General features: G+C 64.0%; 2 protein-coding genes across 3 annotated transcripts; one reads left to right on the forward strand and one right to left on the reverse strand.

Annotated features, from left to right (window-relative positions):
* The first annotated feature begins 4,899 nt into the window (after nt 1–4,899).
* On the forward strand, nt 4,900–46,594 carry LAMC2 (laminin subunit gamma 2). 2 transcript variants are annotated; one of them, XM_051841416.2, is made up of 24 exons: nt 4,900–5,082; nt 5,323–5,530; nt 18,890–19,078; nt 20,236–20,371; nt 22,660–22,755; nt 23,866–24,002; nt 24,466–24,588; nt 25,412–25,601; nt 26,384–26,496; nt 27,675–27,893; nt 28,258–28,440; nt 28,681–28,926; nt 31,555–31,721; nt 33,394–33,544; nt 33,666–33,871; nt 35,071–35,150; nt 36,656–36,805; nt 38,235–38,379; nt 38,850–38,999; nt 39,954–40,068; nt 40,737–40,936; nt 42,434–42,592; nt 43,049–43,148; nt 44,908–46,594. In XM_051841416.2, the coding sequence occupies exons 2-24, from the start codon at nt 5,455–5,457 to the stop codon at nt 45,159–45,161; spliced, it is 3,585 nt and encodes a 1,194-aa protein (XP_051697376.2). In that variant the 5' UTR covers nt 4,900–5,082; nt 5,323–5,454; the 3' UTR covers nt 45,162–46,594. The 2 variants fall into 2 exon arrangements, with proteins under 2 accessions (XP_051697376.2, XP_051697374.2); XM_051841414.2 differs by having other exon boundaries at nt 4,902–5,082; nt 22,657–22,755.
* Nucleotides 46,595–52,512: 5,918 nt separating this feature from the next.
* Nucleotides 52,513–108,845, reverse strand: NMNAT2 (nicotinamide nucleotide adenylyltransferase 2). Its single transcript, XM_051841411.2, has 11 exons — nt 108,551–108,845; nt 75,110–75,198; nt 74,612–74,679; nt 72,929–73,007; nt 69,849–69,975; nt 68,816–68,896; nt 68,252–68,296; nt 65,026–65,102; nt 55,020–55,121; nt 54,856–54,923; nt 52,513–53,042 (listed from the first exon to the last, which is right to left on the reverse strand). Exons 1-11 carry the CDS (start codon nt 108,633–108,635, stop codon nt 52,940–52,942), a joined length of 924 nt encoding a protein of 307 aa, XP_051697371.1. The 5' UTR covers nt 108,636–108,845; the 3' UTR covers nt 52,513–52,939.
* Between the last annotated feature and the right edge of the window lie 20,475 nt (nt 108,846–129,320).

The raw sequence follows: 129,320 nt of genomic DNA on the forward strand, positions 1-129,320 counted from the left end.
CCCAGAGAGCGGAGTGGGAGCTGGCAGGCGGTCCGCCAGACCAAACCCCAACCGGGGACCAAGAATCTGCACCCAGAGCCCGAGTGACAGACACGTGCATGCGTGAGTGTACGTGTGTGCACATGCGAGCAATGCGTGTGCGCATGAATGTGCACTGTGTAAGCAAGCACGTGCGCACGGGTGTATGCAGGAGTGAGCATGTCTATGTGTACATGTGCACCTGCGTGTGTGTGTGTGCGCATGTGTATGCGTGTGAGTGAGTGTGTACTTGTGTGAGTGTGTACTTGTGTGAGCGTGTGCGCATGTGAGTGAGCATGTACTTGTGTGAGTGTGCGTGTGCACGTGTGAGTATGTACTTGTGTGAGTGTGTACTTGTGTGGCTGAGTGTGTACTTGTGTGTGTGCGCGTGTGAGTGAGCGTGTATTGTGTGAGTGAGCGTGTACTTGTGTGAGTGCGCGTGTGAAGTTTCAGCATCTGTGTCATCTGTGGGTTTACCTGAGGCACAAGCAATTCTACGGCAAAACCAGGCCGCCGTGCGGTGCTGTGGCCGGGCACGCGGGCTGCCGAGAGGGCCTTGCGGACCCGGAGGGGCGGGGCCGACTCCCAGGACAGCGGGACAGCCCGCCCTGGCACGCAGGCCAGCTCGAGGTTGGACGAGGGGGCTGTCGGTTGGTGGGGTCTGGGGTGGCCCGAGGGCTCCCGCTGGGTCCGCGCCTGCACCCAGCACAGCGAGGCGGGGCTCCGGCGCGCCTGGGGGGTTGCAGCTCCGCCCCAGCTGACCACTGGGCCGTCTTCCCACAGCCGCGCCGGGGGTGTTCGGGAATTTCTGTGAAAATCCTAGAGAAGCAGAGCTCGGACACAGCCCCGGGCTCTGCGGACAACTCCGCTGGGAGGCCTTGCAGGGGCCGGGCGGCTGGGGGGGGGGAGGCACCAGGCCCCCCTTAGTGCAGCTTCCACCCGCGCCCCTTCTCTGGGGAAGGCGGGCTCCTGCCGCAGAGGCCACCGCTGTCCTCGTGGTGAGGGACGAGACGGGAGCAGGCGGGCACTCGGGAGGGAGCTGCTGCTGGGGGGTCAGCCCGTGGCCCCTGCTGGGGGGGTCAGCCCCATGGCCACTGCTGGGGCGTCAGCCCCGTGGCCCCTGCTGGGGGGTGGGCTTGGCCTGTGGACCCTGCTGTGGAAGTCAGCCCGTGGCCCCTACTAGGGTGGGTAAGCCCCGTGGCCCCTGCTGGGGGGTCAGCCCGTGGCCTCCAGGCAGGGGCTGTGGGTACTGGAGTTGTCAGAAGTTCCGTCAGACTTTACATATGGCCAGCGTGTGCCCCGCGTGGCAGAGGACAGGATCTGAGCAGAGAGCTGTCGGGCGTCCTGGCTGAGTGATGGATGCAGGTCCCCCGCCCCGGCCCACCCCGCCCCGCCTATCGCTCCCGCCTTCCCAAGGTGAGGGGCTCCTGTGGTCGGGGGGGGGGGAACCCTGGGCAGCCGGGGTGACACCGCCTGGCTGGTGTCCGTGGCCCCGCAGGGAGCTCCTGCGTGTGCGCTCACACCTGGGCACCCGGGGTTCGGGTCGGGGGGCTGGGCCTGGGTCCCTGTCCTTTGTCCCCCTCCCTGCCCACTCCCCGTGCTCTCCTTCTGTCCCTGGGGAACTCCGCGGCCACTCGAGAGAGGACGGCAGTGCCTGCTCCGTGGGTGCGGCTCCCCCTCCCTCCCGGCCCAGGTGTGTCACCGGCCACGGCGCCCTTACTCAGCTCCGGCTGCGGAGGCCGCGGCCCCACCGGGCGGCAGCAGGGACCTGCGCGGGCCGAGGCTCCTGGAGCCCCGCCAGCCTGCCGTGCTTGCCATGTATGGGCATTTCCAGAACAAAGGGCGCTCCGGGGCGTGTTTTTGCAGGGAGCGTTCCGGGAGAGGGGCTCCCCAGCGTCTGGGGAGGGTGTGCAGGGCGGGGTTGGGGCCGGTGGGGGGAGGGGCAGCCAGCCATTCAGAAGTTAACTCAGGCAATGAGGGGTCACAGCAAAACCCCAGGCCGGGGTTTGTCACTGCTGGGGTGGGGGTGGGGGACAGCGACAGTGCTGTGACATGACTGACGCGTGCTCTGGGGGTGAGGGGGACTTCCAGGGCCTCCAGGGCCACGCCCGCAGGAAGCTGTGCCCCAGGGCTGACTTCCTGCACACGCTTCTTGCCTTTCGAGAATTCCCAGAGCAGACCACTGTCGGGGGGGGGGGTCGTGCACGAGGCTTACTTACGTATGTATCTGAAAGGCAGTTACAGCGAGGGCAAGAGGAGCACACACATGGACACACACACACGCACACACTTCCACCTGCTGGGCCACCCCCAGAGGGCTTCAGCAGCCTGGGCTGGGCCAGGCTGAAGCCAGGAGCCAGGAGCTCCTCCAGGTCTCCCCGGGGTGGGGGTGCGGGGCCCAGGCACTCCTGGGGCTGGCAGTGCAGGCCCTGGGGCCGTGTGCTGAGCGGCCCGCGGCGCCCTGGAGTCGTGGCCACCGCCTGAACCCGAGCACTGCTGAAGCAGCAGACAGTTTCAGGAAAGCTCTCCGTGTTGGGCGTTCGCTGAGGGGCGCCTGATCCGGAGCCGCCTCCGTCACTTGCAGTGGACGTTCCATTCCTCGGCCACACTGAGGTTCAGACTCTCACCGACAGGGCAGAGCCTGCCACGCCCCCGCCCCGCCCCCGCCCCCCCCCCGTGCCCCCGGCCTCACCCCCGCCCCGCCCCCGCGTGGCCCCTCTTTCTGAAATGCACACAGAGGGGGCTGCCTGGAACCCGTCCTTGGCCTTCGACTGGGCGCAGGGCCCGCGGGCCCCGGGCTCTGCACTCGGGTTTGTCCCTCTGTCCTGCTGAGTGGCAGCGCTGAGCGTTGCCGGGATGTGGGGGAGGAAAGAGGGCCTGGGGCCGCGGGGAAAGGCGCAAGGTGTTGGCTGATTTTCTAAAGCAGAGAAGTTAGCCGTGGGAATACACTGACTCCATCTTACCTCAGCGCGCCCTGAACCACCAAATCCCAAACCTGCCTTAAGTGAAGCCAAAGGCAAAAACTGTGACTCGTTGGGCAAGGCCTCCTGGACACGAAGGAAATCCCCAACACACAGGAAAAATGCAAACCCATTAACCCCCACCCCCACCCCCACCCCCCAGTTAACGCCAGGAACCGACACGAGCCCGGATTAGGCCAGTTTCCCAGAAGCTTCATGCTACGATTCAATAACCAATCAGGGGGGCGCTGGAGCAGGGGCAGGGCAGGCAGCCTGGCGCAGGGACCCCCGGCCCCTCTCGGCAGTCCCGGCGTGCGTCCCGGCTGCCCCGCGCCTCCAGTCCAGCTTCGTGCTAATGCCCAGCCCGGGAAGAGAGGGTGGCCCAGCTGCTCGGGCCCCTGCCCCGCCATGGGAGACCCTGGGGGAGCTCCTGGCTCCTGGCTCCTGTCTGGAGAGTCACTCTCCCGGAAGAAAGATCTCTGTCCTTCTCTGTCACTCTGCCTTCAAGATAAATAATAAATAATTAAAAAAAGAAAGACGTGGCGCAGACCTCCCATCCTGTGGTATTTCACGGATTCCAGCCAGGGCGGCTGATGGAGGCTTAGCCGGGACAGCGCTGGCAGCAGCTCTCACAGCCACAGTCGCCTGGTGCGTCCCGGGCTCCAGATGGGTCCTAACCTCTTTATTTCCCCATCTGCACTGCTAGGTAAGAGTTCTGTTGGCCCATTTCACAGATGGAGACACAGAGACTCGGAGGAAGCTAAGGGCACTGCAGGCCCTGGAATGTTAGAGTCGCAGGGGTGGATGTGGCCCTGAGCGGGGAGGGGGGTGGGGGCTGCTTGGAGGTGAGGAGGCCACGGCGAGGGAGTAGGAGGTAGGGACAGGAAGGCGGGACGGTGCCCGCTGGACACGTTTTGTCCACACAGAGACGGCTGCTGCTGGCCAGGGCAGGGGCTCCTGCTGCCCACCTGCTGCTCCCGGCCCGGGCCTCGGGGGGTGTTTGCAGATAGACAACCTGGGCGTGCAGCGTGCCACCCGTCTGTGCCAGGTCACCCACAGAGCGCCTGTGGCCGAGGCCGGGCTGCCCGGCTCTGGGACCTGGCCTTGCCCCTTAGAGCGTGGTGCTCTCCGCGCCCGCGTGCTCTCAGCTGTAGAACGGGGACGTGACTGGGGCCCGCGGTCCACAGGGTTGTCTAGATGAAGACGTTCATGTGTCTAAGGGCCTTGCTTTTTAATCATTAATTAGTTTATTTGAAAGGCAGAGTTATAGAGAGAGAGAGAGAGAGAGAGAGAGAGAGAGACATCGAGATCTTGTATCCCGCTGGTTCACTCCACAAGTGACTGCAATGGCCCGGGCTGGGCCAGGCGATCCAGGAGCCCAGAACTCCATCCGGGTCTCCCATGTAGGTGCAGGGGCCCAGGCACTTGGGCCATCTTCCACTGCCTTCCCAGACTCATGAGCAGGGAGCTGGACTGGACGTGGAGCAGCTGGACTCAAGTGGCTGTTCCCGTGGCCGTGCCACGACAGCTGGCCCCAGCCAGGACTCCGTGTGTTTGCTCTTCTCATGTCCCAGGGCGATGGCAGACCCAAGCACTAGCGCTGTGGTGGCCGACGGCACCCTGTGCAGGTCACCCCCCCCCCCCCCCGCCCCTGCTCTGCAGGGGGCCGGCTCAGCCCCCACAGCGAGCAGAACCCCGCAGGAGCTGGCCCCGGCCTCCGGGAGCGGCCTCCGCAGGGCCTGGGGGGGATTCCGGGCAGAGTGGACGAGCCGCAGACGCCTGGGCGGTGCCCGGGCGTGGGGGCGGCGTGGAAATCCCCGCCGCCTGGAGCGGTCCGCGTGTCCCTGGCCGGCCCAGCCCCGTCTGGAGGCCTTGCTGGCCCGGGAGGGAGGCCCGGGTGGGACTTCCCAGGTCTCCACCTCGGCCTCCGCACTGAGGGCAGGACCAGGTGGGACCTGCGGGGCGGGCGGTCCTCACTCGCCGGCCGAGCAGGGCGGGAGCAGGGTGCCAGGGTGTCGCCGGGACACCAGCTCCGCGCCCCCTTTCTCCCGCGAGTCCAGAGACCTGTGGGGGGCGCAGGGGGCGGCCCAGGCCGCAAGCCCAGGTGAGCCGGAAGTGGCCCGGGAGGGTGGGGCGGAGAGGGCGGCGCTGGGGCCGCGCGGCGGGGGGCGGGGGCTGCACCCCGGAGAACCCCCAGGCGCTCCCCCGCGGGCTCTGCGCTGCCCCGGGCGGGGGCCGCGGGCGGTGCGGGCCGGGACCACCCGCAGAGGGGGCGGCGGCGCGCAGGTGCCGCCCTCAGCGCAGAGCCCGCCCGCCGGGAGGCTGGGCCGCGCCTCGCCCACAGGTGCGTGAGTCACTCGGAACGCGGCCGTCTTCCTGTCGGGACTGAGTCAGGCCGAGGCGCAGATAAAACCAGCTGACTGACGGGGAAGAGGAGGCGCCGCGGACGGAGCGGACGGAGCGGACGGAGCCGGCCATGCCCGCGCTCTGGCTGTACTGCTGCCTGTGCCTCACGCTGCTGCCCGCAGCCCGCGCCTCGTCGGGGAGTGCAGGTGAGACAGGTGGGGCAGGGGGGAGCCCCCGGGAAGGTGAGAGCCGGGGCAGGGGGGAGCCCGGGGCAGGTGAGAGCCGGGGCAGGGGGGAGCCCCCGGGCAGGTGAGCGGCTGCAGTCAGGTGGGCAGGTGAGGGCCCCCAGGGCAGGAGAGTGGGCAGGTGAGAGTCCCCGGGCAGGTGAGGGCCCCCAGGGCAGGAGAGTGGGCAGGTGAGGGCCGCGGGCAGGAGAGTGGGCAGGTGAGGGCCCCCAGGGCAGGAGAGTGGGCAGGTGAGGGCCCCCAGGGCAGGAGAGTGGGTAGGTGAGGGCCCCCGGGCAGGAGAGTGGGCAGGAGAGTGGCCCCGGGGCAGGTGAGCGGCCAGGCCCTGGCCCTCTGAGGACCCCGGTGGTCCCGACCTCCTTGGTGCCCCCTCTGGGCCCTCGGCCTGCAGAAGTGAGTGCAAAGGAGATACCCGCGGGGGCCGGAGCTCTAAGTGAGGCCGACAGGCGCCGAGCCGGGGTCTTCTGCACCTCAGCTGCTCCTCCCCGCTCTCCCTCCTCCACCCATGCCCCGTGTCGGGGCGCCGCGCTGGCGAGGCGTTCTCAGTGTGTGTTTGGCTCAGGGATTTGGGGGGACGCGACTGTGTCCTGCGACTGGACCCAGGACCCCTCCCATCACGCTTCTGCGGCTCTGAGAGACTGGCAGTGCCGGTCTCCACGTGGCATTCCCCCCGTGGCACTGCCACGCGAGGCCGTAGTCGCACCTGGCGTCCCCCGAAGTCAGGATCATGTACACAGAACACTGGGAGCCTGGCTGCTGGCTGTGTGCTGGGCGGCTGGGAGCACGCACAGCGGCCGTCCACCCTGCCCTGGCTACCGGGGATCCCTGCCCTCAGAATGGCGCTGGACTTCCGTGTTTATGTTGCTCTGGCTTCGATGGCTTTTCCGCGGTCGTCTCCATAGTCCCAGGCCGAGAGCCACATAGTCCCACACGTGTGCCTGTGTGCGCGTGAGGTGATGCCCGTGTGCACCTGCTTCCGACACTGCGCGTGTGGCTGGGGGCTGCCCTGGGTCGAGCGCTGTTGGGGGCCCGTCTCCCACGGCCTCAGAACCAACCTGTGTTCACGCCACCGTTCCTGACCACCAGCGAGGGGTCAGGCGTGGGCCCCAGGCCCCACGCGTGCACACACAGGACACGGGCGAGGTTTCTCGTGTGTTCTTTGCTTCGCCTCTGTCACTGGTTCACTGCGTGTGAACACATCATACGTCACGTGTGCTTAAATATCCCAGTTTGAGAAAATAGTAAAAAACGTACATAAAAACCAGGTGTGGTCCTGTCGGCTGGATTCCCTTGGGGTTGGTCCGAGTCGTCCCTGGCCGGTGGGAGACAGCCCAACACTACGAGAGTCGCCAGTGTCAGCAAGGAAGGAGCCGTCCGTGGCCAGGTGCTCAGGCGGCCACTGTTGGCAGAGACAGCCGGCTTCTGGGCCTGGACGCCTGGGGTCCCTGGGCTAAAATAACAAGGGATAGCTACAAACCTTTAGCGTTGGAGGCAGCCACGGCTGCACATCGGCGCCTGGCCCAGTGAACTAGCCCGCTGCCCGCCATCTGACCAGCTCAGCCCGCCGGGCACCTCGGCAGGGCTCCCTGCACAAGGGCGGGTCAGCTTGGGCATGCGTGCTGGGGGTCAGTGACCGTGCATGCCGCTGTCCACTGCTGGACGCTGCGACGTGTGGGACCCCATTGGCAGCTGAGGGCCCTGGGGCTGCACATGCTCGGGGAGCCCCGGGCGGGGGTGTCACTTCCTGTGGTCGCACGTGTGGTCATGCGTGTGGTCTGATCAGCTGGCCTGGCCTCAGGCCTGGCTCTTCCCTCGCTGGTGCCGTCTTGGAAACTTCCAGGCTCCGCAGCCACCTGCCAGGCCGCGGCAGTCGGATGCTGCAGCCCTGTGGAGTCGCTGCAGGATGGTGAAGCACCTTAGACACCCCGCTTCCTTCAAGTCGGAAGCCAGCGGCCAGGGGCCCCTGAGCGCAGACACCGGAGATCGGGGCTCCCTCAGCAGCTCTGGCTGGGCGCGGGCTGTGCCCTGTGGCTGCCGGGCAGTCGTGGTGGAGGCGGCGACGTGGCTGTGCACCTGCTGTGTGTGGGGAGGGGCAAGGCCCGGTGCTGGGCTCGTGCTGGGGGGTGCCCTGTGAGCCGCGGAGAGGGGATGCTTTGCAGACCGGGGTGAGCGTGAGTGGAATCATGGTTTAGAAGGTCCCTCGCTGGAGTCCAGCAGGGCCTGGTGCTGCCGTCCACATGAAAGATGCCTCTGGTGTTGGGGAAGCCGCGGGCAGAGCGGATCTCGGGAAGGTTAGGACGACAAGGTTGGAAGACTGCTGATCCCACAGGCCTGGGGTCGGGTGCAGTGGGGAAACTAGGAGTCGTCGTCCAGCTGGAGGGGGTGTGTGGCATGCATTCCACGTGACGCCCCTGGGGCCTGAGGACGGGAGAGGAGGCTGGGGGAGCGGGGGCGGGACCCCGGGAGGCGGGGGGGGGGGGCAGGGGCGGGACCGCAGGAGGGGGGGGGAGGAGGGGGGCGGGACCCCGGGAGGCTGGGGGGGAGAGGAGCGGGGGCGGGACCGTGGGAGGCTGGGGGAGTGCGGCGGGATCCCGGGAGGCTGGAGAAGCAGAGACGCCCACGTTCTCGTGATGGCTGCACTGTGGGTTTTGGAGTTGAGGGATTTGGGGTTCGGGGAGCAGAGCAAGGACACTGACAAAGGGCAGGAGGAGCCTGGGGGACGGCAGAGCTTGGGGGTCCCCAGGGCGCACGCAGGGGATGGTGGATCTGTCACTAACCAGGCCTCTGCCCCGCGCCAGCGCTGGGAGGAGAGGATTCCTGGCCATCACCCTCCCCTCCCCCCAGCTTCTGCTGCGGTGGCCTGAGCTCAGATCCCGGCCCTGTCGCTTGCGCCGTGGGACTGGGGCGAGCTGTCCCTCCATCTCCGCGTGTCCACACTGGACACGGCCAGCATGGGGGACCTGAGTTGAGTTCCTGGCTCCGGCTTTGGTCCTGGGCATCGCGGGCGCTGGGGAGTGAACCAGCGATTGGGAGCGGAGCGCTCTCTCAGATCGAATTAAATACATTTTTTGAGGCTTTAAAATTAAAAGTGATCTTGAAATGCATTTTGGGTTCTCAGCAAAACTACTGTGAACGCCTTCACGGCGGCCGCCGCGCTCGCCCTGTGCCACTGTGCCACGTGGGAGCCGTGAGAGCCCCGTGGCCCCAGCACCTCGGTTGAGGCTTCCCAGCTTACTGGACCTTCCCCAGGTTCCTTTTAAATAAAGTCGGGAGTCAACCAGTGGATGGAAGATCTCGCTCCCCACGCCTCTCACTCTCTGTCACTCTGCCTTTCAAATAAATAAAGCAGATCTTAAAAAAGAAAAAATAAATAAAATAAATGACAGAATTGAGAATGTACCCTATATAAAATATCTAATATATAACATTTTAAAAAGATTTATTTATTTATTTGAAAGTCAGAATTAGAGAAGGAGAGACAGAGAGAAATCTTCCATCCACAGGTTCACTCCCCAAATGGCCTCACCGGCTGGGGCTGGGCCAGGCCGAAGCCAGGAGCCAGGAGCTTCCTCCAGGTCTCCCACACGGGTGCAGGGGCCCAAGCACTTGGGCCATCTTCTACTGCTCTCCGAGACCACAACAGGAGCTGGATCAGAGGTGGAGCAGCCGGGACTCGAACCGGCGCCCATATGGGATGCAGCCCTGCAGGCTGTGGCTTACCCTGCTGCACTTCTGTGCCACCACCCTGGCCCCAGATGTGTGACATGGTGAAGGGGCTTAAATATGATCCTCCCCCCGAGGGATAAACTTGGTAAAATACAGGCTCCACTGTTCGTCCAAGCGCGTGCAGGAGGCAGCAATGTGGCCGTGCCCGTGGGGGTCTCGGTGGGCGCCTCCCCGTCCCAGGAGCTGAGGGATGTCACTCAGTCGTGTCCCTGGGGACGTCGGGCAGGCGGCCGCAGCGCTGGGGCGTCCTGAGCCTGGGTTCTCCTTCCTGCCGACGTTCGCTTCTCCTGGGGAAGTTTGCCAGGACAAGACCTAACGTATCTATCCCAGACCCGTGTGGAGTCTGGAATCGGCACGTTAGTCACAGGCCCAGGTGAGCAGGCGGCTGAGTCACTCGCGGGCAGGTGAGGTCACCTCTGGGTCCCGTCCAGAGCCCAGGCTGAGGCCTCTGTGCGTGCAGGCGACTGTCCGTCTTCCCGGCCCCGCCCTGGACAAACACGTGGTGCCCTGAGCGGCAGTCACGGAAGCAGCGGGTGGGAGGCACCCCTGTCCTGATGGCTTGGGGCCCAGACTCCACCTGCCGCTTCGGGCATCCGTGAGACGCCCCAGACCTCAAAAGCAGCGCAGTGGGAATTTGCAGACAGGAGCCGGGGCCACGACGGTGGAGGAGCAGCCAGCTCCGCACGTCTGGCCCTGCCCCACCGCGTGGCTGTGTCACTGCAGCCACCCTCTGTGCCTGACACACTGGGCCTGCTGGAGCCCAGCCCTGTCCCAACCGCCGGGAGCGGGGCCTCCGGGCGGGCTCCTGCACAGAAGCCCCAGCCCCGTGCCGGCGGGGCAGGTGCCTGCAGCTGAACTTGAGGGTCACTCGTCCACGGCGCCAGTCGTGGGGAGCGATTCTGCCACATTTTTCCCCCAAACGTGGAGATCCACGCGTCCAGGATAAATAAAGGTAACGCTGGAGTCTGGGCCCCTCAGCCAGAGCTCCGGGTGTGTGGGCGCCGCCCCTGCCCACGGCCGCCTCGCTGGGGGGAGGGGAGGCCGGCGCTGGAACAGGGTTCTGATCTCAGTGAGTCCACAGAGCCCGAGGTCCCGGCTCTGTGCCCCGCGGAACCTGTGAGCGGCAGGAAGGGAGCGAGCTTGGCTGGCGGCTGAGACGTGGCCTCTGTCCCCGCCCCGGTGGTCTCCTCGTCCGCGCCCCCTCTCTGGAGGGCCCTTCCTTCTCTCTGTGGGCAAACAAAGGCGGCCGGGCCCCTCGGAGCCCGTCAGTGCATTTTTCCGAGCTCAGCGCCGGCTGCTCACCAGCTCGGCGCGGCCTCGTTGCTAAGGAGCCGGCGGAACACAGGTGGAGGTTACGGAGGAGCCGCCTCGACTGCGCCACGCTCTCCGGAGCGTTTTGAACGAACCGGTTTCCTTTTTGTTTGTTCGGACTCCTGGTTCCTGCTCTTGTTCCTCTGTGGTCACGCCAGCTACCAGGCTTTCTGACCTGCTCATTCTTTATGTGGAAGTTTACTGGCCCACATTCGTTTGAAAGGCAGAGAGACACCGCGAGAGTGGTCGTCCCCGGGCAGCGTACGGCCCAGGGGGCTCCAGCCCCAAAGCAGGTGCGCTGGGCAGGGACGGCCCGGGGGCTCCAGTGCTGGGGGCTCCGGCTGTGCTGGCTCTGTGGAGCCAGGGCAGCACTGTATCAGGCGTCCTGTTCTACTTAGGGACCCACGGTGACGCCCCTCACATGGAGCTGGAAGCAGGTGTTGGAACGTTCAGATCCTGTTTCCAGGCCCTCATCCACACCGAGGAACCCGAAACCCTGGAAGGAAAGACCCCGGGCAGCAGGTTTTAAGTCTAGAACATACTTTTGGGGCTGGCGTTGTAGCTAGCAGTCGACGATGCCACCTGCTGTGCCAGCATCCCATGTGGGCACCCGTTAGAATCCAGCTCCCTGCTCATGGCCTGGAAAGCAGCGGAAGATGGCCCAAGTGCTCGGCCCCTGCACCCAGGGAGACAAAGGTCTGGCTCCTGGCTTTGGCCCAGCCCTGCCTGTTGAAGCCATTTGGGGAGAGAACCAGTGGGTGGGAGCTCTCCCTCTCTCTCTAATCCGCCTTCTTTAAAAAAAAAAAAAAAAACTATAAACACTTTCATAATCACATGATAATATTTATTGTTGGTGATTATTAATATAACAAACATTCGTCTTGAGCACGTAACTTCCAGTGGCTCTGATCGCACCGAGGGGTGGCAGGTGCACCCGCTTTCCTAAGTAAAGCGCACTTTGAGTATTTGTAAAAACGATTTAAGAACTCAGGGGAAGAGGGAGCTACTTAGATCTCCCAGGGCGCCCCTGCAGGAACCGACGCGCCCGGGTTTCCAGGAGCGCTCGCAGCCCCCCTCTTCCTCTTGTGCCAGGCACGGCGCCTCCCCGCTGACCTCTCGCACACACGAGGTGCCGTGGCCGGGGCGTGAGGCAGAAGGGCTGCCCGTCCTGCGGCTCGGACGCAGACAACGGTTTCCAGCACCGCCTGAGGGCCACATTTTAGCCTCACTTCTTTGCGCAAACCAGGAGGGGCGGCCACCTGGCACCTTGGCCCTCGGCTCCCGCTCCACCGCACTGCTCTGCCTTCGCAAAGGGGGACAGGGAGCTGCGGGGAAGTGGAGGCGTCGCGGGAGGCCGAGGGGACCACGGGCAGGAGGGGAAGGTGGCCCGGGAGCGGGTGCCGACTGCGGGGCGCAGGAGGCCTGGGTCAAGCAGTGCGGAGTGTGGGGACGCTGCGGCGCTCTGCGTGGTGTGCGGTGCGTGGAGGGATGCGGTGCGGGGTTCTGCCCAGACACTGTGGGACGGATGCGTGTGGGGGTCTGCCCGGACACTGTGGGACGGATGCGTGTGGGGGTCTGCCCAGACACTGTGGGACGGATGCGTGTGGGGGTCTGCCCGGACACTGTGGGACGGATGCGTGTGGGGGTCTGCCCGGACACTGTGGGACGGATGCGTGTGGGGGTCTGCCCGGACACTGTGGGACGGATGCGTGTGGGGGTCTGCCCGGACACTGTGGGACGGATGCGTGTGGGGGTCTGCCCAGACACTGTGGGACGGATGCGTGTGGGGGTCTGCCCAGACACTGTGGGACGGATGCGGTGCGGGGTCTGCCCGGACACTGTGGGACAGATGCGTGTGGGGGTCTGCCCAGACACTGTGGGACGGATGCATGTGGGGTTCTGCCCGGACACTGTGGGACGGATGCGTGTGGGGGTCCGCCCGGACACTGTGGGACGGATGCGGTGCGGGGTTCTGCCCGGACACTGTGGGGACGGATGCGGTGCGGGGTTCTGCCCGGACACTGTGGGGACGGATGCGTGTGGGGGTCTGCCCGGACACTGTGGGGACGGATGCGGTGCGGGGTTCTGCCCGGACAATGCGGTTGCGCAGTGGCCGCGGCGGGATGGACACTGTGCGTGGTGCGTGGAGGGATACGTGCAGGTTCTGCCGGACACTGCGGGGACAGATGCGGGGTGTGGTGCGGAGTTCTGCCCGGACGCTGCGGGGATGGACGTGGTGCGTGGTGCGCAGAGGGTTGCGTTTGGGGTTCTGCCTAGACGCGGGGTGCGTGCGGGGTGGGCGTGGTGGTGGTACAGCAATGGGTGCCATGTTCCACGGGGACCTGTGGGGTGGGCGCGGTCGCAGTGGCTGCAGGGAGGATGGACGCGGTGTGTGGTGCGGGGAGCGATGGGTGGGGGAACCCTCATGTCGCACAGGATACAGGGAGACGGGACAGACAGCGCAGCCAGTCCAGGACGCCCATAGTTGCGTTCAGAGTTTTTCCCGTTTTTGGGATGTCCGGTTGGAGGGAAGGCGTGACTGGGCTGAGGGCGGGATCTGGACGGGCAGCTCTCCGGGGGTCCTGGGCAGAGCTAGGCTGCTCCTGCCCCAGGCGGGGCGGGGGGGCGCCGCTGGGCAGGGCTGGGTGGGCGCCGCCCTAGCACGGACGGGAGGGGCCGGGAAGGGGCAGGAGGGCGAGGACTGAGCGTGGCCTCCACGTGCACGCTGCAGACAGCGTGATGTCGCCTCCTGGCTCTCAGACTCGGGTGAGCCCCACGCGGCTGGGAGGCAGGAGCGCCGGCAGCCACAGGTTCAGACAGGACGCTCGGATTCCTGGGCCCTGAGGTCGTCCCACCGCGGCCAGGTGTGCTGCCTGTGCTCCCGTCGGGGGAGGACTGGCAGCTCGGGGTGCAGGGAGCGGTCCCGTGGGGAGTCGTCACCTGCGGGGTGCAGCATCCCCCAGGGGCGCCCCCTCCCCGTCTCTTCCTGTCCCTGCCTGCCCGTCTGTGTGTGTGACACTGAACGCCACGATGTAGACAGTGAAACCTGTGTGCGCTGTGCTGGGGAGATTCCCAGTGGTCCCGGGATTCTGGGGGGCTCTGGGTGTTCAGACTCTTGCCCGTGTCCCCTCCTCCCTGCCTCCCTCCTGCTTCATCCCTCCCCTTCCACCCAGCCCACAGTCCTGGCCTCAAGCCAGCTCGGCCGCAGTGGGCACACTGAGAGATGGGACGGCAGCAGAGGCCACGAGGGAGGGGCTCCTCTGGGGGCCGTGAACAGGACAGGAAGTCGGGGGACAGCGCCGACGGGCGGGTGTGGGGCCAGGCTGCGGGGGGAGCGGGGTTTGTGTCTCCAAGCGGCTCCCTGCCGCCTGGGCGCTGGCCGCACCAGGAGTTTGCAGGTCACGGGGCGGAGCCCCCAAGCGCATTTCAGGCTGGCGTCTGCCTGGACACAAAGGCCACGCGTTTGCCCATGGCTAACATTTCTGCGCATCACTTACCTCGCTCAAAACGTTCCTGCAGCCCTGGGACTGCCTCACGGGAGCTCATCCCAGGGCCCCGCCCTGAGCGCAGCCCTGGGGAGGATTGTCTGCCTCTTTCCACGCCTGGGCCTGGCTCGGCTCAGCTGGAAGCAGCCTGGGCCCCTCGCTGCCTGCCCCGACCTGTCCAAGTCGCCAGGCTCTGCGGCGCTGCCTGGTGGGTGGACCGCGCCCCTTTGATCCGTGTCTGGCAGGGGGCGCGGGGAGCCTGCCTAAGAGGCGCCTGTGGGCCCGCCAGGGGCCAGGGGCGCCGTGGTGGTTATGATAATGAGTGCCTGAGGGCCGCCGGGCACCACCCACGCTTCAGATCTCGCCCGAGACGTGCTGACCAGGCACCGGTGAACTTGATGAGTCGCCTCCTTTGGCCGCGCAAACAGCCCCGGTTTCCGGGAGATCTGGGGAGTTGAGGGGCCCGGCCCGACAGTGGACCTGGCACCCGGAACTCGGGGACCCCTGCTGTCCCCTGGGCTCCCACGGGGTTTGCTCCTGTATTGGCTGAGGCAGGTCCCAGGCCCACGCCTGCTCTGCTGAAATGGGGAGACGTGCACAGGAGAGGCCGCTGACGAACCAAAGGGACGCAAAACACAACCTTACCGCTGCCCTGTTTTGGAATCTCGCGGCTCGTGAGGTCCGAGAGCTGCTAAGCAGTGTTTACGGAGTGGACGCAGCTCCCCGGCCAGGGACAGCAGGGGGGGAAGAAGGCGGGGCGGGGGTTGGACCCGAGAGCCACCGCTGAGGGGCCTGGGGAGGGAGTTACAAGAAGGGGGCAAGGAAGCAGCAGCAAATGTAGGTGTGTGTGTGTTTATTTCAAAGTTGATTCAATTGGAAGGCAGTGATACAGAGAGAGAGAGAGGGAGAGAGAGAGAGGTCTTCCATCCACTGGGTCACTCCCCAGATGACCACAACAACCAGTGCTGGGCCAGGCCAAAGCCAGGAGCCAGGAGCCTCTTCCAGGTCTCCCACATGGGTGCAGGGGCCCAAGCACTTGATCCATCCTCGGCTGCTTTCCCAGGCCATAGCAGAGAGCTGGGTCGGAAGTGGAGCAGCCGGGACTCGCACCAGCGCCCACAGCAGATGCAGGCACTGCAGGCAGAGTGGCCACAGCGCAGGCCCCTTGATGGATGCTCTAATTGAGGCCTCCTGCAGAGCCGGCGCCTGGGGGCTGGGAGAAAGCCCACTGCTGGAAGTCTGTGTCTTTAGGGCAAGGCCAGGTACGTGGGGACACACGGACTGAGACACATCCGGGTCTCCTGACCGCCTGCCCCTTTGCTTGTCAAACACCCTCAGCCCTCCCAGGGGGCAGGTGCTGTGCAGTGTGCGCTGGCAGTGGGCGCCATGGGGGGCGCTCAGGGGGCAGCGGGGAGCCCTGGGGCAGGTGCCCTGGGGCAGGTGCTGTGCACTGTACAGGGTGGGTAAGCATGGGGGGAGCTCAGGGGGCAGCAGTGAGCCCTGGGGCAGGTGCCCTGGGGCAGGTGCTGTGCACTGTACAGGGTGGGTGAGCATGGGGGGCGCTCAGGGGGCAGCAGTGAGCACTGGGGCAGGTGCCCTGGGGCAGGTGCTGTGCAGTGTGCGCTGGCAGTGGGCGCCATGGGGGGCGCTCAGGGGGCAGCGGGGAGCCCTGGGGCAGGTGCCCTGGGGCAGGTGCTGTGCACTGTACAGGGTGGGTAAGCATGGGGGGAGCTCAGGGGGCAGCAGTGAGCCCTGGGGCAGGTGCCCTGGGGCAGGTGCTGTGCACTGTACAGGGTGGGTGAGCATGGGGGGCGCTCAGGGGGCAGCAGTGAGCACTGGGGCAGGTGCCCTGGGGCAGGTGCTGTGCACTGTACAGGGTGGGTAAACATGGGGGGCGCTCAGGGGGCAGCGGGGAGCCCTGGGGCAGGTGCCCTGGGGCAGGTGCTATGTGCTGTACACTGGGGGGGTGATCATGGGGGGCGCTCAGGGGGCAGCGGGGAGCCCTGGGGCAGGTGCCCTGGGGCAGGTGCTGTGTGCTGTACACTGGGGGGGGGTGAGCATGGGGGGAGCTCAGGGGGCAGCAGTGAGCACTGGGGCAGGTGCCCTGGGGCAGGTGCTGTGTGCTGTACACTGGGGGGGTGAGCATGGGGGGCGCTCAGGTGGCAGCGGGGAGCCCTGGGGCAGGTGCCCTGGGGCAGGTGCTGTGCACTGTACAGGGTGGGTAAACATGGGGGGCGCTCAGGGGGCAGCGGGGAGCCCTGGGGCAGGTGCCCTGGGGCAGGTGCTGTGTGGAGTGCACTGGGAGGGGTGAGCAGGTGAGGGGAGGACGGGCGGGAATGGTGGTGCTGCTGCGGTGTGTGCCAGGGCTCGGGCACTCTCTCCGTCCAGCGCTAGGTGGGCTTTTCCTGCCAGCAGTGCGTGGCCGCGTGTGCAGATCTACCTGGTTTCAAAAGAAACTTTAAAAACCGTTGGCCGATGCTTAAAAATCAGGAAGCAGGAAGCCAGTCTCTGTCTCTTTAGGAAACGGGCGGAGGCGCCGGCTGCGGTGGGCTTTGCCCGTCACCCGTCTTTGGCAGCATCGCCCCAGCCCGCGTCCCCCTGCTCCCGGCCAGTGCTGTTCCGGTGGAGTCCCCGGTGTGCCTGCGCTGTGCCAGGGGGAGTGGAGGCTCAGGAAGTGGCCCCAGCACCACCTGTGTTTCACCCCGTTTATTCAGCCCGTTTGCGGGAATGTTCTAGAACCCCGAATGTTCAACTTTTTTCCAGTGGTGGGAAGGAGCAGTGGCCAGTTTCAGGGAAGCTGGTCTGGACTTGGCTCAGGTGTCTGGCAGCGATGGGAAGGGGGGCTGTGTGTGGAGAGCCGCTGGTTCTGCAGGTGGGCACATCGGAACGCTCTCTGTTGCGCTAAGTGCAGGGCTCAGCAAGGCTGGAGACAGAGCGTCCTCCTGGCGTGCCCAGCTCCTGTAGCCCGGGCGGCCTTCGGCCCACGCGTCGCTCACTGCAGCCAGCAAGGCCGGGCCTTCAGCCGCACGGCCTGCGGGGCAGGGTCTGGGGCCGCCGCTGGGGTCTGCCCTGCTGGAGCTGCAGTGGGCACCACGTGGCTGTGGGCTTAAAGTCACAACACCCAGTTCTTCAGAGCGGAGCCCTGGAGCAGGGGGATGGCGGGTGGGCTGGGGCAGGCGGTATGAAAGGACAGTGAGGTTGCGTCTCGATGAACTCGACACCAGCTGTGCTCTGGAGATGAGCGCACACAGCGAGCCAAGGCTTCCCGGGCGTGTGTCGGGAGAGCCTCAGCTTGGCCTGGTTCCGTGAGGAAGCCTGGGAGTGTGGATTGAACGCTGTGAGGTCAGCCGTCCATGGGGTCCAGCCTGGGAGTGTGGATCGAGCTATGAGGTCAGCCATCCACGGGGTCCAGCCTGGGAGTGTGGATCGAGCTATGAGGTCAGCTGTCCAAAGGGTCTAGCCTGGGAATAGATTGAGCTGTGAGGTCAGCTGTCCATGGATCCAGCCTGGGGGTGTGGATTGAGCTGTGAGGTCAGCCGTCCACGGGGTCCAGCCTGGGAGTGTGGATCGAGCGCTGTGAGATCAGCCGTCCACGGGGTCCAGCCTGGGGGTGTGGATTGAGCTATGAGGTCAGCCGTCCAGCCACGCTCCCTCTCTGTGCTGAGTTTTCCCGAGCAAGAGGCTGGGACGGCTCAGACAAAGGCGTTTGGTGTCGGTGAGGGCCGTGGGGTGAGCTGCTCTCTGTGAGTGAATCAGCGCCCAGGAAGTTGAAGTGCTTTGCCCAGCGTTGGTTTTTGGTTCAACTCTCTCATGTTTTTATTTAAAGCTTTATTTATTTATTTGAAAGGTAGAGCAACACACACACACACACACACACACACACGCAGAGAGAGAAAGAGAGAGAGAGAGCTAGAATGAGAGAGAGAGAGCGAGCGAGCTAGAAAGAGCGCTTCCATCCGCTGGCTCACTCCCCAGGTGGCCGCAGGAGCCTGACCTGGGCCAGGCCGGAGCCAGGAGCCGGGAGCTCCATCTGCTCCCACGTGGGTGCAGGGCCCAAGCACGTGGGCCTCCTTCCACTGCCTTCCCAGGCATTAGCGGGAGCCGGATCAGAAGCAGAGCAGCCCGGACTCCCTCTGGCAATTCGATATGGGATGCTGGCGTCACGTGGCAGCTTGGCCCACTTCACCGGAGCGCCAGGCTCCTCCAGATCCTTTAACCTCAGGGCCCGGTCTTTGTCCTGTGAGCCGGGACTAGAACTGGTTCCGAGTCCGCCGGGCTCCAGCCACCACGCTGGGTCTTCCCGCGCTCCCTGCTGGCCGAGCCACCACAGTCTCTGTGCGACCTGTCCGTATCCTGGCACCACCGTTCCCTCTGACGTCGGGGGAAGCGGCTCCCGGCCCCGACTCTCGCTGGGGGATGGGTGTTGTGCCTGCACGGTGACACCTTTGCTGTGCCGGGGTCTTCTCCAGCCAGTGTTCTTGGTGTGTGGAATCACACAGGTTTTTTTTTTTTTTTTAAATGAATTCCTTGCAGATTTGTAAACCGGGAGTTTCCACTGGAAAACATCTCATTTCACTCGTCCGGTTTCTCTGGAGGCTTGGGCGGTCTGGCAGCCCTGTCCTGGGGGGCAGCTGCTTCTGGGACCCTGGCGGTCTCAGTGTGGTGCAGCTTACCGCCCCCAGCCCCGTCCCGGGTGAAGTGGCCTCACAGGAGCCCTCGCTGGCTCTCGGGGTCACAACGGGAATCCAGGCCGTTGTTCCGATTGTTCTTTCTGACTTGTCTCTCCGGTCCCACGCAGTGTGTGAGTGCAACGGGCGGGCCCGGCGGTGCATCTTCGACCAGGAGCTGCACCGACAGACGGGCAGTGGCTTCCGCTGCCTGGACTGCGAAGACAACACGGACGGCGCCCACTGCGAGAGGTGCAGGGAGGGGTTCTACCGGCCCAGAGACGGGGACCGCTGCCTGCCCTGCGGCTGCAACCCCACAGGTAGAGAGAACGGGGGAGCAGGAGAGTGAAAGAGAAGTGGGGGGCGGGCTGGCCGACCCCGGGCCACTGGGAGTCACCCGCGTCCACAGCAGCTCCCAGGGGGCTGCAGGTTCCGGGGTGTCCGCGGAGCTGGAAGCAGCTGGCGCCCCGGGGGCTGCTGGCTGGAGTCCTGAGAGTGGCACCCCTCCCCGCCCCCAGACGGCCCAGGGACAGAGCCGGCTGTGCTGTTACAGGGGTCGCTCCTCCCCGCTCCGCAGTCTTCTGCCCGTGGGGGGGGGGGGATGTGCTCCTGTGCTCCGCGGCTCTGCTGGGGAGACAGCAGGAGCACCTGGCGGCTGTGTGCCCCCAGGAGACGCTGGGGCTGCAGCCAGAGCAGGTGTTGGGTGTGCACAGATGGGTGCAGGCAAAGAGTGAAACATTAATGGGTAGGGAGGTCGCTCTGTAGGCGGGCTGGGTTTGTTTCTTGAGGCCTCAACTTGACACTGTTACTGCTAGAAATCCATTAGTGGTATAGCAGGCATCACTGTTACTTCTAGAAATCCATTAGTGGTATAGCAGGCATCACTCGCCTTATTACGAGGAGCGAGTTTTTAGCGGCAGCTGGAAGAATGCGAAGGCGGGCAGGTTCCCTGGAGTGGAGCTGTGGGTACAGTGTGCTTGGGAGGGTCCTCCCAGGCCCCCCAGCCGGCTCCTGCTGGGTGTGTCAGGTTCGCTCAGCTCCGCGCCGAGTCTTCGGGTCCTGTGTCCGAGTCTGAGAGCTTCCCGAGCGCAGGTTTCCGGGTCCAGCTGGCCTTGCCACGTCCCCTTGGCCACACGACCTCGCCGGCAGTCACTGAAGCCGGGTGCCCTGCAGAGCCTGGCCGCCCAGCACGCGCTTGCAGGACTGAGTCAGAGCGGATTTTGGAGCAGTGGGCTCCAGAGATCCCTGCCCCGTGGAGGAGGGACGCCCCCATACCCGACGCCCACGTGTTTACGGGAGCTCCTGTGCGAAGCGCTGGGGCCAGAGCAGAGCAGACAGGGGAGCGCCCTCCCTGCCCCGCCCTTCCTGGGAGGCCTGGGTGTTCATTGAGCTCCCTGGGGTGGGGGTGGGGGCTCTCCCGGAGATGACCCATTTCCCTCCCTTCTCTCCTCTCCCCTCCCCTGCCTGGGGGTTGCAGGTTCTCTCGGGGCCCAGTGTGACAGCGCTGGGCGGTGCAGCTGTAAGCCGGGGGTGACAGGGGACAGGTGCGACCGGTGCCACCCAGGCTTCCACACGCTCACCGAGGCCGGGTGCAGCCAGGACCAGAGACCAGGGTGAGCATGCGCGCCCGCCGCCGTCACCTGCACGGCTGCACGGCCCTGCAGTGACGCTGGCTTCCTGCTCTGCACACTCAGGCTGACCTGAAGGGCGTGGGGCGGCCTCGCTCTCACGTCGGCATGGGGGCCTGAGCCAGGGAGGGTCAGCAAGCTGCCCACTGCTGTTGGTGAGGGTGGACCAGGCTCCTCCCGCTCTGCCCGAGTCCCAGCCCCACCCTGGAGCAGCTGGCGCCCCCCTCTCCTGCAGCTCCTGAGCCCCTTGTCTTGTTTTCTGGAAGAAGATGGAGAAGGACCGCAGTCCACAGGGCCGTGGGTGTGGGGGGGGCTGAGAGGGCGGCTGGGCTCGAGAGACGCCCCTGTCCCAGCCCCGGCGCTCATCGTCCCCAGTGTTCATAGCCCTGCTCTGCTCACCCCACCCTGTTACCTCCCACTTGGGGTCCCCAGTGTTCACAGCCCTGCGCTGCCCACCCCCCCAATACCTCCCACTCAGGGTCCCCAGTGTTCACAGCCCTGCTCACCCCACCCCGTTACCTCCCACTCGGGGTCCCCAGTGTTCACAGCCCTGCGCTGCCCACCCCCCCAATACCTCCCACTCGGGGTCCCCAGTGTTCACAGCCCTGCTCACCCCACCCCATTACCTCCCACTCAGGGTCCCCAGTGTTCACAGCCCTGCGCTGCCCACCCCCCCAATACCTCCCACTCGGGGTCCCCAGTGTTCACAGCCCTGCTCCGCTCACCCCACCCCGTTACCTCCCACTCAGGGTCCCCAGTGTTCACAGCCCTGCTCACCCCACCCCGTTACCTCCTACTTGGGGTCCCCAGTGTTCACAGCCCTGCGCTGCCCACCCCCCCAATACCTCCCACTCGGGGTCCCCAGTGTTCACAGCCCTGCTCACCCCACCCCGTTACCTCCCACTCAGGGTCCCCAGTGTTCACAGCCCTGCGCTGCCCACCCCCCCAATACCTCCTACTCGGGGTCCCCAGTGTTCACAGCCCTGCTCCGCTCACCCCACCCCGTTACCTCCCACTCAGGGTCCCCAGTGTTCACAGCCCTGCTCATCCCACCCCGTTACCTCCTACTTGGGGTCCCCAGTGTTCACAGCCCTGCGCTGCCCACCCCCCATCAGCCCCCCGGGGCCTCCAGTTCTCTGCGGCCCAGGTCTCTCCATGCCCGCCAGGCCCAGCGGCGCAGCGCCCTCCCTTCCTCAAGGGAGTGACCATGGCCTTGGCCAGCTTGGAGCACATGTCCTTCCTCAGAGACCCCAGGGCTGCATCCCCGCCCCCACTCCTCACAGAGACCGCCCCCCCAGCCCTGGCCCTGCTCTTTGGCTTCCTCCAGAGAACTTGAGCCCCGCGGCTTTGTCTTGTCCACGGCTGCGCCTGGCAGGTGCCGTGGCTGTCCCCTAGCTGCTGGCCTCACCACTCCTGGGGAGGGGCTGTTCCCGTGGTCTTAGTATCCGTGTGCTCGGCTCCGGCTGATGCTGAAAACTTGATTGTCACCCGGTCCGGATCAGTCCAGGGGAGAGAGCAGGCCAGAGGGTGGGCGTGGGATCAACGGGTAAAGGAGGGGGAGGAGTTTCCTGACCGGACCCGGCCTCCACGGGGACCCCGAGGAGAGGGAGGCCCGCGGGTGCTCTGGGTTGGGGGAGGGGTTCTTCGGGCAGTCTGGGGGGAGCAGATCCGAGGGGGAAAGGTGGGAGCGTGGCTTCGGATGGATGAGGTGGACGTGTGACTTGCAGCCAGTGTGAGTGACAGGGCCAGTGGAGGCTGAGGCAGGGCGTTCGGGCTGGCACCTGGAATACCGCGTGCCGGCCCCGGCCAGCAGTCCCACTCCTGGGCACGTGTCCAAGAGGACTCGTGTGCAGGTGACCATGGCAGCGTCTTGTATGATAGCTCCAGTGTCCTCCGTGGACAGCAGACGCACACGTGTCCCCACACCCGGCACGGCGGGGGCGAGCCTTGCACGTGTGGTGATAAGTGAGGGAAGCCAGGCACAAAAGCCCACGCGGGGCACGAGCCGTGAACTGTGAGCAGGCTGTGTCCACAGTGGGCGAGTGCATAGGCAGGGAAGCAGGAAAATGGCTGATGGGGCCGGGCTGGGGCTGGGGGGAGGTGGGGCGGGGGAGGGGTGGAGTCCCAGGTCCCTGTGATGAGACCCGGCCCCAAGCGGAGTCCTTGGCAGGGGCGCCTGGGGCCCTGCCGGCTCTGCCCTGCTGGAGAGCAGTTTGCCTCCACGTGTGTGGCCGCGAAGTGCCCCTAAACTTCCTCTTCTTCTTTCCCAGAAGCCCCCCGTGTGACTGTGACCCCGCTGGCACCGCCAGGTCCTGTGAGGCGGGCCGCTGTGTCTGCAAGCCAGCTGTCACCGGGGAACGCTGCGACAGGTGTGTGGGCAGTGGCCTGCCTCTGGGTGAGGGAACCCCTGACAAACGCGGTGGCCTCACCCCAGCTCTGTCCTTAAAAGCTAGGCTTCGGGATGCTGAAGCCCCCCCGCTCCCCCACCCCCGCCTGACTGCCTTCTCTGCCCCCACCCCCCCCCACCTGACTGCCTTCTCTGCCCCGCCCCCCCACCCCCACCTGACTGCCTTCTCTGCCCCGCCCCCCCACCCCCGCCTGACTGCCTTCTCTGCCCCGCCCCCCCACCCCCACCTGACTGCCTTCTCTGCCCCCGCCCCCCCACCCCCGCCTGACTGCCTTCTCTGCCCCGCCCCCCCACCCCCGCCTGACTGCCTTCTCTGCCCCGCCCCCCCACCCCCGCCTGACTGCCTTCTCTGCCCCGCCCCCCCACCCCCGCCTGACTGCCTTCTCTGCCCCGCCCCCCCACCCCCACCTGACTGCCTTCTCTGCCCTGGGCCCCCCACCCCCGCCTGACTGCCTTCTCTGCCCCGGGCCCCCGCCCCCGCCTGACTGCCTTCTCTGCCCCGGGCCGTCGCCTTCATCACCAGAGGCCCAAGTGGAATGCACTGGAAGTCCTGGCCTCATTAAGGCGCTGGGAGAAACCCCGTCTGAGCAGCGGAGCAGCACGTGGCCCTGTGTAACCGCAGCACGCAGGGCAGGGGTGTGGCCGCACGTGCACTGAGCCCTGTGGGGCAGGTGCAGCCCTGGGAGCCTCACCTGCTCCCTGGGGACAAACCCTGTTCTTCCCCAGAGCGCGGGGGCAGAGGGCCGGGCGCGGGCCTCGTGCCCTTACAAGAATGCGGCTGCTTGGCGCCCGGCCAGCCTCTCCCACCTGGGCGGAGGGAACGCCAGACAGACGCACGCCCGGCCTGTTTCCCGAGGCCCTGGCTGCTGGGGAGAAATGACTCGCGTGCTCCAAGTTGAGCCTTCTTAGATTCAAAACTCACCCCCAGCAGTGACCGCTGGCCTGCCCGGCCCGGGAGTCCCCTCCTGGTCTCTGTCACGGCTCGGCTGCCCCCTCCCACACTTGTGCGGTTTTGCACCTCCTCCCCTCCCCCACCTTGTTTCTTTGATCTCTTAATCCCACTCCCTGACAGGTGTCGGCCCGGCCACTACCACCTGGAGCCAAACAACCCCGAGGGCTGCACCCAGTGCTTCTGCTACGGGCACTCGGCCAGCTGCCGCAGCGCGGCGGGCTACAGCGTCCACGAGGTCTCCTCCACCTTCCCCCGAGGTGAGGGCCTCCGCGTCTCCAAGCACGTCACCTCTCGGGGCCCGGGCCTGCCCTGACGTGTGGAGGACGCGGAGGCCGATGAGGAACCCGGGGTGGCGGGGCCGGGTGTGGCTCTCCTGTGTCCGGTCCCCGTGCGTTTGGGTTGCAGCCTTCATGAGACCCGCATTCGCCAGCGGGACCACTGTCGCTCATGGCAGGGTCAGGGGCCGGGGGCCCCAGGGCTCTGGCGGCATGGGGGGTCCACGTGTCTGATTTCACGCTTCTCTCTGAACCCCCTGCCCCCCGAGCCGGCCCCTTCCTGCAGACACAGTGGAGGTGGAGACACAGGCAGATGGAAACCGAGAGTCAGGCTGCGCGGTGACGTGAGGCCGGGCTCGGCCACCCGGGGTGCCGAGGGCCACGTGCGGCGTGGTCACCCCACAGAGGGGCCGGCGCCCGAGCCCAGGGTTTGCTCGTGTTGCAGATGCAGACGGCTGGAGGGCCGTGCACAGCAATGGGGCTCCCGCGAAGCTCCAGTGGTCGCCCCACCACCGGGACGTGTTCAGCTCAGCCCGGCGCACTGACCCCATCTATTTCGTGGCTCCTGGTACGTGTGGAACGCTGTGCGCTGTGTGCTGTGGCGGTGGGGTGGGGGTGGGTCTGGCAGGCGTCTCCAGGACGCAGGGGGTCTATGCTGTGCCGGATGAGGTCTCCAGGACTCGGGGGCGGGCCCTGGCGGAGGGGCCTATGGAATCGAATGGAAGTTTCCAGGCTGCCCATTGGGGCAGGAAACCTGGAGCTGTGGGTCCCCGGAGAGGCGGGTGCAAAAGCCAAGCAGAGCGTTTCTCACACTCGGGCCTTAGGGGAGGCCCTGGGGAGAACTGGACGCACTCCCCTATCCCCAGCAGTGCACCAGTGCCGGCCGGGTGGTGCCCGTGGCCTCCATCTCCAGTCCCCTGGGCTGTGCCAGTGCCAGCCGGGTGGTGCCCGTGGCCTCCATCTCCAGTCCCCTGGGCTGTGCCAGTGCCAGCCGGGTGGTGCCCGTGGCCTCCGTCTCCAGTCCCCTGGGCCGTGCCAGTGCCGGCTGGGTGGTGACTGTGGCCTCCATCCCCAGTCCCCTGGGCCGTCAGCCGGGAGCAGAGAAGTTCTCCTCACAGGCACCCTGTGCGCTGCAGGGCTTCACCTGACGGGGGCGCTGCTGCTGTGGCAGCCAGGGCCCCACGTGTCCCTCCGTGCCCGGGCTGCGCCGTGACTGTGACCCTCTCACAGATGGAGTGGCCTAGCCGTCATGGCCCACGGCAGGTGGCACGGCCAGGGTCACACAGGGTGCTTCGGGGCTGGACAGGAGGGAAGGCGGGCCGAGGCAGAAGCCCCCTCGCTCGCGGAAACTCGCACCGCTGATGCCGCTCTTGTAAAATTCTCTCCCGTAGCCAAGTTCCTTGGGAACCAACAGGTGAGCTACGGGCAGAGGCTGTCCTTCGACTACCGTGTGGACCGGGGGGGCAGGCAGCCGTCTGCCCACGACGTGATCCTGGAAGGTGCCGGGCTGCGGGTCACAGCTCCCCTGATGCCACGCGGCAAGGCGCTGCCGTGCGGGGTCACCAGGACGTACGTGTTCAGGTGAGGGGAGACCCCGAGGGGGTCACACGGCCACGTGTGGTGGCAGTGCTGCTGCCTGGTTGGTGGTGCGGCCCTGGCTGGGCGGTGTGGTCAGTGGAGGCTGCAGACGCGAGGCCTGGATGAGCGGGTGACAGCGGCAGAGTCATCAGGGCCTGAGACGCAGGGGGGCTCGGCTGGGCAGTGAGGCCTGAGTGATGCCAGCAGCCGCCCCCGGTAGAGAAGGAGAGAGGCTTGCAGTGGCCCCAGGCAGTTTTGCACTCCGAGGGGCCGAGTGCGAATGGGGTGCCGTCTCGGGGCCTGTGTGTGTCTCTGGGGAGGGCGCGCTACCCCCAGGACGGGACACGGCACCGTGCGTCCCGAGAGCTCGGGGTCCGGTGCGGACCCTGCCCAGGGGCCGCTGTCCGTGAGCACTGGTGTCTGGGGCGGCTGCGTGGCTGGGAGACGCGAATGCACACTGCGCAACTGTGGCCTCGGCGGGGTTGCCGTGCGCGCTCTCGGAAAGAGCCTCGTTCTGCAGGGGGAGCCGCCGCAGGTGTGGGCTGAGACCGAGTGGCGTCAGGCGGCCCCCATGCGTGAGTGGAGGGGCGTGTGTGGCCCTTGGGAGCAGCCGTGCTGGGGCAGCAGGACCCTGGGCCCAGCCCGCCCTGGCCGGGGTGCCCCCCACCCCCCATGGGGCCGCCCTCCCCCGTGCCTGGAGCCGGGCTGTTCCCCTGCGCGCGGGCACAGCCTGTGTGGGAGGGAGGAGTGGCGGCCAGGGCTGAGACTGGCTTTCGATCGTGCAGGTTAAGCGAACACCCCAGCAGTCACTGGAGCCCCCAGCTCAGCTACTTTGAGTACAGGCGGCTGCTGCGGAACCTCACGGCGCTCCGAATCCGAGCCACGTACGGAGAATACAGTGAGTGGCCGAGCGCCCCCCCCCCCCGCCCTCGGTGCCCCTGGCTCTGCTCTCCGGGGTGGGGGCTCGGAGCAGCCAGCCCTCCTGACGGTGCCGATGGGGAGTCTGATGCAGTCAGGGTTCTAGGGCCTAGGAGATGCTCCTAAGTCTCTCTAGAAACAGGCCGGCACGGGGTGGGCTGGGGGGACGCAAGACGTTTCCTTAGCGGGGGAGGGCGAGGCCTGTCTGGGAGGAGCACGTGTCTGTCTGCGCCTCCCCGGGATCCCGTCTGTCCCCTCCTGAACCCCGCACGCTGGGTGCTCCTGCTGCACTTTCCAGCCAGAGCTGCCCCCAGCTCCGTAGCCCTCACGTAGAGGAGGCTCGGCCACACGCACGGTTTCCGTGTCGCCGGTGCAGCCGTCACGGCAGGAAGTGAAAAGGTGTTTGGTAACCAACAGCCAAGCCTTCCCCTGCTCCAGGAGCTGTGGTCCATGCGTCGTCTCCGTTAGTTCTCGCAAGAAACGCAGGCACCCCTGTGACCCCGCGTCTGCAGCCAGGGAGGAGGAAACCCACACGGCTGGCGAGGGTGGCGCCGGGGCCAACCCTGGCCCTCCAGCTGCAGAGCCCCGAGCCCTTGCAGCCCCCAGCACCCAGCCCAGTGCACCCCTGCCTCTGGGGGCAGCCGCCCCCGGCACCTAGCCCAGTGCACCCCTGCCTCTGGGGGCAGCCGCTCCCGACACCCAGCCCAGTGCACCCCGCCTCTGGGGGCAGCCGCCCCCTGCACCCGGCCCAGTGCACCCCTGCCTCTGGGGGCAGCCGCCCCCCGCACCCGGCCCAGTGCACCCCTGCCTCTGGGGGCAGCCGCCCCCTGCACCCAGCCCAGTGCACCCCTGCCTCTGGGGGCAGCCGCCCCCGGCACCCAGCCCAGTGCACCCCCTGCCTCTGGGGGCAGCCGCCCCCGGCACCCAGCCCAGTGCGTCCCTGCCTCTGGGGGCAGCTGACCCCCGCACCCAGCCCAGTGCACCCCTGCCTCTGGGGGCAGGCGCCCCCAGCACCCAGCCCAGTGCGTCCCTGCCTCTGGGGGCAGTTGCCCCCCGCACCCGGCCTGGCGAGCGCCGCCTGCCTCTGATAGGAAACACAAAAGCCCTAAGCGAGGCCTGCCCGGCCCGGCCGCTCACAACCTGTCCTCTGTGCTGCAGGCACCGGGTACCTCGACAACGTGACCCTGACTTCTGCCCGCCCCGTCCCTGGAGCCCCTGCGCCCTGGGTGGAGCAGTGCGTGTGCCCAGCCGGGTACAGGGGCCAGTTCTGCCAGGACTGCGCTTCTGGCTACAAGAGAGACGCCGCAGGGCTGGGGCCTTTCGGTACCTGTGTTCCTTGTAGCTGCCCAGGGGGCGGGGCCTGCGATCCCGACACAGGTGAGTGGGGTGACAGCTGGCGGGGTGGCCGGCTGGGGTCACCTGGAATACCGCAGGGGTGTGGGAAAGGTGCCCGGTGCCAAGAAGAGGCTGCAGGGCTCAGCGCGGGGCGGGGCGCTGGGCTGCGTCACAGGAGTTGGGGGGGGATCAGAGTTGGGGGGGAGCGGTCAGGGAGAGGATGGCGTCAAGGTCGCCAGCTGTTACGATGTCAGGGCAGCGAGGACGAGACCTGCGGCTGGGCCGGGAGAGCTGAGTGCCGGTGCTCGGGCTCTTTGGGGAACATTCTAGAAAGAGAGGCTGCCTTTCTGCCCTGGCCCCGCGAGTGGTCCGTGCTGATGGGCACCTGCTCGCTCCTCTGCCCCAGGGGACTGCTACGCGGGGGACGAGAACCCCACCATCGAGTGCGCCGACTGCCCCGCCGGCTTCTACAATGACCCTCAGGACCCCCGCAGCTGCAAGCCCTGCCCGTGTCCCGATGGGCTCGGCTGCTCGGTGATGCCGGAGACGGAGGAGGTGGTGTGCAGCAGCTGCCCGCCGGGGGCCGCGGGTGAGCCCGGGCTGCTTCCCGGCCTCCGTTCCCGGGGGTCCTGTCGTGGGTGTTTCTGTGGACGACGTGGTGCCCCCTCCAGCGCCGCCCCCTCTGCCCTGAAGGCAGAGCTCTTCTGTTCAGGGGCCTGGGTGGCCGCTGGGCCCTGCCGCCCGTGCTGCCCCCGGGGGCCTCCGTGCGCCCTCCCGAGAGTGACCGCGGCGCAGGCCCCTGAGCCTGGCCCTGCCGCCTCCTTCCCAGGTGCCCGCTGCGAGCTCTGCGCCGATGGCTACTTTGGGGACCCCTTGGGGGAACGTGGCCCCGCGAGGCCTTGTCAGCCCTGTCTGTGCAACAACAACGTGGACCCCAGTGCCTCCGGGAACTGCGACCGGCTGACGGGCCGGTGTCTGAAGTGCACCCACAACACCGCCGGCGCCCACTGTGACCGCTGCAAGGACGGCTACTTCGGGGACCCGCTGGCCCCCCACGCAGCAGACAAGTGTCGCGGTAGGAGGCCCCACAGCTGCGGGTGGCAGCGGGATCCTGATGCGTGTTCTTTGACCGCGACGGCCCCTTCCCCCGACGCGCCCTCCCACCCTGCTGCCCTGGACCAGGGCTCGGGACAGCTGCAGGCTGGGCAAACCAGGCGGGAGGCGGGAGACGGGAGGTGGTCTGGTCCCGTCGCTAGGGCCGAGGGAGCGCGGGGCTGCGGCCTGGGCCCCTCCTCAGGTGCATGCGGCTCTCAGAGCTGCTGCAGGAGGCACAGAGCCCGAATCAGCCAGCGAGCATGGGGGGACGAGAGGTCAGAGGCCCCCGAGGGAGCCAGCAAGGGGACAAGGCCTGGAGAGTGGTGGGCGGTCCCCGCCGGGTCCTCTCCTGCCCAGCCCCCCATGTGGCACTCCAGAGACAGGAGTAGGGGCTTGTGTGGCTGTCATAGAGACCCAGACAGGGCCTGGTGCCCAGAACTCCAGAGCTCATGGGAGACAAAGTCAAAAAGGGCGCTGGGGACCCAGGGTGGAGAACTGAGATCTGCAGGGCACCCAGAGCCTCCCCCAGCTCTGCCCCGACCCTCCCCCACACTCACCCTCCCCCACACTCACCTCCCCCACCATTGACCCTCCCCACACTCACCCTTCCCCACACCCTCCCCCCACTGACCCTCCCCCACCATTGACCCTCCCCCCACTGACCCTTCCCCACACCCTCCTCCCACTGACCCCCCCCACCATTGACCCTCCCCCCACTGACCCTTCCCCCACTACCCTAACCCTACACTAACCCTCCCCACACTGAACCTCCCCCTACTGACCCTCTCCCCATTGACCTTAACCTTACACTGACCCTCCCCCACACTGACCCTGCCCCCACTGATCCTAACCCTACACTGACCCTCCCCCACACTACCCTCCCCCCACTGACCCTAACCCTTCCCCCACTAATCCTCCCCCATACTGACCCTCTCCCCACTGACCCTCCCCCACACTGACCCTACCCCCACTAATCCTCCCCCATACTGACCCTCCCCCCACTGACCCTCCCCCCCACTGACCCTAACCCTACACTAACCCTCCTCCCACTGACCCTCCCCCACTGACCCTCCCCCCCACTGACCCTAACCCTACACTAACCCTCCCCCCACTGACCCTCCCCCCCACTGAGCCTCCCCCCACTCACCCTCCCCCCCCACTGACCCTAACCCTACACTAACCCTTCCCCCACTGACCCTCCCCCCCACTGAGCCTCCCCCCACTGAGCCTCCCCCACACTGACCCTCCCCATACTGACCCTCCCCATACTGACCCTCCCCTCACTGACCCTTCCCCACACTGACCCTCCCCCCACTGACCCTCCCCCAGCCTCCCACACACCCTCCCCTCACACCCCCCACCTGGCGCTCTGTGGGCTCGGCGATGTCCAGCCTGGGCCTGGGCTGCAGGGTGCGGGAGATAGCCCAGGGCAGGAGGGGCGCCCAGGGCCTCCGAGTCCTGAGGTGCGGGCAGGGCGTGGCGTGGCGGTCGCGGTGGGGACACATCTGCCCTCACAGCAGTGGTCAAGGTGAAAGAGCAAGCACGCGCACGCTGGGCCGGCGGCGTCCACCCAGCCCAGGGGGTCCCGGACGCAGGTCTCCCTGGCTTCCATGGAACTGGGAGCTACGAAAGTGCGTGGAAAAGCTAAATTAAAAGACAAGTTGGGTGCCGGTTCTGTCCCGGTTGCCCCTCTTCCAGGCCAGCTCTCTGCTGAGGCCAGGGAGGGCAATGGAGGATGACCCAAGTGCTTGGGCCCTGCACCCCATGGGAGACCAGGAGAAGCACCTGGCTCCTGGCTTTGGATCGGCACAGTGCCGGCCATAGCGGCCATTTTGGGGGGTGAACCAATGGAAGGAAGACCTTTCTCTCTCTCTCTCTCACTATCTAACTCTGCCTGTCAAAAAAAATTTTTTTAAAAGACAAGTTTATTTTGGTGCAAAAAGTTTTGAAATCCATGCGTAGTTCTTTTTCAAAACGTACATTCCGTGAATTTTTTGTAGAGCCCCTGGTATGCGTGGTGTTCAGAGCTGTTTGCACCAAAGTGGGCGTGTCCTTTTATCCTGCTGTGCGCTGCTGGTGAGGCTGTCACCCAGCTGTCCATCAAGCGCTGAGGCCACGGAGGAAGGCACACAGCCGGGAACCCGTGCCATCGTGGCGCAGCCCTCTGGGCCGACGCCACCGCAGCGGTGAAGTTCCTGCCGCGCCTCCGGCAGCCACGGCTGAGCAGAGGGAAGGGAGCGGAGGCTCGGCCCCGTGGTGGCGTGCCTCCTCAGTAAGACGGGACGCTGCAGGCCTGGGAGAAGCGTCCCGCACCCCGAGCGCAAGGCCAGTGCGCGTCTGTGGGGCATCTCGGGGTAGTTGAGTGCCAGGCAGGAGCTGAGCGCCGCACCAGAGTGACATCCGGCCCACACACTGGGCACACGGGCCAGCCCACACCGCATGCGCTGGGCCTGGGCGCTGGGACGTGCTTGCAGGCACAGACCCACAGGGCGGGACGGGGCGCCGGGCTCCTCACCACCGGGCACCCCACTGCCTCTCGGCTTTGTTGCCCGCGGGGTGCTGGGCTGAGCATGATGGGCAGGCTGTGTCATCTGTCTCTCGTCTCCAGCTTGCAACTGCAACCCCGAGGGCTCGGAGCTGGGACAGTGTCGACGGGACGGCAGCTGTGTGTGCAAGCCGGGGTTCAGCGGCCTCCACTGTGAGCACGCAGCCCCGGCCGCCCCCGCCAGCACGGCACCGGGCTGTCCCGCCTGCTATCAGCGAGTGAAGAGTCAGGTGTGCACGCCCCTCTGCCCCACCCTGCGGAACCCAATCCCCAGGGGCCCAGGGCGGCTCCAGCACAGCCCTAGGCCCTGCCTGGGGTCCTGGGTGTGTGGTGTAGCAGGCTCAGCTGCCGCTGGCCACACTGGCGCACCCCGTATCCGAGTGTGAGTCCCGGCTGCTCTGCTCCGGATCCAGCTCCCTGCCAGTGTGCCTGGGCAGGCGGTGGATGATGGCCCAAGTGCTCGGTCCCCTGCCACTCACACAGGAGACCAGGAGGGAGTTCCGGCTGTCTGCGGGACATTTAGGGAGTGAACCAGCGGGTGGTAGCGCGCACGCACACGCTCGCTCTCTCTCTCATTCTGCATGTCAAATAAACACATACATCAATAAATCTACCAAAAACCCACACAGACAAAGCCTGAGGGCCGCTCTGGCCCCGTGGTTGAGGTGCCGGGCAGGCGACGGTGCCCCGACCGAGTGGCTGGGTCTGCGCTCAGCTCCGGCCCCTGCTGGGAGGCGGTGACGGTGCTCAAGCGCTTGGGCTCCTGCCGCCCCGTGAGGGACCCCGCGCTTGCCTTGGCTGGCGCTGGGGAGTGTGAAGCCCGTAAGGGACCTCGCCTTCCCTCCTCCCCCTTCCATCTCTCAGAGAAGCAAACAGGGTCCGCAGAGTTCTTGTCCCGTGAACCGTGAACGTTCCGTGAGCTCCCCGCGGCTGCGCCTCGGCTGGCGCTCAGCGCGGCTCGGTTGGAGGAAGGCGTTCTGACCTCAGAAGCGGGGCCGAGCAGGGCTGGGAACACTTGCAGTCCTGAGAGTGGCTCGGCCCAGGGGCCCTCGCTGAGCCCAGAGCTGCCCCGGCCCCCAGCCAGCGGGCTGCCTCCCGAGGCAGGTCCTCGCCCGTGAGGGCTGTGACGGGTCCCCGGGGCGGCGCTTTCCCGAGAGGCCTGGGCTCCGTGGGTCTCCCGCCCGCCTGCCCGCGGGAGAAGGAGCTCGGTGCTGCGGCTGCTGGTCGTTCGCTTCTGTTCCTCTGGGGTGAGGGGTGCAGGGGAGGAAGGCCCAGACGGAGACCCACCTGCTTTGGACTCATTGTACGCTCTGAGTGCCAGCCGCTGTGCTGGGCCTTTGCAAACTTTTTTTTAACGATTTAAAAAATGTATTTATTATTTGAGAGGCAGAGTTGGGGGTGCGAGGTTCATCTTCCATCCACTGGTTCACTCCCTAAGTGGCTGCCACAGCCAGAGCTGGGCTGATCCGAAGCCAGGAGCGGGAGCTGCTTCTGGGTCTCCCACGTGGGTGCAGGGACTCAAGCACTTGGACCATCTGCTGCTGCTCTCCCAGGCCATCTGCAGGGAGCTGCATCGGAAGTGGAGCAGCCGGGACCGGAACTGCGCCCATGTGGGATGCCGGCGCCGCAGGCAGAGGCTTAGCTGGGCCCTCACTTTGCAATGTTAACTCCCTGAGTCCAGGCAGCAGCACTGTGACATGGTCTTATGGTTTCCATTGTCCCGTTCCATGGGCATAGGGGTGACTTGCGCAGGGTCACGCCGTCGGCGAGTTGTGGGGCTGGGATTCACCCCAGGCACCTGGGCCCGGACCGGCCGGGAGTCTGCCTCCCCGCTGCTCCGCCCGGCTCCGGCCTGGGCCCCGTCCCACCCTCTCCCTGGTCCTCTCTCCCGTGCGCTTGTAGCTGGGTCCGTTCCTGCAGCAGCTGTGGAGCCTGGAGGCCCTGGTGTCAACGGCGCAGGGCGGCGCGGTGCCCGACGCGGAGCTGGATGGCCGGGTGCGGCAGGCCGAGCAGGCACTGCAGGACGTCCTGCGAGAGGCCCAGGGCTCAGAAGGTGACCGAGTGCTCGCGTGGCCCAGCGCCCCTGCCCGCCGCCTCGGCAGCTGCACGGTGGAGGTCCCCGGGGTCAGCGTTGTGCGTGACCCTCGGCCCTCTCTTCCCCGCTCTGTGTGCAGATGCCGGCAGAGCCCTCAGTGTCCAGTTGGCCAAGATGAGGAGCCAAGAGAACAGCTACCGGGCGCGCCTGGCCGAGCTGGGGAGGACGGCGGAGAGGCTGCAGGCCCTGGGCAACCCGCACCAGCGCCGGGCGCAGGACACTCGCCGGCTGCTCGCTCAGATGCGCCTGAGCCTGGAGGAGAGCGACGCGGCGCTGCGAAACACCGTGGGTTTGCCTGCCTGGCGTGGGGAGGGCCGCCGGGCTGCGGCGCGCTCTCGCCCCTGGGTGTCCCCTCCCTGCCTCTGTCGCACCTGCGCTCAGCACCCGCGCCGCAAAGGTTCCCTCCTGCTGCAGGCTCCTGCTGTATGGCCAGCCACGCCCTCCCCCCCGGCCCCACCTCTCCTGCACGTGCCGTGTCCGTGCCCTGTCTGCCCCACATCCTCCCCCCGGCCCCGCCTCTCCTGCAGGTGCACCACGCCCTCCCCCTGGCCCCGCCTCTCCTGCAGGTGCACCACGCCCTCCCCCCCGGCCCCGCCTCTCCTGCAGGTGCACCACGCCCTCTCCCTGGCCCCACCTCTCCTGCCATGCCCCTCTGCGCACCTGCGCCTGCTGTGTGAACGGATGATGGATGAGCAAGTGGACAAATGACGGGAGCAGAGGGCGAGCAGAGACCCTGTAGGGAAGGAGCCGCTGAGGGAAGGGTTTTCTCTTTAAGAATTTTATTTATTTGAGAGGAACAGTTATAGACAGAGACAGACAGATGGACGGAAAGGTCTTCCATCCGCTGGTTCAGTCCTCCAATGGCCACAGTGGCCAGAGCTGAGCCGATCTGGACCAGGAGCCAGGAGCTTCCTTTGGGTCTCCCACACAGGTGCAGGGGCCCGAGGACTTGGGCCATCTTCTACTGCTTTCCCAGGCCACAGCAGAGAGCTGGATGGGAGTGGAGCAGCCGGGACTGGAACCGGTGCCCACATGGGATGTGGCAGTGCAGGCAGCGGCTTGACCCGCTACGCCACTGCGCCGGCCCTGAGGGCTGACTGGGAGAAGAGGGTTTCCCGAGCGACGGCCTCAGCGGGGCAGGAGGGCGGCCCCTGCGGCCGCGTGGAGAGGGCTGGGGCGGCACTGGCGTGGGTGGACGGTGCGCGTGAGTGAGGGAAGCGGGAAGCGCCCCAGCTGCCGGGTGGGGGACCCCGTGGGAACAGTGTGTGCTCACTTCCCGGTGACGAAGCTGTTTACCGTGGAGCGCGAGCTGGCGCGTGTGCCTGGGCCTTCCCGGGGGACGTGCTCCTAAGCGCAGCTGTGTGTGCGGACGTTTCTGACTTGGCTTTCTGCTGCGCCCAGCGTGGTTCTGGTTCGGTGTGGGCCACAGGGCGGAGGGTGTGACAGCGGCCCGGTGCAAGGCATTAACCCGTTCTTTCCCGCAGAACGTCCCCACCACGGAGCGCTACGTGGGGCCCAATGGCTTTGGAAGTCTGGCCCAGGAGGCCGCGCGGCTGGCAGACAGGTGAGCCGCGCCGGGCTGCGTCTGCCGGGACTGGGGGTGTCCAGGCTCCGAGCCCCACGCTGGGCTCTGGTTGTGCAGGAGCGGGGTGGGCGTTTCTTTCCCAGACCTCTCCGTGACCCAGAAGGGGCCTTGCTGTTTGTCGAGGCGCTCCCCAGCCACGTGAGATGAGTCAGCCCTTGGAAGAACACATCTTGCAGCTTTCAGGGACTCCCAGGCTCCCACGTGGAGCAGCGGGGCGTCGGCCAGCCTGCGGCCCGGTCGGCGGAGCGGTTTCCTCTGGGTCCTGGCCGGCTCTGAGCCCCTGCGGCTCGCAGAGGCTCGCTGAGTGTGGCCAGCGGCCGGCTCTGTGGGTCCGAGAGGCGTTCCGTGGGCAGCGGGGGCTGGCGTGTGTGCTTGGAGCATGAGCTGCCTCCCGAGCCCTGGTTTTTTGTTTGTTTGTCTTTGTTTTAAAGATTTATTTACTTGAAAAGCGGGATTACAGAGAGGCAGAGAGAGAGAGAGAGAGAGAGAGAGAGGTCTTCCATGTGCTGGTTCACTCCCCAGTGGCTGCAGTGGCCAGAGCTGTGCTGATCCGAAGCCAGGAGCCAGGAGCTTCTTCCGGGTCTCCCACGTGGGTGCAGGGCCCAAGCACCTGGGCCATCCTCCACTGCTTTCCCAGGCCACAGCAGGGAGCTGGATTGGAAGTGGAGCAGCCGGGACTCAACCGGCGCCCATATGGGATGCTGGCGCTGCAGGCTGGGGCTTTAACCTGCTGTGCCGCAGCGCTGCCCCCTGAGCCCTGTTTTTAAAAATCCCTTTCTAGAAACAGAACAGAGGTCTGGGGGACTTCCTGGAACAGCTTGGCCCTGTTGAGAGTTGCAGTGGGGGTGGGTGGGTGGGGAGTTGGACCCCAGACGCAGGAAGGTGCGGGGTCTCTCCTGCAGCAAAAGCTTACCCGTGCACTGCTCACCACCATGTCCGCCCCACCCCAGCCCCCACGCGCACACACACACACACACGTGTGTGCACGCACACACGCGCGCTCCACTCGCTGTGCAGGACGGCTCACACGCACCATCCTCAGGATGTCTCTGCCTCTTGGGAGCGGCTGCGTTCTGTACTATCTGGGTCCATACTGTTTGGCTTTTTTCTTTTTTCTTTTTTCGAATTTTCATTTTATCTGAGAGACAGGGCGAGATCTTCCACCTGCTGGCTCACTCCCCAAATGCCACAGCAGCCAGGGCTAGGTCAAACCGAAGCCGTGCTGGTTCCCCACGGGAGTGGCAGGAGCCCAAGCACTCGGGCCATCACCCGCTGCCTCCAGGGGCCTCAGCAGGGGGCTGGGACCCGGAAAGCCGAGCGCCGTGACGTGGGCGCCCCCGCCGGCATCCCCGCCGCCGTGCCCGATGCCCGTCCCCTGTCCCGCCTCCGAGCCACCCGGCCCCCTTTCCTCCCCTGTTTCTGTGAGAGCCCTGATGGAGCCCTTTGCCACGGGAGCCCTCACTCTCTGCTCTCCACCCTTTCAGCCACGTCGAGGCGGCCGGCCACGTGGAGCAGCTGGCCAGGGAGGCCGAGGACCTGTCGGAGCAGGCGCTGTCCCTGGTGCGAGAGGCTCAGAGCGGAGGCGGAGGCGGCGGCGGCCCTGACGGCTCCCTGGTGCCAGACCTGGTGGAAAAGTGTGTGTCAGGCCCTCGTGGGGACCACGGAGCCGCACGCGAAGGCTCCGTGTTGGCTCCCAGATGCACAGTAGCGGCAGCAGGCGGGCGGGAGAATGAGTCCCTGAGGGCGAACGCTGCAGCCCGGGAGGCCGGCTCCGGGTAGCGCCTCGGGGCCTCCGTCCACGGAGCTCCAGCCGTCTCAGGGATGCACCTGACGGGGGGTGGTGTTTACATTCCCAGGGGTCGGGGCCTGGGGCTGCATTGCTGGGACCCAGCCTGTATGCCTGCACGTGTGTGTATTGTGTGTATGTGTCCATGTAGGTGTGCACACAAACGCGTGTGTGTATGGGTGTGTCGTACATGCTTGCACGTGTGTATGTGTGTGCATATGCATCTGTGTGTACATGCACGTGAGCATCTGTGTATATGTGCATGTGTGGGGGGTATATGTGTGTACGCACCCAGTGTGCATGTGTGTATTTATGTGTGCACACACATGAACACGTGTACACGTGTATGTGCACGTGTGGGTATATGTGCATGCACATGCACGTGTGCATGCACCTGTGTGCACACACATGAACACATGTATGTGCATATATGCACACTATATTCATCTATGCATACATGTGAACACAGGTGTATGCATGTTTTGTGTGTGCACACGAACACACGTGTGTACATGCATGTATATGTGTGGATGTATTATACGTGTGTATGTGTATGCATCCATGTGTATATGTGCATATGTGTGTGCACATATATGGGTACGTGTGAACACGTGTGTGCACACACGTGGATGTATTGTGCATTTGTGTACATGTGCATGTGTATGCATCTGTGTGCACATACACGAATACATGTATGTGTGTATGCACATGCATGTGTGTATGGATGTCGTGGGCACGTTTGCATCTGTGTGCGTGCACATGAACACGTGTGTATGCATGTGTGTAGGTGTGTTGTGCATATGTGTGCGTGCACATGAACACACATGTGCATATGTGCATGTGTGTATTGGTTGTATTATACATGTGTATGCACCCCTGTGTATATGTACATGCACGTGTACATATATGTGCAAATACTCATGAACACGTATGTATGTGTGCACACAAGTGGGTGTGTTGTGTGTGCACACACGTATGCTCATGTATATGCATTAGGTGCACATATGTGCATGTGTATTATATGTGTATGTGTACACGCATCCATGTGTATATGTGCATCCATATGTGCGTGCATGGGAGCACATGTGTGTATGTGTGTGCATGTGTGCACACACGTATACCCATGTGTATGCATTATGTGCACGTGTGTGTGTCGGGCTCACATGTCAGCGGGCACCCTTGCCCGGTCTTCTGCTGGTCCAGCGACATTTAAACCACAGGGTGCGTTTCTCCTCTATGAGTGACGGCTCAGGGTCTTCTCCTCTCCTCCCCCACAGGCTGGAGCAGACCCGGTCCCTGGCCCAGCGGCTGTCCGGGGAGGCTGAGCGGGCAGACGGGGCAGCAGACACGGCTCTGCGGCAGGGTCTGCGCCTGCGCGACTCTGTGGCCCAGCTGCAGGGGGCCGACGTGCGCTCCCTCCAGGTGGGGCCCCCTGCGAGAAGGCGCTTGTGTCTCCTCCTGGGGCTCCGGGGAGCTGTTCCACTCCGGCCTCACTGCTTCAGGGCGGGAAGCGTCTCCGCCCGCCTCTCTCCCTGCTGTCTCTGTCCCTTCCCTCATTCTGGGGGCCCTGGGAAACCATCACCAAGCACTGCGCCCGCCGTTCCCGGCACTGCTCGCTCCTGAGGCTCCTCGGGCCCGCGGCTTCGTGGCTGCAGCCTTGGCTCCTGGAGGCAGCTGCGTCCGTCTGTGATGGCACAGGCAGGCCCAGGGAGGCCGCGGCTGCGTCCGTCCGTGATGGCACAGGCAGGCACAGGGAGGCTGCGGTTGCGTCCGTCCGTGATGGCACAGGCAGGCCCAGGGAGGCCGCAGCTGCGTCCATCCGAGATGGCACAGGCAGGCCCAGGGAGGCCGTGGTGGTGGCTGTGAGCTGAGGTCATCTCTCTGGGCTTTAGGCAGAGGCAGAGAGGACCAGAGCAGAGGCCAGGTCTCTCTCCAGCCGGGTGACGAAGCACACGGAGGCCTTCGGACGCGTGCACAGCAGCCTGGGAAGCTGGGAAGAGGAGAGCCGGCAGCTCCTGCAGCGTGGACAGAGCGGGCGACAGGTAGTCTCTGGTCGCGGCCTGGAGCGGGCGACGGGAAGCGTCAGGGACCCGAGGGGCCTGGGGCTGCCGTGTGCGCGGGGAGTGCTGGGTCCGAGGCCTGATGGTAACTGGCTCTGCCCCACCGCCCAGTCTTCCACCGACCGAGCAGGGGCGCCCCGGCTGCCTCGGTCTCTTGTTTTGTTTTTTAAAGATTTATTTGAGGGCCTGCACTGTGGCACAAAGGGTTAAGCTGCCGCCTGCAGTGCAGGCTTCCCATGTGGGCTCCAGTTTGAGTTCTGGCTGCTCCACTTCCAGTCCAGCTCCCTGCTGATGCACCTGGGAAAGCAGCAGAGGGCCCAAGTCCTTGGCCCTTGCAAGGAGACCCGGAAGAAGCTCCTGGCTCCTGGCTCCTGGCTTCAGATCAGCCCAGCTCTGGCCATGGTGGCCATCTGGGGAGTGAACCGGTAGATGGAGGATCCCTCTCTCTCGCCCTCCCTCTGTCTCTGTCACTCTGCCTTTACTGACAGGGAGAGAGAGAAGCTTCTGTCCGCTGGTTCAGTCCTCAAATGCCCGCCACAGCCAGGTTTGGGCCAAGCCACAGCCAGGGTTCAGCAACTCCCTCCAGGTCTCCCCCAAGGACTTGGGTCGTCACTGCTGTCCCCCCAGGCGCCTTAGCAGGGAGCTGGATCAGAAGCGGAGCAGCTGGGACAGGAGCCGGCGCTCCCATACGGGACACCAGTGTCACGGTGGCAGCTTAACCAGGCTGGTTTTGCTGAGTCGGTGGCCAGCACGGCTCTGGGGAGAAATTACGACGTGCAGACCGCTCACGTGCCTGAGGGCACCGTCTGAGACTTGCTGCGTCTGGGCGTGCGCTCTGGGACTCACTCTGTGGCGTCACCGTGCTGTGTCTGGGCACACGGCGTGGCCCAGTGGCCCGGCCAGCGCCTTGAGCTCCCTCTCCTCTGTCCATGGCAGAAATCAGACCAGCTGCTCTCCCGCGCCCACCTCGCTAGGAGCAGAGCCCAGGAAGCGCTCAGCACGGGCAATGCCACTTTCTACGAAGTGGAGCGCATCCTGCGGAGCCTCCGAGGTGAGCCCGTGCCGTCCAGCGCCCCGCGCCTCCCGGGACGGCCCCACTTGCTGCACGCCCGCCTTGCCCAGCAGCCAGACGCTTAGCGGACATCTCGGGAGAGAGCAGCGCGTTCGTCTCCGGCGCAGTGTGGAGCGCGGGCTGGATTGGACGGCTTGCGTCCTGAGCTCGCGGGCGGGGGTCTGGGCCGGGCCAGCTGTGTGGCCCTGGACCAGTCTCGCCACTTTGCCAACTGCAGAGGGAAAAGCCTGGGTCGGCTTCTGCGGCCAGGCTGGTTCCGAGGTGGAAGTGGCACGGGTGCTGTGTGGGGGCGTCAGAGCCCGCTCCGTCCCTGGCCCCCCAACTCCAGGGCCCTGCAGAGAGAGGCGGTTCGTGGCACTCGTCCTGGCTGTCCTGGCCAGACTGGGCGTTTCCCCAGAAGGCTCTGCCCCCCTCCCCACTCAGATCAGGGACCCTCGGGCTCCAGGCTCCTGCCTGCATGTTGGGCTCTGTGGTGGGGGTCCCAGCACCCCTGCAGCCCCGTGGACCCAGGCAGAGGACCCCTGGGGTCACAGCTGGGCTCCTCGCGGTGTGTCACTGGGGCCAGAGGCAGGGCGCCCCAGCACCCGCTCCCCGCACCCTCCCCGTGACACGAGTCCATCTTCATGGCCGTCTTTCCTTCGGTCCAGAGTTTGACCTGCAGGTGGGAGACAGGAAGGCAGAGGCCGAAGAGGCTATGAGCAGGCTGCCATCCATCAGCCGGAAGGTCGCAGAGGCCAGTGACAAGAGCGGCCAGGCAGAGGCGGCCCTGCGGAGCGCGGCCGCGGACACCCAGCGGGCCAGGAGCGCGGCCGGGGAGGCGCTGCAGATTACCCGCGGGATAGAACGGGTGAGGGGCTGCAGGTGCGGTGGGCGCGGGCGGTACGGGAGGAGAGGTGCACCCCGGGGCCCTGACCCCGTGGCCAGAGCCTGTTGCATTCATGGCCGACTGACCCACAGGGCCCGTGTCTGCCTGCGAGAGGTCATTGGCAGCTCCCTGTCGGGCAACCTCAGGAAAAGAACCATCTCCGTGGTTTCTGTAAAGATTTGTTTCTTTATTTGGAAAGCAGAGCGACACAGAGAGAGAGAGAGAGGTCTTCCATCCGCTGGTCCACTCCCCAGATGGCCTCAATGGCGGGGGCCAGGCCAGGCTGAATCCAGGAGCCGGGATCCTCTCCAGGGCTCCCACGTGGGTGGGAAGGGCCCAGGCACTTCCCCGGGCACATGAGTGGCGCTAACCCGCTGCGCCCACTGCCGGCCCCGGGTGGTTTTCTGGCAGACGGGCAGGTGCAAGGCAGCAGGAGTCCGTTCTCTGCACTTCTGTAAGGCAGCAGTCCAAACTGAGGACGGTGCTCCCTCTGAGACCCTAGGCTGACCTGCCGTGCCTCCTGCAGCTGCCGGGGCCCCCGTCCTCGCCTGCAGCCCCCCCGGCCCATCTCTGCCGTGCTGTCCCGCGCTGTCCTCCTGCCGGCCTCTGTCCCTTCCCAGGGCACAGCCGTACTGGATAGGGCTCAAGGACCCCAGGGTGACCTGGCCATAGCTAAGGACATCTGCAGCAACCCCGTGTCCCAGCGAGGTCCCGAGCAGGGTGGGGCCCCGGCCTCAGACACGGCTCCCCCCGGGGCTGCTGCGTCGTGGCTCATCTGCAGCCCTGGGTCCTCTGAGGCCTCCCACACCTCTCCCTGTTTCCTCTGGCTGGAGCTGCGGGGACAAGGCTGAACGGTCCCCGTGTTCAAGGGGCACTCGGGGTGGGAGGAGCCAGGCCGGCTGCTCTCAGGCCCGCCAGCGTCTGCACCACCCAGGGGGTCCCTGATGTTCGGCCTCCTTTTGGGCCCCTTGGTGACCCTGCAGGGATAATTTCTGGTTTTACGTTGCTAGAGCAGAGGCCAGTCATGTGCACACCACACTGCTGTCGGGTGCACCATCCTGGCTCGTTGGTAGATACTGGAAAGCACCGTCTTTATAAACATAGCAGCCGGCCACCGTGGCGCCTCCGCCCCGCACCCCACACCGTGGTGCCTCCGCCCCGCACCCCACACTTGGCCGTCTCGGGCGCCGTGGAAGTCCAGCCAGGGACCGCCCAGCAGAGGAGCCGGGGCGACATGGGGCTCTGGTCCCGTGGTCTCCCCAGCGGCCCTCTTGGGCCCCACGTGCTGAGCACTGGGCTGACCCCACGTTCACTTATTGCGACAGCCCTGGAACGGGGCGTCCCCAGTCCAGGCTCTCCGTGTCCGCAGGGTCACCCCCAGGGCCCGCCACGGGCAGCTGCAAGTCCTCCAGAGGCATCCGGCATGTTTGCAGCCTCACCCTCACTCCCCTTCCGTCCCTGGCTCCTTCCCCCTCCCAGGAGATCGGGAGTGTGAACTTGGAAGCCAACGTGACAGCAGATGGGGCCTTGGCCCTGGAGAAGGGGCTGGCCACGCTCAAGAGTGAGATGCGGGACACGGAGGGGGAGCTGGCGAGCAGGGGGCTGGCGCTGGCCTCGGACACGGACGCGGTGCAGGCGGTGAGTCCTGCTGACCCCGGAGACCCCTCAGACGGGCAGTGTGGACGCAGACAGCCCTGACCCCGGGAGACCCCTCAGACGGGCAGTGTGGACGCAGACAGCCCTGACCCCGGGGACCCCTCAGACGGGCAGTGTGGACGCAGACAGCCCTGACCCTGGGGACCCCTCAGACGGGCAGTGTGGACGCAGACAGCCCTGACCCCGGAGACCCCTGTAGACGGGCAGTGTGGACGCAGACAGCCCTGACCCCGGAGACCCCTGTAGACGGGCAGTGTGGACGCAGACAGCCCTGACCCCGGAGACCCCTGTAGACGGGCAGTGTGGACGCAGACAGCCCTGACCCCGGAGACCCCTGTAGACGGGCAGTGTGGACGCAGACAGCCCTGACCCCGGAGACCCCTGTAGACGGGCAGTGTGGGAAGCCCCCTTCAGGCCGGGGCTGTACGTTTTCTCCAGGTGCTTGCCGAGGCCCAGCGGGTGGGCGCCAAAGCTGACCGCGCGGGAGCTACAGTACTGGACACACTGGACACACTGGACGGCATCCTGCATCTGATAGGTCTGTGGGTGCCCGCCTCCTGCGCCGGCTCCAGGGCATGTCCCCGGACACCCGCAGTGCCCAGCCCCAGGCGGCGGTGGACAGAGCTCACTGCCTGCGGCCGTCGGTGTCCCTGGCCCGGTGCCCGGGCAGGCAGCTGCTAGTTTCTGGCCTCTGTTTTGCCATCTGTGAGACGAGATGGGCACTTGGCAGAGCCAGGCCCTGGGCGTGCTCCAGCTTCGTAGGCGGCCAGGAGTCCATGGGGAAGCTGGCCTGGACCCCGAGCTCCTCAGGCCGTGTCAAGCAGAGGGATTACAGCACCGCCATGTCTTCCAGAAAGTTCTCTGAGGCAGCTGAGAGGAAAGGACTGGAAGGGGGTGGAGAAGGCGGAGGAGGTGGGTGGGAGGAGAGTGGCTGGGGTGGCTGTGAGGGCGGGAGTGGCCTGGCACTAGCCCCCTCGCCAGACAGGGCTGTGCCATGTCAGCAGCTGGGGCACCGGGGCCGCCGGGGACATGGCCGAGACTGCAAGGCCTTAGAAGGGTTGGGCAGCAGTGGGCAGGGGTCAGGCGCCCCACGGAGTCCCTCCCTGAAGACAGCTGGTTGTAGCTGAAACACGGCCTCTAGGCAGAGCTGACCTGGCCCTCGTCGGCTGTGCCGGGTTGGGCGGCCGGGGCCAGCGGCGGTAGCTCAGCGGCACCCGGCAGAGCGTCCCCTCTCTGTGGCTGGGCGTCTGTGTTGCACGAGGGGCTCTGCTTTGGGGATCTCAGCCCCGCAGAGGGAGACCCTTAGGGCTGTGGCGACGCCAGCAGTGTTCCGTGAGCACAGCAGGCTGTGAACAGCGGGGGCCGGGGCCAGGAGAGCGGGGGCGGGCAGTGCAGGGCCGGGCACCGCGAGGCGTCGCCGAGCCAGCTCCGCGCCCACGGCTTTCTTGCCATGGCGGCATCGCCATCTCGGGAGGCCGCGGGAGGTGGTTTTGGTTGACAGGTCAGTTTCACCGGGGCTCAGAGCAAGGTGGCTGGGGAAGGTGGGAACCAAACCCCATCTCTGTCCACACCGCGCCTGTTCTTCCCACGCTCTCGCCGCTGCCTGTCCACGGGGCTGTTTTGCCCCCAGGCTGTCTCGGCTCTCTGTGTGGCAGAGGCCCTGACCCGCCACGCCATCCCCGCCAGGCACAGGGCCCTGGGCTCCTCCTCCGTGCTGTCGTGTTCTCCTGGGTCCCCGAGAGGGACAGGTCCTATGGCCCTGGCAGGTGGGGCCAGCTGGCCCGCAGCCAGAGTGGCCCAAGGCCCCGCAGCCCTGATTGGGGTGAGCGGTGCGGCCAGGTGCCCCTCCTGGGCACGTTGGTTTGAGGGAGCTCCTGGGTGACTGCCCGGACCAAGGAGGCCACGTTTCATGTCGGACGTAGACGAGAGTGCAGCTAGAGCCCCACCGCCTTAGGGCCGAGGGGCGTCTGTCACCTTCTGACGGCTGGGGCCCTTCTGACAGCTGTGCACCCTGGCACCGGACACCGTCCGGAGCTGTCCCAGTTCCGCCGTGTTCTGAAACCGGGCCAGCTGTGGGGGTGGGACCGATCCAAGCTCTGCACGGCCCGGCCACAGAGGTCAGGGTCCTGCCGGGGCCGCCCAGGGCCCAGCGTGAGGTCGGGGCCCTCGGCGCTGCCTCTGGGGGCTTCTGGCCCGAGTCTGCCGAGCAGGTGGAGGCGGGCATTGCTCGGGGACGCGGTGGGAGCAGCGCACGCGCTGCAGGAGCTGGGCTGACTCCCCTGCCGTCCCCAACACAGACCGGCCCGGCGGCGTGGACGAGGCTCGGCTGACCTCCCTGGAGCAGGAGCTGTCCCGAGCCAAGACCCAGATCGACGGCCAGCTGCGGCCCCTGATGGCTGAGCTTGAGGAGAGGGTGCGGCGGCAGCAGGGCCACCTGCGCCTGCTCGAGATGAGCATCGCCGGGGTGCTGGCCGACGTGGAAAACCTGGAGCGCGTGCGGGCCGCCCTGCCCCCCGGCTGCTACAATACGCAGGCGCTGGAGCAGCAGTGAGGCCCTGGTGTGACGGCCCCTCGCCCACAGACCTCTGCCCCTGGGCGTCCACTCGCGGGTGGGCTGGGTCGGGGACCTGATGGACATGCTCGGGCCCGCTGAGCCAGCCGTCCCCGGCCGTGGCTGGCTGGCTGGCTGCCCCGCCGCCACCATCTCATCCCATTTGCAGCGAGGCAAATGGCACTGGGCGTGAGACTCCCCCAGGAGCTGCCCCCAGAGAGTCGCCCGGGAGGGAGGAGCCCGGGCAGCAGGGGCCGTCGCAGCGCCGTCGTGGTAAAGCCGACCCGGCTGTGTCAGGCCCCGGGCCGCCGTCTGCAGCCAGTGGCGAACACTTTGACTCTGCCTGGACATAAAATTCTTCCCAGGTCAGAGCAGGAGGGCAGAGTCCAGTCGCACTGTGGCCAGCGGGGACCCTGCTGCCTGCTGCCGTCCGCCGCCCGCGTCCTGTCGGCCCAGGCCCCACTGCCCTGGCAGGGAGGGTGCCCGTGGGGGCGCGGCCGCCACCGCATTCCGGGCTCGGGGTGACGGCTTTCTCCCCACCGTGCCGTGCCGTGGCGAGTTTGTATTAAAGTGTTTCGTACCGCCGAGCAAGCCTTGGGCAGGTGCTCCTTCAGGGTTCCCGGGAGCGGAGAACGGGGCATCGCCGGAGGCGGAGCTGCCGGAGTGTACCCGTCCTCACTCGTCCCGCCAGGGTCCCCGGGCGAGACTGCTGCCGCCACACCTGGGCCAGGCAGAGCGCATGGTTATCGGCCCACTGCCCATTGTCCCGGGAGGCAGGCAGGCCAGAAGACAACCCACAGCCTCGCTGTTTGTCGTGGGCACCCCCGGGCCTTTGCAACCTCTTCCCAGAAAATCTCCTCGAGCTGGGGGAGCCAGCCCAGGGTGCCCGCACGGCCACGGCGGACCGTGGGGTGACGACTGCCCGGTGGGAACCCCAGGGGCCCCGAGCCCCCCAGCTCACACCAGCTGGGCGAGATGGCTGGGGCCAGGCCCCCACTTCCTCAGCTACTGTTAGAGGAGGGACTGAAGCAGAACGGAGGAGCCCAGACACCTGGCAGTGTCCTGCCCTGCCCCGCCTCCTTGTCCCGCCCCACCTCCTCGCCCTGCCCCGCCTCCTCGTCCCGCCCCGCCTCCTCGTCCCGCCCCGCCTCCTCGTCCCGCCCCACCTCCTCGCCCTGCCCCGCCTCCTCGTCCCGCCCCACCTCCTCACCCTGCCCCGCCTCCTCGCCCTGCCCCGCCTCCTCGCCCTGCCCCGCCTCCTCGTCCCGCCCCGCCTCCTCGCCCTGCCCCGCCTCCTCGTCCCGCCCCGCCTCCTCGTCCCGCCCCACCTCCTCGTCCCACCCACTCCTGAGCTCGGGGCTCACTCTGGACCGGCCTGAGCTGGGTCCTTGCCGGTGTTGTTCTCAGCTGTAAAATAAAGGTGACATCTACAATTTGTGGCATGCATGTCCTGCTTTCTAACGAGTTCAAATTTACTCAGGTGAGATCTTGCCCTGGCCTCCTCCCCAGGGGTCCCCGTGGGCGCCTGGACCTTGGTGGCTCTGCTGGCTGGGGCCTGTCCCCTGTGCACCTGCTCACCAGTCAGGCCCAGGAAACACGAGCGTGTGAGGGAGCGCTCGCGTGTGGGTTCGCTGCGGTGTTGCCGTGGCCTGCGAGTGTGCGGCCATGCGGACACAGCCGACCTTTCTTCTTGACCTCATGGGGGGGCGGAGGCGGGGACCGAGGGGAAGGAGCAGGAGGAGATGTCTCGAGGTCCCCGCCAGCCCCAAACCCGGTGTCAGGACCTCAGCCTGCGGGGGTCCTGAGGATGTGGCCCCTGGGGAGCCCCCGCTCAGCACAGCTCCACGGGCGGGGGCGAGCAAGGCGTCAGTGCCGAGTGCCCGAGTGCCGGACCACACCAAGTGCCTGCCGAGGGCTCCCGCGTTGGTAACCTCGGCCCTCACCCATCGATGGCCAAGAAGCTGCCAGAATGACCGCCCTGACCCTCGGGAGGTGACCCCTGCACAGAACAGTGACTCAGCCGGAAGTACTGCCCTCTTCTGAGGTCCTCAAGAAGCGGCCCACGGAAGGGGGAGGTGGGCGTGGCCTGGCCTTGGCGCAGCCTGGACTCGGCGCAGCCTGGACAGCTTCCCTGGGCCGCGCCTCTGGTGCTAGTGTGGGTTTCTCTTCCTGTATCCAGCAGTGTTTGGGGACACTTGGGGCCGGCTGTGCTGGTGGCGGGCAGCCGCACACGGCAGCGTCGGGCCCGTCCTGGGTGGACACGGGCAGCGTCGACACACTGCCCCCTCCTCAGCAGAGCCCTCTCCTGTCTCACCCCAGCCTGTGGTTTCCGTCAGAAATCCTGGAGGCCGGGAGAGCGTGGGAGGCGGCTCGGTGCTGCCCAGTGTTGGGAAGGGCTCAGGGACAGGGAGCTGTTCGTCACGTCCCCTTTCCTGTTCGCAGGGCCGTGGGAAACTCCCGGGCTCTCGTAACAGATTAGAATCTCTTTGTTCTGCCGGCCACATGGAGCTTCCTGGGCAGTGCGGAGATGCGAGGCTTCCTTGGGGTCCTCAGAACACGGAGCTGCACGCGTTGACCCGTATTCGGCACGTGGTGTTCGGACGTGGACAGGCGCTAGCCAACAACCCGCGGTGTGTACACTCGACTCTGAACAAGCTCTCACCAGCATTCAGCTCTGCAAGCAAAACAGCGGAGCGAAGAGGAGCCGTGGCTGCACGAGGCCCACGGAGCGCCACAGGAAGTGCCACGGAGCCTGCACAGAGGCAGGCGAACGCCCGCTCCCGGCTTTAAGCCAAAAAGAAAACCCCAGAGCCAGATAATTTTTGTAAAAATAAATAAATTAGTCTGACAAACACCTCGCGAGCCCTCCAGTAGCCGCCCGCAGGGAGCTGCTGTGTGCCCTCCCGGGACCCTGCCATGGGGGACCTGTGCCGTAGCCACTAAGCTCTGCTGCAGCGAGAGCTGGAGAAGGGGGGGGGTGGGAGAAGGGGGGGCGGGAGAAGTGGAGGGGGCTGCGAGAAGCCGAAGGGGCTGGGAGAAGTGGAGGGGGCCAGCAGCTGAGGGGGTTGGGAGAAGTGGAGGGGGCCATGAGAAGCTGAGGGAACTAGGAGAATCCGAGGGGGCTGGGAGAAGTAGAGGGGACCAGGAGAAGCTGAGGGGGCTGCGAGAAGTAGAGGGGGCCGGGAGAAACCGAGGGGGCCGGGAGAAGCAGAGAGGACCAGGAGAAGCTGAGGGGACTAGGAGAAGCGAAGGGGGCCAGGAGAAGCTGAGGGGGCCAGGAGAAGCTGAGGAGGCCAGAAGAAGTGGAGGGGGCCAGGAGAAGCTAAGGGACTAGGAGAAGCTGAGGGGTCCGGGAGAAGCTGAGGGGGCCGGGAGAAGTGGAGGGGGCCGGGAGAAGCTAAGGGGACTAGGAGAAGCTGAGGGGACTAGGAGAATCCAAGGGGGCCAGGAGAAGCCGAGGGGGCCGGGAGAAGCCGAGGGGTCTGGGAGAAGCTGAGGGGACCGGGAGAAGCTGAGGGGGCCGGGAGAAGTGGAGGGGGCCGGGAGAAGTGGAGGGGGCCGGGAGAAGCTAATGGGACTAGGAGAAGCTGAGGGGACTAGGAGAATCCGAGGGGGCCAGGAGAATCCGAGGGGGCCGGGAGAAGCAGAGGGGACCGGGAGAAGCCGAGGGGACCGGGAGAAGCTGAGGGGTCTAGGAGAATCCAAGGGGGCCGGGAGAAGCCGAGGGGGCCGGGAGAAGCCGAGGGGTCTGGGAGAAGCTGAGGGGACCGGGAGAAGCTGAGGGGGCCGGGAGAAGCTGAGCGGGCCGGGGGAAGTGGAGGGGCCGGAGCCCACGATTCATCCACGCACACGTCTGCTTCCAGTGCTGTCAGAGCAGAGGGCGCGTCGCCAAATCTGTCTCACGCAGGATCTCCCGCGCCAGAGAGTCGACGGTGAAGCTTTTAATTTTCACAAATTTACTTTTATTTCGGAAAGTACTAATTTCATTATGGAGCCAAAGGTAACCAACACTGGGTTATGCAGATTAGCCAGGTCTAAGGTCGACGTCTCCAACTGCGAAAACAGGCACGACTGACAGATTCGCTGATTTCCTGCCCCGGGGACGCTGGCGTGGCCGCAGGTGCCACACGCCACGCGCCACGCGCCACGCGCATGGGCCGGCCAGGCAGAAGCCTGCTCCGCGTCCCCTTCCCAAGTGTGGTGGCCTGCGAGGACAGCGGCTCATCCTGCCCCCACAGAACATTCCAGACCACACGCGAGGCCGCCGGGAGCGCGGCCTTCTCAGTGCACGTAACGGACACGTCTTTTGGTAAAACCGACTATTTTAGCAACAAAATCTGACAGAAAAGATGTCGCTGTGAAGCTATTGCAACTTGGATTTCAGTTAATTCGTGAATCCATTTCCACAAAACAAGCCCTACTCTGAACACTGCAGGTGCACGACCAAGACGTGAATCGGAAAACCCTCCTCCGCCACGCGCGGCTCTGGGAGGCGCCAGGGCGAGGCGGGGGCGGGGGCGCCAGGGGGGCGGGCCCCCTTCCCCAGGGGGACCCTGAGCCCTCGTGCGGCTCCTCCCCTGCGCTGCTCTCTCGCTGAGCCCGGAATCGCGGCTTCTGGCTCTCGGTCCGCAGGGTGCGTGGACCTGCCGCTCACGGCGCGAGTCCCTGCCCTGCGCCCCCCCGCCGCCGGCCGTGGCCCAACTCCGCCAGTCTGGGAAGCTGGGGCCTCAGGCACTTCAGGCGGGGGCGCCTCTCCCTGGCCGTGCAGTCGGGGAGCGGGCACGGGATGGCCGAGCCTCCCCCCACCCGGCGTGGGGCGTGACACCCCCAGGACGGAACCACGGCCAGGAAGTCGGAGGGTCAGGGGTCAGTTCTGGAGGCTCCCGGCCCTCATCAGCCTGGCCCCAGCCCTGCCGGTCGCGGTGCCCAGGGGGCAGCACGGAGCTTCCCCTGTTGGCACCCTGGTCCTGGCTGTCCCCCCTTCACTGCAGGAGAGCTGCCCTCACCTCCACCCTCTGCCCCCAGGGTGGGCTCAGCCGGGTCCAGGCCTGTTCTTCCTGAGCACCCCTCCCCCACCCCGCCCGCCCGCCCGCCCCACACCTCACTCCGCCTCACGGCCATGGCCGAGTCCAGCAGGGCCACAGCGGAGCCCCAGAGTGGAGGACGCCAGCCCCCGGCCTCTGAGGCTGCTTGCACCAGGCGCTCTGCCCGCAGCCTGCAGACCCCCGAGTGCGGGGCCCCAGCCCCCATTTCCCCGGTCCTCAGGCCCCCGACCCAAGGCTCCTCTCGGGCGGCCCAGCTTCCTGGATGCAGGCAGTGCGTTCCCGGGGTTCCCTCAGACAGCTGAGCATCCCGGCGTCGGTGTCGGCGTCGCGTCTCCCCACCAGCCTGGGAAGGGTGCCGGGTGCTGGGGAAGCCGGCGTGGTGCACCCGCGGAGCCGGGGGTCCCCGTGCAGCTTGCTGTGCCACCGCTGGCCGCCCGAGCCGTGGATCCCTGACCCTGCACCACCCGAGGGGGGGGCGGCTCTGCCCTGCTCCTGAGCCGCCGACTCCAGGGACCGTTCCGTGACAGAGAGGGTGTCCCCCAGGCGCTGCCCGCCACGCTCTGTGCCCATCCTGGGCCTCTCCTGCCGACGGGGAAAGGGGAACAACACGTCCCTGGCCTCACGGCCCACCCAGTGCATTTTGGTAAAAGACTCGGGGCCCATTCCTCGGAGACCACCGAGAGCGGGGACCCGGCGCAGAGGAGCCCTGCTCTGCCGGCAGGAGTGCGGCCGAGGCCCCGCTGCCCCCGCCGGCCGCCTTGCTCGCGGCCCCTGGGCCCTGGGGGGGAAGCGCTGGCCTTGGGCACCACCTGGCAACCTCAGCGGGAGCTGGGGCAGGCAGGGGGTCCCGAGCCCGGGGCCACAGACACAGCCCCCAGCAGAGCAGGCAAGGAGGGGCCCGGCAGCAAGGCCCTCCAGGCGGCCTCAGCTTCCATCTGAAGACGTGGACACAGGCTCCGATGCGGCCACGCGTGGCCTCCACGGCACTCTGGAGACCCCTTGCCCACGCCACACGTGCAGCCACGCTGGTGACGGGCAGAGCCGGCAGGGAAGGGAGAAGGATGGGCGCGGGCAAATGGGAATGGACTCGAACCCGAGGAACCCGCACACGGCCGACGTGCTTCCAGGCCTCAGCCTGGCCCAGGGCCGCTGCTGCTGCTCCGCGTGCACCGTGCGTGCGTGTGTCACGTGTGCTGCAAACGTGGTGCAGCTACAGTGTGAGTGTGCTGCATGGGGTGTGCACGGTGCACACGGGATGTGTGTCTGCATGGGTGTGTGTGTGGCGTGCATGCTGGTGTGTGGGGTACGTGTGTGGTGCACGGTGTGCACGCTACACGTGTAGTGTGGTGCGTGATGTGGGGGTATGTGTGGGGCATGCGTAGTATTGTGGTGTGTGTATGATGTGTGGAGGGTATTGTGATACACGTGTGGTGTGTGGTGTCTGTGTATCGTGTGTGGGGTGTGATGCACGTGTGTGGTGTGTGCGCTACATCTGCAGTATGTGTATTGTGTGTACAGTGCTGGTGTACAGTGTGGGAGAACATGTGTGATGCATGTGGTACACGGTGTGTGTGCTACACGTGCAGCATGTGTGGTGTGTGATATGTCTGTGTATTGTGTCGGGGGTGTGACGCATGTGTGGTGTGTGTGCTACACGTGCAGCGTGTGTGGTGTGTGATATGTGTCTGTGTATCGTGTCGGGGGTGTGACACATGTGTGGTGTGTGTGCTACACGTGCAGCATGTGTGGTGTGTGATATGTGTGTATCGTGTCGGGGGTGTGACGCATGTGTGGTGTGTGTGCTACACGTGCAGTGTGTGTGGTGTGTGATATGTGTGTATCGTGTCGGGGGTGTGACGCATGTGTGGTGTGTGTGCTACACGTGCAGCGTGTGTGGTGTGTGATATGTGTCTGTGTATCGTGTCGGGGGTGTGACGCATGTGTGGTGTGTGTGCTACACGTGCAGCGTGTGTGGTGTGTGATATGTGTCTGTGTATCGTGTCGGGGGTGTGACGCATGTGTGGTGTGTGTGCTACACGTGCAGTGTGTGTGGTGTGTGATATGTGTCTGTGTATCGTGTCGGGGGTGTGACGCATGTGTGGTGTGTGTGCTACACGTGCAGCGTGTGTGGTGTGTGATATGTGTCTGTGTATCGTGTCGGGGGTGTGACGCATGTGTGGTGTGTGTGCCACACGTGCAGTGTGTGTGGTTGTGGACCTGGGGCGGCCCGGCCTCCTGAGTGCGGTGCTGGCTCAGTGGCCACCCGAGGGCAACGAGACCGGAACATAAAGAACCATGGACACTGATTCCATCCAAGTTCCAGGAGACGTGAACAAAGGAAAAACAATAAATAAAACAAAAGAAAAATATAGCCCTTTGTGACAAAGGGCATGCTGGGAAGGCGAGAGCCAGGACCGCCTCCCCAGGGCATGCTGGGAGTACGGGTTCCCGAGCCCCTTCCCCAGAGCATGCTGGGAGGATGGGCCCGGAGCCGCCTCCCCAGAGCATGCTGGGAGGATGGGCTCAGAGCCGCCTCCCCAGAGCATGCTGGGAGACAGACCCCAGTGCGTCTCCAAAGACCACACTTCCTCCAGCTCCCGCCCCTGCTCCCCCCAACCCACCCCTCCCGGGGACCAGAGGAAAGTCTGTGCAAGACGCCCCGGGCCAGGAGAGCCCCGGTTCTCGAAGGTCCGCGTCCCGCTGAGGGGGTGGAGCAGCGGCGGGCCGGAGGCGCTAGCCGGAGGCGTTGATGTACAGCTGGCTCTTGAGGATGTAGTCGATGACGGGCTGGGACAGGTAGTCCACGACGTGGCCGTCCCCGTGCTGCAGGGCCAGCCTGAGGGAGAAAGCCGGGTCAGTCGGGCGCGCGCCCCAGCCGCCTGCTGTCCGGGAGGGGCCCCCAGAGCCGCCCACGCCCCCCAAGGCAGGAGCCGAGCTGCTCACGCCCCGCCGAGGCAGGAGCCGAGGCCCCTGCCCCCTTCCTCTGCCCAGTGGCCGCCCGTGGCCTCGGCGCCGGCTCCCTCTCTGGGAAGTGAGGGCCACACAGCCCCCAGGTGGACTAGAGGCGCTCCCGGGCTATGCAGGTGGAGCACACCAGGCACACAGCCCCACTTTAACGCATCGGGTATTCTTTAAAAACCAAACACCTGGCCGGTACCGCGGCTCACTAGGCTAATCCTCCGCCTGCGGCGCCAGCACACCGGGTTCTAGTCCCGGTCGGGGTGCCGGATTCTGTCCCGGTTGTCCCTCTTCCAGGCCAGCTCTCTGCTGTGGCCCGGGAGTGCAGTGGAGGATGGCTCAAGTACTTGGGCCCTGCACCCCATGGGAGACCAGGATAAGTACCTGGCTCCTGCCATCGGATCAGCGCGGTGCGCTGGCCACGGCGGCCACTGGAGGGTGAACCAACGGCAAAGGAAGACCTTTCTCTCTCTCTCACTGTCCACTCTGCCTGTCCAAAAAAAAAAAAAAAAGCTCCATTGGAAAGACAGAGGGGCAGAGAACTCCCTCGGGGTCTCCCACGCGCCTGGCACCTGCGCCATCACTGTCGCCTCCCAGGCACGGGGGCAGGGAGCTGGCCGGGCAGTGCCGGGCGGGTTGGAGCCCAGGCAATCTGACCCGAGATGCGGACGCCCACGCGCCAGCGCTCACGCCCGTGCATCCACTTTAGACTCGCATTCCCCTGACCAGCGGCGCTGGTGCCCGTTCTCGGTCCTGCGGAGAAGCGTCCAGCCGAGTCCTGAGCCCGTTCTCCCCTGAGTTCCGCTGTCTTGCAGTTGAGCTGTCCACGTCCTTCCTACATCTTGGTCAGCAGCCCCCATCGGCTACGTGGTCTGCAGACATTTCCCCGGCTGTCTTGCCATTTCACTGAACCAAGTTTTCCACTCTGCTTTCGCACCTGGGCTGCCGGGGGACACCCCGGAGCCCGCTCACGCCGAGGCCGCCCGTGCCTGGCTTTTTCTCAGGCAGGGTTTGCGATCATTCTTCAGGAAGCTGGGCTACTTGTTGGGGTCTTTGTTCTTCGGGACATGGGCATCTCGGAACGCCCTCGGCCACACGTGCCCCGCCCCTCCGGGCTGGTCTCCAGAGACCCCCCCCCCCGCAGGAGTCCTTGCTGCGAGCCGAGGTGGCACCCCCAGCGCCCACACACTCACGTTCTGCACAGGCTTTCTCCGGCCGTGGCCCGGCTGCTCCCTCCCCCTCCCACAATGCTCTTGGGAACGGCAGGCTCCGAGGAGCGTTGGTAAAAATCCCCGCTTCCTCCAGACGCCCAGATTCCAGCGCACCCGGAGCTCGCGCCCCGGACAGCTCGCCCCGGGCTCGGGGTGCAGTCTCACGGCTCCTTCCTTCTGCTCCCAGAACCCCAGCCGGGGCCAGGCGGCCATGCGAGGCAGTCTCTCGGCAGCAGCCTCGCCCCCGGCCCGGCACTGTCCCCTTGCAGGGACCTGGAGGGGCCGGAGGCCCAAGCCCTTCTGACTTCAGCAACAAGGAAGCGCACACCCAGTTCACTTCAGACTCTGAGGACGGCCCACTTCCTGCACAGGCAGCTTAGCTCACCGCTTAGCAACACGCACACGGCCAGCCCAGAGCCAGGAGCCCACCCCTCCCCTCGCGGCTGCACAGCGAGCGGGCAGCGGACGCACGACACGCACCTGCTCTTGGTAGAACTGACCGCGGACATGGGGTGGTTCACGTCGTCCTTTACCACCAAGATGTTGCTCTGGGGAGAGAGCAGAGAGCAGGTCCAGGCCTGCCCAGCACCTCCGGGCCCCGCCCCCCAGCCCGGGTGCCCAGCAGGCCCCGGGCGGACACGCACTCTGTACTTGCGCAGGATGGAGGAGTGGTTCATGATCCGGTCTGTGTCAGCGGCATCTCGCGGCACCACCACGATCCCGAAGTCCCCAACGATCACCTCCATCTGTGGGAGAGCCGCGACTCAGCAGGGACCCAGGTTTCAGCCCGAGTGGCCTCAGCAGTGAGTGGGAGCCCCGGCCGGCACACGGGGGCCTGACCGTGGCCTGGAGGACGCACACACCCCGCAGAGCCACCCAGCGCTGCCGCCCAGCAGGACCGACGCGGGCCCTCACCTGGAGAGGCCCGGGGCTGATGGGGAGGGACCGGAAGGCTCCTGGCTGACCGCCTGGCCGCTGCTGTGGCCCAGCCACAGGCACAGTGGTGCCGGCGGTGCGACTGCGTGCACAGGCAGGGACGGGGAGGTGGCGGCGATGACCGGGTCGCCTCGGAGGTCAGCCTCAGATCGAAGCTTGGTGCCAAGACAAATGCAACCTCTTTTCATTAAAAACAAACCCGGACTTTCGTTTTCGTTTTCTGACTACGGATGCAAGGAAGCTTGGAAAATCCGGAAAACTAAAACAGACACCAGTGACAGCCACAGACCCCACGCAAGCGCGGCCGGCGCCTCAGTGCCCGTCCTGCAGCGCCTCCTCTCTGCCAACAGGCACGGGGGGCCGGGACGCACCTCTGGTTCTCTTCACCTGGCCACAGCAGGCACTTCCTGCCATGCTCAGTCTGCCAGTCTGTCCACTCCCCCGTCCGGCCGCATGCAGCTCTCGCCAGCCTCACCTGGGCTGTGCAGCCTGCAGTTTCCTCTGCTGTCCTGCACGCACACGGGAACCGTCACCACCGCTCCTCCTCCCCCCAGGCTGGATAAAGGGACGTGAACTGGGCGTGTGGCGAGCACCCCTCCCCCCAGGCTGGATAAAGGGACGTGAACTGGGCGTGTGGCGAGCACCCCTCCCCCCAGGCTGGATAAAGGGACGTGAACTGGGCGTGTGGCGAGCACCCCTCCCCCCAAGGCTGGATAAAGGGACATGAACTGGGCGTGTGGCGAGCTCCCGCAGCTCAGCACCCAGAGCTCGCTGCAAACCCCCCAGGCTCCATCCTCAGAGGGTCTGAGCAGGACGCATCCGGCTGCACCTGCCTGGGCACCTCCGCTCCAGGTCCTGCCAACCAGGGACTCGGGTGGGTGGGGGCTGCTGCACCCAGCAGGACCTGCTCGGGGGAACGGGGCCCAGGATCTCCACAATTCTCCAGACGACACCACAGACACAGACACGGAGCCAGGGGTCCCTTCCTATCCGCCAGGCGACTTGTGTCCCGGCAGAATTCCATTTCCTGGCCTGGTTCACTGGTTGTGTGTGTGCATATCTATGTGTCTGTATGTACATGTGTAGTGTGCACACATGTGAGTGGAATGCATGCATGTTTGCACATGTGAGTGCTATGTGTGCATAGCAATGCGTATGTTCATGTGTGTGCACTGCAAACTTTGTATATGTATGTATGTATGCATACATGTGATCACTGCATGTGTGCAAACATTGTATGGGCACGAGTGAGCACTGTATTTGCATGTGTGTGCCACGTGTGTGCATGTATGGGCACATGTGTGAGCACTGTATGTGCACGCACACCCATGTGTGCGCGTGTGTGAGCACGGTGTGCGTGTGCACACACGCATGTGTCCTGGGCTGTCTCTGCCTCCCCTTGCTTTCAGCCGCACCTAGAATTGCAGCCAGAACTCTGACGGTGCTGACGAAAGAAGCCGGCCAGCAGCACCCTGGGGGGAAGCCGTGGAGACGCCAAAAGCTGGGGCAGAAGATCAGCGCCCCACCGGGCCAGGCCCCTGGGAGGCAGCGCCCACACAGCACGCTGCAGCTGGGGTGGCCCTCGGACCGAGTGACCGGCACCAGGCCTTCTGTCCCGTAACCTGGGAGCTCACTCGTTCCACCTGTTCAGGTACGGAAGCCCAGCGGGGCCCGAAGACGAGGATGGAGACCACAACGCCAGGGTGCAAAGGACAGAAAGCGGTGGCCGGACGCCAGAAACAACGCCGCAGACAGACGCGCCCGTCCGCCCGTCCTCACCCGCCGTGCTCCTCAGCAAAGTGACATCGGTGAGGATGCCCAAGCTGCAGCCAGGCAAACCCCGGAGCAGGCCGGGAAGCTGCTGGGGTGGAGCCCCCCCCAAGTCTGTGGGGCTGAGGGCTGGGCCGCCGGGGCAGGAACCTGCTTAATATTCCGGCTCCTAATCCCGACAGACACAGTCTCCCGACACTCACACGGTCTCCCGACACACATGGAGTCTCCCGACAGTCACACAGTCTCCCGACACACACGGAGTCTCCCCCCACACACACAGTCTCCCGACACACACGGAGTCTCCCCACATACATACAGTCTCCCGACACACACATAGTCTCCCGACACACATGGAGTCTCCCGACAGTCACACAGTCTCCCGACACACACGGAGTCTTCCGACACTCACACAGTCTCCCGACAAACACGGAGTCTCCCCACACACATACAGTCTCCCGACACACACGGAGTCTTCCGACACTCACACAGTCTCCCGACACACACGGAGTCTTCCGACACTCACACAGTCTCCCGACACACACGGAGTCTCCCGACATACACACAGTCTCCCGACATACACACAGTCTCCCGACACACACGGAGTCTCCCCCCACACACACAGTCTCCCGACACACACGGAGTCTCCCGACACACACACAGTCTCCCGACACACACGGAGTCTCCCGACATACACACAGTCTCCCGACAAACACGGAGTCTCCCAACACACACAGTCTCCCCACACACACACAGTCTCCTGACACACACACAGTCTCCCCACACACGCGGAGTCTCCTGACACACATGGAGTCTCCCCACACACACAGAGTCTCCCCACACACACACAGTCTCCCAACACACAGAGTCTCCCCACACACATGGAGTCTCCGCTGTGGGAAATGCGAGTGAAGTGAACTCCTCGACAGAACACAGGTTCCCGGCCCCGCACAGACCTTGGCGCGGGCACCGAGGCTGCAGCCTGTGCTGGCCGGGCTCCTCGTCGCCGGCAGCTGGCCTCACAGGTGGGGCGTGGGACCCTCATCCCGCTCCGGCTTCCTGCTCACGGCGCATCGAGTCCGTCTTCCCACCTTGCTGTCACAGGCTCCCCAGGGAATGGGATCCCAGGGACAGATCTGAGACTCGCTGAGGCCGGGGCATCTGGGCCCTGGCGGGAACGCTCCTGCCCCAGGCAGCAAAGCTGTGGAGGGCCGTGGGCTCTCACCCTCCCCAGCCAGCTCCAAGCTGGGCCGTGCCGGGCTCTGGGTGCCCGTGAGCCAGTGCTTAGCCAGGTTCTTTCCGACACGAGGGCATGCGGCTGCGCTCAGAAGTGGCTGCGTCTTCGGTAGCTCGCTGTCCACTGGCAGACACAGAATAAGCGACTGTTCCAAACTACGCCGGCACTACGGGGAGAAAGCAGGTGCTGAGAGCTGTCATGGCCAAGTGCCCCTCGCCAGGAGGAGCCCGCCGACGTGTGGTCCACGTGACTGCCAAACCACCAGCTGTCCCCAAGCCCGGGCTGCTCCTCTACCGAGCACGCACGGTGAGCCAGGTGGGACTGGAGCAGGGGGGCAGGGGACGGCAACAGGGACCGGATGGTGCTGAGCACAGGTGTCAGCCGCAGGCGCTGTGGTGCAGGGATTAAGCTGCCACGTCCCGTGTCCGAGTGCAAGTTCAAGTCCTGGCTTCCAATCCAGCTTCCTGCTGATGCACCCAGAGTCAGCAAACGATGGCCCGAGCCCGTGGAGCCTGCCTCCCACGTGGAGCCCCAGGCGGAGCTCCTGCCCTGGCTGCTGCACGCGTGTGAGGAACGAACCAGCAGGTGGGAGAGCTCTCTCGCTCTGCCTTTCAAATACACAGATGTTCTTTTTCTAAGATGGGTCTCACTCCAAGGCAAAGAGAAGTCAGCAGGGCGATGCAAACGGCTGGCCCTCCACTGGCCACGGGATGCGGTCCACGACGGCCAAGAGCGCCCGAGGTCCGTGAGGTCAGGTCTCCTGTCTCAGAGCACGTGCGCCAGCGCCCGGCCAGCCGCGTCTCTACCCAGGGGCCAACTGAGGCCATCAGGGAGGAAGGAAGCAGCATTTCCCAAGGCGCCTGCCACGCAGCAGGCACACGCTAGAGCTCCGTTCACGCCCACACTCGGTCCACACGGCAGCCGCGCTCTGATCCACGCCTGCCCCTCGGCGGGGACGAGCGCACCTGCTCCTGCATGCACCTGCTCCCGCGTGCACCTGTCCCACGCCTCCTCCACATCTGTCTGGAGACTGATTTAGTGACCTCAAAAGTTTTTGGCTTAAAAACATTTGATTTGGGGGACGGCACTGGGCTTACTGGGTAAAGCCGCCACCTGCAGTGCTGGCATCCCACATGGGCGCCAGTTGGAGTCCTGGCTACTCCACTTCCCATCCAGCTCTCTGTTGTGGTCTGGAAGAGCAGTGGAGGATGGCCCAGGTCCTTGGGCCCCTGCACCCCCATGGGAGACCTGGAAGAAGCTCCTGGCTCCTGGCTTTGGATCAGCTCAGCTCCAGTCGTTGCAGCCAATTGGGGAGTGAACCAGCAGATGGAAGACCAACCTCTCTCTCTTTCTCTCTCTCTCTGCCTCTCTGTAACTGTGACTTTCAAAAAAATAATTTTTTTTTGAAAAAACACCACACATTTGATTCGAGGCTATATTCTGGGTTATTTTTCCTCCAGGCTTCCCACTAGGCGCTAAGTCAATTCCTGGCCCTGATCACGCCCAGGGCATGTGGTCTTGTACAGGCCCTGGGGTTAAGGGCGTGGCTCCCAGCAGAAGGCCCCTGGGAGACAAGGCGCATCCATGCCTTGGCTGGACTTCCAAGCGTTCCTCAGAAACTCTGAAGTCCACACGCGAATACAGCGCTGAGCGCTCAGCTCAGACACCCCCGCCCCCAACGCCAGCAGCACCCGGAATCTACCCCGGCCCCCAGTTTTCCTACTGCAGGTCGAGCGCGAGAACCTATCCCCGGCACTGGTGCTTGGCAGGCCTGGAAGGCCGCGCGGGGCAGGAGGGGCACAGGAGGGGCACCTGGGCTCACAGTATCCGAGGGTCAAGGGTCGTTCAGAGGGGCTCCCAGTAGAAGCCACCCCAGTGCCCACCGTCAGCAGGAAGAGGGGGGAAGGCAGGGGAGCCCAGACTCAGGCCAGCAGCGCCCCCTGGCAGGGGCCTGGGAGTTCCCCATCAGTCCTATCAGGGAGGGGGCCTGACCCCTGGGGGAGGGGCCGTGGTTTCCAGGCTGCAGGGATGACTGATGGCTGCATTTGTCTCTGCAGCCGATGCCCCAGGCGCTTCCTCTGTTTATTTTCCTTGGTCGCTTTCCCACAGCCGGGGGAGGCAGGAAGCAGTGAGCCCACGCAGGGGCACAGCCCTGAGAGCCAGCCTGTGGAATGCTGGGCTAGGAGGGGCCGGAAAAGAAAGGGAAAACCAGCCCACCTCGGGCCTCCTGTTCCACATTACACATTCACTCCTCTGGGTTAAACAGTAACCCCTGCCCACCGGAAGTGCAGGTGCCCTGGGAGCAGCTGGCCAGCAATCATTAACCCCAACACTGCCGGTGTCGGTGCGGGGTCAGCCGCTTCCCACAGGGGGACCCAGATACGGGGGGGGGGGCTTCCCACGGGGGACCCAGATACAGAGGGGGGGCTTCCCACAGGAGGACCCAGATACAGAGGGGGGCTTCCCACAGGGGGACCCAGATACGGGGGGGCTTCCCACGGGGGACCCAGACACAGAGGGGGTGCTTCCCACAGGGGGACCCAGATACAGAGGGGGGGGGCTTCCCACAGGGGGACCCAGATACAGAGGGGGGCTTCCCACAGGGGGACCCAGAAGCAGAGGAGGGGGGCTTCCCACAGGGGGACCCAGAAGCAGAGAAGGGGGGCTTCCCACGGGGGACCCAGATACGGGGGGGGGCTTCCCACAGAGGGGACCCAGATATGGGGGGGCTTCCCACAGGGGGACTCAGAAGCAGAGGGGGGGGCTTCCCACGGGGGACCCAGATACGGGGGGGGCTTCCCACAGGGGGACCCAGAAACAGAGGACTGGGCCCTCTCCAGCCCGGGGACGGGGGGCGGCCAGCCGTTTCCCTGAGAGCCTGGTCCCCAGCACTGCACCTTTCACAGCTTCTCTCCTTCCGCCTGCTGACCCCAGCACAGGCCCCCCCCCCCCCCCCCCCCGCTCCCAGAGGCCCCGTGGGACTCCAGCTCGGCTGCCTTATCTGGGTCAAGTCCTGCCCTGCTACCCTGCAGTCACAGTGTCGTGGACAAGTCACAGACACTTGAGCCTTGGTCCCCACAGCTGTCAAACAGGAGTAGGGGTTCCTCCTCACCGGGGCGTGGCTGGGGGAGAGGGAGACCACGCGTGACACACAGCCCAAGTGTCCCCCACCTGTCCCCCAAGACACACAGCCTGAGTGTTCCCATGACACACAGCCCGTGTGTCCCCCGCCTGTCCCCTGTGATACACAGCCTGTGTCCCCGTCTGTCCCCCGTGACACACACAGCCCGAGTGTCCCCTGTCTGTCCCCCGTGACACACACAGCCCGAGTGTCCCGTCTGTCCCCCGTGACACAGCCCGAGTGCCTGTCTGTCCCCCGTGACACAGCCCAAGTGTCCCCCGTGACACACACAGCCCGAGTGCCCGTCTGTCCCCCGTGACACAGCCCGAGTGCCCGTCTGTCCCCCGTGACACAGCCCGAGTGCCCGTCTGTCCCCTGGGGAAGGCAGCGAGTAAGGGGCAGTGCGCAGGTGCTCAGCTCCTGAGACAAAGGCAGGAGCAACAGCAGGGTCAGAGCTCATCTGAACTCCCCGTGCTTTGCTTAAGAGCAAGAAAAAGCCAGGCTGAGCTCCCCTGGGCCCTGCGCTGCCCCCACTCAGCCCAGCCTCGGCCTGGCTCCTCCTTGGCTCCAGTGCGCCCCCTGGAGGGGAACCTGGCGCCCGCAGGACTGCGGGGGCGGGCCCTGCACACAGCGGCTCCTTTGTGTCACAGGAAGTTGGTGCATATGCGGAATTCTCTCCCTGGGTCGGAATGCGAGGACAGGCGGGCGTGCCAGTGGTCAGGACAGGTCAGGGCTGTGGGTGCTGGCTCCCGGGCCAAGAGGAATGCCGCCAGGGGCAGGTTGGGCTGGGGGTGGGGCCCTTCATCGTATAATGGGATCTCTGTTCTGGAATCCAAGGGACTGAAAAGAGCAGGGAGTGTGACAGCTGTCCCCACCCCCATGCAGACCCCCCCCATGCTCCCAGCCCCCTGGACACAGAGCTGACCCCCCACGCTCCCCAGCCTCCTGGACACAGAGCTGACCCCCCACGCTCCCCAGCCTCCTGGACACAGAGCTGACCCCCCACGCTCCCCACCCCCATGCAGACCCCTCCCCCCCACACTCCCCAGCCTCCTGGACACAGAGCTGACCCCCCATGCTCCCCAGCCTCCTGGACACAGAGCTGACCCCCCACGCTCCCCAGCCTCCTGGACACAGAGCTGACCCCCCACGCTCCCCAGCCTCCTGGACACAGAGCTGACCCCCCACGCTCCCCAGCCTCCTGGACACAGAGCTGACTCCCCCCTGCCCCGCCCCGCCTCCTAGACGTGGGACGCCCTGGGCCTCTCCACTGCCTTCACGGGGGCTTCTGAGGCAGGACGCGGCCCAAGGCCTCGGCTCCCTCACGGCTGGCCGGCGGTACGTGCTGAGGGCCTGGGCCGGACGCGTGTCTCGTGCAGACCTGGAGGCCCAGCCTCCCCCAGAGCAGGGCACAGTCCTCCGAGCCACGACCGGCTTCCAGCTCCCGGGAGCCCCTTGCCCACCCCGAGGCCGCTCAGGAAAGGAAGGGGCCCCGCCGTAAACCCCAGAGGAGACTTCAGAGTGGAGGGAGCAGGGAAGACCCCACGCCAAGGCAGAGGGCCCGGGCCCTGCCACCCCTCCACGGGCGCCCACTCCCCAGCCCCAAGGCCGCAGCCGACAAGGGGGCCCTGGTGAGCACAGCGCCTTCAACCTCAAGCGGCCAGGAGCCTTGGATGGAGACCGAGACACAGGCCTGGCTATGCCCGGGACACGCAGCGCATTCGAGCCGCAGTCCCTGTGCACAGGCCGGGCCGTGGGGGACGAGTGTGACAGCCAGCACTGCGGTCCTGGACTCCCAGGCACTGCACGAGGAAACCACGCCTCGGCCGCTCTGCCCCACCTCAGGCGGTGCAGCGAGTGAGCCCGACGCCCCGAGACCCGGTGGGCGGGCAAGGGGCCAGGTCTGCTTTGCCCGGACCTCCTGCTGCCCCTGGGGGACTTCTGCCCTGGACAGCTCAGATGCAGGGTCCTCGCTGGCCGGGCCGCCGGGGTGACCGGGGAGTTCCTGGTGTGGCGGGGGAGGTTCCAGCTGCCCGGGCAGTGAGTTCTGGGGAGCCAGGCCTGGCTGCTCACCCTGCCTGCCGTGGGCTCACAGCTCATCCGGCCCAGCTGCCACTGGGCAGGGAACGAGATAGGAGGACCCTGTGAGGATGAGCCCTGTGCCCGCTTCGGTCGGCACACGCGGCCGGGCCACGCCTGGCAAACCAGCAGCAGCTGGTCTCTCAAGTGCTCAGTGTTCACCCACCGAGCCTGGTCGGCAGAGACACAGGGGACGCCGTCCTGGCTTCAGGGTTGGGGTCAGGCAGTGGTCAGAGGCCAGGGTCAGCAGTGTGGCTGCGAGGGCCCGGGCTCTGCCTCGAGGAGCCCCTCCCTTGTCCTTGGTCACCCTCCAGCCGCTGCCCGGGCCCTGGGAGCCCCTCCCAGGCCTGCCCATGGAGGGCGCCCGGGCAGCAGCCTGCATTCGCCTACATTCCTCAAAGGGCTGAGCCCAGCTCTGGCTCAGAGCCGGCCCGCATTCCTTTTCACTTACACAGCACCTGGGGCGGTGGCCAGCAACACAAACCCCCGGGAAGCCCGGCCCAGCACCCAGAGGAGGTGTGAAATTCCACCTGCAGGCAAGGGGCCTTCCCTGACCCCGCCCTCCTGTCCTCCCCAGCCTGGGCGGCCCCGCCCCTCCCCCCGCCCCAGGAGCCCAGTCTGTGAGCTGATTAGCCTGGAGCCTGCTGGCTGCTGTAACTGTATCAGCGGCTACTGCTCCCACCAGGCCCACTTCGGAGGTGCGAAGAGCTGAGGCTCAGCACACTTGCCCCAGGCTGCTGCAGAGGGGATGGGACCCGCCTGGCCCCGGTGGCCGGCAGCCGTCAGTGCAGGCTCAAAGAGGCCCCGTGACTGTCACGCCGTGGACGCCCGGCCGGGCTTGCAGTGTGCGGCAGCTCAGGACGCCGGCGCTGACTGCAGACTCCAGCGCACGGAGGCCCAGAGTGCTCCGCGCGGGGCTCACAGCGGACAGCGCGGAGCCTGAGACCACCGCCCAGGGCTGCATGGCCGCGGCCGAGGGACAGCAGGCAGGACCAGCCGTGTGAAGAGGGACGTGTGGACTGGCGGGGGAGACCTCGCGGTCCGATCTGGCGATGGAAGACGCCGACGAGCTTCCAAGGGCTCTCCCGTCCCAGGTCACGCCCAGACCTTTCACCTTCCACCTCTGCCCCCCGACCCCTTTCCCCCGTGAGGGGCCGGTGGTGTGTGCCACCTCCTCCGAAAGAATCAAGGGACACCAGGCACAGCAGTCCCCACACAGCAAAGGTGTCCCGTCCCCTGCCCCGCAGCAGCGAGCCCACCCCGGGCTTCCCAGGGGCAGGCAGAGGAGGGGCAGCAGGGCTCCGTCCACAGCAGAGGATGCGGCCGGCTCGTGTGTGCCCATCACTCGGGGGACGGGGGGACTGGTCCGGGGAAGGCAGGCCAGAGGCGGGAACCCAGAGAGCCCTCCCCTGCGCCCAGCCCAGCCCAGCCCAGCCACGGCCTTACTACCCACGTCCCTGCGCCCAGCCCAGCCCAGCCCAGCGCCGGCCGCGGCCATGCTACTCACGTCGGCCTCGTTCCAGAGCCCGGGGATGCAGAAGGACTCCAGGAGGTCGCTCCCACACAGCAGCAGGATCCGCAGCTCTGCAGGCCGAAGTGTGCGGAGGAGTGAGGGGCTGGGCCCGCGCCCGCCCAGCCACCCTCCCCAGGGGTGGGGGCACCTACACGGGGAGCCCCTGGCCCCGCTCTGTCCGGGACGCCGCCTTGTAGGGCTCACAGAGACTGAACCAGCCGCGGCCACGCCGTCTGGAGCCCAGCCACCCTCCCCAGGGGTGGGGGCACCTACACGGGGAGCCCCTGGCCCCACTCTGTCCGGGATGCCGCCTTGCAGGGCTCACAGAGGTCAAGCCGACCGCGGCCACGCCGTCTGGAGCCCGGCTGCCATCCCCAGGGGTGGGGGCACCTACACGGGGAGCCCCGGCCCTGCTCTGTCTGGGATGCCACCTTGCAGGGCTCACAGAGGTCAAGCCGACCGCGGCCATGCTGTCTGGAGCCCGGCTGCCATCCCCAGTGCCCGTGTGGCGGGCAGCAGCCACCCCCACCGCCACCGAGAGTGCCCCAGGGACCGGCTTGTTGGGGGTCCTCAGCAAGCAGCCTGGAGGCGAGGCAGGACCCCTCCTGAGCTCATCCTGCACCTGCGGCCCCTGCGGCTCTCGCTCCCCCTCCGTGTCCACCCCAAGGCTCCCAGTGAGGCGCAGAGTGGGCAGAGCTGACCCGTGGGGAGCAGGGCGTGGATTTGAGCCTTTCTTCCGGGGGCTATGGGGGGCGGGGCGTGTACTGAGGACACGGCTGCGGGCGTCTTGTGTGGAACCGTGAGACAGCCCTACCCTGGGCTCGCCACCAGCCCGGCGGCGGTGGCCACCACAGCCCCGAGTCTCCGAGACTGCCGAGGAGCTGCTCCACGCTGGGACCAAGGCCAGCTCAGGGACAGCAGGACTTCCGGCTGTGAACTTGCCAGACCCCACAGGAGCTTCCGGAAGGTTCTGAGGCAGGTGGCCGGCAGCTGTCCCCGGGGAGAGCTAGGTTCTCAAGCACTCAGGGCTCCTGCCTGCCCCTGCCAGCCCAGGACACTCGGCGTGCGGGCAGGGACCCCAGGGCCCGGCACGGCGGCCACTCACGCACACTGTGTGGGTGACAACACAGGCCTCTGCGGGGGGCACCAGTGGGGCTGCTGGGAAACACCCAGGTGAGCGCCAGTGCAGAGGAGAACCGGGCTGGTGCCCAGGAGCCCAGACGGGCCCGTGTGGGGGACTCTGCTGCCCGGCCCATGGGAGCTCCCGACAGGCCCCCGGGAGGGAGTGGGTGTGCCTAAAAGTCCCACTGAGCGGCCATGGCTGGAGGATGCGCTGACCGTCAGCTTGCTCACATTCTGGCCTTGCCTGCCGGGGGACCAGGACGCCAGGATGGCCACGGGCTCCGACACGGCGTCACGTCACGGCCCCGGGGCAGCCGCGCCCTGCGAGGAGTCCTGTTCTGTCAGGAGCCAGGGCTCCCTTCCCACTCAAGTGGAGCCCAGGAGTCAGAGCGGGGCCTGAGCAGGGCGTGTGCGGCCACTGGGGGGCGCAGGGACCTCTCGTTCCAGCTCCAGGCCTGGGGCCAGCCGGGGAGCCGGCAGCTTCAGTTAGGAGCAGGAAATGAGGTCATGGACGCTGAGGGGCGGGAGAAAGCCGCTCCTGCTCCAGAAGGTCTCACAAAAGGGCCACGGGAGCCCCACCGGTGCAGAGACCAGGGCGGGAGCTGGCAGCCTCCATCCAGGTCATCCCAGCATCAGCCTCTCCCCACACACCCGCCCAGGACCGCAGCCGTGCGAGGCCAGGCCCTGCGGTCCACCCGGCCACCAGGGCACGGGCCACAGCCAGGGGCCTGACAGGGCGTCTGGACTGGTGCTCCTGCCCTGGTCCCGGCCCAGCCCGAGGCTGTGGCGACAGTGGACTGACTCACAGGCAGCAGGACTGTCACCGCCTTCGCTGATACAAGATGTCTCAAAAAGTCCGTGGGAAAAACGTGTTCTGAACTAACTGCGCAGGGAATCTCAAAATTTTTTGGTGCCAAAATAAATGTGTCTTTTTAAAATTAATATTTTTATTTGAAAGGCAGAGATACAGAGAGAGACCGACCTTCCATTGGCTGTCACTCGCAAACGCTGGCATCAACTGGGGCTGTGCCGGGCGGAAGCCAGGAGCTCCGTGAGGTCTCCCCTGGCTGCAGGGCGCAGGCACCCGCGCCGTCACTGCTGCCCCCAGGGCGCGCGTGAGCAGGGAGCTGCTGGGGAAGCGGAAACCGGGCACCCCGGGCATGGGACGCGGGTGTCCCAACGTCCACCCTTGAATTTCTCTCTTAATCCCAATTTCCCTGTGACTGGCGGCACTGTGAGCCGACCTAACAATGTTCAGTGGCGACTCCAGCAACAAAGCTGGAAACCTCACGGAAGGTTCCAGTAAGCCAGGGTGAGCGTGCCGCAGACTTGGGCAGGAGGCCCACCAGAGACACTTAGGGCGTAAGACTGAGCGTGGGGGCCGGCACTGTGGTGTAGTGGGTAAAGCCGCCACCTGCAGAGCCAGCATCCCATGTGGGCACCGGTTCGAGACCTGGCTGCTCCACTTCCTGTCCAGCTCTCTGCTGTGGCCTGGGAAAGCAGTAGAAGATGGCCCAAGTCCTTGGGCACCTGCACCCACGTGGGAGACCGGGAAGAAGCTCCTGGCTTCAGATCAGGGCAGCTCCAGCTGTTGCGGCCATCTGGGGAGTGAACCAGTGATGGAGGACCTCCATCTCTCTCTATTTCTCTCTCTCTCTCTCTAACTCTGACTTTCAAATAAATAAATGCATCAAAAAAAAAAAAAAACCGACATGGGTGCCTTCCCCTGGAGGCCCAGACCCCAAACCCCACGGTCACGGGCCTGCCTTCACTGGGCACCCCCACTCCAGCCCCAGGCTGCCATGGCGCCCATTTTCTCCCCTCACCCACTCTGGGCCTAGGAAAGTTCTCAGTTTTCGGGTTTGTCTCTTGGAGCCTCAGGAGCCTCCAGCCCCACCAAGAGGAAAACTCCAGGGAAGGCCAGCAGGGGGCGCACTGCCCCGTTCGTGGGCAGCACCAGGGTTGCACTCCACCCCGACCCTGCCGCCGGCACAGAGCCCCGCTTCCTGGCCTCAGAGGAGCGAAAGGCCAGCCTCGAGGTCAGTGGGCACCAAGAAACACTCGGTTCCCGAGGTTGGAGCCCCGCCGGCCCACTCACCGATCTCCTCGTACCGCATCACCGTGCCCAGGTTGGCGTTCTCATCTGCGGACACAAGAGGGGCACAGGCACCTCAGGGACCCGGGCCTGGGGAGAGCCTCTGCCCCCACCACGGGCAGGGAGGGCTGTGGCCCCGCGGCTGGGGGTGGCCTCCCTCTGCACCCCACCCCCCGCACTGAGTGGCACCACGGACAGGTGACCAACAGCTCTGAGAACAGTCACTCGGTATCCAGCCGGCTCCATCTGCACAGCACCAGAAACTAGGGGGCTTCTCCGGATTCACGCCTCACAGTCCCGCAGCCGCAGTTCAAGTCCAGTGCTGGGGGTGGCGTGGGGGGTGGTCTGCTTCCTGGCTCAAGCTGGCCCCTCCCCTCTGCCTCACTCTCCTAAGGGCACTCACTGCTCATGGCTCACAGGTGAGCTCCTCACCGCCTGCCCCCGCCCCTGGGTGAATTCTGGGGACACTGAGAGACCTCCAGGCAGGAAGGAGGGGAGGGGAGAAGGCGGGGGGAGAAGGAGGCGGGGGGGGGGGGAAGGAGGCGGCGGGGAGGGCCCAGCCCTTACCCACGAAGGTGAAGCGCTCCACGGGTGGGCGCACACAGCAGATCCGGCTGAGGCTCTCGCCCACCTTGCCCAGGATCTTGGCTGTGGGAGAGAACAGAGGGACCGAGATGGAGGCTGGGGCCCCTAGGGGACCCTCGGGCGCGGCGGGGGCCAGGGGGTGGGTACCGGGGAGGGAGGAGGAAGGAGGGCAGGGAGAGAACAGGAACCCGAGGGCGCCAGGTGCAGGCGTCCAGGGCACAGGCCAGAGTCTGCACTCCAGGCCAAGCACCCACGACCCGACCCCGTGACAGCCACTGCCCACCCACGGGGTACTCTGCTCTCCCCGTGCCTCGCGGGTACTGAGAGGGAGTCTGCGTGCCCTGGGCTGCTCGGGGCCTGGTTAGAGGGCCCCTGCGCTGTGGCCGTCCCCACCTCCTCAGTGGGAGCGTTTCTGCCCCGCGTGCGTCCTGGGCCACCTCCTCCGCGCGCTGCTGGGCCACCAACGCTCCAGTCCCCATGCAGCTGTCTGCACCCTGAGCTGCCGGCTGCTGGGGGCTGCACCCTGTTTACGTAACGCGCCAGTGACCCGGTGACGGGACTGCACCTGTCTCGGCCTCGTGGCCGGCCAGGACTGAGCAGGACTGACCGGGAACAGCAGCCCCCCAACCCCAGTTTTCTGTCTGTTACTTGGGACGAGGTACCCACCCCTCGGAACGTCGCACAACACTGAGCGGTCAGGCCACAGCCCCAGTCTCACTCAGTGTGAGTGGCAGGTCTGGTCCTGGGAGGGGTTAAGAGTGCGGGGGTCCTAGACCAGACCCTTGGGTGCGACCCTCAGGGGGCAGAGAAAGACGCTGGCTTCTGTCCATGTCACTCCAGTAAGGCGATGATGTCTGCACACCGAGCCCAGGGATTCGGCTTCCTCTGTGGCCGCGCGCGGAGGGCTCCCACACCTGCTCCCAGCAGCACCTCATCCGGGATGCAAACCTGCGCCCCCCCCGCCCCGCTCGGGCAGCTCGGCGGGGCCCCCAGGGGCTCCTGAGGCAGGGCCTACCTGCCGTGGGCTTGGCGGGCACATTGCTGTTCTGGTAGGCGGGCTGGGGCGTCTCCTGCTGCGGCTGCCCAATCACAGGCGTCATGGAGGGCGTGCTGACGTTGGACAGGATGCAGCCGGTCACCCGCTGCGCAAGGGAAGAGCCGGGTCAGCGTCACCGGCCAGAGACCCTGGAAGTGGTCATCGGCTCGTCCCTCATGGTGAGGCTGCCTGGAGCCAGGCGGGGGAGGGGAGCCCTGCGGTGGGTTCCAGACCCAGCTGTACTACGCACTCACTCAGCAGCCCGGAGGCCCAGGGCCACAGCGGGGGCTCGGCCTTGCCCTGTTCTAACTGTGTGACCTTGCAAGGCCGCTTCATCCCCCAGGAGCCCCGGCTGGGGAGCCCAGAAGCACTGACCCCAACTCCAGCCGGGTCAGCCGAGCAGGTGCACACAGCGTGCCCGAGTGCCTGGCTGGGCAGGAGCCGTGAAGGGCAGCGAGGCTGCGGCCTGCGTGCTGGGAACGTGCCAGGGCCTCACCAACCCGGGCACTGCCTCTGCCGTCGGGCCCAGGGCTGCGAGCAGAGCCAGCGGAGCTGTGTGGTGAGGGGCGGGGGGTGGACTTGCCCCTGGATGGGCTGCACGTCTCAGAGCTCAACGCAGACAAATGTGACCTCCTGTCACTGTGCTGCACTGGGTGGGCCACGGGGAGGGCGCAGAGCTGAGAACTGGTGCACCAGGAGAGGGAGAGGCAGGGAGGAACAGAGACCCAGGCTCAGCCTGCCCAGGGAGGAACAGACCAGGGCTCAGTCTGCCCAGGGAGGAACAGACCAGGGCTCAGTCTGCCCAGGGAGAAACAGAGACCGGAGCTCAGCCTGCCCAGGGAGGGACAGAGACCAGGCTCAGTCTGCCCAGGGAGGAACAGACCAGGGCTCAGTCTGCCCAGGGAGGAACAGAGACCAGGGCTCAGCCTGCCTAAGGAGCAATAGAGAACAGGGCTCAGCCTGCCCAGGGAGGAACAGACCAGGGCTCAGCCTGCCCAGGGAGGAACAGACCAGGGCTCAGCCTGTCCAGGGAGGAACAGAGACCGGGGCTCAGCCTGCCCAGGGAGGAACAGACCAGGGCTCAGCCTGCCCAGGGAGGAACAGAGACCAGGGCTCAGCCTGCCCAGGGAGGAACAGAGAACAGGGCTCAGTCTGCCCAGGGAGGAACAGAGACCAGGGCTCAGTCTGCCCAGGGAGGAACAGAGACCAGGGCTCAGCATGTCCAGGGAGGAACAGAGACCCAGGCTCAGCCTGCCCAGGGAGAAACAGAGACCGGAGCTCAGCCTGCCCAGGGAGGAACAGACCAGGGCTCGGCCTGCCCAGGGAGGAACAGAGACCAGGGCTCGGCCTGCCCAGGGAGGAGCAGAGACCGGGGCTCAGCCTGTCCAGGGAGGAACAGAGACCGGAGCTCAGCCTGCCCAGGGAGGAACAGAGACCGGAGCTCAGCCTGCCCAGGGAGGAACAGACCAGGGCTCAGCCTGCCCAGGGAGGAACAGAGACCGGAGCTCAGCCTGCCCAGGGAGGAACAGAGACCAGGGCTCAGCCTGCCCAGGGAGGAACAGAGACCAGGGCTCAGTCTGCCCAGGGAGGAACAGACCAGGGCTCAGCCTGCCCAGGGAGGAACAGACCAGGGCTCAGCCTGCCCAGGGAGGAACAGACCAGGGCTCAGCCTGCCCAGGGAGGAACAGAGACCGGGGCTCAGTCTGCCCAGGGAGGAACAGACCAGGGCTCAGCCTGCCCAGGGAGGAACAGACCAGGGCTCAGCCTGCCCAGGGAGGAACAGAGACCAGGGCTCAGTCTGCCCAGAGAAAAACAGACCAGGGCTCAGCCTGCCCAGGGAGGAACAGACCAGGCTCAGCCTGCCCAGGGAGGAACAGACCAGGGCTCAGCCTGCCCAGGGAGAAACAGAGACCAGGGCTCAGCCTGCCCAGGGAGGGACAGAGACCAGGGCTCAGCCTGCCCAGGGAGGAACAGACCCGGGCTCAGCCTGCCCAGGGAGGAACAGAGACCAGGGCTCAGCCTGCCCAGGGAGGAACAGACCAGGGCTCAGCCTGCCCAGGGAGGAACAGAGACCAGGGCTTGGCCTGCCCAGGGAGGAACAGACCAGGGCTCGGCCTGCCCAGGGAGGAACAGACCAGGGCTCAGCCTGCCCAGGGAGGAACAGACCAGGGCTCAGCCTGCCCAGGGAGGAACAGACCAGGGCTCAGCCTGCCCAGGGAGGAGCAGAGACCAGGGCTCAGCCTGCCCAGGGAGGAACAGACCAGGGCTCAGCCTGCCCAGGGAGGAACAGAGACCAGGGCTTGGCCTGCCCAGCCTCCCAGGGGCCGAGAGGAGCAGCTGTGTGAAGGGCTCTGGGGTGCGGGCCAGGCCGGCTTTCCATGTCCTGGGAACCTGAGCGGGTCACCAGCAGGTGGTCCTGACTCCCCTGCTCTGCCCCACCCCAGATTCTGGGTCGCACAGCTCCCCTCCATTTGACATAAAGCCGTCTGTGAGGTCAGGGCTGCTGCCCACGGAGAACGGCGAGAGGCCCTTGTGTGACAGCAAGAACAGCGGCTCGGAGGCCCCTGGACCAGAACAGTGCCCTGCGGCCGGCTACCGGGGCTGAGCCTGGTCTGCTGCCCACCGCCGCGGTTGCCCGTGGGAGCTGACGGGTGGGCACAGAGCTCTCTGCTCTGGCCAGTGCCGTGCCACTGGCTGGCACGGTGGCCAGCGTGTGGCCACCCTGGGTCCCCGCAGCCCGGCCCCAGGCTCCAGGCTCCGGTCAGGGACACAGTTCTCTCCTGGGCGCCTCCTCTCCCCACTGACAGATAAGGACCAGGCCCGGCCTGCTGCCCGGCGCTCTCACAGGTGGGGCGGGAAGGAGCGAGGGAGCGGCGGCCCTGGCGTGCGGCACACCCGCAGCTCCCCTGCAGCCAGGGCACTGGCACCCAGGCCCCGTTCTCCCTGCCCACGCCCTCCCCGGGCTGCAGCCCACGTGGGAGGCTGGGAGCACTGCAGTCCCCAGGCGCTCAGCTTCTCCCGCCGCTGGCCAGGCCCCGCTCGGCCCCGCCCCCGCTCACCTTCATGAGGTCTCGATGGTGCTGCAGCACGCTGCAGGTGGTCTGCCAGGTGTCCTGGTAGCACTCCCAAGGGTCCACCCTAGCGGCAGGGAGAGGCCTGGCTCAGTCCCACCGTCCCCCGCCGTCCCCCACCGTCCCCCTCCAGAGACCCCAGGCTGGGGCCCTGCAGCTCCCGCCAGCCTGTGACAGCGACGGCCATCGGGCCACACCTGGCCCGAAACAGCCCCCATGGCTCGGGTTTCTGTGTAAGGTGACGGGAGTTGGCAGCCGTCCGTCAGGCCGGTCCACGCGTGGGCTCCGGGGAAGCAATGGAAGCTCGGCAGCAGTGCCCCCGCCCCGGCAGGTGTTAACGTGTGCGGCACTCAGTCTTACCTGCAAAGGAGGCTTTCCCTCGACACTACGGGACCGTGATAAAGGCTGAAGCAGCCGGGCCCCTCACCCGGCGGCTGCGGGCCCAGGGGAGCAGCCCGTCCGCCTCCCCGAGCCCTGGGACTTCGCGGGCGTGGTGCTCAGACTGGAAGGCGCAGCCCCACGCAAGGAGGCCGCGACATGGCGAAGTCCAGCCCCAGACCGATGCTCAACTTCAAGGCCAGCCGAGCAGGCTGCTGACCCGGGGTCACCTTAGCCCTCGAGCCGTCCCCGTCCACCCCACCAACGCACACACCTGAGGCTCCGGCTAATGAGCCCGAGCCTGGCTCCTCCCTGCCCTGACCCTGCTGGACGGCTCCCCGCGTCAGGGGCCTGCTGGCCAGAGCTGCCACTCACACGTCCCAGGGCACCAGGGCCCCACAGGGCAGGCAGGGAGTGCAGAGGGCTTATGCCTGGGTCTGCAAAGCTCGTCAGAGCAGGGACGGCCTCCTGCCCAGTGTCTGCCTGCCCTGGGCGCGAGCAGTCCCGCTCAGGGGCCCTGCTGCCCACCGAGGGCAAAGCCACCTCCTCCTCTCCCACCGCCTCCGCTCCGTCCCCATGTCCTGGGGGGTGAGAGGCTGGGACAGGTACCTGCCCCGTACCCAGAGCAGCACACAGGTGTGCAGGGATCTCTGTCCCGCCCCTTGCGGCTCCCAGTCCCGCCCACCGCCTCTGCCACCCCCTGCGGTCGGCTGTCCATCACTCTTTCGCAGACACCCCTGGGGGCTGCTTGCTTTGCCAGGCAGTGGATGTGGCAGCACGCGTGGCGTGCCCGTTTTCGCAACCATCGTCTCACCACGCAGGTTTTGCAGGCCGCAGCCCTGGGAGAAGGGTTCCCATGGCGACCGGGAGCCTGCTTCCTAGGGCCAGCCGGGGAGGGGCAGGCGCAGGCCCAGTGCACCTGCTGCAGCCGCCACAAAGGGCAGTGAGCCCAGCACCCACTCCTCTGTCCCGAGTCAGCGGGGACCCTGACGGCCTGAGCTGGATCCAGGTGTCCAGGGAGCCTTCCAGAAAGCGCTGGGGTCAGCAGGAGGCGGTGGGGACAGAGTGGGAGGCGGTTCTTTCCCGCAGTGACCTTGGGGAAGCCAAGGAGACGAAACCCTGCACTTCCTTCTTTAGTTTCACTGCCCCACGGCTTGGCTCAAAACCCAAGTCACCCGGGCCGCCGCTGGAGGCCGCCCAGCACTGCCGTGGGGGCTGAAGCCTCTCGCTGCCCCCCACCCCCCGCCACGACACCCGGATCGGAGCTGGATTCTTCCCCGGGCCCGGCCCTACCTGATCCAGTCGGAGTTCTGGACGGCCAGCTGACACATGACGAGGCGGTGCCGGCTCGACACAAGGCCCTGGGAGGCAACAGAGCAAGCCTGGAGGCGCCCACAGCACCCCCCACAACCCTTATTCCCCGGGGGCGGCACGGACAGGCGTGGCAGGGCGGCGTGGGGGACAGAGAAGGACGCAGGGCACGGGGAAGAAACATCCCAGCCCGGCCGGCGCATCGCCCGGCAGCAGCCGTCGTGGGCCCAGCAAGCGCGCCTGTCCCTGGGCTGGGGCGGGCTGGCTGGTGTCCTGGGCGGGACGGAAGGACGGACAGCGCCTGGCTTTTCTGGGACGCGAGCAGGGAGGGGGGGAAATGAGGTTTTCTCCAGCACTCCAGGAGAGGCTGCCCCAGACGGCCCGGCATCCACGCGGTGCCTGCCCCTCGTCCCCGAGCTCTGACTCGGCCGGGAGCTGTCCCCCGTGTCTGACCGCCACGGGGCGAGGGCAGGGACCCACCTGTTTTCCATAGGAGTCGTGCACGGGGGAGACAATGCCGCCGATGACAATGAACCTCCCAGTCTTGTGCAGGTAGTCCCTGGCCCGCTCTGGTGGAAGGAAAGAGGCGTGGATGAGCGGAACGCAGGCGTGGATGAGCGGAACGCAGCCCTGCACTCCCGGACCTCGGCCAGCGCCTGCCTTGCCGGCTGTTTGGACAGAAAACGCCCGCGCTCAAGGCAGACGTGGGTGAGCAAAGGGCGTGGGCCAGACTCCAGCCCCCAGGCAGAGCTGGGCCTGGGGGGTTACACGAGGTCTGGGTCAGGAGTCCCTGGAGCCTCAGCTTGGAACTCTCTCCCACGGGTACCTGAGGAAGGCCAGCGAGGAAGAGGAGCTCAGAAAAAGCCACCCGCAACGGTGTTTGGCACCACGGCTGAGCTGCTCACGTCACTGGCATCCCACGTGAGCACAGGTTCAGTTCCGGCTGCTCCACTTCCGGCCCAGCTCTCTGCCGATGCGGCCGGGAAAGCAGCAGCAGGTGGCCAGGTGGGAGACCTGGATGGAGTCCCAGGCTCCAGGCTCCAGGCTTCAGCTTGGCCCAGCCCCGACAGCGGCAGCCACTTGGGAAGTCAACCAGTGACACATCTCTCTCTCTCTCTCTCTGCAATGTGCCTTTCGAGTAAATGAATAATTACGATTAATTCATAAGTAGTAAATAACATGAAAATTGCATCTTTGCTTCTCTGTTTCCTTTCCACGTGAAATCTCCGACGGTTCTCTTAAACAGCGGGCGTCTTCAGCGCCGCTGTCGATGTACGGGGTCACCACGCAGACTGCACACACCTCAGCCCACCACGCAGCAGCCCACAGGAACAGCGAAGCATGCGTGCGGCACACCTGTCACTCTCGGTGAACCCACACATGCACACGCCTGTTACGTGGAGCCCACAGCACACGTGAGTTCACCCCTGCTGGTCTGGCCACACGCACGATGACCTGTGTCCTCCGCACAGCCCCGAGCCGCCTGAGAGGCAGCAGAGGGGCCACTGCAGAGCCCTGGCCTGCTCACCCCCGTGCTCTGGGCCAGCCGCTGACCCTGGCGGGGAGCAGGCGGGCAGCGGTCAGTGCCCAGACTCCCTGAGGCAGGAGCGGCCGTGCGCCCGGAGGCTCAACACTGTGCGTGAGCTGGCCAGCCCGGCTCGTAGGCGGCCCCTGCTCGGCCTTCCGTTCTCCGGCGGTGAGCGGGGCTGGAGCGTCTCCTGTGGAAGCAGAGGCGGCTCTGGGCCCCAGGGCAGGTGGGCGCTGCTCGGATGGACCCGGGCGTCACAGGCCGGCAGCCACAGCAGTCCTGGCTTCAGCCTGGTGTCCCTGCCTTTACACACGGGTCCCCCGTGCACAGAGGACCGCACGCTGGCGCAGGTCTGCAGGAGGAGAAACCGCGCTGCGGTGTCTGGCTGAGTGCCGTCCGAGCCGGGGTGAGCCACAGTTTTCCACTCCCACGAGGCCGCTGTGACGCTTCCAGCAGCCACAAACACAGGGACAGGACATTCCGGGGTGCAGGGTTTTGTGCTCGCGAAGGTTTTCGGACAACTTGGCCAGCAGTGCCTGCAGGCTTGGGGCGGTGGGGGGCGGGGAGCATTCCGGATCCTCAAACGCCCTGTCGCTCTGGGGTCCGTCGGGTCCAGGCTTCGGCCGCCCCGATGGGTGTGTCACGTCTGGGGTCTGTCGGGTCCGTTGGTTCGGCCGCCCTTATAGGTGTGTCACTGTCACATTCACTCTTGACAAGAACAGACATCACTCATCCTCAAGTCCTGTTTTACGGCCAGATTCCCGGCCCCAAAAAACTTATTTTTATTTATTTGAAAGAAAGACTGACCGAAAGAGAGGGAGTGGGGGAGACAGAGGAAGATCTTCCGTGCACTGGTTCACTCTGCGAACGGCCACAACAACCGGAGCTGGGCCAGGCCAAGGCCAGGAGCCCAGAGCTCCGTCCTGGTCTCCACGCGCGTGAGGGGCCCAAGCGCCCAGACGCCCTTCCGCTGCTTTCCCAGGCATCAGCAGGAGCTGGGGCAGAACTGGGGCAGCTGCCGCTGCCCTTCGTCTACAGCACAGGTTCAAGAAGCCTATCTGTGGTCCACGTGCCATCCAGGCTGCACCCGTGCCCAGGACCCGGGAGCCCCTGGCCACAGGCTGCCGACGTGGGGACACAGCTGCACCCACACACGGGGCAGGGGACACTGTCACAGCCCACACACAGGGTGAGGGGACACTGTCACAGCCCACACACACACGGGGCAGGGACACTGTCACAGCCCACACACAGGGTGAGGGGACACTGTCACAGCCCACACACACACGGGGCAGGGACACTGTCACAGCCCACACATACACGGGGCAGGGGACACTGTCACAGCCCACACACGGGGCAGGGGACACTGTCACAGCCCACACATACATGGGGCAGGGGACACTGGAGACACAGCCCACATACACACGGGGCAGGGGACACTGGAGACACAGCCCACACACACACAGGGGGCAGGGGACACTGGAGACACAGCCCACACAGGGCAGGGGACACTGTCACAGCCCACACACACACGGGGCAGGGGACACTGTCACAGCCCACACACAGGGTGAGGGGACACTGTCACAGCCCACACACACACGGGGCAGGGACACTGTCACAGCCCACACACGGGGCAGGGGACACTGTCACAGCCCACACATACATGGGGCAGGGGACACTGGAGACACAGCCCACACACACACGGGGCAGGGGACACTGGAGACACAGCCCACACAGGGCAGGGGACACTGTCACAGCCCACACACACATGGGGCAGGGGACACTGTCACAGCCCACACACACACAGGGGGCAGGAACACTGTCACAGCCCACACACACATGGGGCAGGGGACACTGTCACAGCCCACACACACACAGGGAGCAGCGGACTGTCACAGCCCACACACACACATGGGGCAGGGGACACTGTCACAGCCCACACACACACAGGGAGCAGGGGACTGTCACAGCCCACACACGGGGCAGGGGACATTGCCACCCCCGGGTACCCTCCCTCGGCTCACCACCAGGGTGTCTCTGGACAGAGACCAGCCCGTGGGATCCGATCCGGGCCAGGCTTCCCAAACATGGTCTAGCTTTGTCCATCAGTTCCGTCCCAGCGGAGGGGCTGAGTCACACTCACACCCCACACGCTGGCCTGCCCGCCACGGAGAGGAGCCGGCACCGGCATCGGCTTGGCATGCCTCGTGCTTGGTCCCCAGGGGTTCCGCTGTGCCCACGCTCACTGCAGGCCTTGGGACGGACACGGCTGGGGCAATTCACCCGTGAACGAACACTCAGGGTGCAGACATGTCTCGCCTGCCTCCCGGCCACGCGTGTGACCTGCGCTGCCACCCAGGGCTCAGCACAGGCACAACCCCTTCTGAGTTGTGCTCCCAGCTGGAGCGAGATTCCTGCTGGGAGCTGAGAATTCACCTGACAGAGCTGGCGAGGGCTTCCGGTGACGGTGGCTCTGTGCCAGCGGCCGGCAGGGACGCTGCCCCGCCCCCACGATGCTGAGGCTTGCGACATTTGCGACAGGGGCGCCACACAGAGCGCGTGGGCAGCAGGCGCCAGAGGAGCCGCAGAGACTTCCCGGGAGGGGGAGAACACAGCGGAGACTGGCGCTGGGGACGGGCGGCGGAGGGTGGCGTCCTGACCCCGTCTTTGTTTCCTGTCTCTCCCAGGGAGACAGCCCCTCCCAGCCATGGACAACTGGCCCCAGCCACTCTTCCAAACACAGGCCCACCAAAGCAGGCTGGCAGCCGAAGCCCTGGCCCAGGGTCTCACAATTGGGCGATGGCCCCGGGGCGGGAACGCCCCGGGAGAAAGCCCTGTGGGTGCTGGGAAGAAGTGGGGGGGGGCCTCCTGGGCAGGGGAACGAGCTGAGCTTCTCTGGGCACAAGGGAGAAGCAGCGGGACCAGCGGGCTGGGCCTCAGCGCTCACCCGTCCCCAGGCCTCTGCCGCCTGCCACTGCCGAGCCGGATACGCGACACACACGCTGGAGTGCTTGCCCACTGGGATGTTGTTTTAAAGTGAGGAGAGGGCTGGCCCTGCGGTGCCAGAATCCCATGTGGGCGCTGGGTTGAGTCCTGGCTGCTCCATTTCCAACCCAGCTCCCTGCTAAGGAGCCTGGCAAAGCATCGGAAGATTCCCAAGTGCTTGGGCCCCTGCACCCAAGAGGTACAGTGGGAGCCCGGGAAGAAGCTCCTGGCTCCTGGCTTTGGTGCCAACAGCCACTTGGGGAGTAAACCAGCGGGTAGAAGATCTGTGTCTGTCTCTCTAACTCTGCTTTCAAGCACATTAATTAATTTTAGAAATGTGAGGGGAGGCACAGGAAGTGGGGGAGGTGCAGGAAGTGGGGGAGGTGCAGGAAGTGGGGGAGGTACAGGAAGTGGGGGAGGTGCAGGAAGTGGGGGTGCAGGAAGTGGGGGCAAAGGAAGTGGGGGAGGTACAGGGAGTGGGGGAGGTGCAGGAAGTGGGGGAGGTGCAGGAAGTGGGGGTGCAGGAAGTGGGGGCAAAGGAAGTGGGGGAGGTACAGGGAGTGGGGGAGGCACAGGAAGTGGGGAGGTGTAGGGAGTGGGGGAGGCACAGGGAGTGGGGAGGACCATTGGCAGCGGCCTTGCTTGACGATGAGACCCCCCGTCCACGGGTGAATGTGACAGTTCACGGAGCAGCAGCCCAGGAGCAGCCTTCACTGGAGAAAGCAACAAAATAAACGCCTACAGCGGGGAAACGGAGCTGGGGGAGGCAGAGGGGACACGGGAGCAGGAAGAACACTCAGAGGAGACCCTTGGGGAGCCAGATACCCGTGTGCACGCAGTGAGAAAGGACGAGAGACCCGTGTGCACGCAATGAGAAAGGACGAGAGACCCGTGTGCACGCAGTGAGAAAGGACGAGAGACCCGTGTGCACGCAATGAGAAAGGACGAGAGACCCGTGTGCATGCAGTGAGAAAGGACGAGAGACCCGTGTGCACGCAGTGAGAAAGGACGAGAGACCCGTGTGCACGCAATGAGAAAGGACGAGAGACCCGTGTGCACGCAGTGAGAAAGGACGAGAGACCCGTGTGCACGCAATGAGAAAGGACGAGAGACCCGTGTGCACGCAATGAGAAAGGACGAGAGACCCGTGTGCACGCAATGAGAAAGGACGAGAGACCCGTGTGCACGCAGTGAGAAAGGACGAGAGACCCGTGTCCACGCAGTGAGGAAGGACGAGAGACCCCGTGTCAATGAGTGAGGAAGGACGAGAGACCCCGTGTCAATGAGTGAGGAAGGACGAGAGACCCCGTGTCAATGAGTGAGGAAGGACGAGAGACCCCGTGTCAATGAGTGAGGAAGGACGAGAGATCCCGTGTCAATGAGTGAGGAAGGACGAGAGATCCCGTGTCAATGAGTGAGGAAGGACGAGAGACCCCGTGTCAATGAGTGAGGAAGGACGAGAGATCCCGTGTCAATGAGTGAGGAAGGACGAGACCCGTGTCCATTAGTGAGGAAGGACGAGAGATCCCGTGTCAATGAGTGAGGAAGGACGAGAGATCCCGTGTCAATGAGTGAGGAAGGACGAGAGATCCCGTGTCAATGAGTGAGGAAGGACGAGAGATCCCGTGTCAATGAGTGAGGAAGGACGAGAGACCCGTGTGCACACAATGAGAAAGGACAAGAGACCCGTGTGCATGCAGTGAGAAAGGACGAGAGACCCGTGTCCATGAGTGAGGAAGGACGAGACCCGTGTCCATGAGTGAGGAAGGACGAGAGACCCCGTGTCAATGAGTGAGGAAGGACGAGAGACCCGTGTCCACGCAGTGAGGAAGGATGAGAGACCCGTGTCCATGCAGTGAGGAAGGATGAGAGACCCCGTGTGCACGAGTGAGGAAGGAGAGACCCCGTGTCCATGCAGTAAGAACGGGGCCAGGACAGGGAGCCCGTGCCCTGTTCACCCGGCTGGCGGTGCCTGCGGTGCCTGCCTGTACGAGGCTGTGCCGGGAACGGCCCACACCCCCGCCGAGCCTGCCTCCTCCTGGACGGGTCAGACCACTGCAAACAGCCAGCAGCGAGAGAGCTCCCGGCCTCAGCACGGCCAGCGGGTGACAGCTGGACGTAGAAACAGAGGGGCCGGACAGACACGAGAACGAGGCAACTCCTGCCAATGGACACACCGCAGCCAAAATCAGGCATTCCAGGGCATGCTGGGAAACACCAAGAAAAGCAGATGGACAGCGAACACACAGGGGAGGAAAGGAGTCTACTCGGTGGCCACGGCTTTGCCAGTGCCCCCTGGTGGTCACCTGCTTCCCAGCAGGGGCAGGTGCAGCGAGTGGCCAGCCTCGTCCACCTGGACGCTGCTGACACCGCTGGATGAATACGGCCCTGGGCCTCCGGCACACAGCCCAAGATGCACCTGCGGCACAACAGACTAAATTCACTACTACCCACAGCGCACGAGAGGCAGGGGTGAGGGGCCAGAGCTGACCACGCCCAAGGGCTGCCTCTGCACACCTCCCCCTGCACAGGCTGTGTCTGCACACCTCCACCTGCACTGGGTCTCTGCACACCTCCCCCTGCACGAGGCCGTCTCTGCACACCTCCCCCCGCACGGGCCATGTCTACACACCTCCACCCTGCACGGGCCATGTCTGCGCACCTCCCCCTGCACAGGCCGTCTCTGCACTCTTCCCCCTGCACAGGCTGTGTCTGCACACCTCCACCTGCACTGGGTCTCTGCATACCTCCCCCTGCTTAGGCCGTCTCTGCACACCTCCCCCTGCACAGGCTGTGTCTGCACACCTCCCCCTGCATGGGTCCTGTCTGCGCACCTCCCCCTGCACTGCTGTGTCTGCGCACCTCCACCCACACGGGGCCGTGTCTGCACACCTCCCCCTGCACGGGGACTTCTCTGCACACCTCCCCCTGCATGGGCCGTGACTGCACACCTCCCCCTGCACGGGGCCGTCTCTGCACACCTCCACCTGCACGGGGCCGTCTCTGCACACCTCCCCCTGCACGGGCTGTGTCTGCACACCTCCTCCTACATGGGCTGTGTCTGCACACCTCCACCTGCATGGGGCCTTCTCTGCATACCTCCCCCTGCATGGGCCATGACTGCACACCTCCCCCTGCACGGGGCCATCTCTGCACACCTCCACCTGCACGGGGCCGTGTCTGCACACCTCCCCCTGCACAGGGCCGTCTCTGCACACCTCCCCCTGCACGAGACCGTCTCTGTACACCTCCCCCTGCACAGGGCCATGTCTACGCACCTCCACCTACACGGGCCATGTCTGCACACTTCCCCCTGCACGGGTCGTGTCTGTACACCTCCCCCTGCATGGGGCCGTCTCTGCACACCTCCCCCTGCATGGGCCATGACTGTACACCTCCCCCTGCATGGGGCCATGTCTGCACACCTCCCCCTACACGGGTCGTGTCTGCACACCTCCCCCTGCATGGGTCCTGTCTGCGCACCTCCCCCTGCATGGGGCCGTCTCTGCACACCTCCCCCTGCATGGGCCGTGACTGCACACCTCCCCCTGCATGGGGCCATGTCTGCACACCTCCCCCTACACAGGTCGTGTCTGCATACCTCCCCCTGCACGGATCATGTCTGCGCACCTCCCCCTGCACGGGGCCGTCTCTGCACACCTCCCCCTGCACGGGGCCTTCTCTGCATACCTCCCCCTGCATGGGCCGTGACTGCACACCTCCCCCTGCATGGGGCCATGTCTGCACACCTCCCCCTACACAGGTCGTGTCTGCATACCTCCCCCTGCACGGATCATGTCTGCGCACCTCCCCCTGCACGGGGCCGTCTCTGCACACCTCCCCCTGCATGGGCCATGTCTGCACACCTCCCCCTACACAGGTCGTGTCTGCACACCTCCCCCTGCATGGGGCCGTCTCTGCACACCTCCCCCTGCACGGGGCCTTCTCTGCATACCTCCCCCTGCATGGGCCGTGACTGCACACCTCCCCCTGCATGGGGCCATGTCTGCACACCTCCCCCTACACGGGTCATGTCTGCACACCTCCCCCTGCACGGGCCGTGTCTGCACACCTCCCCCTGCACGGGGCTGTGTCTGCACACCTCCCCCTGCATGGGCCATGTCTGCGCACCTCCCCCTGCATGGGGCCATGTCTGCGCACCTCCCCCTGCCTGTCTCCCTGTAGGTCCCGGGCCTTTGAGAGCACTACCTGCCCTTTTCTTGACGTGTCCAGCACTCTGCTTGGAGCTGGCACCCAGGAGCTGCTTTGTAAATAACAAATGAGGGACTGGCCCTGTGGCCTGCAATGCCTGCAGCTCAGATGCGCGCCGGTTCCAGTCCCAGCTGCCCCACTTCCGATCCAGCTCTCCGCTGTGGCCTGGGAAAGCAGCAGCAGACGGCCTGAGTGCCTGCGCCCTGCACCCACGTGGGAGACCTCAAAGGAGTCTCAGCTTCGCCAGGCCCCGCCCTGGTGCGGCCATTTGGGGAGTGAATCAGCGGATGGAAGCGCTCTCTCTCTGTCACTCTGCCTTTCAAATAAAAAAATGAATCCTTAAAATAAACTCATGAACAATGAGTGGACGGCACAGGCTTGCCCACCTCAGCGCTGCTGACGTTGTCAGCCAGTTAATTCCTGGACGGGGGCTTCCGTGCGCTGTGAGACGTTCAGGAGTGGTGTCAGCCCGGCGCCCGCCACGTGTCGAGGGCCTGGGTTCCATTCCCGCCCCCCGCTCCCGACTGCAGCTGCCTGCCAGCAGCAGGTGTGGCTCAGGCAACTGGGTCCCCGCCCAGAGGGAAGGGCCGGCGAGGGCACTGTGAGATCCCTGCTAGGTCGCCATTCCACACACACACACACACACACACACACGTACATGTGGAACACACAAACAATACACATGCACACGTAAGAACACACGTACTCAGAATCCATCACAAATGGGGCCCGGCCCCACACTGCAGGGCAGCGCCGCACCGCCCTCGCGAGGGCTGAGAACGGGACGCCGGAGCCGGCTCTCCGCGAGCTCGTGTCTGGCACGGGGGCGCCGACGTCCCCATGGGCACCGTCGGAGCTCAGCGCCTGCATCCAGCCTTGTCTGGCTCCTCATGCGAAGGGGCCATCACATGCTGCCTGCCTTCCACCACAGCTCGGCTCCTGGGCCGATTCCTCCACACCGTCTGCCGGCTAACAGGCAGCCGCTGCCCCGCCATCGCCCCCGAGCACAGGCTGCGTGCTAGGCTCTGACCATGAGCAAGGCCCACCCAGCACCCTGTTCCAGCAGCTGGTCTACCTCCTCCCCCGGGCAGGGCCCCAGAGCGGCCGGCCTGGCTCCACCTTTCCTCAGGGGTCCCGGGGCAGCCCCTGCCCCCACCTGCACACAACCATGGCTACGGCAGAGCAGCCTCTGAGCAGGGCTCCAGCAGGGAGGAATGAAACGGAGTTTTGTACGTGACCGAAACAGAAACAACGGGGCAGGCACAGGTGGGAAGGCGTGAGATCAGCGCCCGGCTTGGCTTCGGTGGAAGCCGGAAATGCGAGGGACGCGCCATGACCCCCGGAACCCATGGGCAGTCCCGTCCCCCAGGCAGGCCACAGCCTCCCTGGACCGACGACCACTGCTCCTGCTGGATACACAGAGCCCTGGGCCACGGAGAGGAAGCTCCAGCAGGGCCTGGGATGCAGCCAGACGCCAGCGGCCCCGGCAGCACCGTCTCCCCAGCTCAGGAAACACGAGCCACAGCGTCTGGTAGGCAGGCCGCCAGGTGAGAGGACGCGCGCGCGGCAAGATCGGGCGGCACACCTGGCAGACGAGGCCGAGAGACACGGAGGCCGCCGGACGTCTCCTCTTCCTCACGGCTTTGCCTCCAGACGCCGCCGCACATCGGCACTGGCAAGCTCACGGGGGGAGTCACGCAAAACCAGGCAGCCGAGCAAGCCGGGCTCGGTGTTCAGCCTCGCACCCGACGCGGGCAGTGAGCAGGGGCCATCCAGACGCCCTTCGCGACAGCCTCACGGCACAGGGACCCCCCGCCGTGGCTGGCAGGCCCGTTCACGGGAGCCCAGCAGCAGACGTGCCACCAAACCGCCCAGCTCCCAGGGCCCCCAGGGAGAAGGGGAGGGAGGCAGCGCGCAAGAGCCCTGCCCACGGGGCGTCTGCTGCAGGCCAGGCTTGGTCCTCACCGTCTGCCCCACCACTGGGGTGACAGCTCCGTCAGCAGGCTGGCCACACACACCGAGGCTCCCCCACCCTCCACTGCCGGAACGAGGTCATCTCCCAAAGCCAAACTGTCGCCACTGGGCACTCACTCCCCGTGCACCTGCCTGGCCCCCACCACTGCACTTCCTGTCCTCCAGGAGCCAACAGGAGGGCACACAGAGGTATCGTCAGCCCCTTTCCAACACAGGAAAGCGAGACACGGATGGTTTCGGCAACTTGCCTTAAACAGCGCCACTGGCCCCAGAAAGGCCGGGGTCAGGGGTCTGGGGCGGAGCCACGGAGGGGGAGGAGCAGACACCTCCCTCCCCCGGAGCCTCAGGCATCCCCACGATTGGCTGCAGCTCTTCAGCACCGGGGCTGGGGCACAGGGCCGGGGCGATCCTGCCACCCCACCCGCGCACACACGTGTGCACACTGTCCTCCACACACGTGCACAGCGGCACACACAGCTGCCGTGTGAGGGCGCAGGTACGGGCTGGGGTTCCAGGCGCAGCCCAGGGCCTGGACAAGCACCCTTCCCAGGCGTTCCCGACTGACCACCCACCTCCCCAGTGTGAGTTGGGGCAGTGGGCCAGGCGCTGAGCAGACACGCAGCACTGGGAGGGCCCGCACTGCTGCAAACCCACGGACGTGCAGCTCCATGTCAGCCTGGGAGGCTGTGCACGTGCTGGGGGCGTAACGTCATTTGGGGCTGGCGTTCTGGTGTGCCAGGTAAAGCCGTAGCCTGCAGTGCCGGCATCCCACGTGGGTGCCAGGTCAAGACCCGGCTGCTCCACCTCCGATCCAGCTCTCTGCTGTGGCCTGGGAAAGCAGCAGAAGATGACCCAGGTCCTTGGACCCACGTGGGAGACCAGGAAGAAGCTCCTGGCTTCAGGTCAGCCCAGCTCTGGCCACTTGGGGAGTGAACCAGCAGATGGAAGACCTCTCTCTCTCTCTCTCTCTCTCTCTCTCTCTGTCTCTCCTTCTCTCTCTGTAACTTTCAAATAAATAAATTTTTTAGCAAGTCAGCATTATCCACTTGAGTCAAGTGTCCAGGTCCTGGCCATGCAGCCTGGGGGACACGGAGCACAGGTGGGACAGGCTCCGTCTGGCACAGGGCAGCACCAGGTCTCAGGGCCCGGCTCCTCTACACCGACGGGGCAGGCTTCGGAACACTGCAAACTTCCTGAGCCCACGGAGGAAGACAGGTGTCCACCCACACTCAGAGCGTCTGCCTTCCCTTCACGGGGGCCGGGTGTTCCTTGCACAGATGAGGAACAAGCACTTGGTGGCTGGCGGCCGGCACACTCACGCCAGGCCGCTGGGCTGAACACGTGGCTCAAGGCACCTCAGCCCCCTGCAGCATCGGGGCGCTGCTGCCCCCAAGCCCCAATACTATGTCCCAGACACTGTGTCGCCGTCCCCAAGGCCTCACCCCAGGGACGAGGGTCTGGGGCAGCAGCCCTGACCCTCAGCCCACACTCTGGGACACCAGCAACCACGTGGGAATTTACCAAGCCAGGCAGAAGCGGCACAAGCGACACTGACCAGAACGGACACGCAGGGATCCGGCTGGCTCCGGGCCAGGCCATCTGTCCTGGGAGGTCGCCAGCCACGGCCAGGCCATCTGTCCTCGGAGGCCACCAGCCGCGGCGCCTCCTGCCCGGGAGAGAAGGCTCAGAGGTGGGGGCTCCAGGGCTTACACCCGGCCAGTAGCACAGCCGCTCACGGCAGAAGGGGCCGGGACCACTGCGCTCGGTGCCGGCGGCTGCGTTCGCCGGGAGGCAGCGCCCGGATGCTGAGCGACCGCCGCGGGCCTCGGCTGCGTCCATCTGCCTTTCGAGCCTTTCATTCCTATTGATTGAAACCTGCCGCACCACACGCGGGCACGCGGGTTCCTTCCAGGGGACTCGGCCGTTTGGCTGCTTATTGGATCACAACGAGCAGGGGGCCGCGGTCTGCCCCCCAGGAGGCGGGGTGGGGGGGACGCCCTGAGGCAGGGTGGTCCTCAGGGCTGACAGCCGCACAGGGGTCCCCAGGAGCTCTGGGTAGCTGGCCGGGCCTGGCACATGGCATCTAACTCAAGAGCCGTAAGCGACGCACCTGCGCTCACAGGGCCGGAGACCTGGCCAGGGTCCTCGGTCCCTCGCCACCTCAGAGGACCACACCTCCCCCATTCAATACCATTCCCCACCAGCCAGCAAAACAGAAATAAACAAAACAGCATCAGCCTTGGCTGCTCCCGGTACTCACGCCGTCGTGGGACAGGCATCCTGCCCGTGCCTTCATAGGGCCAGCCCCAGTCTGGTCCTGGCTGCCTTCGCCCACCGCACACACACACACGCCCCACCCTCAACTCTTCACCTACTACCTGCTCTCCCAGGGCACGTCCCCTCCTCGGCACCCACGTGTCCACGCCCCACCCAGCCTCACACACGTCACGTGTCACTTCCTCTGTACCCATGTGTCCAGGCCCCACCCAGCCTCACACATGTCACGTGTCACTTCCTGTCACTTGGGTAGCCCAAGGTGGCCTTCATTTCCCAGATCTCCTGCCTCCCCTTGCCCCTTGGGGGCTGCAGCTGACCCCTCTTCGAACTCCTAGGCGGCCACTGCCTGTTCACACCCCGTGCTCCCGCTGCCTGGTGCTGCCGCCCGGCCCCCTGCTGGGTGAACGGCTGGGACACAGTGGCCTCTGCTCTCGGGGTCCCTGGTCACAAGTGCGCCCCGGCCACGCCCTGCTTGGCACCACTGCACAACCAGAAACCACTTGGGCAAGGCTCTGCCGCAGGCGTCTGCACCTCCCGAGCAGGCAGGCACCAGACGCCATTAAGACGAAGCATGATAAAATTAAGCGTCCATCTCCAGCTGGGCCTGGGAGCCACGAGGAGAGGACACAGGGCTGCCGGGCCCCCAGCTCGGCGAGCATTTGAAAAGTCACCTCCTAGTTACAGGTTATCTGAGAGGGGGAGAGAGGTTGATTGTCCATCCGCTGGTTCACTCCCCAAGAGCCTGTCTTAGCCAAGGCTGGACTGGGCTTACGCCAGCACCAGACACTAAGCCTGGGTCCCACGTCGGGGCAGGGGCCCCAGTCCTGCACTTGTCACTGCCGCCTCCCGGAGCCTGCGTCACAGGAAGCTGGAGCCGGGCCTCACACCCAGGCACTCGGATGGGGGAGGTGCATCCCCGACTCGCTGCGTGGCCGCGCCAGAGGTCACCCCTCTGCCAGCGCTCACCCGGGGGGTGCAGGGGCACTGCCGAGGGCTCGCAGACAAACGCAATTCAAGGCCGCGTTTCTGCCTCCGGGCCCCCATCCCTCCCCAGGTACACAAAGCTCAACATGGGTCAAGGTCCTGGACGTGAGACCTGAAACCTTGAAACTCCGGGAGGAAAACACAAGGAAATGCACGAGGCATCAGCACCCCCAGAGCACAGGAAACAGAGGTACAGGGAGACGAACGGGGTCAAAGAAAGAGCTTCCGACAGCCGTGGGAGCAAACAGCGCACAGCAGGGAGGCGGCCGGACGCCGCATCCCGCCCCGAGCCCGGCTCCCGGCCGGCTCCTGGCCTCTCACCCGTCTCCCACCACCGTGCACCGGGGGAGGTAGCAGTGACGGCTCAAGGACGTGAGTCTCTGCTCACGCAGGACATCAGCAATGAGCCTGGCTCCTGGCTTCAGCCTGGTCAAGCCCTGGCTGTGGCAGGCGTTTAGGGAGTGAACCGGGAGATGGCAGACCCCTCTCTCTCTCTGCCTTTCAGATAAAATGAAAATAAGTATTTTTAAAATATATGCATTATAAGATAATCACTAATACAAAAAATTAAGTCAAAAGGGGAGATAACAGAATCAAAAACTCAATTAAACCCATATGATCTAAACACGTGGGTTTAAAGAACCAGAAAATCAGATTGGACCTTTTAAAAGGACCCAATTCTACACAGTCTTAAAGAGCCCCATTTTTAACAGAAAGACACAGATAGGGCTGGGGAAGATACACATGTGGACACTGACACGAGAGAGCTGGAACAGCCGCGGTCATCTCAGATCGAGGGATACGGAGCGACATCGCCAAGTGACAGAGGGTGAGGACACGCCGTCCTCGTGCGAACGAACAGACAGCACGGCTTCTAAAACAAGGGCGGCCCTGTGGCCTGGACGCTCAGACGAGCACCCGCTGCGTCCCTGGCACAGGTGCCATGTGCATGAGCAGCCGCCCACCTGCTCCGTCCTTACTTCAAATTCTCCTTCCAGCCCAAACCCTCGGGACGTGGGCACTTGCCCTGTGCTCTGGGGGGCCCTCGGGGGGCTGCTGGCGGATGGGATGGCAGCGTGGTGGCGCAGCGGATCACGGGAGCAGGCACCCCACGGGGGGCCCAGATGGGCCTGGCGAGAGCGCGGAGAGCCAGGGCAGCCGCAGGAAGGGTCTGAGGAAGCCAACCGTGCAGGCTGCAGGACAGTAGCTCCCTGGGTGCCCACTCTGGTCTGGGGGTCGCCAGGCCTGGGTCTCCCCTCCCCTGACCTCTGCAAGCTGAGGAAGCACAAGTCACCCCCAAAACCAACCCTAACTCTGCCCGGGAGGGAAAAGCCAACGTGGGCCGGCCGTCATGCTAACAGCGGGCACCTACCTCAGTAACAAGCCCTGCGCACCCACACACTTCAGCTCCGGGCCTCATGGATTCTGTGCTTCCAGGACTGCTGCACACCCATCCAGCAGATGAGCAAACCGAGGCGCCCAGACGAACAGTCTCACCCCGGCGTGCACAGCTGGTAAACTCCAGAACCGAGAACCATCCAGAATGTTCTAGGGGCCTCTGATGCTGCCGTCCAGGCCTTGGACCAGTACAGCCCTGGCCCAGAGAACGACAGGGACTCCTGGGAGAGTCACAGAGACGCTGCCTGTGGCAAGCCTGCCGCCCCGGTGGGGAGCAGGTGCTCTGCGGGATTGTGGGCTGGACGCCGGGTACACTCAGCCACCTCAGCCCCCGCACGCATGCTCGCCAGCCGCAGCTCCAAGGAGTCCCGGTAACGCGAGCTCTGGGTACAGAGCCTGGGCGTGTTCCTGCCTGTCACTGTCCACACAGCACAGGGAACCAACGACACACCCAGCATTCAGTGTACTGGTTTCCTAGTGTGCAGGGGGATGTGCACAGACCCCATGCCAACACTGCGCCACTTACATACGGGACTTGAGCATGCGTGGATTTTGGGCCCCCTGGGGGTCATGGTTCCCATGCCCCATGGATACAAAGGCTCAAGCTGTGACCAACACCACCAGAAATATGGAACAGGTGCAGGAAAAACTGTCAAAGTGGGTGCCCGTCGGCGTGAGCTGCCAACACGGCTGAGGCCCAGCACATTCTGGAAGGGTGCCCAGCGTCTCCAGAACACTCTAAAGACGCCCCTGTAGAGACAGCTCGGGAAGAAGGCAGGCAGGGGTCCAGAGGACACACACAGCCCAAGGCAGAGCCGCAGCCCGGTCTGCGGATGGAGGGGTGTGGCCAGGCAGCATCGCAAGCCTGGGTGTCCCAGGGACGCACCCGCTGCTGAGCTGGGGGCACGGCAGGCCCTCCCTCCACCACGGGCTCGGGCAGCAGGCGGGAGCTGTGGCGGAGGTCTGCCCACGGCCCCTCTGATACGCTGACGCCCTGTAAGGTACAGGAGCCTGTGTGGCTCTTAGCTGCTTGTTTGCCAGGCACTGTGCCAGGGACCGAGGTGGTGGACAGGGCACTGGGCCTGCCCTCAGGACGCCCAGGATGCCAGCTCGCTAACGGCCAGATGAGCAAAGCAGTACGGGGAGGGGCCGCACTCAGACCCGCCCTGCTTAGGTGGGGTTTTCAAGCCAGCCCTCAGGAAAGAATCCCAGGCACAAACTGTTACAAAGTCCTGAATCCCAGGTACAAACTGTTACAAAGTCCGGCTACTATGCTGGGCCCCTGTAGCCACCCCACAGATAACAGCAGGCACAGGGCGAGTCTCGTGCCCCGAAGACCTCTGCCTGTGCTGAGCCCAGTGCCTACAGAAGACAGCTGACACAGACGCGAGCGGCCAAAGGCCAAAGCAAAGCAATCAACACGAGAGTCACTCATTCCTGGAAACAAGCCTCAAGACAGCGAGGCCGAACGCCGTACAGCGGCGTTCCAAGATCCCTTCGAAAGAGCAAAGCAAGGGGTGAGCATCTGGCACGGTGGTTAAGCTACCGCTTGGCGGGACGGGAGTGCCAGGACGGAGCCCTCAGCTTCCTGCCACTGAGCCTGGGAGGCCGCAGAGGAAGGCCCCAGCCCTCGGGTCCTCGCCAGCCACGCGGGAGAGCAGGACTGAGCTCTGGGCTCCTAGCTGTGGCCGGGTCCAGCCCCATCTCTGCAGGCATCTGCAGAGTGAACCAGCAGGTGGAAAATGCGTCAACGTCTCTCCCCCTACCCCATCACCATGACTTTTAAATAAATAAATACATCTTTCAGTAATACACAAAACAGAGATCACACTTGCAGAACAAACCAGGGGCTGGCGTGGTGCAGTGAGCTGAGCGGCCCCACAACTCTGATCCCCCAGCGCAGCACCGATTCCGGGCCTGGCCATTCTGCGTCCAATCCAGCTCCTCCTGCCAGCGTGCCTTTGGGGGGGGGGGCAGTGAAGACAGCACAGGTATCTGGGCCCCTGCCATGTGGGAGCTTCACACGGGGCCCTGGGCCCCTGGCAGCAGCCTGGGAGCCCCGCTTTTGTGGCCGTTTGGGGCGGGGGCTGGGCTGGAGAGGCGGTGACACCCCCCCCCCCCCGCCGTAAGAGGACCAGGCCCCTCTCCCGGGGGAGAGGGGAGCAGGGTTCTGGATGCCACTGGTGACGTCCCGGCGCCGTCTCCCTCTGAGATGCTCCGGGAAGCCATGTCACTCCTCAGGGCTGAGGGATGGAGACTGGGGCTTACGGGCTGTGGCAGTTCCACAAGGTCACCTGGCTTCGCTGCGGCGGCCACAGCCCTGCAAGCAGGAATTCCCCCGGGCACCGCAGCGCACGGAGGCCTCAGGACTGCTTCTCGGCTCCTCCCTCCCACCGCCTGCGCTGTGTGCGCCTCTTCTGAGCCTGCCTCTGTGACGCGGAGGCTGCTGGTCCCTTTGGGCCGAGCCCCTTTCTGCCCCTAACGGTCACACAGCCCTGCACCAGCAGCTCTGTGCTTCTCTGTCCCCAGCCCCTGCTTCCCCCAGAGCCCTGCTCTGCTTCTCCTCGCTCTGTCCTTGCACTTGTCCACAGCGTCTCTCATGGCCTCAGTGTCCTCTGCCCCTCCACGCTCAGCTGCTCTGGGCAGGATCCCCAGACCTGCACCTGCCTCTGCCAGCCTGGCCCAGAGGGTCACTGCATGTGCCAGAAGAGGCCCGAGCCCACGTCTAAGCCCTCAGGGCCTCTGAGCCCACGTCTGAGCCCCCACGGCCCCCAGCCCACATCTCAGCCCCCACAGCCCCCCAGCCCACATCTGAGCCCCCATGGCCCCCAGCCCACATCTGAGCCCCCCCAGCCCCCAGCCCATGTCTCAGCCCCCACAGCCCCCAGCCGACGTCTGAGCCCCCATGACCCTTAGCTCACGTCTGAGCCCTCATAGCCCCCAGCCCACGTCTGCGCCCCCACGGCCCCCAGCCCACGTCTGCGCTCCCATGGCCCCCAGCCCACGTCTGCGCCCCCATGGCCCCCAGCACAGCACCAGGGCCACTTCACATGCAGTGAATGAGCGAGAAGCGAGGCGACATCTGCAGCTATTAGAGCTGTGACATCGGGGCTCGAGTTGGCAGAGAATGGGAAGCCTGGACAGAAGTGGTTGCCGCCCGGGCACGGTGGGCTCAGAGCCGCACCAGAGGCCCCGGGCAAGTGCCAGGCGAGTTCAGAGGCCGGCGAGACGGTGCGGAAGTCGCGGTGGCATCGGCGGAGCAGGCCGCGTGCTCATGTCTTCACCCCCGGACAACACACACGGAGCACGAACTCTAAAGGACGAGCTGGCCGTGAGCCAGGGCGTGGCCATGCCGGGGAGGGACGCTGCTGTCCACCAGAGCGGAGCCCAGGAGGAGCCCAGCGGCCGGGGAGGCGCCACTGAAATGCAGACTGCACTTGCTGCCTAAATGGGCCGTCAGAGACGCGGCATAGGCTGAGCACGGCTCATGAGCCGGCCCCAGCGGGTAACGGCTCCAGGCGGCTCCAGCGCAGGGTGGGCCACACGGTGAACAGGTCAGACCTCGCTGTCCACGGGCACCCTTGGCAACCACTCACCTCCGCCACGTGTGAATGAGTGTGGCCATGTGCCGGGGCACCTCACTTACGAGCAAGCAGACCTTAATGTCACAAAGCGCTTGGAGGTCACACAAGGTCACTCAGCTGTGTTTTCTTCTACTGTGTGAACATGGAAGCAGCCCCCGTGGCTGGCTGGCCCTGGGCCGTGGCTGGCTGGCCGACCGCCCACTTTGGTTTCCTGCACGAGAGAAACATGGCCTCCGGGGCACCAAGCGCAGTCCCAGGTCAGGGCCCTGTGGTTCATCAGCGGACAGGAAGGGCAGGGCTGGGTCCACCCTGGCAACGTGGCCCACTGCGTGGGAGATCACAGATCACCTGAAAACTGACCCTTGTGGCATGACAGGTACAGGACTTCAAAACCGCACTCGGCTACACTGGTTCCCGATACACGAAGCCGCCGCGGCTGGAATCCACAGGCACCAGGTTTCACTGCCGTTCTCACTTCTGGCTGACACTGGGTCTCACTCTCTGATTTTTTTCTACTCCTTATTGCAAAGACTGAGCACAGCTCATGAGCCAGCCTCAGTGGTAACGGCTCCGGGCGGCTCCAGCCCAGGGTGGGCCACGCCGGCATGGGCAGGCGTCTGCGCTGCACTTACTGGCACAAAGACATTTCCAAAGGAGCACGGACATCGATGTGGTTCCGGCTGGGGCTCCGGGGAACCAAAGTACTGGGCGAACAAACGCGAAGAACATGGGGCAGGGGCTGTGGCCCAGCCGGAGGCCACACCCGTAGCACAGCGCTGGTTCCAGTCCCAGCTGCTCCACTTCCCATCTGGCTCCCTGCCCATGTGCCTGGGAAGCAGCAGATGGTGGCCCGAGCACCTGAGTTACCACCAACTACACAGGAGTCCTGGATGGAGCTCCTGGTTCTGGCTTCAACCAGGCCCAGCCCTGGCTGTTGCAGCCATTTGGGGAGTGAGCCAGCAGATGGAGGACCTCTCTCCCTCTCTCTCTCTGTCTGCCCTTCAAATAAACAAATACATCTTTTTTTAAAAAAATGTACTGAACACTAGAGTATTGGAAAACCAAATCCCTCACTTATTTGGGTATTAGAAATGATATAATAATATTTTCTTTCTTTATTTACTTATTTGGAAGGCAGAGTTACAGAGAGGCAAAGGCAGAGAGAGAGAGGTCTTCCATCTGCTGGTTCACTCCCCAAATGGCCACAATGGCCAGAGCTGCGCCGATCCGAAGCCAGGAGCCAGGAGCTTCTTCCAGGTCTCCCACGCGGGTGCAGGGGCCCAATGACTTGAGCCATCTTCCACCACTTTCCCAGGCCACAGCAGAGAGCTGGATGGGAAGTGGAGCAGCCGGGACTCGAACCAGAATCCACATGGGATGCTGGTGCTTCAGGCCAGGGTGTTAACCTGCTGCACCACAGCGCTGGCTCCAATAATAATTTTAGAAGTCTAGGGAAAGAGTTAGTTATAGCAAGAATAGAACTTGTTTAAGACCTCCAGTAGTAGAGCTAAAAACAAGTGTCCACACACGCGCACACATACACACACTCACACACAATACACACGCACAGACATGCACATACATGTGCGCACATGTGTGTATGCACACATATTCACATGCAAGCACACACATGCACGCGCACACAGAATAGCTTGCTCACGGTTTTGGAAGAATTAACATCGTCAAAACGTCTACACTGCCTAAACCAAACCACAGATGCAATGCAGTCCCTATCAAAATACCAACAACATTCTTTTTGTTCCCAAAGTTCACAGGGAAGCGAAAAGACCCAGAACATCAAAGCGACCCTGAGCAGAAACAAAAAACAAAAAATCAAGCAGGGGGCATCATATACCTGGTTTCAAAGCACACTGCAGAGCTACAGTGATTGAAACAGCACGGCACTGGCCTAGAAACCGGCCCAGAGGGCAAAGGGACAGAACAGAGCCCAGAAGTGAATCCACGTGCATACAGTGAACAGGTTTCTGACAAAGGAGCCAAGGACATGCACTGGAAAAATGAGTGTCCAGGAGGTGGTGCCGGCAGAACCGGCCGCGTGTTCAGGAGGTGGTGCCGGCAGAACCGGCCGCGTGTTCAGGAGGTGGTGCCGGCAGAACCGACCGCGTGTGTCCAGGAGGTGGTGCCGGCAGAACCGGAGTGTGTGCAGACCGGAGCCAGATCCCTTCCTCCCACCACACAAGACTCAATCAACGTGGACCGAAGGTCTGGATGCACAGCCAGCACCACACAGCTGCTAGAAGACGTGGGGAGGACACTCGGGGGTGGGTGCAGGGCTGACTCCTCGGCCCGGACCCCAGAGCACAGGCAGCAAGAGCAAAACCAGAGGAAAAGGAGTGAACCAAACCCAGCCGGTTCTGCACCAGGAAAGCAAACGACAGTGAAGACAACCTACAGATCCGGAGAAAATATCTGCAAGCTCTTACCCAGCAAAAGACGGAAACCCAGACTGTACCAGCAACTCAAAAAACACAGCAAAAGTAAGCCGATCCAGTTGGGAAATGGGCAAAGACCTGAACAGGCAATTCTCAAAAGTAACAACACAGCGGGGAAAGCCGCAGCCTGCAACACCCGCATCCCACGGGGGCCACAGTTGGTGTCCCGGCTGCTCCACTTCCGATCCAGTTTCCTTCCAATTGCCTGGGAAAGCAGCGGAAGACAGCCCAAGTGCTTGGGGCCTGCTACCCACATGGAAGACCCGGAAGAAGCTCCTGGCTCTTGGCTTCAGACTGGCCCCAACCTGGCCATTGCGGCCACCTGGGGAATGAACCAGAGGATAGAAGTCCTCTCATCTTCTCTCTTTCTCTCTCCCTCTCTCTCCCTCTCTCTCTCTCTGTAACTCTGCCTTTCAAATAAATCAATAGATCTTAAAGAAAAAAAAAAAAACAGTGGAAGCAGATGTAGTTTATCAACTGTGACAAAGGAAGATACAAACATGAAATGTTAATGGGGCAATGGGATCTGTCAACTTAAACGTCTCACATAAAATGTTAAGAAGAAGGAAACAGAAGCCAGTGTCCAAGGAAAGGCTCCCTGCGTTCTGACTGCCCAGGCAAGCAGCGGGGAAGGCACCTGTCCAAAAGCTACAGACTCGCCAGAGACACAGCCCGGGGGACCCGAGCACCAGGACAGCGGCGCCCCCTGCTGGGCCACGGCGGGGGCCTGGGCACCAGGACAGCGGCACCCCCTGCTGGGCCACGGTGGGGGCCTGGGCACCAGGACAGCGGCGCCCCCTGCTGGGCCACGGTGGGGGCCTGGGCACCAGGACAGCGGCACCCCCTGCTGGGCCATGCTGGGGGCCTGGGCACCAGGACAGAGGTGCCCCCTGCTGGGCCATGCTGGGGGCCTGGGCACCAGGACAGAGGTGCCCCCTGCTGGGCCATGGCCGGGATCTAAGCACCAGGACAGCGGCGCCCCCTGCTGGGCCACGGTGGGGGCCTGGGCACCAGGACAGCGGCGCCCCCTGCTGGGCCACGGTGGGGGCCTGGGCACCAGGACAGCGGCACCCCCTGCTGGGCCATGCTGGGGGCCTGGGCACCAGGACAGAGGTGCCCCCTGCTGGGCCATGCTGGGGGCCTGGGCACCAGGACAGAGGTGCCCCCTGCTGGGCCATGGCCGGGATCTAAGCACCAGGACAGCGGCGCCCCCTGCTGGGCCACAGTGGGGGCCTGGGCACCAGGACAGTGGCACCCCCTGTTGGGCCATGCTGGGGGCCTGGGCACCAGGACAGAGGTGCCCCCTGCTGGGCCATGGCCGGGATCTAAGCACCAGGACAGCAGCGCCCCCTGCTGGGCTAAGGCGGGGGGGCCAAGCACCAGGACAGAGGTGCCCCCTGCTGGGCCATGGCTGGGGCCTGGGCACCAGGACAGCGGCGCCCCCTGTTGGGCCACGGCGGGGATCTAAGCACCAGGACAGCAGCGGCCCCTGCTGGACCACGGCAGGGGTGTGAGCACCTGGACAGAGGCGCCCCCTGCTGGGCCACGGCCTAGGGCGAGTTAGAGCCACTTCTCACAGGGTCACAGCTCTGGGGCTTCTGTTTATTTGTTTGCCTCTTGTCATTCTGATGAACTGCACATCAGTAAAACTTTTCACTTAGTTATTCCACCCATAGACATGGCCTGTATAAGGTACAATTCCATTTCAGAAAACTTAAAAAATAATAAATCACTTTTAAAAAGAAAAACCTCCTCATTTCAAAGAGTGACACAGAAGTAATAATTGCAAACTGTTCCAACAAAGTCACAGTGGCAGGTCCCTAGTGAGCTGCCTGGGGAAGGGTCATCAGGATTTGGGGTGCATGGGCTCACGGGGGCTGGGCGGAGTCTGAATCCCGCACTGGCCCTTTATGGTCTGAATGAGCCCCCAGGATTCGGGGTACACGGGCTCACGGGGGCCTGGCGGGGTCTGAATCCCAGCACTGGCCCTTTATGGTCTGAATGAGCCCCCAGGATTCAGGGTACACGGGCTCACGGGGGCCGGGCGGGGTCTGAATCCCGCACTGGCCCTTTATGGTCTGAATGAGCCCCCAGGATTCGGGGTGCACGGGCTCACGGGGGCCGGGTGGAGTCTGAATCCCAGCACTGGCCCTTTATGGTCTGAATGAGCCCCCAAGATTCGGGGTGCATGGGCTCACGGGGGCTGGGAGGAGTCGGGCTCCCAGTACCGGCCCTTTACGGTCTGAACGAGCCCCAGGTTTGTGTGCTGGGAACTTAATCCCGAAGGCACCAGTGTCGGGAAGAGGCTCCACGTCACGGTCATGGTGTGAGCTCGTTGTAGAAGTGAGTTCAGCCTCTTTTAAAGATGTCTTTATCGTTCACTTGAGGTCTTCCACCCGCGTTTCATTCCTCCAAATGCCCCCAGCAGCCGGAGCTGGGCCAGGCTGGAGCCGGGAACCAGCAGTGCAGCAGGCCCAGGTGCGCAGGCCGTGCTCTGCCCCCGCCAGGCGGCTGCAGGAGGCCGATCTGAAGCACGGAGTGGGCGGGGCTGCAGCAGGTGTCAGGAGCAGCCCCCGTGCCCCGTGAGGCACGCGTGCCCTATCGCCCCGTGAGGCACGCGTGCCCTGTCACCCCGTGAGGCTCGCGTGTCTGTCACCCTGTGAGGCACGCGTGTCTGTGGCCCCGTGAGGCACGCGTGTCTGTGGCCCCGTGAGGCTCGCGTGCCCTATCGCCCCGTGAGGCACGCGTGCCCTGTCGCCCCGTGAGGCTCGCGTGTCTGTCGCCCCGTGAGGCACGCGTGTCTGTCGCCCCGTGAGGCATGCGTGCCCTGTGGCCCCGTGAGGCTCGCGTGCCCTGTCGCCCCGTGAGGCTCGCGTGCCCTGTCACCCCGTGAGGCTCGCGTGTCTGTCGCCCCGTGAGGCTCGCGTGTCTGTCGCCCCGTGAGGCTCGCGTGTCCTATCGCCCCGTGAGGCTCGCGTGTCCTATCGCCCCGTGAGGCACGCGTGCCCTGTCGCCCCCTGAGGCTCGCGTGTCTGTGGCCCCGTGAGGCACGCGTGTCTGTCGCCCCGTGAGGCTCGCGTGCCCTATCTCCCCGTGAGGCTCGCGTGTCTGTCACCCTGTGAGGCACGCGTGTCTGTGGCCCCGTGAGGCACGCGTGTCTGTGGCCCCGTGAGGCTCGCGTGCCCTATCGCCCCGTGAGGCACGCGTGCCCTGTCGCCCCGTGAGGCTCGCGTGTCTGTCACCCCGTGAGGCACGCGTGTCTGTGGCCCCGTGAGGCACGCGTGTCTGTCGCCCCGTGAGGCTCGCGTGTTTGTCGCCCCGTGAGGCACGCGTGTCTGTCGCCCCGTGAGGCATGCGTGCCCTGTGGCCCCGTGAGGCTCGCGTGCCCTGTCGCCCCGTGAGGCTCGCGTGCCCTGTCACCCCGTGAGGCTCGCGTGTCTGTCGCCCCGTGAGGCTCGCGTGCCCTGTCGCCCCGTGAGGCTCGCGTGTCCTATCGCCCCGTGAGGCACGCGTGCCCTGTCGCCCCCTGAGGCTCGCGTGTCTGTGGCCCCGTGAGGCACGCGTGTCTGTCGCCCCGTGAGGCTCGCGTGTCTGTGGCCCCGTGAGGCTCGCGTGTCTGTGGCCCCGTGAGGCTCGCGTGTCTGTGGTCCCGTGAGGCTCGCGTGTCTGTCGCCCCGTGAGGCTCGCGTGTCTGTCACCCCGTGAGGCTCGCGTGCCCTGTCACCCCGTGAGGCTCGCGTGTCTGTCGCCCCGTGAGGCTCGCGTGTCTGTGGCCCCGTGAGGCATGCGTGTCTGTGGCCCCGTGAGGCTCGCGTGTCTGTCGCCCCGTGAGGCTCACGTGTCTGTCGCCCCGTGAGGCACGCGTGTCTGTCGCCCCGTGAGGCTCGCGTGTCTGTCACCCCGTGAGGCTCGCGTGTCTGTGGCCCCGTGAGGCTCGCGTGTCTGTGGCCCCGTGAGGCTCGCGTGTCTGTCACCCCGTGAGGCTCGCGTGTCTGTGGCCCCGTGAGGCTCGCGTGTCTGTGGCCCCGTGAGGCACGCGTGTCTGTGGCCCTGTGAGAGTCACCACGTGTGTCGGTTTGAATCTGGGGCGAGGCCACTGCCCCCGCCCCCGGCAAACACTGAGTGAGGCCTGTATGCAGCAGCCTCTGCCACTGCGCCAGGGCTCGGCATGGGTCCCGCTCCCTGGCCACTCCTCCTCGCTCCCCGCACCCCCAGAATGACGGGGTGCCCGGCTGGCGCACGCGTCCAAGACGTCACTTTCATGGAAAAGCCCAGTGGCTGTAGGTCTGAAGAAGCAGATACGGCAGCTCCACCTGGAGGCCGACAGCAGGGTGCACGAGGGTGCACAGCCTGGAAGCCGAGGCGCTGTGTGAGCCGCGGGCCGGGGCGGCGGCCGGCCCCAGGCAGCGCTGGCCACGCTGTGCGAGCCGCTGAGACACCTTTCTAAACTCAGCCACGTCTGCGGCAGGACTGACGGTCCTGAAGGAAGCCAGTGCGCCACGCAGGTGGAGCCTGCAAGAACGACCTGGGCAACAGGCAGCTCCCGGCACACGGAAGCCGTGGCTGCACCACGGAGACAGCGCCACGTCCACCGTCCACCAGCAAAGCTCCGGCCCCGCGCCCGAGTCCGAGTCTGCACCGCCGGGCCTGAGGAACGCTTTGAAACTCTTTGCTCAAGCGAAGTGTTGTGAGCTGAGCACTGTTCACACACACACACGTATGCACACACATGTGCACACACAGCTGATTCTGAGACACACTGACACACACATGCACACATGTGCACACACACATGCACACACGTGCACACACGTGCACACACAGCTGATTCTGAGACACACCGACACACGCCTGCACACACATGCACACACACGTGCACACACAGCGATTCTGAGACACACTGACACACGCCTGCACACACATGCACACACACGTGCACACAGCTGATTCTGAGACACACACGTGCACACACACATGCACACATAGCTGATTCTGAGACACACTGACACACACGCCTGCACACACATGTGCACACACATGAACACACAGCTGATTGTGAGACACACTGAGCGTGCTCCCCTGCGTGGTGCAGGCCTTTCTGGGCAGTGCAGGACGATCTGAAACTTCTAGGACGGAACCAGCGCTGAGGCACACAGCACAGCAGGCTGGCACCCCATGTGAGCACCAGTTCGAGTCCCAGCTGCTCCACTTCCCACCCACCCCCTGCTAATGCACCTGGGAAAGCAGCAGCAGATGGCCCAAGTGCATGGACCCCTGGCTTCAGCCTGGCCCAGCCCCTGTCCTTGTGGCCATTTGGGGAGTCAATCAGCAGATGGAAGGGCTCTCCTCCTTCCCTCTCTCCTCTCTCTCTCCCTCCCTCCTTCTCTCTCTTTCCCTCCCTCTCTCTCTCTCTCCCTCTCCCTCTCTCTCTCCCTCTCTCTCTCTGTAACTCTTTCAAGTAAATTTCTAAAATCACAGCAAACAAACCTCCTGAGTGCTGACCGTGGAGCTGCCCCCGCGCCGGGCTAACACCGGGGACGGGGCAGAGCTGTGTCTCGATGTCACACATTCCGAGGTGTCCCACGGGACAGAATGCGAGCTGACCCTCTGTTCCCGCCGACGCACGGTGACTGCACCGTCTAAGGGGCCCCGTCGTGCAGGGGTCGGGCAGCTCCTCCTGCCGCAGCGTCATCATTTCTTGTGTTGGGAAGCATCAAGCTGTTTATGTAAGTTTTTAAGTTTTTATTTGAAAGGCAGAGTTAGAGAGAGAGAGAGAGAGAGATCTTCCACCCACTGGTTCATTCCCGAAATGACCTCAATGGCCAGGGCTGAGCCAGGCCAAAGCCAGGACAGAATTGGGCCAGGCTGAAGCCAGGAGCCAGGAGCCAGGAGCTTCTCTGGGTCTCCATGGGCCCAAGGACCTGGGCCCTCTTCCGCTGCTCTCCCAGGCCACAGCAGAGCGGGATCAGAAGTGGAGCAGCCGGGACTCAAACCAGCGCCATATGAGGTAGACACTGCAGGCAGCGGCTTCACCTCTATGCCACAGAGCCAGCTCCACGGTCGGTTTGTTTCTTTGTTTGTGTGTATGTGTGTGTGTGTGTGTGTGTTTGAGAGACAGAGATGGAGAAGCAACTGCCACCTACTGATTCACTCCGCAAGTGCCCACAAGGCTGGGCTACGGCCAAAGCCAGGAGTCAGAATCCTCAATCCAGGCCTCCCGTGGCGTGGCGAGGACCCCCCGCCTGAGCCGTCGCTGCCTCTCCCGGCTCCGCATCAGCCGGAGGGTGGAGCCAGGAGCCAGGGCCAGCATGGAGCCCAGGTGCTCCGGTGGGGGAGGATACTCTCGCCGGCACCTCAACCCCCAGGCCAGGTGCTCACCCAAACTCTGCTTTTTAGTTTGTAAACGCTTCTTTTATTTTTCATCCACTCGAATGGCAGACTAGCAGAGAGAGACAGAGAACGAGCTCTCTGTTCACTCCCCAAATGGCCACCACACCGGGCTGGGTCAGGCAGAGGCCCGGTGCCAAGAACTCCATCTGGGTCTCCCACGTGGGCGGCTGGGGTCCAGGTTTGCATCAGCAGAGAGCAGGGTCAGAGCAGAGCAGCTGGGACTCGAACCCACACTTCAGAATGGGTGTGGAGACCCTGAGCGGGGGCTTACCCCTGCGCCACAGCGCGGCCCCACCGCAGACTGTCTCAAAAGGCTCGCGGCCGTAGATCTGGTATTCTAAGCGGGGAAGCTTGGATATGCAGAACAGGTTCAAATAAAGAGGGAAGAGAAGAGACGGAAAGTAAATATTGCTTTGTTTCAGCAGCCTCCTCTCGGCTCCGCCCCTTGGTTTGGGGGTGGGGGGTTCTCTAAGAAACCCACCTCTCACGGTAGCTCTGAGACCCGGTCGGTCAGTTCAGCGGGAAAAGCAAACGAAGCCATGGCTCGTGTGAGCAAAACGTCCAGTCTTCCTTTTCCGCCCATTCTCCGTGTGTCATGGGCAGACACAGCTCCCGCCCGTGACACTGCCACAGGTGACCCACGACCTCCCCTGACCCCTGACCCCTGACCCCTGACCCCGACCCAGGGAGGCCCCAGGCACCTCCGGGAGAGCTGGCTTGCGAATGGCTCTGGGAACGGTGCCAGCAGCTCCCAAGCCCACAGCCTCAGCGTGGAACAAGCGTCTCAGGCTCCGCTCTGTCCCTCTCCATACCAGAAACGCCCGAGCCAGGAGGCCCCGCCCCCGGCCTTTGGTCCCTGACATCTGTGAGTCTGTCTGTCTGTCCTGAGGAAGACGAGAAGCCCCGGAAGCTCCCAGGGCGAGGCTCAGCTGTCCCGCACCACGGAGACTGGGATGTTTCCTTCTGCCCTTCCGTGCTTGGCTGGAACGCACACCTCCAGGCTCGGAGCAAGAGGTGGGATGTTCCCCCACCCACCCCTACCTGACTCCACCCCAGGGCGCCCCAGCCAGCCTCACGGTCAGAAACCTACAAACCACCCCGGGCTGCGTCAGCATCACGCAGCCCCCACACCCCCCACGCGGATCTGTCACCTCCCTGGCCAGTGACCGCCTTCTCTGGCTTGAACTCCGACCTGCTGGGACAACGTGCCTGACCAGCCACCAGCTCCCTGCCCTCCCCAGTCCACACCCAAACTGCAACTGGGCAGTCACTTCCAGCCCAGGACAACAGGACAACGCCACGCCTTCCTGCTCAGGACCCAGGAGCCTCGGCGGCCCCCGCCCCGGCCTCCACTGGCCTCCCCCACATCATCCTGGACCTGCTCTCGTACAGGGTCCGTTCCTCTGTTCGCAGCACAGATCTGACGCTCACTCATCTCGTGTTCATTCAAGGACGATCACGGAGAGCCTGCCCCACGCCAGTGCCGGGAACAGGCCAGCGGGGAGACCTGGCTCCGATTCTCTGCTCACAGGGTGACGAACAAGCCACGAACGCCGGGAGGAGCAAGCGGACGTGGGAGCGAAGGAGGCATGGAGGCTCGGGGCCGGCGCTGCTGAAGAAGGGAGAGGAGCCGGCAGAGGAAGCCGGCAGCTAGCAGGGGGCTGGGTGGGGTTAAATAAGCACTGCAAGGAAAGCTAACCGGAAGAGAAGCGCTCCTGGCTCGTTCTCAGCTGAGACGCGGCAAGAGACGCTTTACCGAGCCGATTTCGTCGCTGGCCTGCGTTGGGCGGCTCTCGTCCCCTCGGCTGACAGCTAAGCACAGATGGCTCCTTCCACAGGCACCGCAGCAACCACAGATGAGAGGCCAGGCGTCCAGAACCTGGTTCTGCGCTGATTTTTGCTTCTGACCTTGACCAAGCGAAAGGGGAGTGACAGCCTCCAGCCATCCGACAGGGGTGCAAAGCATCACACTGCCCAGCTTAGGGCCCGAATGCAGCCCAGTGCGGCCCCCAAAGGGGCGTGTATGGGAATTTCGGCCCCGCCCGGCAGTGCCGGGGTGGCACCCAGGGCAGGTGCAGCAGCCTTGGCAGGGATTCGCGGTGCTGTCCTCGAGCTCCAGGCTGGTTCCGTCTGTCTCTGCCAGGTCACGGCACAGCCGGGGCCTCGCCACACGTGGCGCCATGCTCTTGACCTCCAGACTGTGAGCCACACACACTGGCTTCCTCCGTGGGCTCCCACGACAGAGACACACTGAGACGCTGCTGTGCCGAGTGACCGCTCCCGGAAGCGTTCCAAGAGTGCCGAGCAGCGCCCTGGTTTCCGTGAGGTCTCTGCACGCGGAGCTCGACCTCGCTTCTCTCACGGTGGCTACCGCAGCACCGGCGCTGCCCTTCCGGCCCCTTGGCAGGCACAGGAGCCCCCCGGCCACCCCCTCGGAGGAACAGGATGGGACCACGACTCTCGCCAAAGACCCCCTGTACAACATGAAGCATCTGGAAACAGGAACCGGAGATCTTGGTTGTTCTGCCGGCATCCGGGTGCTGGGTGCCGGGTGCCGGGTGATCCTCTAGTAGGACAGCCCCCGCACCCCTCTGACTTGACAACAGAGCAAAACAGGTTTATTCTAAGTTCTTCCTTTCCTACTCAAACCAGCTCCCCGGGGCCAGGAGTGTGGCACAGCAGGTTAAGCCGCTGCCTGCAGTGCCGGCATCCCATGTGGGCGTAGGTTCGAGTCCCAGCTGCTCCACGTCTGACCCAGCTCCCTGCTAATGTGCCTGGGAAAGCAGCGGAAGACGGCCCAAGTGCCTGGGCCCCTGCACCCATGCAGGACATCCACACGGAGCTCCTGGCTCCTGGCTTTGGCCTGGCCAGGCCTCGCTGTTGCAGCCTTTTGTGGAGTGAACCAGCAGATGGAAGACCTCTCTCTCTGTCTCTGTCTCTCTGCCTTTCAAGCCAATAAATGAATCTGTTAAACAAACAGGCTCTCTGAGTCCCCAGTGGCAGGCTGGCTGTCACCAGCACACGTGTTTAATGTCAGGTCTGTCTTCAAGTACCCGGGGTGGGGGGGCACTTTTGTAACTTTCTGTTTTAGAAACTAAGAACTCAGACTGAAACAACAGCTCTAGGCTAACATTACCACCAGCGGAGGTTCACCTGGCCAGAAACTTTTATTCCTGCCTGAACAGGTTCTTTTTAAAGATTTTTATTTATTTACTTGAGAGGTAGAATTACAGACAATGAGAGGGAGAGACAGAGAGAGAGGTCTTCCATCCGCTGGTTCACTCTCCAGATGGCCGCAACAGCCAGAGCTGAGCCGACCCAAAACCAGGAGCCTGGAGCTCCTTCCAAGGACTTGGGCCATCTTCTACTGCTCCCCCAGGCCATAGCAGAGAGCTGGATCAGAAGTGGAGCAGCCGGGACTTGAACTGGCACCCACATGGGCTGCCGGCGCTGCAGGCGGAGGAGTAACCCACTGTGCCACGGCGCCAGCCCCAAACACACTTTACAGCTGAGCTTGTGTCAACGTCTCCATCACAAGGGTTATGCTTTTCCTTTATGTTTCTGCAGTCACAAGCAGGATAACACCCACTGCCCCGGAGCACGGAGCTCACTCCGAAGCCTTTGACAGACCCCGAGAACTGTTCCAAGAGCCACTGCACGCCCACGAGGGGCCGGTCTTTCGCCGGAACCTGCCTCTGCTCTCGTCTGTGGTCTTTCTCTTCTTTCCTTGCTAAGCAATGGATTTCAGAACACAGGAGCTCTACGAAAGGCTTCCAACTGTCAAGTCCTCCGTGTGCGTGTGTCTACTCCTTAAAATTTTATTAGAAATCTCAGGCACCTTACAGAAAATTCGATAATTTAATTGTACTAATTAGTCCTGTGTTGTAGGGGAAGAAATTTAAAGAGCCATTTAGAAGGAGGACACAGCTCATGGATAACTTTTTTTTTTTTCAGAGATGGGGAAAGTGCTTAAGGAAATGCATAGTTAGAAATCTCACTCAGCTGATGGCCAATTTATTTCTCATCTGCTCGTGTGTGTGTGAAGGAACGGAGTGCGCGTGGAATAACCAGTCAGCCTCGGCGGCAACCCTCCCGCAGCCACACAGAGGCCCCGGCGGGGGAGTCGGGGAGGCAGGGCCGGCCTGCCCCGCCGCCTGCACTCCACGCAGCGTCCAGAGAAGGTCCCGGGCCGTGCTGGCCGCGTCTGCCTCGAGGTTCACCGGTACGAGCGGTACTGCAGCCGCAGCTTCGCTACACACAAGTCATCAAGAGCGCAAAGATTTCAACAGGAAACTCCCACAACAGTGTTCAGTGTGCATTCTGTGTCCTGTCCCGCCTGCCCCTCACATGCTGACGTGTGCAAATGACTCGGGCCATCACGCCCTCTCAGGGCCATGCCCCACGACTGGACGACTGGACGACTGGACGTAGGAGCTCTGAGGACTGAGCCGCCCCTGGGCCTCAGTCCCAACACCATGTCAATCATGGCTGCAGTCAAGTCTCTGCCTGTAACCTGCGCAACCCTCGGCCGCCACTACGCCCACGTTCCCGTGGTCCATGCGCCAAGCTCACAGGGAACCCGGGAACCGGCCATCTTCCTCGGGTTACCAAACTCTTCCGCGGGACGCAACCCACAGACCTCAGGGTCAGCTGTCCATCTGGTCATCCAAAACCACAGGGCGACCCACACCACGGCCACAAGGAGAAGGGAGGTGCACCTGCCAGCTCCCTGCAGATTTCTGGAGAGAGGGGAAGCAGCCAGGACGCGGGCAGCAGAGGGGAATAACGTGGGAGCCCCTGTTCCCGGTCACAGGGGTTCCTCTGGAGCCCTGGGCGGGTGTGGGGTCTGGGAATGCTGGAACGGGCGGCGTCAGCGCACAGAAAGCTGGCTGAGCTCGCGGTGAGACCCGCGGAGGCTGGAGGGGTGGGGGAGGGTCATCCACAGCCAGGCCTTCCCAGCTGGCCTGGCCCTGCAACCGTTGGGTCTCCTGGTGGGGCCGGCGCTCAGCAGCTCCGCTCCGCCCCAGGCCGGCGTCAGCACCACTGCGTGCGGAGAGCAGCCGGCTGCTCCGACTGAACGCACCCACTTCTAACTCAGAGATCCTTTTCTCTCAGGACCTCCGCACCCCTCCCTCAGGCTCCCTACGTGGGCTCCGCGCCCCGGGTCCCTCCCAAGCAACTGCAAGGCTGCGCCATGTACCCCAGTTCCCACAGGGCTGCCTCCTTCCCTGCCCTGTGAACCCCTGGCCAGCGGCCAGCAGCCCCTCCACTCTCTGTTACCCCAAACACACACTGGCACACCTGCTCACACACAGCACCCAACACACACTCACTCACATACCACCGACACCCACACGAAACACATCCACAAACACCCAACATACACACACCACTGACACACACAATCCATCCACAATCACCCAACACACATGTACACACTCACATATCACCGACACACACACAATCCATCCACAGTCACCCAACACACATGTACACACTCACATATCACCGACACACACACAATCCATCCACAGTCACCCAACACAGTCACATGCCACCACACGCACAGACACATCCACAATCGCCCAACACGCACGCACATGCTCACATCCCCTGGCCCCCAACACACACCTGCTCACACGCGCATCGAACACAGAGCGTTCACATCACCCTGAGACAGGCACACGCAGTCTCATCCCCGACACGCGCCCACCTGCACACACACACACACACACACACACACACCTGCTCACGCGCCCGCTCTCACGCACAGCAAGCCTTCCGGTGCCACCGCCGCGCTGGGCCGAGCCTCGGCCCATCTGGGCCCGCGTCATCCCCCGCGGCTCCCTTCCCCGCCCGCGTCGGCGCCGCCAGACCCGCGCAGGCCGCGCCCCCTCCCCATCGCTCCCACAGCCCCGGACCCGCCTGGGCGCCGCCCGAGCCGCGGCCCCGCGGCGCGCCCCTCCAGCAGCCGCCCTGCCGCTGCCCCCGCGGACTCGCGCGCCGTCTCTCCCCGCGCCCGGCCCGCGGCCCCGCCCGCGCCTCGCCGCCCCCAGCCCCGGCCCTCCCCGCCCCCACCGCACCTGGGCCGCGCCCTCCGAGGCGCGCGCGGCTCCCGCCGGCACCCGGGACTCACCGAACATCTGAATGTGCCCTTTGGTGATGGGGTTGAAGCTGCCGCAGGCCAGCAGGATGACGTGGGTCTTGGTGGTCTCGGTCATGGTGCGGCGGGCCCCGCGCGGGCTGGGGGCGCCCCTGGCCGCGTCTCGCCGAGCTGCGGACGGAGAAAGGAAGGCGAGGCCGGCGGCGCAGGCTGAGCCTCCGGGAGCCGCTCCAGACGCACGCCGCGTCACGCCCGCCTCCCTTAACGCTTGCGGCTCCGGACGGCGCCTTTGTGTGCGCGGCTGCTGCTCCCGCAGGCCGGGCCTGAGCCGGGCGTGCGCCCTCCCCTCCCGCCTCTGAGCCCGCTTCCTCCCTCCCCGCTGCGTAGCTCTGTCCCCAACCCCGGAAGCCTTGTCAAGATTTCCTTTATTTCCTTTATTTGAAAGACCGAGAGCAGAGAGAGAGATCTCCCATCTGCTGGTTCACTTCCCAAATGCCGGGTGTGTGTGCGCGCGCAGAATCTCCATCTGGGTCTCGCACGTGGGTGGCAGGGACCCAAGTCCTTGAGCCGTCACCTGTGTCCTCGCAGGGTGCCCCTTAGCAGGGAGCTGGATCGGAAGAGAGCGGACTGGAACCCAGGGACTCAGTGTGGGTTACGGCCTGCAGCGTCCCCGTGCTGTGTCTTCACTGCTGCTGCCCCAAATGCCTGCCCCCAAAAGGGTTTTGTTTTTGTTAAGATTTATTTATTTATTTAAAAGTCAGAGTTAGAGAGAGAGAGAGAGAGAGAGAGATCGATCTTCCACTCACTGGTTCACTCTCCAAATGGTCCCAGCAGCCAGAGCTGGGCCAGATGAAGCCAGGAGCCAGGAGCTCCTTCCAGGTCTCCCACGTGGCTGCAGGGGCCCGAGGACTCAGGCCACCTTCCGCTGCTTTCCCAGGCCACAGCAGAGAGCTGGGTCAGAAGTGGAGCAGCCGGGACTTGAACTGGCGCCCATATGGGATGCTGGCATTGCAGGCACCATAGTGCTGGCCCCAGAGTTTGATTTTAAAAGTTGTTTTCTTGCTCTTGGCCTCAGAATTTCAAGTGAGAGGTGATAGTAGCCGGTCTCAGCGTGTTCGTTTCTGCTCTTCCTTTTCCCCTTGTCAGATAATTCTCCGCCATTGGAAGTCCGTCCAGACTGTGGCCTCCCATGTGTCCCCTGTCCAGGGAGGGGGCTCAGAGCTGGGTCAGAAAACACAAGTTATGGGGCCAGTGCTGTGATGTACCAGGTAAAGTTGCTGCCTGCAGTGCTGGCATCCCATATGGGCACCGGTTCGAGTCTTCGCTGCACCACTTCCGATCCAGCTCTCTGCTATGGCCTGGGAAAGCAGTAGAAGATGGTCCAAGTCCTTGGGTCCCTGCACCCACTTGGGAGACCCGGAGGAAGCTCCTGGCTTCGGATCGGCTCAGCTCTGGCCATTGCAGCCATCTGGGGAGTGAACCAGCAGATGGAAGACCTCTCTCTCTCTCTCTCTCTCTCTCTCTCTCTCTCTCTTGCTCTGCCTCTCTGTAACTCTGCCTTCAAATAAATAAACAAATCTTTATTTAAAAATAAAAAAGAAAACACAAGTTATGGGGCTGGTGCTGTGGCGTAGTAGGTTAAGCCTCCACCTGCGGTGCCAGCATCCCATCTGACCACTTCTGACCCAGCTCCCTGCTGTGGCCTGGGAAAGCAACAGAAGATGGCCCAAGTGCTTGGGCCCCTGCACCCACTTAGGGAACCCAGGAGAAACTCCTGCTCCTAGCAGTCTGACCCACCCTGGCTTTCTCTGCCATCCGGGGAGTAAACCAGCAGATGGAAGCTCCCTCTCTCTCTCTCTCTCTGATTCTGCCTTTCAAATAAATAAATAAATAGATATTTGAAAGCACAAGTGATCCAAGTGGAGACAGAGATGCACCCCTCGGCAGGCAAAGCCTGCTCCCCCGAGTTACCGCATCGTGCTGGAGGGAGACCGACGTCCACAGGCAGCGGTGCAGGGCGCAGTTGTGGACACAGCCGCCCTCTGACGGAACCCCGAGTCCAAGAGGCCTCTTGGGAAGAGGCCTGAATGACGAGGGGGAGTTGCTGGCTGCACATGGGGAGGGGAGAAGCTGGTATGGCTGGCAGGTGTGGACCGAGGGACACTGGCCGATGATCAGGGTGGAATCAGGGAGGCCTTCCAGGGAGTAACTCCTGGTGGGTGGCCGTCGGATCCCTCTGGCTGCCTGTCGGGGGTTCAGGTGGGAGCCGGGGGGGCTTGCGGGAAGTCCTGCTGGTGGCACAGGCCCATGCAGCCGCCCTGGCCGGAGGGGAGGAGAAGTTGGCGGTTTGGGGATGAGTTCTGGAGATTTGTAGGGTACAGTCACTGCGGACGGCTTGGAAGTCGAGGATGCAGGAGAAGAAAGCTGGAAAATGTGCGGGAATCTGGCTTGGGCAGAGCAGTGGTCTGAGGTCCAGGAAGCCGGGGAGGGACCGCTGGACGGTGGGAGGTGTTCCGCTCCGGCATAGCTGGCCGAGGACCCGAGGACCCGGCGTATGCTCGGCTGAAGCGGGAGGCAGATCAGCGGGGAAGGCAGAGGCGTTGAAGGAAGCTGAATGGGGCTTGAAACCTTGACACTTACAAGCTAGGCAATTAGCATAATTACAGTGAGGCAATAAATATTTATTGGGTGTCTGCCTTGCACAAGCACTGATCTGAGGGCTGAGAACACAAGTCCCTGCTTCCACGCGGCACAAGTGCCAGAGGGAGGAAACACAGCACCAAAAGGCACCGAAGCAAAACCGAGCGGGCAAAGGGTTTTTGAGTTAAGGTGGTGCAGGCAGCCCGGGTGGGGGCGGAGCTGTCCCCCGAGGGTCTGGGGCCCTGGGGCGGCAGCAGGCACAGCAGTGCCTGAGAGGGAGACGCGGGCTGCAGGAACCCCCCAGGAAAGCGGCCCGCGCTGCTGAGGCCCGGATTGGGCTGGGGCTTTCCACTCAGCGTGGGCGGCCACGAGGCGGCCTGAGTGGAGACGGCGCAGGAGGTGGTTTTGGTTTGGGAACTCCGAGTTTAGGAGCCATCGGAGCAGCTCACATCTGAATGGGAGGACGAGGGCAGACTTGGCCGTGGGGCGCGGGGTGGGAGCTGTCCTCCGAGGGGGTCGCTGGCAGCCCTGGGTGGGGGAAAACTGCCCGATGCTCACCGAGGCTGCGTGAGCTTCTGAGATTTCATCCTGCCTCAGAGATGAGGGGCGGGGCACGGAGAACAGGAACAAGGCCAGGGCAAGGGGAGGCCACGCCTTCTCCCCTGGCTTGCTTGGGGTGAGGCCACATGCACCGCATTTTAAAAGCCAGGGTAGCACCACCCACCAGGCCAGGATCGCAGGTGCAGCAGGCAGAACACCTGGCCCTGGAGCTGCCTGACAGCTGTGCATGCGGGAGCCAGTGGGGCTTCTCTGCAGGGTGGAGGACTGCCTCCCCTGGCTCCAGGGACCCTGAGCGCTGGTTCTCACAGGCAGGGCCTGGGGACGTGGTCGGGGCGTGAGGCTGTGGCCCTCGGGACCGGGATCAGTGCCCTTGGAAGAGGGACTCCCGGGGGCTTGTTTACCCTCACTGGGGGAGTGAGGACACAGTGGAAGGCACCGCCGGTGGGCGGGAAATGTACCTTCACGGGCCGCTGGCCCAGGGCTATGCGGGCAGGTGCGTGGCTCACGCAAGCACCCGGCCCACGGGGGTCTGTTACAGCCGCTCCTCCCTTCTGCTCGGTGCAGCTCGCCCGAGTGACTGGGCACGCACTCTAGTCTGCTAGTTCATTTTATTTTTCTTTAAATCATGTGTGGATTTTTGCATTTTGTGTGAAAGGCAGAGAGTGAGGCAGAGAGAGATTTTCCATCTGCTGGTTTGTCCCCCAAATGCCTGCAGCAAGTGGGGCCTGGCCAGCCCGGTGCCAGAAGCCAGCACAGCTATCCGGGCCTCCCACGGGGGCGGTGGGGTCTGACCGCCTGAGCCATTGTGGCCAACGTCCAGGTTCCACGTTAGCAGGAAACTGGAACTGGCAGTGCAGCCGGGACTCGAACCCAGGCCCCGCAGCATGGGACGCAGGTGTCCTGCAGGGCCAAATGTCTGCCCCTCCAAGTCAGGGACGATAAAAAGGAAGAAAAGTGAGCTGACTCACGTACGACAGTGTTGCCAGCCCAGTCTGGGAGGGAAAGGGTGACAAGGGTCTATATGGAAGCATTAAATGTCTCCAGCCGTATAGGCTGTGTCTTAAGTGGTAAAGTCGAAAATCAGACTCACTGGTTGTGATCCCGACAGCCTTTTGTAACTTTCTGCTTTTTTAAAAAAGATCTAGTTATGTATTTGAGAGGCAGCGTTAAGGTGGGGGAGGGGAAGAGATTGAGAGAGAGGAAAAAGCTTCCATCTGCTGGCCCGGCTGACGCGGGGAGCCAGGCGCTTCTTCCAGGTCTCCCATGTGGGTGCCGGGGCCCAAGCATTCGAGCCAGCGCCTGCTGCTTTCCCAGGCAGGGAGCTGGCTCAGAAGTGGAGCAACCAGGATTGGATCCTCGCTCCAGCATGGGATGCCGGTGTCACAGGCAGCAGCTTAACTCGCTGTGCCGCAGTGGCAGCCCTCTGGTACGCGTCCCTGTTCTTGTGCCAAGAGCGCTCTGGCCTGGGCCAGGAGAGCACCGGGAGCAGGTCCCGGCTCTGCCGCTTGCCCCTGTGTGGCTCAGGCAGCCCCTTGTTGCTAAGCCTCGTCCTGCCGGGTTGTGAGATGTGTACGGTGTGAGTGCGGTATGTCTGAAAGCGCCGTCAGACGACGCACGCTGCGAACACACGGCTAGGGGAGGCTGCTGTGGCACAGCAGGTTGAGCCGCGGCCTTTCAAGTCCCGGCTGCTCCGCTTCTGATCCAGCTTCGTGCTCGCACACCTGGGAAGGCACCGGGTGACGGCCCCAGGACCTAGGCCCCGCCGCCCACCAGGGAGATCAGGGTGGAGCTCCTGGCTCCTGGCTTAGGCCTGGCCCAGCCCGGGCTGTTGCGGTGTTTGGGGCGTGATGCTGTGGATGAAGGAGGATGAAGGATCTCTCTCTCCCTCTGTCTCTTCCCCTCTCTCTGTCACTCCGCTTTTCAAATAAATAAATAAATAAGTAAATAAGGCGCACTCTCCGGGGTTGCTGAAGAATCAAATAAGCGAGTTAAGGCTGTTTTTAAAAGCGTGTTGTCAGCTGTGGGTCAAAGGCCACGATCGCTGGGCACAGAGCGCCTATTGCTCTAAGTGTTTGGCTGTTTCTGCTGATGGGTTTGTCAAGATGCTTCTGGAAGCACCACCCTCGGTGGATAATGGCTTTGGGGATTTGCCAGCCGTCCGTATATCACCGGCCAAAAACACACTGACGGCGAACTTCCTTCCAGCGAGAATCCAGCAGTGGCTGGTGAGGGAGAGGCGGCGTCCGCTCCCGGGTGTTCTCAGTGCGCACCTGCTCTGGGGGCTCGGGGCAACGTGGTCCTACACAGCCAGACCGCTGCAGGCAAAGAGAAGCAACCGGAGCCTGAGGCCGCTCATCGGAGCTGTCCCTGCCGTAAAGACCCGCTCGGCCGGGGCGGGCGCGGTGCCTGCTGGGTCTTACCTGGACCCCAGCTCACCTGGAGATCAACGCGCCGGCTCCAGCACAGCAGGTCTGGGGAGCTGGCTCGGAGTGAGGTTCCAGCCCCCCTGCACAGGGAGAGCAGGGCGCCCCCGCTCCAGGGATGGAGTCGGGTCCCGGGCATTTGTCTCCTGTCTTCCTGGTGGAAATAGTCTTCCAGGGAACCGTGACTCCTGGGAATTCTCAAAGCTCTCCACACTTGTAAGTTCTCTCTGCTTTCCGCACGACTCTTCGGGGTGCAGCTCAGAGAACTGTCACCAGTATCTTCACATCAGAGCGCATCTCTGAGGGGAGCTGAGATAGGTTAGGTTAGGTTTAGGGTTGGGGTTGGGGATGGGGATGGGGTTGGGGTCAGAGTTAGGGTTGGGGTTAGGGTCAGAGTTAGGGTTAGGGTTAGGGTTGGGGTTGGGGTTGGGGTTAGGGTCAGAGTTAGGGTTAGGGTTAGGGTTAGGGCTAGGGCTAGGGCTGGGGTTGGGGTTAGGGTTAGGGTTGGGTTGGGGTTGGGGTTAGGGTCAGAGTTAGGGTTAGGGTTAGGGCTAGGGCTGGGGTTGGGGTTAGGGTTAGGGTTGGGGTTGGGTTTGGGGTTGGGGTTAGGGTCAGAGTTAGGGTTAGGGTTAGGGTTAGGGCTAGGGCTAGGGCTGGGGTTGGGGTTAGGGTTAGGGTTGGGGTTGTGTTTGGGGTTGGGGTTGGGGTTAGTGTCAGAGTTAGGGTTAGGGTTAGGGTTAGGGTTGGGGTTGGGTTTGGGGTTAGGGTTAGGGTTAGGGTTAAGGTTAGGGCTAGGGTTAGGGTTAGGGTTGGGGTTGGGGTTGAGGTTAGGGTTAGGGTTGGGGTTGGGTTGGGCTTAGGGTTAGGGTTAGGGTTAGGGTTGGGGTTCATTTGGGGTTAGGGTTAGGGTTGGCATTGGGGTTGGTGTTGGGTTGGGGTTAGGGTTAGGGTTGGGGTTGGGGTTGGGATTGGGGTTAGGGTTAGGGTTGGGGTTGGGGTTGGGTTGGGGTTAGCATAAGGGTTAAGTTTAGGGTTAGAGTTGGGGTTTGGGTTTGGGTTGGGGTTGGGTTAGGGTTAGGGTCATGGTCAGGGTCAAGGTCAAGGTCAGGGTTAGGGTAAGGTTTAGGGTTGGAGTTGGGGTTGGGGTAGGGGTTGGATTATGGTTGGAGTTAGGGTTAGGGTTGGGGTTATGGTTTTGGTTAGGGTTAGGGTTGGGATTGGGGTTGGGGTTAAGGTTACGGTTATGGTTAAGGTTGCGGTTAGGGTTGGAGTTGGGGTTAATGTTAGGGCATCAGCATCCCTTGGGTGGAGCTGAGTTGAATGGCAGGGCCATCTTAGGGCAAGGTTGGGATGATTGGCAGCCATCACCCTCCCTTTTTCTCTACAAGCACACGTTTACATCCTTAGAGCAAAACGGTCCCTGGATCAAGAGCCTCCTCCCGCCAGCCCTGAATCTCCCAAACCTGTTCAGACTCACTCTTCCTCTAATTCTTCAACGCATGTCTTGCAGTCGGTGTGTCCCGAAGTATCAAAGCTTGCCCATCAGTCGTGGACGCGGTACACCGCGGGCACCAAGGTGAGGTCTCCCCAGCCGCCGGGCACTGCGTTCCGTCAAGAGGCATTTCCTCGGCTAACTCGGACAGCCACGGATTTATTTTTCAGCACGGCTTCCTGCACATGTCTGGGCGGTGCACATAATGGTTCCACGTTCAGACCGAGGCGCTCACAACTTATGCGACGTTTTCCAGGAGCAGAAATAGGAGATGGAGGAATCAGCTGCAGCCAGTTGGGTAAAAGTGTAATTGATGAAGAAATAAACTCATTCCCTGAAATGACATCTGAGGCTAGCTTGCCTCCCTCCTCTGAGTTGCCCAAATGGAAAATACATTTGAGTCAAGAGAACGTTAAATAAAGTACAGGGAACCTAAAATATGCAGTGCTTTCCACCAGGCCTGCACCGCACAGTGCATTAAGTCAGATCTGGCCTGGGAGCCAGTCCCGAGACTCCCAGCGTATCAGATGCAGACAGCGTGTTGCGGCTGCGTGACGCGGGTGACTGCCCACTGCTGGCCGCACAGACCTGCACGAGCGCAGCCGCCCTCAGCCTCCCCCAGGAGCCAGGAGCCACACACCCTCTGGATTGTGTAAGGGTGTTCCAGAAATAAGCAGAAACGTCTTCAAACCAGCGGTTAAGCCAAAGAGGGAATTCACTGATGCACGAGGCTGGGGCGTCTGAGGAGCAGCCGGGCTTCGGCTTCGGGCACAGCGTCCGAGCCGTCGAGGGACAGTGGGCACAGCCAGCCGCTTCCCTGTCTCCTCCCTCTGCGCTGCTTCCTTCTCCGAAGGGCCCACGCAGACCCTACTCCCCCTGGAAGGGGGGGACTTCCTTCCCAGGAACGTGAGCGAGGGTCTCGGAGCGCCCATCGTCCGGCCCTGGTTTGGTTCCGTCCCCGATCGCTCGCCGTGAGGAGCAGGAGGAGGCGTTCTCATCGGCCTCCTCTGATCGGAAGGAGAGGCCAGCTTCACGCCAGCCACGTGGACTGGGCAACACTACCCGGTGCACCCACAGCAGGGTGGGGAAGCGTGGCGCAGCCGTGCTCCATGGTTGCCTGAGAAAGCACCCAGTCGGGGCTGGCGCCGGGGCGTGGCCGGTGAAGCCTCAGCCTGGGCTGCTGGTGTCCCACGCGGGTGCTGACTGCAGTCCACTTCCGCCCCAGCTGCCTACTGGTGCACCTGGGAAAGCAGCGGAAGATGGAACAAGCGCTGGGGCCCTGCACCCGTGAGGGAGACCCAGAGGAAGCTCCTGGCTCCTGGCTTTGGCCTGGCCCAGCCCTGGCCACTGGGCCATTTGGGGAGTGACCAGCAGAGGGAAGACCTCTCTCTCTCTCTCACTCTTGCTCTTGCTCTCAGTCTCTCTCTCTGCCCCTCCCTCTCTGTAATTCTAACTTTCAAATAAATAAATATCTCTTAAAAGACTAAATAAATAGAACTGGTGTTCAGGGCAGGCTTCGGGATCCGTGCTACCTCTGGCTTCCCCCTTCTCCCAGGTTCCCACGACTGCGATGCAGACGGAGCTGGACTCCAGTGTCCCCAGCCGCCGACCTCGAGTCATCTGGGGCCACAGCCAGGTCTGCCCCGTCCACCGCTTCACAGGGGTAGGAGGGGCACTGCCCCACTGCTGATGGCCAGCGCAGCCCGTTAACTCCGCCAGGAAGAGCAGGCCCCCAGGAGCCAGCAAGGCTCAGGGAGGTGGGCCTGGTGCTTTCTGCTGGGCCTGGAAGTCACCCTGGTCAAGCAGTGGTCCTCACGGCGGGGGGCAGGTGGTCTCGAGCTCCACCATGGGGTCCGAAGGCCTCAGAAGCCAAAGCCAAGGCAAGTGCAGCCGCTGCCCCGGCCCTGACCCTGCAGTAAAGCCCGGTGAGCACACCTGGCCCCCGCGAGGGGGTCACAGGCTTCTTGCCTCCTGCTGAAGTGAGCAGGGGCATGGAAGGGGAGGGCGCGAGCAGCCCCACGCCCAGGCCCTCGCCCCAGGAGCCCAGAGCTGCCGGCCGAGTCCTGGCCTCCTGCCTGTCATCTGTCCCTCGTCCTAGCCCTGTTCTTGCTCTGGCCAAAGGGACATTTTCTGGACTATAAACTGGACCGTCTCGCTGGCTCCCGCAGTGCTCTCAGGAAAACTCCCAAACCCTCGGAAACCTGACAGGTGCCCGCTTGGCCAGGTCCCACGGCTCCCACGGCTCCCACGGCTCCCACGGCTCCCACGGCTCCCACGGCTCCCGGCCTCGCCCTCAGCACGCCAGGGCCCCAGACTGCGCCTCTTCCAGGCGTCACGCGTGGTGGGCTCTCTCCCCAAGGCTGACTCCGGCTCAACCCAGAATTTACTTAATTTGCTCCCGAGCCTTCTGTGAGCCCCCAGGCTCTGCCGGCCCCCTCCTAGCGCCTGGCCATGGCCGGGCGCGTGTCACGTGTCACGTGTCCTGTATTGCAGCCGCTCTGTGCTTGGCTCTGCACCTGCCCTGCATGGGCCGTCTGCTTAGCCGTCCACACACCCTCATGGAAAGCTCACTTCATCTCAGCAGCGCTTCTGCGGTGACAGCCTCTGCACGGACCAGGAAGCAGACCTCCCCAAGTTCAGGAACTCGCTCAAGCTGAACTTGGCTCAACAGCTGAGCGCAGGGGCAGGCTTGGCAGCTGGGGTGAGCCAGGCGCCCGCTCCCCCGCCCCTGGAAGTCTCGCTGGTTACTGCCGCCCTCGCGTCAGCCAGGGTCTGGCGCCCAGTGCGAGTTCAGCACATTCGTGGTGTTTGGCACAGTGGTTACGATGCACCGGGGACATCGCTTCCATGTCAGGGCCTGGATCTCAGTCCCACCTTTGCTTCCAATGCCAGCTTCCCACTAACGCACCCAGGGAGGCAGCAGACGATGGTTCAGGGAGCTGGGCCCCTGCACCCCACCAGGACCTGGAGTGAGGCCCTGGCTTCCGGCTTCCGCCTGGCTCGGCCCTAACTGCCATGGGCATTTGGGGAGTGAACCAGTGGTGGGAGACGCCTGTCTCTCTGCCTTGCAAATGAATTGTTTTAAAAATTAAATATTTGTTTAATAAGCTTGGGATAATTTCTGCTCCTGGCTGGATCAACTCTCCATGCATATATACTTTTTGTTGCCATCCTGAGTGAGATGTCCCATAAGCTGAGAGCCACTGCCCAAAATCAATCCCGGCGAGTGCTGGGAAAGCCGGTGACCCTGAGGTCTGCGCCGTGTGGCTCTGAGGTACAGAACAGGAGCCCTTCTGGGCTGTCCGCTGTACGTGGCGTCGGCTCCAAACCCCGGGTAGGTTGGTGAGCTCTGGGGCCGGCGAGTGAACCAGGACGTCCCGCAGGCTCCCTTGCAGCTGGGTCTCCCACTCACCAAGCGCCGGTCAAGGGCATGACCGCTGGGGGCAGTTTTGGGAGCCAAACTCCAGGCGTGTCTTGAAGCCCCAGCTTCAACCTCTTTAGCTCTGCTTTGTTATTTTCTTCTTTTTTAGATTTTTGCTTGTTTATCCGAAGGGCAGAGTTACAGAGAGAGGGAGTATGTGGTGTGTGTGAAATTGTGTGTGATGATTGTGTGTGATTTTATGTATTTGTGTGTATGAATGTGTGTGTGTAGAGACTTTTTGCTCAAGGTGAATGTTTAATTAAAATTTCAAGTTTTTTTAAGATTTATTTATTTATCTGAGAGGCAGAATTACAGAGAAAGGGAGAGACAGAGAAAGAGATCTTCCAACTACTGGTTCACTCTCCAAATGGCCACAACAGCCGGAGCTGGGCCAACTAGAAGCCAGGAGCCGGAAGCTTCTTCCCGGTCTCCCACGTGGGTGCAGGGGTCCTAGGACTTGGGCCATCTTCTGCTTTCCCAGGCCACAGCAGAGAGCTGGGTCGGAAGAGGAGCAGCCGGGACTTGAACTGGTGCCCACGTGGGATATTGAAACTACAGACAACAGCTTAGCCTACTGCGCCACAGCACTGGCCCCCAAAATTTCAAGCTATTAAATAACTTAAGCTAAAGTTGATCTATGAAAACAATTAATGTAACCACTACAAAAACAATTTTGTCTGCATAATGAGTATGTTTAATCAACAGGTGCACACAGATGCAGAGAATTATTATCATTTTGAGGGTAAGACGTGCAAAGTTCCCAGACGTCTGGGACGCTTTCTAGCCTGGAAGTACCGGGTACAGTGGGACTCACTGACTCGCGCTCCGCTCGGGACAAACGTGTAGGCTATCACGGCTGACTGGACCCAGAGTCACCTCCCACTGGCTGAGCGTAGAGGGGAACACCTTAGGTGCATCTGCCAACCCGAGACGCACCGCGCCGACTGCCGCGCACCGCGGTCGTCTAACGAGACTGCCGATCCGCGTGCCGATCCGCGCACTAAGACCAAAGGCACGCAGTGCAGACCCGGGAAGAACCCACTCGGGTACGGTCAATTGAATTTTCACAAGGTGCAACGTAGGTTTGATGCAGAAAACATAGTCTTCTCAACAAACGTGCTGGAACAATTTGACACACACACACACACACACACACAAAGTGGTTCACAGTCCGACGTAGATTACATATCCCCAATGTAACACATAGAAATAAAAAAACTTCTAGAAGATGGAGTCGGTCTTATGGCGTAATGAGTACAGCTTCTACCTGCACTGCCGGCATCCCACATGGGCACCGGTTGGAGTCCCGGCGGCTCCACTTCTTTCTCTCTCTTTTTTTTTTTTTTTTTTTTTATAGGCAGAGTGGACAGTGAGAGAGAGAGACAGAGAGAGAAAGGTCTTCCTTTGCCGTTGGTTAACCCTCCAATGGCCGCCGCTGCAGCCGGCGCACCACGCTGATCCGATGGCAGGAGCCAGGATCCAGGTGCTTTTCCTGGTCTCCCATGGGGTGCAGGGCCCAAGCACCTGGGCCATCCTCCACTGCACTCCCTGGCCATAGCAGAGAGCTGGCCTGGAAGAGGGGCAACCAGGACAGAATCCGGCGCCCCGACCGGGACTAGAACCCGGTGTGCCGGCGCCGCAAGGTGGAGGATTAGCCTATTGAGCCACGGCCAGCGGCTCCATTTCTGACCCAGCTCTCTGCTGTGGCCTGGGAGAGCAGCAGACGGCCCAGTGCTTGGGCCCCTGAGCCCATGTGGGAGACCTGGAAACAGCTTCTGGCTCCTGGCTTTGGTCTGGCCCAGCCCTGACCACTGGGGCCATTTGGGGAGTGAACCAGTGGGTGGAAGACCTCTCTCTTTATCTCTTCCCCCCATCTCAGTAACTCTGCCTTTTGAATAAATAAAAATAAATCTTTAAAATTAAAATTCTGCCGGCGCCGCGGCTCACTAGGCTAATCCTCCGCCTTGCAGAGCCAGCACACCGGGTTCTAGTCCCGGTTGGGGCACCAGATTCTGTCCCGGTTGCCCCTCTTCCAGGCCAGCTCTCTGCTGTGGCCAGGGAGTGCAGTGGAGGATGGCCCAAGTGCTTGGGCCCTGCACCCCATGGGAGACCAGGAGAAGCACCTGGCTCCTGCCATCGGATCAGTGCGGTGTGCCGGCCGCAGCGCGCCGGCCGCAGTGGCCATTGGAGGGTGAACCAACGGCAAAGGAAGACCTTTCTCTCTATCTCTCTCTCTCACTGTCACTCTGTCAAAAAAAAAAAAAATTAAAATTCTAGGAGGAAACCTGATAGAGTTTTGCATTGCATGATCTGAGGTTAACTGATGAGTTTTAAGCTATGACATCAAAAACACAATTCATAAAATAAAAAAAAATAAGTTGGACTTATCAAAATTGAAGACTTTGGCTTAGCAAAAAAAAAAAAAAAAAGGAAGAAAGAAGGAAGGAAGGGAAGAAAGGAAACTTAAAATAAAGACAAGTTACAGACTGGGGGGAATATCTGCAGATCACATGTCCAATAGAGGACTTAGAGCTCCAATTAAAAACTCATAATTCAGTAAGGAGAGAAGCAGCCCCATTTTTAAAAATAAAAATAAAGAAAAGAGCACTGAACCGAGAGATTTTTTCAACGTTGCACAAACAGCAAAGAAGCACAGACGAGGCTCTGAAGCAGCCAGCCTCGTGGGCGAGGGCCGGAGGGAGCCGGGCTGCTGGGACTCTCAGCCTGGGGAGCATGGGCGAGGCCCAGGAGGGAGCCGGGCTGCTGGGCCGGCCGGCTCACCACAGATGCTGGCAAAGGCGCGCTGCGGCCAGCACCCCCAGCGCACTCGGGAACGCAGGACTGTGCAGCAGCGTGTGCGTTTTCTTGAGTGCTCCAACAACACCACTCCTCAGTAAGTAGTAGGGTGATCGAAAGCTTGTATGGGCCGGCGCCGCGGCTCACTAGGCTAATCCTCCGCCTGCGGCACCAGCACACCAGGTTCTAGTCCTGGTCGGGGCGCCGGATTCTGTCCCGGTTGCTCCTTTTCCAGTCCAGCTCTCTGCTGTGGCCCAGGAGTGCAGTGGAGGATGGCCCAGGTCCTTGGGCCCTGCACCCCATGGGAGACCAGGAGAAGCACCTGGCTCCTGGCTTCAGATCAGCGCGGTGCACCGGCTGCAGCAGCCATTGGGGGGTGAACCAATGGAAAAAGAAGACCGAAAAAGAAGACCTTTCTCTTTGTCTCTCTCTCTCACTACCCACTCTGCCTGTCAAGAAAAAGAAAGAAAGAAAGAAAGAAAGAAAGAAAGAAAGCTTGCATGTGCGGAAAGCTGTAGGTGAGTATTTACAGTCGCTTTATCTTGATAACCAAGCCTAGAAGCAACTGAGAGGCCGTCAGAGGTGAACTTGTAGCGCATCCATGCAGGGACTGTTACTCAGCGGTAAGAGGAAACCCGCCATTGATTCCCATAGCCCCAGGGATGGATCCTAAATGCATTTCCGCCAAGTGAAAGAAGCCAGACCCAAAAGGCCACACACAGTTCGATTCCATCTGTGTGATTTTCTGCAACAGACAAACTGGACGCAGAGCGTACAGGGCGGGAGCCGGCGTTCCCTGCAGCGGCTCAGAGGTCCTTGGCACACCTGCGCCCACGCCGAGGGCCTGGGCTTGAGTCCTGGCTCCTCTTCTGACTCCAGCTTCCTGCCAATGCGCCCCGGGAGGCAGCAGCGATGGCTCACTCACACGGGAGACCCGGATAGAGCTCGGGCTCCTGGCTTCAGCCTGGCCCAGCCCTGGCTGTTGTGGGCATTTGGAGAATGAATCAGCAGAAAATGAGGATCTCTCTCTCTCTCTCTCTCTCTCTCTCTCCCTCCCTCCCTCTCTTTCCCTCTCTCTCTCTCTCTCTCCTTTTCAAAGAAAATAAAAGTTACTCGATTAATTAAAAAGCACAGACCAATGGTTATCAGGGGTTGGGAAGAGGATGACTACGAGGGGCCACACAAGGCCCTTCTGGGGGTAGCAGGAGGACCCCTGGCCAGCGTGTGTAGACCGGCACACCTTTCTAGGTAGGGTGCATTTACTGTCAAAGCGCTGCCCTTTGCTGGTGTTCGCAGGAATGGCCGAGAGCTCCCGCAGGGACAAGGCCAGTTACGAAGAGGCTCACTGAGGGACTAGGGCACTCCGGGCCCAGCCTCGGCTCCCCGCAGGGGCCCTCTCCCCAGCATTGAAGGGGCCGGAGCAGGCTCAGCTGTCCCAGCATGTGTGGGCTTCATTGCCAGCCATGCTCGGCTGGCCACGGCCTTGGTGTGAGGGCTCCGCAGAGGGTCAGTCGCCCGCAGGAGCGGTCCACGTGGTGATGGACTGGGGACAGGGGGCGGGGTCCTCCATTGGAGAAGCGCCCCCAGCCGCCGCCTGCCTGGAGATTCAGACAAGGTCCAGCCAGTGGGTGGAGCATGGAGGAGAAGCAGGGTACTTGTGCAGCCTCGAAGGGTCTCATCCAACAGGGCCTGCTGGCTGCTGTGCGGCTCAGGCCTGTGCCCACGCGTCCTGTACTGGCCAGCCCTGCCCCCTCCCCCTTGGGCATGCATTGGCCTCGCTGATTGCACGGAGAGTGGAGGGGAGAAGCCCAGCGGGCGCTACTTCACCCAGGGGGCAACTGTGCTAACGTCGGAGGCTCAGCTGGTGAAGCCGTCGGGGCGCTGGTGCCAGTGCGTGCCCGGTGCTCTCCAAAGCTTGCTTCCAGGGCAGTGAACGCACAAAACTGAGACTGAGACACAGGGACCGAGACGGTGATTGACGGGGACGGGCACTGTGGCTCAAAGTGGGGCTCTTCGGATGCCCACATCCGTATCAAAGGGCCTGGGTTCAAGTCCTGGCTGCTCTGCTTCCAAGCCGGCTTCCTGCTGACGTGCGCTGGGAGGTAGCAGGCGATGGCTCAAGCACTCTGGGAGGACCTGGGGGACCTGGCCGAAGTCCTGGCTCCTGTCGTGGGCGTTTGGGAAGTGAACCAGTGGGCGGGAGACCTCTTCTCTCTCTCTCACTGACTGTCATGGTGAATAAAATAAATAAGTAAATGTATGTATGTGACATCATGTCCTGGACTGGATCCTAGAATTTAAAAACGGAAAACTGGTGACATTTGAGTGAAGGCTGCAGTTTGGTTGTGACTGTGTTGATTTCACAATTTCACTTTTTTTTTTTTTTTTTTTTTTACAGGCAGAGTTAGACAGTGAGAGAAAGACAGAGATAAAGGTCTAAATGGCCGCTATGGCCAGCTCGCTGCGCTGATCCGAAGCCAGGATCCAGGTGCTTCCTCCTGGTCTCCCATGGGGTGCAGGGCCCAAGCACTTGGGCCAACCTCTACTGCCTTCCCGGGCCACAGCAGAGAGCTGGCCTGGAAGAGGGGCAACCAGGACTAGAACCCGGCGCCCATATGGGATGGCGGCATCACAGGCGGAGGATTACCCAAGTGAGCCACGGTGCCAGCCCCCCACAATTTCACTTTTTAAAGCAGTTAATTTACTTGAGACACAGAGAGAGCAAAGCTCCCATCTCCTGGTTCTCTCCCTGGATGCCTGCGACAGCCAGAGCTGGGCCGGGCTGAAGCCGGGGGCCAGGAACTCCACCCGCGCCTCCGGAGTGGCCGGCAGGAGTCAGTCCCTTGAGCTGATTCCCAGTTTCAGCCACGGTTCTTTGTTAGACAACACGCCAACATTAGCGGAGACGACAGGACAGCGTGGGTCCTCTGTGCCACGTTTGCAAATGTTCTGTGACTCTAAAGTGGACTCCAAATGAAACTCTAAATGCAGTGTCTGAGACTGTGCACACTGGCTGCATCTGAACCGAAGTGCGGTTCCGGCAGCTCTGGGCTCCCAGGGTCCCAGACAAGGCGCTGGCCCGTTCCGCACCTGCGGAGGTTCCTACTCTCTCGCTTGCTGTGTCCCCAGCCTGAGGGCAGGGCTCAAGAGCGCCTTTGGGCCTCTTTGTAAGGGTGCTCCTCCCATTCCCGAGAATCTGCTGCCACCTAAGATTACCACGGTCGGTGGGGAAGGGCAGTAGGGAGCAAGGATTTGAACAGAGGACTTCAGGGGGAGACAAACCTCCAGGGGGCAGCAGTAAGCGTGGGAAACGCGTTTGCCCTCGGGAGGAACAATTCTTTCTTTCTTTTTTTTTTTTGACAGGCAGAGTGGACAGTGAGAGAGAGAGACAGAGAGAAAGGTCTTCCTTTGCCGTTGGTTCACCCTCCAATGGCCGCTGTGGCCAGCGCACTGTGCTGATCCGAAGGCAGGAGCCAGGTACTTATCCTGGTCTCCCATGGGGTGCAGGGCCCAAGCACTTGGGCCATCCTCCACTGTACTCCTGGGCCACAGCAGAGAGCTGGCCTGGAAGAGGGGCAACCGGGACAGAATTGGGCACCCTGACCCGGACTAGAACCTGGTGTGCCGGTGCCGCAATGCGGAGGATTAGCCTAGTGAGCCGCGGTGCCAGTCAAGGGAGGAACAATTCTTGACAGGAGACTGGGCTGACCGTTTTTGATCAGCGTCACATTGAGTAGCAGGGGGAGGAGTGGAGATTGGGGAGGGAGCAGTGGAGACCGGAGGCAGTGGAGACTGGAGGGGTGGAGACTGGGGGTGGCAGTGGAGACTGGGGGCAGGGGCCAGTGGAGACTGGGGGGTGGAGACTGGGGGCAGGGGCCAGTGGAGACTGGGGGGGTGGAGACTGGGGCCAGGGGCCAGTGGACACTGGTTTCCCGAGTGCTCCCATGTCGGGGGACTGAGTCTGCACCTGTGGCTCTCAGGGGTGGGCTGGGCAACCTGCACTGCTCCCAATTACTGTGCAGGACCCAAGCCCCCAGCCCACTGCCCGAGCCTGTGTTTGAGGCTGTTTAAAAATCTGTGGCCCGGGAGGCCAGGATCAAACCAACGGCGAAACCAGAAGTCCTGAAAACGGGGCCGGTGAGGATACTATGGCCAACGTGGACCCTCCCCTGGCCCCAGCGCCTGGGCCATCACCGGCTCCCTGCGCAGCCAGCAAGCTGCTGGGAAGGCAGAGGCGGCTTCGCGGGGTGGCCTGACGGCGAGCCAGTGCCTCGTCCTCCGTTAGGGCGCTGTCTCCCCTGCCGCCGTCCGGGGCTTCGTAGCCTCACCCTGGCTGAGCTCCTGCCCGCACAGGGGCGCTTGCGAGGCCCCCGGAACATGGCTCTGTTTAGGGTTTCTGCTCCCACCTGCCTCCCAGAAGCAGCTAAGAGGACTTCTTCCCCGACAACTGCGCCACCCCGGACCTGCGTTCTCTCCAGGGCACCTGCTCCTCTTCGCCGTGAAGTCACGATGCCAAATTGCCAAGCACAATCATTTCCATGGCAACCGGATGTGGTCCTCTCCAGGGAGTGCTGATTTCGCTCTGACCAGCGTCAGAGCAGGAGGCCGGGGGACCCGAGCTGACACTTCTCATCCTTTCTCCAATTCAGATTCTCTGAAGAATTCCTACCTTGGGCTCCGTAATCCGACACCCAGGCTGGGTGTGTGTTTCATGCAGTTTGCCTGTGAAGTGCCTGCTCAGCAAATAATTAAACCTGCAAGCCAAAAATAATGAGTCACACAAACCTACACACACACACACACACACATGCGCACACACACACACTCACATACACACATGCACACACATGCACATGTACACACACGCTCACGCACATGTGCACACACGTGCACACACACGCACGCACACACGCACACACACGGGCTAGCTGGAAGGTGTGATGACTCCCACAAGCCCTTGTGGTGCTGACAGAAGAAACGAGAGCCGAGAATCCACTTCAAAGACACGAAGGCTCAGCCTGAGAAATGCGCTCCGAAGCCGTGCCGACAAGTGGAGGCCACGCGCCCCAGTTTCCGCTTGCTCGAGGCAGACACAGCAGGGTCCTCCACGGGAGCCCGGCCACCTGGCCAGAGGAAGGCAGGTGCACAGCGCTGGGGACCCGCACCCGGCTGCTCCGCTTCCATGGCGCGCAGCTAAATCGCAGTCTTTGGAACAACTCTCGCCCACCATTCGCAGTGCCCCAGCTGCCCAGAGGTCATCGCCCGCCGTTGACAAGGGAGCCGGTCAGCGAGGCATCAGAGGACAATGCCTGATGGGTGCATGGACAGAGCGGCCTGCAGGACAGACGACAGGGACTGCCACGGGGGGAACGTGCTGGCAAGCATCTGGCCAGCCACGTCATACATAGCCACACACAAGGCACTTCCAAGGTTCATTCACGGAAAGCCCCAAACCGGAGATCCGTGGATGGTGTTTTATGGTGCTGTCCTGCAATGCAGGACGGGCCCGTCAGCGGGAGGCGTCCCCTGGAGGAGCCACCCTTGGCCCCTTCTGCGTTCCAGCTTCCGGATGGAAGGTGGGAGAGCAGACGCGTGTGTGTTTGAATGGAGATGAGAAATTCCCCGCCCTGTGCACAGATGGGGACGAGGAGGACGGGCAGGGAGTGAGGGGCAGGCGGGGCAGGGGCGGGAGGGGAAGGAGGACTTGGCTGTGCCCTGGGGTGGGTGTGAGGTGTGGCTCTGGCTCTCCGCGGCCTTGGAGATGTCGGCCGCGGCTTGTTGCTCCGCAGCCCTCTTGCACGTGGGTGTGGAGTCTCTGGAGTGAGACGGTGCCCTGATGGGCGCGGACGCTGGGGGGCGCCCTGCTCTGCTCTGACAGACACCCATGTCTTCCGCTCCCTGGATAGGAACAGGAAGTGGGGCCACCATTGCTGCTGCCTCCCACCCCTACGGGTTATACTGGCCAGAGCCGCCCACCCCCAAATCATGCAACAGTCGGCAGTGGTGCTGGCCAGAGGCAGGTGGCGCTCCATGGCGGGGGACTGCAGTGAGATTTGATGTCAGCTCTAAAGGTTGTAGGAACTTAAAGGAGTGAAACAGCAAAGGGCATGCGAGGATGCTGTGATGGGGGCCGGCGCTGTGGCGTAGCCGGTAAAGCCATCACCTGCGACACCAGTAACCCATATGGGCACTGGTTCAAGTCCTGGCTGCTCCACCTCTGACCCAGCCCCCTGCTATTGGCCTGGGAGAGCAGCAGAGGTTGGACCAAGTTCTTGGATCCCTGAACCCCTGTGGGAGACCCAGGTGAAGCTCCTGGCTGCTGGCTTCAGACTGGCCCAGCCTTGGACATTGCGGCCATTTCTCTCTGTCTCGCCCTCTCTCTGTAACTCTGCCTTTCAAATAAATACATAAATCTTAGGGAGGGCAAAGGCTAAGACCTAGACGCTGTTTCCAAGGCCTGAGAGGAGACAAGACAGGACCACAGAGCACCACGGCCTCGTGGCCAGCAAGGTGTGGCCGCCAGGCCTGCTCAGTCTGGCGCCGAGCCCTGGGTCTTGCTCCACAGGCTGCAGCTGCTGCCTGGACACAACGCTCAGGACACCTGACTCGTGGCCATTTCTGAAGTCATCAACGTTTTCCGGCCACCGGGGTGGAGGGGAGAGGCGGGAGGGGCCGCGTGGGGCACCACAGGTTAAGCTGCAGCCCAGCACACCCGCATCCCGCACAGCACAGGTTTGAATCCCAGCTACTGTGCTTCGGACCCAGCTTCCTGGGGGACGTGCCTGGGAAGGCGATGGAAGATGGCCCGAGCGCTCGGGCCCCATCACCCACGTGGGAGGCCGGGGTGGAGCTCCTGGCTCTCAGCTTCGGCCTGGTCCAGACCTGGGGAGCGAAGAGTAGACGGAAGACCTCTCTCTCTCTCTCTCTCTCTCTCTCTTTTATTTGACAGGTAGAGTTATAGAAAGAGAGACAGAGAGAAAGGTCTTCCCTCTGTTGGTTCACTCCCCAGATGGCGCTGTGCCGATCGGAAGCCAGGATCCAGGTGCTTCCTCCTGGTCTCCCATGGGGTGCAGGGCCCAAGCACTTGGGCCATCCTCCACTGCCTTCGCGGGCCACAGCAGAGAGCTGGCCTGGAAGAAGAGCAACCGGGACTAGAACCTGCACCCATATGGGATGCCAGCGCTGCAGGTGGAGGATTAACCAAGTGAGCCACGGCGCCGGCCCCAGATCTCTCTCTCCTCTCTCCTCCCTCCTCCCTCCTCTCTCCTCTCTCCTCTCTCTCCTCTCTCCCCTCTCTCTCTCCTCTCTCTCCTCTCTCTCTCTCCTCTCTCTCCTCTCTCTCTCTCCTCTCTCTCCTCTCTCCCCTCTCTCTCTCCTCTCTCTCCCCTCTCTCCTCTCTCTCTCTCCTCTCTCTCCTCTCTCTCTCTCCTCTCTCCTCTCTCCTCTCTCTCTCCCCACCTTTTATGTTGC

This window comes from Oryctolagus cuniculus, chromosome 13 (assembly GCF_964237555.1).
Source record: "Oryctolagus cuniculus chromosome 13, mOryCun1.1, whole genome shotgun sequence".
NCBI lineage: Eukaryota > Metazoa > Chordata > Mammalia > Lagomorpha > Leporidae > Oryctolagus > Oryctolagus cuniculus.

What these genes read in the sequence shown, in the direction of transcription:
- NMNAT2 (XM_051841411.2), bottom strand. Translation starts at nt 108,635, where the DNA reads ATGACCGAGACCACCAAGACCCACGTCATCCTGCTGGCCTGCGGCAGC. An exon ending in GGAGCGCTTCACCTTCGTGG is followed by an intron (nt 68,297 to 68,815) that starts GTAAGGGCTGGG and finishes TTGTGTCCGCAG; the next exon opens with ATGAGAACGCCAACCTGGGC. An exon ending in GATGCGGTACGAGGAGATCG is followed by an intron (nt 65,103 to 68,251) that starts GTGAGTGGGCCG and finishes TTCGGCCTGCAG; the next exon opens with AGCTGCGGATCCTGCTGCTG.
- LAMC2 (XM_051841414.2), top strand. Translation starts at nt 5,455, where the DNA reads ATGCCCGCGCTCTGGCTGTACTGCTGCCTGTGCCTCACGCTGCTGCCC. An exon ending in CATCTATTTCGTGGCTCCTG is followed by an intron (nt 24,589 to 25,411) that starts GTACGTGTGGAA and finishes TCTCTCCCGTAG; the next exon opens with CCAAGTTCCTTGGGAACCAA. An exon ending in TTACCCGCGGGATAGAACGG is followed by an intron (nt 40,937 to 42,433) that starts GTGAGGGGCTGC and finishes TCCCCCTCCCAG; the next exon opens with GAGATCGGGAGTGTGAACTT.